This window comes from Taudactylus pleione, unplaced genomic scaffold, assembly GCF_031769625.1.
Source record: "Taudactylus pleione unplaced genomic scaffold, aTauple2 ptg000501l, whole genome shotgun sequence".
Lineage (NCBI taxonomy): Eukaryota > Metazoa > Chordata > Amphibia > Anura > Myobatrachidae > Taudactylus > Taudactylus pleione.
In genome coordinates this window covers 313,582-457,760 of record NW_028284903.1, presented here as the reverse complement: position 1 = coordinate 457,760, position 144,179 = coordinate 313,582, and the positions used below count along the sequence as shown (strand labels likewise).

Here is a 144,179-nt window from a genome sequence, read left to right as displayed (position 1 = left end):
AATGGCCCGCTGTCCCCATACACTAGTATCACAGATATCTCCTGTTTACTTTCCTCTGGCGAAATGGCCCGCTGTCCAAATACACTATTATCATTGATATCTCCTGCTAACCTTTCTCTCGCAGAATGGCCCGCTGTCCCCATACACTAGTATCACAGATATCTCCTTTTTACTTTCCTCTGGCAAAATGGACCGCTGTCCCCATACACTAGTATCACTGATATCTCCTGCTAACCTTTCTCTCGCAGAATGGCCCGCTGTCCCCATACACTAGTATCACAGATATCTCCTGCTTACCTTCCTCCTGCAGAATGGCCCGCTGTCCCCATACACTAGTATCATAGATATCTCCTGCTTACCTTCCTCTGGCGGAATGGCCCGCTGTCCCCATACACTAGTATCACAGATATCACCTGCTTACCTTCCTCTGGCGGAATGGCCCGCTGTCCCCATACACTAGTATCACAGATATCTCCTGCTTACCTTCCTCTGGCGGAATGGCCCGCTGTCCCCATACACTACTATCACAGATATCTCCTGCCTACCTTCCTCTGGCGGAATGGCCCGCTGTCTCCATACACTGGTATCACAGATATCTCCTGCTTACCTTCCTCTGGCGGAACGGCCCGCTGTCCCCATACACCGGTATGGGGACAGAATTCATAAAGCTCTGAAAATATGATATTTTCGGACCTTGAGTGAGGGAGCTTCTTTCGCCGGACGATGGGGCTCCTTGTGCGCATGCGTGACCCGTAGGTATGTAATCGATTAAGCACTATGGGGGGCCCTAGGCTTAAAAGCTGAGGATGCTCCCTGGATCGGGCTTACAAGAGTTAACCAGTCCCATTTATTGTAACTTTATCCTTATAAAGGTCAACAAAATACACATTGGGAATATATCGTATTTCGTCAGCCAGATAAAATCGAGAAAAGGAGACATTATTAGTTTGGATCTGTTTTTCTTTAATGTACTCTCACTTGTAGGTATTACTAATTTGCTGATATATTTAATTTGTTGTTTATTTATATATATATATATATATATATATATATATATATATATATACACACACACAGTCAGGTGCATAAATATTGGGACATTTACAGAATTTTCATATTTTGGCCTCTATTCACCACCACAATGGCTTTGAAATGAAACAAACAAGATGTGCTTTAACTGCAGACTTTCAGATTTAATTTGAGGGTAATTACATCCAAATCAGGTGAACGGTGTAGGAATTACAATGGTTTCTATATGTGCCTCCCACTTTTTAAGGGGCCAAAAGTAATGGGACAAACTAAACAATCCTAAATCTAACTTTCACTTTTTAATACTTTGTTGCAAAGCCTTTGCAGGCAATTACAGCCTTAAGTCTGGAACGCATAGACATCACCAGACGCTGGGTTTCATCCCTGGTGATGCTCTGCCAGGCCTCTACTGCAAATGTCTTCAGTTCCTGCTTGTTCTTGGGGCATTTTCCCTTCAGTTTTGTCTTCATCAAGTGAAATGCATGCTCAATCGGATTCAGGTCAGGGGATTGATTTGGCCATTGCATAACATTCCACTTTTTTGCCTTAAAAAACTCTTTGGTTGCTTTTGCAGTATGCTTCGGGTCATTGTCCATCTGCACTGTGAAGCGTCGTCCAATGAGTTCTGAAGTATTTGACTGAATATGAATATATAATATTGCCCGAAACATTTCAGAATTCATTCTGCTGCTTTTGTCAGCAGTCACATCATCAATAAATACAAGGGAACCAGTTCCATTGGCAGCCATACATGCCCACGCCATGACACTACCACCACCATGCTTCACTGATGAGGTGGTATGTTTTGGATCATGAGCAGTTCCTTTCCTTCTCCATACTCTTCTCTTCTCATCACTCTGGTACAAGTTGATCTTTGTCTCATCTGTCCATAGGATGTTGTTCCAGAACTGTAATGGCTTTTTTAGATGTTGTTTGGCAAACTCTAATCTGGTCTTCCTGTTTTTGTGGCTCACCAATGGTTTACATCTTGTGGTGAACCCTCTATATTCACTCTTGTGAAGTCCTCTCTTGATTGTTGACTTTGACACATATACACCTACCTCCTGGAGAGTGTTCTTGATTTGGCCAACTGTTGTGAAGGGGTTTTTCTTCACCAGGGAAATAATTCTTCTGTCATCCACCACAGTTGTTTTCCGTGGTCTTCCGGGTCTTTTGGTGTTGCTGAGCTCTCCGGTGCATTCTTTATTTTTAAGAATGTTCCAAACAGTTGATTTGGCCACACCTAATGTTTTTGCTATCTCTCTGATGGGTTTGTTTTGATTTTTCAGCCTAATGATGGCTTGCTTCACTGATAGTGACAGCTCTTTGGAGTCGACAGAGTCGACAGCAACTGATTCCAAATGCAAATGTCACACCTAGAATCAACTCCAGACCTTTTACCTGCTTATTTAATAATGAAATAACGAGGGAATAGCCCACACCTGTCCATGAAATAGCTTTTGAGTTGATAGTCCCAATACTTTTGGCCCCTTAAAAAGTGGGAGGCACATATAGAAACCGTTGTAATTCCTACACCGTTCACCTGATTTGGATGTAATTACCCTCAAATTAAATCTGAAAGTCTGCAGTTAAAGCACATCTTGTTTGTTTCATTTCAAAGCCATTGTGGTGGTGAATAGAGGCCAAAATATGAAAATTCTGTCAATGTCCCAATATTTATGCACCTGACTGTGTGCGTATATATATATATATATATATATATATATATATTACAAAGAACCCCCTCCCCTCCAAATACCTGACAAGATGTATGGGGAGGAGTTTGTGCTTCTATGTTTTTAATACGGGTGTGCACCGGCCACTTTTCGTGTTTTGTGTTTTGGTTTTGGATCTGGATCTTTCTTCGTGTTTTGGATCTGGATTGGTTTTGCCAAAACCACCCTTCCGTGTTTTGGGTTCTGGGTTTTGTGTTTTGGATCTGTATTTTTTTGAAAAAAAGCATAAAAACAGCTAAAATCACAGAATTTGTAGGTTTTTCTGCTCCTATGCTATTATTAACCTTAATAACCTTAATTTCCACTCATTTCCAGTCTATTCTGAACACCTCACACCTCACAATAGTGTTTTTATGTCCAAAAGGTTGCACCGAGGTAGCTGGATGACTATGCTAAGCGACACGAGTGGGCGGCACAAACACGTGACCCATCTAGGCGTGATACTGCAGTGGCAGACAGGATGGCAGTTTGAAAAACTAGGCCCCAAACTGTACATAATGCAAAGAAAAAAAAGAGGTGCAAGATGGAATTGTCCTTGGGCCCTCCCACCCACCCTTATGTTGTATAAACAGGACATGCACACTTTAACAAACCAATCATTTCAGCGCCAAGGTCTGCCACACAACTGTGGCTGAAATGATTGGTTCGTTTGGGCCCCCACAAAACAAGCTGGCAATTAATCTGTCCCTGCACAAACTGGCTCTACGGAGGCAAGATGTCATCCTCATCCACCGATTCCTCACCCTCTTCAGTGTGTCCATCCTCATCCTCACAGAGTATTAACTCGTCCCCACTGGAATCCACCACCACAGGTCCCTCTGTACGTTCTGGAGGCTGGTCTCCCTGGAAGAGCTGATAATTCATTTTGATGAACATCATCTGCTCCACATTCTGTGGAAGCAACCTCCTACGCCTTTTGCTGACAAGGTTCCCGGCTGCACTAAACACTCTTTCGGAGTACACACTGGAGGAGGGACAACTCAGGTAAAATAGAGCCAGTTTGTACAAGGGCCTCCAAATTGCCTCTTTTTCCTGCCAGTACAGGTATGGACTGTCTGACATGCCTACTTGGATGCGGTCACCGATGTAATCCTCCACCATTCTGTCAATGGTGACAGTATCATATGCAGTGACAGTAGACATGTCAGAAATTGTTGCCAGGTCCTTCAGTCCGGACCAGATGTCCAAACTTGGTCCTGCCTGCCCTGCATCACCGCCAGCGGGTTGCTTAGGATAGCTAAGTTTTTTCCTGACAGCCCCAGTTGCGGGAGAAAATGAAGAAGGAGCTGTTGACGTGTCACGTTCCGCTTCAGCTGACAGTGTGTTCACCAGCAGGTCTTTGCACCTCTGCAGGCTTGTGTCGGCCGGAAAGAGAGACACCACATAGGCTTTAAACCTAGGATCGAGCACGGTGGCCAAAATGTAGTGGTCTAATTTCAACAGATTGACCACCCTGGAATCCTGGCAAAGCGAATGAAGGGCTTCATCCACAAGTCCCACATGCCTAGCGGAATCGCTCCGTCTTAGCTCCTCCTTCACTTTCTCCAGCTGCTTCTGCAAAAGCCAGATGAGGGGAATGACCTGACTCAAGCTGGCAGTGTCTGAACTGACTTCACGTGTGGCAAGTTCGAAGGGCTGGAGAACCTTGCACAACACGGAAATCATTCTCCACTGCGCTTGAGTCAGGTGCATACCCCCTCCTTGCCTATGTCATAGGTGGATGTATAGGCTTGTATGGCCTTTTGCTGCTCCTCCATCCTCTGAAGCATATAGAGGGTTGAGTTCCACCGCGTCACAACCTCTTGCTTCAGGTGATGGCGGGGCAGGTTCAAGAGTGTTTGCTGGCGCTCCAGTCTTCGGCATGCAGTCGCTGAATGGCGAAAGTGGCCAGAAATTTTTCGGGCCACCCAAAGCGTCTCCTGCATGCCCCTGTCGCTTTTCAGAAAATTCTGCACCACCAAGTTTATTGTGTGAGCAAAACATGGGACGTGCTGGAATTTGCCCAGATGTAATGCCCGCACAATATCGGTGGCGTTGTCAGATATCACAAATCCCCAGGAGAGTCTAAGTGGGGTAAGCCACTGGGCGATGATTTCCCTCAGTTTCTCTAAGAGGTTGTGGGCGGTGTGCCTCTTACTGAAACCGGTGATACACAGCGTAGCCTGCCTTGGAACGAGCTAGCGTTTCTGAGATGCTGCTACTGGTGACGCTGCTGCTGTTGCTGCGTAAGGTGATACATCTACCCAGTGGGCAGTCACAGTCATATAGTCCTTAGTCTGCCCTGTTCCACTTGTCCACATGTCCGTGGTTAAGTGGACATTGGGTACAACGGCATTTTTCAGGACACTGAGGACACTTTTTCTGACGTTTCTGTACAGTCTAGGTATCGTCTGCCTAGTGAAGTGGAATCTAGACGGGATTTGGAACCGGGGACACACTACCTCCATCAATTGTCTAAATCCCACTGCACTAATGGCGGATACCGGACGCACGTCTAACACCAACACAGCAGTCAAGGCCCCAGTTATACATTTTGCTTCAGGATGACTGCTGTCGTACTTCATCCTCCTCGCTAAGGACTGTTGGAGGGTCAATTGTTTAGTAAAAGTAGTGGTGTTCCTACTTCCTCTCTGGGATGATGAACGACTCCCAGAGTCGCTTGGATACAACAGGACAACGGGATTTAGGTGTCCCTGGACTGCTTACGGTCTTAGCCAAAGTTTCTGAACTTGACAGTAACTTATTATGAACACGCTGCAGGTGCCGTATAAGGGAGGATGTTCCTAGGTGGTTAACGTCCCTACCCCTACTTATTCCACCTTTACATATGGTACATATGGCAAGACAGTTGTTGTCCGGATTTGGATAGAAATATTGCCAGACCAAAGAGGTGGAATGTTTGGTCTTCTGCCCAGGCATGACCGTGATGGGCTTTTTCATCCCACGGACAACAACTGTCTCCCCCGGAGCCTGATTTAAACAAACCACATCACCATCAGAATCCTCCTCGCCAACTTCCTCCTCAGCGCCAGCTACACCAGTATCCTCATCCTGTTGTACTTCAACAGTGACATCTTCAATTTGCATATCAGCAAGTGGACTGTGGGTGCTCCTTTCAGCACTTGCAGGGGACGTGCAAATGGTGGAAAGAGCCACCTCTTCCCGTCCAGTGCTGGGAAGGTCAGGCATCGCAACCACCACCACACTTGGACTCTCCTTGGGGATTTGTGATATCTTCTTAGAAAGCACAGTTCTTCGCTGTGCTTTTGCCAGCTTAACTCTTTTGATTTTTTTAGTGGGAGGAGGGCTTCCATCGTCATGTGAAGCTGAACCACTAGTCATGAACATACTAGGGATCGACCTTAGCCGTTCCTTGCCACTCCGTGTCGTAAATGGCATATTGGCAAGTTTACGTTTCTCTTCAGATGATTTAAATGTTTTTTTCAAGGTCATTTTCCTGAACTTTGTCATTTGGGATTGTATGTGCCCTCTACTATGACATTGGGCATCGGCCTTGGCAGACGACGTTGATGGCATGTTATCGTCTATGTCATGACTAGTGGCAGCAGCTTCAGCACTAGGAGGAAGTGGTTCTTGATCTTTCTCTATTTTATTTTTATCGGAGAAAGTTTGGTCCTCCATTTATGTTATATCGATTTGATATATACGTGCGGCTAAAAACAGAAAATATTTTTTTATTTTTGCTGGAGAGTAGAGCACTTTGTGGGTTACACCACCCTTTAAGAAATGAGCCAGCCGGCTCTTTACTTATGGGACACAGGTGCACGCTTGGCGCTGCTCCTTTGTTGATGCACGTGCGGCTACTGCGCACACAATTCACAAACACAGAAAAAATATTTTGTTATTTGGTTTGGAGTGTACTTTGGGGGTTACAGCACCCTTTAACGGTCAAGCCAGCCGGCCCTTTACTTATGACACAGGCGCACGCTTGGCACTACTTTGTTGATGCACGTGCGGCTACTGCGCACACAATTCACAAACACAGAAAATATTTTTTTTTAGGTTTGGACTGGAGTGTACTTTGGGGGTTACAGCACCCTTTAACGGTCAAGCCAGCCGGCCCTTTACTTATGACACAGGCGCACGCTTGGCACTACTTTGTTGATGCACGTGCGGCTACTGCGCACACAATTCACAAACACAGAAAATATTTTTTTTTTTGGTTTGGACTGGAGTGTACTTTGGGGGTTACAGCACCCTTTAACGGTCAAGCCAGCCGGCCCTTTACTTATGACACAGGCGCACGCTTGGCACTACTTTGTTGATGCACGTGCGGCTACTGCGCACACAATTCACAAACACAGAAAAAATATTATTTTTTTAGCACTTGGGGGGAGCACCCCTGATGGACAGAGCACCCCCTGGACAACACTACAGCACCCCTTTAGGACTGGGACACTGCACAGGACTTTGGAGTGGACACAGCCCCTATGGAGAACTGACTGCACAACACAGTCCAGCCAGCCCCTATGGACTTTGAAGTAGTGGACACAGCCCCTATTAACAACAGCAGCACAGCACAACACAGCCAGCCCCTATGGACTTTGAAGTAGTGGACAACAGCAGCACTACACTACACTACACTACACTACACAGCCCAGCCAGCCCTAACTCCCACCCTCCCTCTTCACTGTCCACAGCCGAGTGAGAAAATGGCGCCGACGCGGGTACCTTATATAGGATCCAAAACCCGTGAGACCCGGAAGGCGGGATGATGACGTTTTGCCTCGATTTCAGATCCGAGTCAGGCGGGAAAAGTCGAGCCTGACTCGGATCTGACTCGGGTCGGGGGGGCTCGGATTTCAGAAATCCGAACCCGCTCACCCCTAGTTTTTAATGCTATTATTCTCCTTGTAATTTTACCACTGCCAAAAAAAACCTTTGCTGTTTCTTAAAAAATGGCCACCCCATGTTTTGCTATTAAAAGTATTGCTTTTAAAATATTATAATATTCATAACTGTCAAAACAATGTTATATGGTCATTAGGAATAGGATTGCCTCCTAATAAACTCTTAATTTTTGAAATTCATGTGTGGCTTGGTTTTTTCTATGCATTATGACACAGCTGTTTACTATGTGCAATCATTAACTGGGTATAAATCCCTGAGACTTATGGATACTGGGCCTGATTCAGCAAGGATCGATATTGCGATTGCAGTTGCGATTACGCACGCAGTTCAACTGCGATAGTATGCTAATCCATTGTGATCGCTATGCCGTCGCAGTACTACATAAGGACGTCCACTTTAGCTTACACATACCCGTAATGTTTAGCAAGGCTGCAAAACCATCGGTACCATCGCAGCCTCACGCACACTTGCACAAGGTCGGACCTTACTCAGAAATTGCTAACTTCCTCTAACACGCTATGAGACCTCAGGCTGCGTACGGCATTGCAGTGGCTAATTTATGCACATCCCTGCCATGGCGTTGAAACGCACTGGCATGCCTGCGTTTCGCTGACCACCTCCACGTCACCACTCACAAACGCCACTTCCTGTCAATAACTCTGCGATGAGTCTGCGTAGTCACTGCAATTACAGTCCCGATCGCAATGGAGTACTCGCGCACTGCGTTGTAAACGCAACAATCAGCCGATTGTGTGCGTTTTAGCAACTGCGATCCTTGCTGGATCAAGCCCACTGCTCATATTTGTTTCTGAAGAAGCGGAGGGCCATTTCAAGGAAACGCGTTAAACAGCTACAAATATTTTGAGACCCCACAAATACCCTGCACTACATCTATCCAGGACCAGGTAAAGGATATTTCCTCTGTGGCCAGCCAAGGATTTCCTACAGATATCCATCTTGCAAGGACATCTTGCTAAAAACACTGTATGGTCATTTCCAATGGACTGGTCATTCTATTTCATCACACCCGTATTTTTAAAGTGGTAATCATTTTAAAGGCTAAACCTGCTTGGTTTAGCTTTTCAAATGATTGGCACTTATAAAAAAAACAGGGAGACTCACAAATCCCCACCGCGTCGGAAGCTCGCAGGCTATTACATTTAGCCCTTGGTCTCATATTTTTTTATTGTTGACCATGTATATTGTTTGCATATTTTATTTTCACATTGTTTGTTCATACTATATAAATTACTATAAAGGCATAATATCATAATTTCCTAGTGACCAGCAGATGGCAGAAGACTACAAGACACAATCCGTAGATCCAAGTCTATGTGCTAACATACATAAAATCACTGTGTTCAATTATTTAAGCAGAGCTGCGCCAGATGTATCCTTTAGTTATTACATATACAGCAGGTATTCTCAAAATCAGAGCAGAGCTGACCTCCGCCACCTCAATGGTGACTACAATTTTGGCACACACGGCAGAGAAAAAAGCACCAGCAGACATGCCATATGATAATGGCTAATCTCATTGACTATGCCTGCATGCATACTCAGGGCCTGATTCAACGTGGATCGCTATTCTGCTTATATGACGCCACCGCAGTTACGAATATTAACGGTGCTATTTAAATGTTTGCATTCACATTGCGATTGCATCCTAACATAAGGACGCCCACTTCCTCTTACTCACATCCGTGTACTAGGGGAACATAGCGAAACCATCGGTAACATCGGACCCATATGCACACTTGTACAAGCCATGACCTTACTAAGAAATTGCTACCAGCCACACACGCTATCAGTGCTATACTTTAAGCACGCCCCTGTAACGGCGTTGAAACGTACTGGCACACCTGCGTTCGCCCGACCACCCCCCGTCACCACCCACAAAAGGCACTTTCTGTCAATCACTCTGCTCTGGGTCTGCGTAGCCTCTGCAAATGCAGTTCCCATCGCAATTGCTAGTTTGCGCATGCGCAGTGCGAATTAATCGATCGATTGCGTGCGTATTAGCAACTGCGTTCCTTGCTGAATCAAGCCCTCAGTCCTGACTCTTCCTCAGGGCATATGCCAGAGGATGGCTAAATAACATATTAATACATCTAACTGGCATCAATCTATATTTGTTTAGTCAAGGAGAAGTCCAGTCATAACCATATACACATTGTGGGATTATCACAAGACCATTGATCGCAGCTTGTACCATTAATAATGGCAGCTACAGCATAATTCTTTGCATTGTGCATAAGAGAAACAAAGTCATTTTTTAGACAAAACCAGAAAGGTGTATTAAATAAAGTGTCTTATTTAAAAACATAGTGCAAAGAGTAAAAATTTACTATCACACAATGTAACCAATCAGATATTCGTTTTTACCAGATTAGTATTTTAACGTAAAAAGAAAGCTAGTATGCGATTGGTTGCAGCGCTTCGTTGCATTTTGCACTGTTATCATCATGTAAGTGCTACATGTCGTTAGTGCAATTCTGATGAAAACAACAGTCAAATAAGGACCTGTGATGTAAGGAAAGGGGCGGCATTGCCCATCATTCCTAATATTTGCTTGTATTATATAAACTGCGCTAGAAGTTTTACAGAGATTACTTGCTTACTATGAGCAAATCACATACTTGCCTACTACTAGGAGTCAATCGACTGAACTGGGTGGAGGGTCACATTCTTATCATCCTGCATCCTGCCACCATTCATGGCATTTTACAGCAGGAAAGGGGGGCCTACATGAGAACACGAGATCGTGGCCCTGTCCCCTACTGTTCAAAGACTGTATTTACAGCAATTTATAGCAAGGCACGGGGCTAGGTTGACATGATTCAATGAGAATCTCGTTATCCAATCCCCCAGTCTCCCCCCCCATGAAATAATGAAATAAAAACTACTACACGTCTATTGTTTGCATCTGTAAAAATCCAGAAATCCAACTATTCAATGCTAATGAATAAAGCAGCAGTCAGCTCTCTCTCTCGGCGTTATATGCGGGGGGGAATGATTGCGCCCCCACCCCCGGACACCGGCGTCCCCGTGTGGTGTGCCCGATTTGCGGCCGTGAAGATGTTATTTTTTTATCTTTTGAAGGAGGGGTTCTGGCCACACCTCCCTGGGTTGGCAACGTCCCCTCCTTGTACCTGGAGCAAGCAAAGCTGTCTGCAGCCCTGGCTGCTGTTGTCATCATTGCCTTTACATTAGGCCTGCAGTACAAATGACAGGATGTGGTCAATATCCTGACCGCGGGGATCATCCAAATCCAGACTGACCTTGGTAAGTATTTTAACCCAAATCTTAACCCTTACCATAACCTGTAACCCACCTCTCCCGCAGCCTAACCCTAACCTTCCCCATAGTGCCTAACCCTAGTACCTACCGTCGGAATGTGTTGGGATTGTGACAGTTGGGATGCCGCTATCTGTATTGTGACCGGCGACATTCTGATGTTCGGGATCCTGACTACATCCCGTACCTTTGCCAGTCCCATAAGCCTGGAGTAATCTTCTGTGTTGACGATGATGATGGCAGCTGCATCTTTACATTTACGTATCCAGAGCTGCTGCTAGGCATAGGCAAACTAAGCAAATGCCAGGGGATATCAAAGCCCGCCTAGGGCCGGTGGTTGGCGGAAGTTTGGCGCTACTGACACTGCGCCGTGTCCCATTTGATGATGCCGGGCCCAATCGGAGCTGTCAGTTGTGCTCTGATCGGGCCCAGCAGCAGCAAACAGTGAGCGGGCAGGCGGTGGCGGAACAGATGACGGCGGTTTGCGGGGACGGGACACCTCTACAGTGGCGCTCTACTAGTAGTTATGCAGCCACGATCGGAGCTCTCAGCTCCGATCGGGCAGCAGCTACAGCAGGCAGCTCACAGTCAGCAACAGAGGGCTACCGCTGCGAGAGCAAGCAGGTCCAGGGAGGCTGGAGCAGAGTAGCAGACTCTGCACAGTGGGGGCAGTGAACACTGGGCATCAACAAAAATGGTCGGTGGTCTCTGGAGAAGGGGTGCTGTGAATGCCCAGCCGCAGCAGCTCCTCTTCCCATGGGTCTTTGCAGAATCCAGCAGGCTGAGCCTGCATTGACTCTCTGCAGCCTGCCACTGCCACCCCCACAAAGCGCAGTGAGGAGGATTAAGCAGGAGCTGCAAAACAACAAGGGCAGACGCACAGGTAGCCAGACAGTTTTAAAAAGTAAGTGACTATGTTATAAAAATGTTTTGATTAAAGTCACCTCAGCATGTAGTGAGGGGTGCTGGTGCTGTGTGCTGGCCGGGTGAGGAGTGTTGGGTGTAGCTGTGATCTGTGCTGCTGGATGAGAGGTGATGTGCTGGAAGATGGCAGAGGGGTTCTGTATGAGGCATGCGGTGCTGGGTGAGAGGTGCTAGATGAGGATTGCTGTGTGGAAGAGGGGTGATGGGTGTTGTTGGCTGCCCCTGTGATCTGTGCTGCTGGGTTATGGGTGTTGTGAGACAGGGAGAGGGGTTCTGAGTCAGAGGTGGTACTAGTGGTAATAACTGGTAATAAATAAATAGTGGTGGGGCAGCAAGTACATTGCACCAACCTGGACCCGCCTCAATGAATGGGCTTGCAGCAGGATGACTGCTGACTCATTTATATGCTGGTTATATCTTCCCTCCCCATGCAAGAATTCACCATACCCATGCGGGAATTCACTACCACGATGCCAGAATTCACCACTGCCTGTGTTCCTACCGTTGTTTATTATGGCATTGACAACCCAGGAGTATAGGAAAGCAAACAGTACCGTGAATAGGAGTTGAGATGAAAGTTCCGTGGTTCTGTGCAATCAGCATCTGCTTCTGATATTAACACAGCGCTGGTTGGATCTTCCACTACTGATGTTTCCAAAAAACTGCCAGTGCCTGCTTGGTCAGCTACTGAAATAAGAGGGTAATCCAGAAAGTAAAGACCATTTGTGCATTCCCGCCGCGCAGGTCATTCACCCTCCTGAATATGCTGTGATTGTTTTTGGTGATGTTGTGTGTTGTTAAAATGAACCTTACGATACAAAATCCTTGTAACTGTGAAGTGTTATTCAAATCTTTAATGCGCAGAAAGTGAGATCTGCCAACATTTATTGTAATTTAAAGCAGGTGTATGGTGATGTGAGAAAGTGCTGTGACATGTTCAATAATGGATGAACAAACGTGTATGACAAAGCTCTACTGTGACGCCCGTTACTTGTCACAGTTTTGGGTGGGAGGTTTTCAATCATCCACCCTATATTCCGGACCTTGCTCCAAGTGATTTTCACCTGAGATTAATCAAACCTTGGAGAGAGATTAAGTGGAGAGAAATAGAAGCTGATTGGTTTGTACTTTAACTGTCACTTTAAAGACTGTGGACCTGATTCAGAGCCGGACGCTATTTGCGCTCGCTCGTTCAGAAAAAGGGGCCGGCTATTTCAATTGAGCGCTCACTCTTTGCGGTCTGTTGACGCCTCTATGTCTGAGCGAGTGAACGAAACATGCGCTCGCTATTTTGTAAAGACGCCCCCTGGCCGCTCGCATCCTACGTCATCTCCGCTATTTATTTGATTAATCGAGTACATCGAAAGGCATCTGAACTGCTCGCAGTACTTGTGGTAGGTTTATCCTACCGCAATCATGCGAACAGTTCAGGCTAAGAAACAACCAAGTGACGTGGTCGATGACGCTGCTTTGTTAATTATGCACACCCTTAAAACGCCCGTTTTGACCGTTTGGCACGCCTGCGTTCGGATCTCCACTCCCCGTTTTCAAGCACCTTCCCCTGTTACCACCCACAAACGCCTCATCCTGTCACTCAAATTAGCAGGCACTCGCTATTTTGCGAGCGCTCGATTTCCGACCGCACTGACTGGTTGGCGCATGCGCATTATGACTCATACGCATGCGCAGATGTGCGAACATTGCATGGAGTGAACGAGCTCATTGGTTGGTACTTTGGCCCTGATTCAGACCCACTCGCGAGCGGCTGTCCGCTCGCAAGTGGGTCGATGTTCTGCACTGAGCATGCGCACGACGGAGGGAGCTCCGTCGTGCGCATGCGCCAGACGCGACGAGCAAAGGAAAGTCCTTCGCTTTTTGTGTCTGATCAAAGGGGGCGTGCTGTCGATGTTGATAGACAGCACGCCCCCTTTGGTGGGCATGCCGGGGGCGTGCCTCCCTGACGGGGGCGTTCCCACGGGAACGCCTCCCGTCAGAAGCCGGCCCACTGACATCACTAGTGATGTCAGTGGGAGTGATTTTGGCTCTGATAGAGCCAAAATCACTCCGGAGCTTGCGGTTGAAAACCTCAACCGCAGGCTCCGGCTCGCAGTTTCGATGGTCGCGATGGTCAAGACCATCGCGGCCATCAAACTGCACGCACGTATAGGCTGTGGGTGGTGACCCACAGCTATACGAGCGTCCAGGAGGACGCTCCATTTTTTAGTAGGGCGGCCCTCATTCAGAGCGTGCGCTCTGCTCAGAGCGTACGGCTCTGAATGAGGGCCTTTATCTCTTTCCACAGTTTGATACATCTCCCCCAGATTTCCTGGATGGAAAACATTTTGGAAGCGATGAGGAAATGAAGCTTGCAGTCAACAAATGGTTCAATGGAAAGGAGGAAGCCGAGTACAACAAGGGGATTCTAAAGCTCTTGGACAGATATGATAAATGCTGAAATGTAGGAGGTGATTATGTGGAGAAATAGATTCTGTGTTAAAAAAAAAATGGTATTGTTTTTCTGGATTACCTTCGTAGACCCATAATTCTGCTAGCTGGGGCAAATGGGATGTTTGCTGTAAAAGTTGGGTTAATGTATAGTGGGGTCTATTTACTAAGCTGTGTTAGGAGATAAAGTGAACAGTGTTAAGGTACCAGCCAATCAGCTCCCAACTGTCATCTCACAGGCTGTGTTTGAAAAATGGCAGTTAGGAGCTGATTGGCTGGTACTTTATCTCCATTCACTTTATCTCCTAACACAGCTTAGTAAATAGACCCCAGTATCTTTTAATTGAAGGATAATGAGTCAAAATAGAGGTTTCCCTTTAAGCCTGTCCTTCCCCATCCGTCGGTAACAGTTCGGTGGGTGTGTCTCTAGTCAGGGGCAGGACTGTGGGAGACAATGGAGGCACCTGCCGCCGGGCGCCAGCACAGAAGTGGCACCTCCTCCATTGCCCACAATATATTCACTCCACTTAAAAGCTATTCTATATTAGTGTTTTTGTGCATATGTGATAGATAGATATGCACCATATTTATTTTCCCTTTTTTTTTTAGGGGGGTCATCACATGATAACTTGCCTCCGGGTGTCTGGGATGAACTTACGCCATTCTCTCTAGTCTGTGCCTGAAACTGGTACAAGTGTACACTGAATCTTCCACCTAATCACATTACCATTGCAGCCACTTTGAGTGCACAAGCTCCATTTGTAACCCATTTGGTTTTTCCTGGTTCCTCCACCTCCTCAGTCCTTGTGGGTTCCTTAGAGTGGAAGGCCTACATAAGGACTTCAAGCAGGGGAAAACTCCATTGTGACTGAAGTTCTATACAGTGGTGTAACTAGGGTATTTGGAGCCCAGGGCAAATTTGAAAAGGGAGCCCCCCTCCCCCCATGTGCGCGCGACGAAGGCGCGCGCGGCAAAAAATGGGCGTGGTCACTTAAAAATGGGGAGTGTCAACATGACACACCCCTTTATTTTCAAACTGAACATTCCTATCCATATGCACCTTAACCCCAGTAGTACCCCCAGTATGCAGTTGTGGTCCCTCTCATGCAGGCCCATAGTAGTGCCCCTTATACAGTATCCCCAGTAGTGGTCCCTCTTATACAGCCCCCAATTAGTTCCCCTTACTCAGTACCCCCAGTAGTGGCCCCCCAAATGCAGTGCCCCACGTAGTGTTCCCCCTTATGCAGTGCCCCCAGTAGCAGTCCCCACAATGCAGTGCGCCCAGTAGCGGTATCCCCTTATGCAGTGCCCTTTTATATAGTGCCCCCAGCAGTAGTCCCCCCCATGCAGTTTTCCCAGTAGTGGTCCCCTTATGCAGGCACCCTGTAGTGATCCCCCCTATCTAGTGCCCCCTGTAGTGGTCCCCGCAGTGCCCCTAGCAGTGAGCCCCTTATATAGTGCCCCCAGCAGTAGTGTCCCCCCCTCCCATGCAGTGCCCCCAGTAGTGGTCCCCCTGATGCAGGCTCCCAGTAGTGACCCCCCCCCCCTATCCAGTGGTCCCTGTAGTGGCCCTTCCTATTATTGCCCCCATTAGTGGTCCCCCGAGTGCAGTGCCTCTAGTAATACTAGGCCCCTTTTAGAATGCCCCCAGTGGTAGTCCCCCCCCCAAGTAGTAGTCCCCAGTAGAGTAGCCCCCCCCCAGTAGAGGTCCTCCCAATGGCACCCCCAGTAGATGTCCCCCCCAGTAGATGTCCCCCCCAGTAGTAGCCAACCCCTCCCCCGTTGTGCAGATAGGTAAGGTTTCAAAATAAATGAATATATATAAAAATATACTTACCTGATTCCACGCTGCTCCTGTCCGCGAAGCCGATGCCGCTCCCGCCCTCCAGTCCACCCGGGCTGGCGCGCTCAGCATTATGGGACTGACGTCATGACGTCAGTCCCATTACCCACTGCAGGAGCCGGACGGAAGTCCGGCTCTTGCAGTGGGTGCTGCAGCAGTCAATGAGAGTCTATCTTACTCTCATTGGCTGCTGTTTAACACACGCATCGCCGCCAGCGCTGGCGGCGATGCGTGTGTTATGCACAGCCTGAGCCCGCCTCCTGGCGCTATTGGGCAAGCGCTCAGGGGGAGGGAACGGGCTCAGGCGTGCAGCACAGGACCGGCGCTGGAAGCCTAGCGCCGGTCCTGTGCAAATGTGTAGCGCTGACCGCACTCATTGCGGTCGGCGCTACACTGGCTATCTAGGGCGGGCCGGTACCGTGGCCGGCGGCACCCCCCCGCGCCGCCGGTCCAACGGCGCCCAGGGCACGACCCCCGCTCGCCCTGCCCTAGTTACGCCACTGGTTCTATAGATAACGTCCATCCACTCCCGAGGCCAGCAGCGCACTAACGAAGCAGTAGACAAAAATGGCGGAAGAATGGCTGCCGCGGCCATTTTCCAGGGGTTTTGTGTAGCACTGCTACAGCCGACGCGGGACTTCGGAGAGGTAAGTATAAAAAATATGGGTGCACCCATTACGCTTCTGGATAATGGTTAAATTACATATTGGAGCAAAATTTGCACTATGGGCCTGATTCAGTAGCAAATGCAATTATGGACGCACATCAACCGATTGTTATTGCACATGTGTATAAGCTGCACATGCACAGCGATCACACTGCAGACGCACAGAGGAATCCATCGCAAAGTGAGTGACAGGCTGTCAGCGTATGGGGGTGGTGACGGGGGGTAGTCGGTAGAACGCAGCTGTGTCTGTCCTTTTGAACGCTGTTTCCTGGGCGTACATAAATTAGCCACTGCGTTTGCAGACACAGCATGAGAGCTCACTGCATACATGTAGACTTTCAGTGTCTGCGCCTGGTCAGACCTGTTGTAAATGCTGCGAGACTGTCCGATGTGTGTAGATGGTAACGATGTTTGCTCAGTAGAGCAACATTGGACAGATATGGGAAAGCAGTAGTGGGTATCTTTATGCTGGCTGAGACTTGGCATGCACTAGTGTATTTTCGCAGGTGTGAATTCACAGCTGCACTGAATCAGACCCTATATCATATATATCAATCAGACCAGTTATATCATTTCATTATCCTCCGAGTTCCTGTAAGGTAAGTGACTACTTCTGATACCCGGAGGGGAGGTCCAAGTAGGAAGTAGGGGGTGATGGTGGAGAGATGGTGGTCCCATCATTGTCACAAACTCACGGATAGTGGATGCTTGCCTGTACTTTAGGATTGGCTAAGACCCAGTACAGAGGCGTGAAGTCTAACGTGATGGTGGTATTCACCAGGGACCCAAGCAAGGAGGTTTGGACTTAGCTGCGCCCGACACGCCAGTCGCAGCCCTCTGACTAGGTTCCCTAGTACAGATGCTGGTGTACACTGGAGTGTAGTAAGGAGTACGTAGAAGGCGTACAAAGCGTAGTCGACAAGTCTGATCATAACCAAACAGATGATATGGCACCAGGGATCAGACGAGAACAGGTCACTGAGAATAGCCAAGGTCAATCCAGACTTACCAAGCACAGTACCAGGGAGAAGACGTAATCAGGTCAGGAGCAAAGCAAAGGAATGAGCAGTAGGAATCACTGGAGTAAGGTTTGGGAGCCTATAGCACTGTCCAGTGCCCAGAGACCCTCTTATAGGTAGGAGTTCAATTCTCACATTTGGCGCGCCTGCCCCTTTAAATTTCACACAGGAGCTGAGGCCTCCTGCACACTGCTGCCGGGAGGAAGCCTGTGGATACCGCTACTGACCAGCGCTGCCGGACCCGGTAGGTGCGTGCCTGCGTCCAGCGCACTGTGACAATCATGTATTGATTCAATTAGCTATGAATTGTGTTGTTGAGACCCCGTCGGCAGGATCTGGGGGGTTGGTTTATTATCCTGGGAATCAGGGAGGAACTATCTGGAATTTGGCAGTCTTCTGAACATAACATGAAAGTAGTTAAGTATGTTTTAAAGGCCTAAATACTCCAGTACTGAGCAAAATGATGCACTTATGTAATGTAATGCTTGATAATGTACTGCATACAATATATTATATACTGCAAAGTATTCCATTGACAGAGGAATGGCAAATTTATGAGCAGCAGTTGAGTCTCGGAAGGTTATTAGCCTACTGTGGCAATAAAGCAATCATTAAAAGTTCAATGACCTCTTCAGTGCCAAGACCATACTTTGCTGAATGAAGTGCTTTGCACGCTATCCTCCAGAGAAATAAAGGGGGATACCTGTATGATGAAAGACTCCCTGACTATGGAGTTCATATTATATAAATAGCAATCCTGTGCATTCCATCATTGATTTTTTTTTTTACGGATATTAAAATCTAGTGCTTATTCCAATCTCAGACATCACCATGCAGTGTTAAACAAATAAAGCTTTATTGATTTTGAATTCACTTTATGGCTTTCTCATATTTTAATTGATGGTCCTTCCGCTTGTCTTGCAACACTATAGTATTGTATGTATAAGAATAACAGACACAGGAGAGCTCTGGACGAGGCCGAGAGAAACTGCATAGTAGCAGATCAATGATTATGTCTGGACTCAACAATTGCGTATTACACATGCTGGTATGGATAGCATATATATATATATATATATATATATATATATATATATATATATATATATATACAGTCAGGTGCATGCATTTTGGGGCATTGACAGAATATTCATATTTTGGCCTCTATTCACCACCACAATGGCTTTAAATGAAACAAACAAGATGTGCTTTAACTGCAGACTTTCAGATTTAATTTGAGGGTAATTACATCCAAATCAGGTGAACGGTGTAGGAATTACAACGGTTTCTATATGTGCCTCCCACTTTTTAAGGGGCCAAAAGTAATGGGACTATCAACTCAAAAGCTATTTCATGGATAGGTGTGGGCTATTCCCTCGTTATTTCATTATCAATTAAGCAGGTAAAAGGTCTGGAGTCGATTCTAGGTGTGACATTTGCATTTGGAATCAGTTGCTGTCGACTCTTAATATGAGATCCAAAGAGCTGTCACTATCAGTGAAGCAAGCCATCATTAGGCTGAAAAATCAAAACAAACCCATCAGAGAGATAGCAAAAACATTAGGTGTGGCCAAATCAACTGTTTGGAACATTCGTAAAAAGAAGAACGCACCGGAGAGCTCATCAACACCAAAAGACCCGGAAGACCACAGAAAACAACTGTGGTGGATGACAGAAGAATTATTTCCCTGGTGAAGAAAAACCCCTTCATAACGGTTGGCCAAATCAAGAACACTCTCCTGGAGGTAGGTGTATATGTGTCAAAGTCAACAATCAAGATAAGACTTCACAAGAGTGAATATAGAGGGTTCACCACAAGATGTAAACCATTGGTGAGCCACAAAAACAGGAAGACCAGATTAGAGTTTGCCAAACAACATCTAAAAAAGCCATTACAAGAGTATGGAGAAGGAAAGGAACTGCTCATGATCCAAAACATACCACCTCATCAGTGAAGCATGGTGGTGGTAGTGTCATGGCGTGGGCATGTATGGCTGCCAATGGAACTGGTTCCCTTGTATTTATTGATGATGTGACTGCTGACAAAAGCAGCAGAATGAATTCTGAAGTGTTTCGGGCAATATTATTTGCTCATATTCAGTCAAATGCTTCAGAACTCATTGGACGGCGCTTCACAGTGCAGATGGACAATGACCAAAAGCATACTGCAAAAGCAACCAAAGACTTTTTTTAGGCTAAAAAGTGGAATGTTATGCAATGGTCAAGTCAATCCCCTGACCTGAATCCGATTGAGCATGCATTTCACTTGATGAAGACAAAACTGAAGGGAAAATACCCCAAGAACAAGCAGGACCTGAAGACATTTGCAGTAGAGGCCTGGCAGAGCATCACCAGGGATGAAACACAGCATCTGGTGATGTCTATGCGTTCCAGACTTCAGGCTGTAATTGCCTGCAAAGGATTTGCAACAAAGTATTAAAAAGTGAAAGTTAGATTTAGGATTGTTTAATTTGTCCCATTACTTTTGTCCCCTTAAAAAGTGGGAGGAGTCAATGTCCCAATATTTATGCACCTGACTGTATTTATATATATATATATATATATATATATACACATACATACATACATACATACATACATACATACATATATTGCACTTTTTCAATTCAGCACTTTATTTGTCTTGACAAAGGTCCCCGAGAGGACCAAAACATCGACCATGTTAGAATTGCTGCTACTATGAATGAATTGACTTGATAACTTCAATCAATGGCGGAAGTTTGGTGAGTGCTTTCGCCTGAATAAGCAGCCTGCGCATATCATTGAGATATGTGAAGGCTGCTTGTGCTGTACCTGTAAAAAACGGGTTAAATGTTTAAAAAAAATTACGTAGGGTCCCTCCACCCCCCAAAAGCATAACCAGCTCCGGACTGCTCAGCCAGTCCTGGTTCCTAAAATTACGGGGACAAAAACGTGAAGGGTTCCCCCGTAATTTAGGGACTTGTACCTGGCTGCAGGGCCAGTCCTGTTTTAAATATAAGGGGAAAAATGCGTAGGGGTCCCCCTATATTTAAAACCAGCACTGGACCCAAACCAACCCGGGGTGCAATGCCACAGCCAGGAGACCCTATCACCGGACCCAAAGCCGATCAGGCCAAAATGGGGATCTCAGGGGAGGTGAGGACACCCCCAAGAAGCGGTCCCCCCCTCTACCGTATGAAATCCGGGGTTCTTCCCCGTGCCCCCGGGGCAGTGGGTACGGGGGTAATAGTAGTGATCATATTGTAAAACTATTGTATTTTACAGTGGAACTACAGGTTCCAGCATGCCTGCCCTTTGGCATTTGTGGAACGACAAGTGCCAGCAGGCGGCCGGCACCCGTACCCCCACTGTAAAATAAATGGTTAAATAACCACAGTACACACACCATATAGAGTATAACTTTATTAAATACACCTACCTCACACATACTAACCTGCTGCCAGCTGTTCATGTCTACTTCTCCATGTAGAGTCCACTGATAGTACCTGAAAAACAAACAATACTCACCTACATCCTGGAGCCGGTCTCCGCAGCATCCCCGGGTCTTGGCAAGAAAACAAATCGGCACCTGGACCAGACACTTACATTAGCGGTGTATGTGTTTGACCAGTGCCAGATTAATGTCCACATGGGCCTGGAGCTGAAATTTATGAAGGGCCTATTGTATGATGCTGAAGGGGGTGTGACAATCGCTGTGGCGGTGTCACTAGTGATGCGGGGGTGTGACCTGTGTGGTGTGGGTGTGGTCTACACAGGTAGTGTGGCATGTGCAGTGGGTGTGGCTAACTCCATGGAGGGCATTTTTAGTGCCTACCTTCAAGCTGTAACAAGAACAAGTTTAAGGTTTTTTTTTGTAGCGAATATTTTTTTGTATGTGTATACATACATGCAGGGGTGAAGCTAGGCTTCAACATAGAGTTGTCAGCACTGTAAAAACTAAAATGTAAAATCACATTTTTAGTACCGTTACTTTAGGTTGCCAGCGCTTGCTGCATTTATTCTGGGGTATCTACCCAATTCAAATGGAGCATGGAGGCTCAACTGTTGCAAAACAAAATGGCTAAGTATTGCTGCCTACACTTCACAGAGCATTACAGTGACCGCCATATAATGAAGAGAACATAGCAGTGACTGCCACATACTACAGAGTCAGTGACCGCCACATAATGCAGAGAGCACCACAGTGACCACAATATTATACGCATACCTCCCAACATGACCCTCTCCAGGAGGGACACAATGCTCTGGTCCTGGACTTCCCTGGTAATTTATGATTGGTGACAGCTAAAGAGGTGGGGCTGCAGTACAGTCCAAAATTCAAATAGCAGTTGGCGAGTCACACCAACTGCCAGTAAGTCCCAGCCAGTGATGTTTGGCAGCGTGTGAAATGACAGTTGGTGTGGCTCCCCTATTTGAATTTTGAACTGTGCTGCAGCCCCACCTCTTACCAGGGAAGTCCAGGACCAGACTATTGTGTCCCTCCTGGAGAGGGTCATGTTGGAAGGTATGTTATATCGAGAACATTACAGTTACTGCCATATACTGCAGAGAGTATTTTACAATGACTGGCATATAATACATAGAGTATCGCAGTGACTGTCATATTATACAGAGAACATCACCTTGACAATCAGATAATGTAGAGAGCATTGCAGTGATCACCACATAATACAGAGAGCATTGCAGTAACCACTATACATTGCAGTGACCACCATGTAACGCAGTCACCGTCGTATAATACAGAAAGCATCTTGGTAAACGTCATTCAATACAGAGAGCATTGCAGTGGCTGCCATATAATATAATGAACATTGCAGTGACCACAATATAATAGAGTGCATTACAGTGACTGCCATATAAAACAGTATCGCAGTGACTGCTGTATAATACAGAGAACATCAGGTCACACCATATAATGCACCAAGCATCCAAGTGACTCCCATACAAAGCTACACACCATGGCGCCTGCAGTGGGATAAATCGAACAACAAACCGCGGGCAGATCTATCTATACAGGGACAAACGCAGGATTTCTAGAGGGGAGTTTCCACGTCAAGCCACTACAGTGGGCATGACCACCATAAAAGGGTGTGTGGCTATCATTTTAGCTAATCCTAGGCCACATATACATCAAATATGAAACATTAAGATGAGTACTGTACATACTTAAGCGACCCAGCGGCCTACCGGTAGTCCCGCTGACCAAGTGGCCAATTTTATAAGTGATATGCACTTACCAATGAGCAACTCGATGTCTGGAAAAACGTCACAATTACACAGTCATTTAAATTTGCCCATCTAATTGTGATGCCAGTGTCGGCGGTTCCTGAGGCCAGTGTATGGGTGGTCGGTGGGTCACCTGTACACAAAAGTAGATGTACCTTTTGGCTGTGCTGCAGGTCTGACCTGAGATGTCTGTGAACAATGTAATTCACAGACATATCGTTTGTACACACCCACATATGCACTATGAAATATGTAGTTTGCTGAATGACATATCGCATAGTGGGCCCGATTCAGTCCCACTTGCAAGATGCGTTCGCACGCAGCCGTCAGCAGCTAAAGTATGCAAAACCTGCGATCGCATGGTAAGACATTATTATGCTCACTATGTCTTAGCGTGCGATTGCTGACTAAATGTAAGACGCCCACTTTCCCTTCGTTACACACGTCATCTCCAGGAAGTGTATGCATTTATCAGTAACATCGAGTACCATCGGACCCGCACGCAGAACTTGTGGTTGCCCCTATCCTAACACAAGCACTGCAATCTCTTCAGTGTGAAACAGCCAGGTGACGGGTACTATGACACTGCGTCTTAATTATTCACGTCCCTGAAACGCCATTAGAACGCACTGGCACGCCTTTGTTAACACATCCACACCTGTGTTTCATTCACCTACCCCGTCACCACCCACAAATGGCAAAAATCGGCCAGCTGCGTGCGAACGCAGCCTAGCAAGCGGGTATGAATCAGGCCCAGTGTACCCTATAGGCAGGAATCAGGCTTTAATGGAGAGTATTTTAATTAAAAATACATAAAAAGCACTCACTGGATTCTGCCCCAGTAGGTACCACTTCTCCCTGCAACCCCAGGACTGGACAAATACCAGCCAGCAGGCACTGTTCCTGCTCACCTTCTCCCCCTCCTCCTTGCACACACTCTCATTTTATGGGTCTCTTGAGCTGTTCTTATACTCCGGCACATCTGTTCCGCTCCCTCCTGTAAACCTCCCAGCTCCTCTTTTGCTTAGTGCGGACTCCTCCTTCCTATTCCAATCATTTCCCCCTAGCAGAGCTGCCATCAGCAGACTGAGAGCCCTGTTAAAGGTGTGTCAGGGACTTCACTCACAAATATGTCACTCCCGGGACCCGTCTGTCCCAATCAGTGACAGCAGAGATAGTACTTTGCCCTGCAGCCTCCTACCTTCACTGCCGGGCCCACTCCCAGACAGGAGGTGCAATTTAGAACAAATCTGGGAACGGAGCTTCGATCGCGTTTTGGGGGCGGAGCTTTGGCCGATTTGAGGGCGGAGCTTCGATCGGCTCATGGGGCTTCATGCATGGGGGGGGGGCTGGTATTAGGGAGTGGACGTTTGTGTGTGAATGCCTAATGCTTCTGCCCAGGTGGCCGGGAGATTATTGTTTGAGATGGTAACAGGAAAAAAAAAATATCTTCACAACAATGTCTGCACTGCAGGGGTTGTTGTGGGCCTATTTTAATGAACTGCAGCTCCACCCTCCCCGTTGGTAATCCGGCCCTGTGTTTGACCACATACACTGGTAAACAGCTCCTGACCGCTGATTGGCTCCGGACTGACTGACCAGCCCACATGGGAACTGTCAGGAGCCGGAGCCATTCAGCAGCCGCTCTACAGTTAGCGGCCACTGATTGGCTGCCGGCTCCTGACAGTTCACACTGAGCATTCAGGAGCCGGTTAGCGGTGTAAGTGTCTTGACCGGGTCACTCTGTTTGTTTTTTTGCCAAGACTCGGGAATGCTACAGAGACCGGCACCACGACGTAGGTACTGGTTTTAAATATAGGGGGACCCCTAAGCATTTTTCCCAACCTATATTTAAAACCAGGATTGGCCCTGCAGCCAGGTGCTGGTTCCTAAATTACGAGGGAACCCTACAAGTTTTTTTCCCTGTAATTTTAGGGACCAGGACTGGCTGAGCAGCCCGGGGCTGGTTATGCTTTTGTGGGGGGGACCCTACGTTATTTGTTTTATTATTAACAACCCTTCAGATAGTGTTTACATGCAGAAACATACACAAATTACACTGATCTGTGTATGTTTCTGCCAAACTCGCAGCTCAGGAGGTGGAGTGTTTGAAACTTCAATTTATCAGGGAGTTTGCTACAATCTCACCCGAGATTGTAATCTCGATTCTTGGTAAATTCCAGAGTTGCATCTTTTTCATGAAAAGTAGTTCCGAGTTTGGCCGATGGTGAGTTGGTTCGAGTTTGTGATCTCACCTGAGTTTTAACAGTGAAAAGAGAGAAATCTCTCCCAAACTCACCTGAATTTATCTTTTGTAAATTTGCAAGTTGAAAAAAATGCCTAAACTCACCCGAGATTGCAATATCGACCACATTCAAATCTTATTAAATTTATCCCCTGGTGTAATAAGTGTTTTGTAATACACTTTCCAATGCATCATTTCCTCTGGTAGCAGTGACATCACTGAGGCACTTCATGGAGACAGATATTTTATGGGCTGAACCAATATAAATGATAATTAGCCTATCGATTCACTAGGAACTAATGTCAACATTGACCAGCTCACTGTTTCTAGTAAATCAACGTGTTGCATTGACATTAATTGTTGTTCATCCCAAAAAATGGCTGCCCCCATTGAATGGACAAAATTCATGCATCTTAAAATTGATTTTTAAACTTATATTCCTGTAACATTATCAAATTATATTTTTATTCCTGTAAAATATTTATAATGGTGAATGGTTGTGTTTCGTTTTAATACACTTTGATTGTTTTAAGATGCCCATAAGTGCCCTACAAATCCTTGCAGCTTTATCTATTTATGCTGGTATTCTGTCTTCATCTTTGATGTCACAATTAAATTGACAATGAATAATTTGAAAGACACCATTTCAGCACCATAGACAGCATCTCACTTGTGACTGACTTTTTGAACCTCTGTTTTCCTTGTTTAGTAACTCTTCAGGTTTACCAGCATAGGGTTTAATAAGGTGATATCACATGTGCCACTGTTTAATACATAACTCTGTTACTCTTATATTCTTTATACAAAATAAAAATTACAGTTAGTCTTGATTTTTCCATTTGCTTTTATAGTCAATTTGATTTACACCTTTGACACCAAATTATTGGTGGCCAGAAATGCTCTATTTTTATCTTAAGATTGTTAGCTAATAACAATGAACGCTGAGCAATAAACAAAATTCTGTATGGCTTTTATTAAGCCCTGCTGCCTTTGCAAACAACTAATTTAAAGCTACACTACTGCCCAGATAAAAGAGGTTGCACAGTCCCTTCCACTCCCACCACCAGAGCCCTGGACATGCAGCTGTTTTCTCTGGGGCTCCTGTTACAGGCCTGGCCAACTACCAGGGGATATGACGGACGGGGGAATGTCAACCAATCACAAGTCGCCGGAAGAGGCGTGTAATTGGTACAACAGCTCACAACCCTTTTTTTGTTGGTTACAAAAATTAACTTACCCATTCTGCTTCACATGTAATGTAGTAGACCCTGGGGCTCTGGCCTTTGTACAAGTGGTAATACAATTTTTATGTAGATCTGTAAAATAATTCTACTTCTGGTTTGTGGGCTAATGATTGATAAAAACAAAGGAGGACAGAAATATAAAGCAATTCGTATTTAGTAAAATCAAAGGGAAGCAATCCATAAGGTTGTTTAAAGGTGGAAAATGCTTTAAGAAAATATTAATCAGTTTTTCAGTATCTATATGGTATAATCTTGTTTATGAACTGGAATGGTTTACAATGAGTAACCAACTTGTTGTAACATACTTAAAAGAGAAATATCATTAGCACTCAATATAACTTTAATACGTTAAGGTATACAAGTCACTGCCTAACCTTATCTTTCCTTAGTTACCAGAATACCTATGTTCACTGAGAAGTGCTCTCAGCAGGATGCTGCCATGACATTTAAGGTGCACACATGAGCAATGATATCTATTTGCTAAAGAATCATATTCAATAAGATCTCACAATTATCTCTAGGTGTATGGCACATTCATGGTGTACAAGAAAACACTTGTATTTAATCATAATTAAAAGATGGTGCATAGACACATCTCAGCAATATCATAGTAAGATTTTTAATTGTTTTTTTATAAATTCATAAAACCATTGCATATAGTGGCAGCGCTTATCCAGTTTTTAGTTTATTACAACATATTTCTGCTGCTGTAACCTAAGAAGCTCTAGGGGATGCTATAGTTTACTTTTCATCTATTTAAACTGATCATACTGTCTTGGGGCATGAAATTATATACATAACATATGTAACGCTACATGATTTTCCATGATACAACCTTGGAACAGAGAGCCCTGGTGGGTTTTTTTTATTATTTAGTATTAACAATGTTGTGATATGATAATAATTATGCAATATGTACACAATTCCTGTTGTGGGACTCTCATCCATCCTACACTATTGTCCACGACTGGCTACCAAAAATACTCCCAACATTCCTCCAATGCTGTGGTACTGGTAAAAAAGTGGGATTACCTTCAAAATGTCCCAGAAAGCCTTGGCTTATCCCAATTTAACTTTTTTTTTTTAATGACTATTTTTTTTTAAATAATATTTCCAATACGGTAACACTAAGTGGTATCACTTGAAGATATTATAGGTTAATGGTGATGATGTAAGCTTTGAAACCCCTGCTCTGCCCATCAGCACCTTTCCCCAAAGACGCACTGACATGAATGAATAAACAAGTGGAGAGCTGGGAAGGACTGCAGTGTTTTAATCGTCCTGTCTGCAAAGCGTTCAATGCAACACTGACACAGAGATAAGGACTGTTGTCGCTAAGACTGTTCCTCAGCGCTTTGTGCTTGGCGCAGAAGGGTGGGAGCCTGCAGGAAAATAATGTGACCCGCAAGGTTCTGCATTGCATGTGTGCTGGTAGGCTGTTTCATTTGCAGCTCTGTAGTATTCCCTGGGTGTCAGCCTTATCTCATAGCAGCACATTGATGCTCCACATCTCTCATCAGTGGGGCAGGGTGCTAAGCACTGCAGCCTGTGCGCTGTACTACTGGTTACTTAACCCCTGCTCTGCTGGAATCTGCCGGAGTCTCGTCATTGGCAACTTTTTGGATTGAAGAAGTTGCAGAACCGATGATGAGAAATCTACAAATGTTTCCTTACTCTAATAAACAATGAACAAAATAAAAGAGCACAGTTTGTACAGCTACATCAGTGAGACACAATACAATATTTGTAGTTACACTCTGCTATCAATGACCTTCACTGCTCACCTCCTCTCTCACATCCACCTCTTGTGTAGTTGTATCTGCACCTGGAGTTGTATCTGCTGGGGTGTCAGCAGCTGCTTCACTTTCTACTTCAGAAGACATCCTTAGCCATTCTGTTTCCCAGGGTCACCCTGCTGCAGTGTATGGAAGTCCTGTTGGCCACGAGAAGAAGCCAGCATCATTTGGAGTACACATCAATCAGCCAATGCTGCAGACTGCACCCCATACCTAATACAGGTCTTCAGTCCCACATATGAAGTGGGATCTACACATCATCTCTCCTCCCTATTTCACCTTCAACTGCAGCCTATGTGTAGAATACAGGAGGGAGAATGCTAACACTCCCCACTACAGCCCCTCCATTGGAGATCTAAGGGTCACCTTATCTGCAGGACCAGAAATGGCACAGCAGGCAAAGTAGCTGGCACCGTGCTGTTGCTGCAGGGCTGAAGGTAACTTGGAATAAATGCAGGAAGCAGCTAAATGATATGAGACTGATGGAGATGTGACTGTAAGGACTAGCTTTCCTTTTTTTTGTTCTGCTTCTGATGTCTCAGTTGTGTGCACACCCCCCTCTCATCCTCAGCAGTAAATCACAGAGCAGGAGCTATCAGCACACACACAGACACGCTACATTGCCTGGCTTTCTTATAGCTTAGTGTTTACCTGCCTGAGAAAAACATGCTGCACCAGCAGTGACTTCATATGCATACACCTCCCCTTGCAAAGTAATCTGCTCCACTGTGAGGTCACCTGGCTCCTGCAAACAGCCCTTCAGCTGCACCCTATGCACGTTAGTACTAGGAGCCCAATATTAGTTCTTCAAAATCTCTCATTATCCATTTAGAAGGCGAATGCCGCTTGCTCCCTTTGGTGCTGAAAGCTTAAACTTCGCTGGTCTGCATTAGTCCCCACCAATTATTCCTGTCTTGTGTAGACTGTTCTATTTATGGCTGTGATGATGTACTAGCAATGAGAAAATCCAGTTGGGAGTTGCAGGTGGGAATCAAGGGCTTTCACTGAAGAGCTGTGTTTCCTAGCACGAGGTCACAGCCCGGGAGAAAGATATGTTTTATATGAGATCAGTGGAGATGATGGCTAAGGAGGAAGGATAGCTTTCCCTAGTGTTAAAATCAACCAGCAACATTATTGGAGATCACAACAGTGATATCAGGAGGCACCGACAAGTGTTGAGCTTTGAAGGTGAGATGAAGAGCAATCATTGCTACATCTCTTTTGGGAAAAGACAGTCACTGCGTATAATTATACACTGTAGCAGAGGTTTTGCATAGTGGTAAACATTGTGTCTTGGTTACTGGTATGCATAAACATATTACACTGGATTTCTGAAAACCATATATCACTAATCAAACTCAATAACAGCAATAATGAAGATCACACATATTGGTGTTTGTATAAAAGATATTGGGCCTGATTCAGCAGCGGACACAATGCCGATATTTACGCAGGTCAAGCAATTTGCCATTGTGCATGCGTATAATTCTCACTGCGCACGCTTCGAGATTGCTTTGCGATTACGTATGCACAGATGATCCATTGGCAAAGTGAGTGTTATGTGGTCAGTGTTTGGGAGAGGTAACGGGAGGGGTTAGATAATCGCAGGCGTGTCTGACCATTTAAACGCCATTTCATGGGCGTGCATAAATTAGCCATAGCGATTGCATTCGCAGAATGAGCTCTCTTCGTGTGAGGAGAGTTACAGTGTTTGCGGGTGGTTAGACCTGCCGTGCATACTGCGTGACTGCTTGATGTATGTCCATGTTACCGCTGTTTACTCAGGAGTGAGACACTGGAAGGATATGAGAAGGCAGCAGTGGGCACCTTTATGCCGGCTGTGCTTTGGCAGGCACTAGCATATTTTCGCAGTTGCGCTCCATGCGAAATTGCAGCTGTGATCGTATTAACGTCCGCTGAATCAGTCCCATAGACAATATGTGGCTCTACTGCAGTTGAAGAACAACATATTCCAGGATGCTCTGCAAACATTTGGATGGCAGAGCATAGTAATACGGTAGCTCCACAACAGCTGGAGAGACAGGTTTCCTCTACACTATTGTTATATGTATCACAGTTACAGTATCACATAATGGATCCTCGTGTCATGGTGATTGTATCTATCAATTCCACAACTGCTGGGAAGCTACCAGTTGCCTATGACTACTATAAACTATAGGTTATTACACAATGCTATAGAGGACATAACATGCATTTCAGTGAGAAAACACACTATATGACATCTATGAAAGGGATGTAGTTATATTTCCGCCGCCCGGAATGCCAGCCGTCGGAATCCTGACGGAAGGCCGACACAGGACTAAAGATAGGTGGCAAAATACCTACACCTATATTTAGCGACAAAATCCCAATGGTCGGCATCCCGAATGAAGGCAACCGGGGATTGTTAGCTCTTAGCCGTGGGGGGAGGGTTAGGTTTAGGCACCCCCGGGGGGATTTAGGATTAGGCACCCCCGGGGAGGGTTAGGATTAGGCACCCCCCTAGGGAGGTTAGGGTTAGGGGAGGGAGAGGGGAGGGTTAGAGTTAGGGGGGGGAGAAGGGAGGGTTAGAGTTAGGGGGGGAGAGGGGGGGGCTAGAGTTGGGGGGGGAGAGGGGAGGGTTAGAGTTAGGGGGGGAGAGGGGACGGTTAGGTTTAGGCGTTGGAATGAGAACCGGCGGCTTTTCAGCTGTTGGTATTTCATACTGATTCCCTATGAAAAGACTGAAACCTACCCTAGTTTTATACCCTGGGGTAGATGTATTAAGTGTTGATATGGGGAAGAAATGGTATCAGCGCATGTTCGTGGCAGCGGGGGGCAGCAGGGGCAAACGCAGGATTTTTACAGGGGGGTTTCCACACATATACTGTGTATATATATATATATATATATATATACATACACACACATACATATACATATATCATGCATACCTTACACACACACACATATCTACTGTACTGTATGTCACACATACATTACACACACACCTTGCAGAGCTGCGGGTTGTAGACCTGATAAGGATGGGACCTGGCAGACTGGCAAAATGACATTAAGCCCCTACCCCTAGTGTCAAAATACTGCGATTTGCGGGTCAATCGTAAGGGGCGGAGCCAAATAATGCGATTCTAATGGAATTACATCATATTGGCTCCGCCTCCTCCTGATTGATCCTCAGCATTCACCTATTACCAGCGCCAAACCGTCTATTGATCTAATAATCTGGGGACCTACGTGGCTATAGAGACTGACGGCATATGGGAGTGTTATCCCACTGAGGTACTCCCTTCAAGAGCAGGTATTACATTCTACCGACGCCGCCTGAGGCCGCTGATGAGAGGTGACGGCAAGTAGTAAAACTCTCAGTAATACACCAGACCTACATTTCTAGCTGGGGTGCTGGGAAAATGTTGAAATAAAATTGACAATGATTATATGAATGCTTTGAGGTGGACTGCCGTATACTTGTCATAACACTTGTGACGAGTGAGGATCTTATTTTGGATACAAAGTGCAATAATTTCATTGGATACATGAGACTAATTTTTTCCTATACATAATATGTATCACATCTGATGCATCAGTGCACAATTTAACAAATAAACTGAATTAAATTGTGATTTTGTGTTTTACTCAGGAGACCCCTGATTGGGGATTTTTTCCTGTTTGGGAAAGTAATAAATGGTTCCCATACATAGAGTCTGATCAACGCTATGTATTTTTTTAATATATATTTTATGTTTACTAATACTATCTTTATTGTTATCATTATGATACATATTTTCCATTAGGTTGTGTATATATTTGTATTTATGTCTATGTAAATTTATGTACTTTTTCTGATCATAAGTGTGGGTAATTAAACCTATTAATTTTTATACGTGTGTTTGAATTAATGTCCTGACTGGGGTATTTAAGCGCAGTATATTGCCTTTTCTGTACTGTTGTCAAGAGGTAGCAAAAACCTATTTTTTACTGCTGCATAAATACCTGTTTCCCTGAACTGGGTAAGCACTGTTTTTTCCTATTTCTAATGGAATCACATCATATTCGCTCCGCCTCCTCCCGATTGACTCGCAGAATTTTTCCACGAAAGGGTGGGGCTTAAGAAGATGGTGCCTGCTCTCCAGTCTGTCAGGGGGTCTGGGTACACAGAAACCCCCCCCTGCGTGTGCTAAAGGGGAAAGAGCTGTGGATGGTCAGACCCATTTACACTGCAGCTTCGATCTGGGTTACTCCCAGGTCAGCCCTGTTCACACTGAACTCAGGTCTGCCCTGCTAAACATTTGAGGTCATAAAAAGTGTGAGGTGAATGCCCCACAACCACCAATCAGCTCATTTTAGGCATGACCCAGGTCAGATAACCCGGGTTGAACCGTTTACACTGCACCATTACCCAGGTCCATCCTGGGTCCAACCCTGGTAGCTACCTGGGTTGGATTGCTGGGTCACTTGACCCAGGTTATTTTTCAGGGACCCTTTTACACTGAGCTGCGACCCGGGTAAAAACCCAGGTTTTTGCTCTGGTGTAAAAGGGGTATTAATGGACTGTGAGAGTCAATACCTGCTCAGCCAATCACAAGTGTCTTCCCTTGCTGCTCAGCCATTAACAAGCATATTTCCTTGCTGCTCAGCCAATCACAAGCGACCATGTTGTAATTGGCTGAGTGGTCTGGGAAGTCTTACTTTTTAAAGCATATCCTCCTTATAGTGGGACTAGTCCAGCTGGTCTTAAGCTGTGAAATGATAATTCGCACCAGGCTAATACCCCTTTTACACCAGAGCAAAAACCTGGGTTTTTGCTGGGTCTACCCAGGTCGCAGCTCAGTGTAAAAGGGTCCCTGAAAAATAACCTGGGTCAAGTGACCCAGCAATTCAACCCAGGTAGCTACCAGGGTTGGACCCAGGATGGACCCAGGTAATGATGTAGTATAAATGGTGCAACCCGGGTTATCTGACCTGGATCATTAGCGGATTGGTGGTTGTCGAGCATTCACCTCCCACTTTTTATGACCTCACAGGTTTAGCAGGGCAGACCTGAGTTCTGTGTGAACAGGGCTAACCTGGGAGTAACCCAGATCAAAGGTGCAGTGTCAATGGGTTTGACCTGGGTCTGACCAGGGTTGGAACCATGTCCAAAAACCCAGGTCGGACCTGGGTTTTTAGTGGAAAAGAGGTATTATACCCCTTTTCCACCTAAATTCCGGGTCTGACCCGGAGTTGGAACAAAGGCCCTCATTCAGAGCCGTACGCTCTGAGCAGAGCGCACGCTCTGAATGAGGGCCGCCCTCCATGAAAATGGAGCGTCCTCCTGGACGCTCGTATAGCTGTGGGTCACCACCCACAGGCTATACGAGCGTGCAGTTTGATGGCCGCGATGGTCTTGACCATCGAGACCATCGAAACTGCGAGCCGGAGCCTGCGGTTGAGGTTTTCAACCGCAAGCTCCGGAGTGATTTTGGCTCTATCAGAGCCAAAATCACTCCCACTGACATCACTAGTGATGTCAGTGGGCCGGCTTCTGATGGGAGGCGTTCCCATGGGAACGCCCCCGTCAGGGAGGCACGCCCCCGGCACGCCTACCAAAGGGGGCGTGCTGTCAATCAACATCGACAGCACGCCCCCTTTGATCAGACACAACGAGCGAAGGACTTTCCTTTGCTCATCGCGTCTGGCACATGCGCACGACAGAGCTCCCTCCGTCGTGCGCATGCTCAGTGCACACCATTGACCCACTTGCGAGCGGACAGCCGCTTGCGAGTGGGTCTGAATCAGGCCCAAAGTTCCTATCCGGATCAGACCCGGAATTTTGCCGGCGCTGACTCGGGATATTCCCGAGTCAGCGCCGCTCACACCGCAGTCGGGTCTGCATAGACCCGGCTTTTGCGAAGTGAAAGAGGACACTTGGAGATGACGTCATCTCCAAGCGCCACTGAAGCCGGACCAATCGGCCGGCTAGCAGCGCACTCCAGGTCATCGTGATCCGGAGTGCGCTGTTCTCACAGCAGGGTTTCACGGACTACGCCCATGTTAAACCCTGCTGGTTACCTGGGTTGGATTGCCGGGTCACTCGACCCGGCGATCCAACCCTCTGCCCTTTTACACCAGGGAGCTGCCCGGGTTAACCCTTAAAAAATCCGGGTTTTAGCTCCGGTGTAAAAGGGGTATAAGTGATCATCTGTCCAGCAAAGATACAGGAATTATCATTATCAGATTCTTCCCCAGACCATTCACACAACATGGCCCAATAAGAAGTTGTTGATGATGATGACAACTAGCATATCTGTGCTCTAGACCACAGGTTCTCAAACTTGGTCCTCAGGACCCCACACAGTGCATGTTTTCCAGGTCTCATCACAGAATCAAAAGTGAAATAATTATAACCACCTGTGGATCTGTTAAAATCAGTGAGTAATGAATACACCTGTGTACCTGCTGGGTGACCTGGAAAACGTGACCTGTGTGGGATCCTGAGGACCGAGTTTGAGAACCACTGCTCTAGACACGTTTATGCAAGTCTTTGCTCACAATGCCAAATAGTGATGTAAAAACACACTGTGTGATCCTGTACAATTATGTGCCTAATTCTGAGTCGCATGCAATGCCGATATTCACGCCAATGGTCGATGTTTTTCAACTGCGCGTGCGTCTGAGTTACTATAAAGTCACACAGTGCACGCACAGACAGGCAGTTGCGATTGAGAGGCGCAGTCTTAGCAATGTAATGAAAAGGTATGGGGTGTTCCGATGCAGTGACTGGGAGGTGGCTATTCAGACCCACGGAGATGTACTGTCTTATGGGCGTGTCGCAAGTGGGTCACAGAAGTGGTTGCAAACTTAGATGTTTAATCACTTATGCTGGGAACACACAGAACAATTGTCAGCAATAACGATATCGCTGATCGATCTCCCCTTAAAAATGCTGGTGTGCTGAATGTTCAATATTCATCCACACACCCAAAAACCACCAACGACCCACAATCAACGATCGCGGATCGCTATGGAGAGATAACGATATCGTCCAGGTTGGCCTGCATGCATGGACGATGGTCGATATGATTATCGTCCAGCGGGCGCGCGCATCGTTGGTCGTTCATTGCATACACAGAGAACGATATATTGTTGAATGATATCGTTGTCGTTCATATCATTGAAATATATTGTTCCGTGTGTACGCACCTTAACATTGGAGGCCACATTCTGATGGAGATTCTGCACCTAACAAGGGGTAAGTGTAAGTTTCAAAGGTGCATCCGATGGTAGCGTCTAAAGACCCGCCAAGCAGGATTGTTGCATCTTAAGACGGACAAAGTGGGCGCCCCAGGCCTTGCACAGTCAGATGCTCACACGTACACCAGGGAAAGGGCTGATACTAGCATGAGCGGTGGCAGCAGCATTGGACTCAGAATCAGCACATACTCATATATATGGGTACATCAGTTTTCATGTATGTCACACATTTAATTACACATTTTCTTTTATAGGTCAGTCATTTATCATGACACTACTTTATTCTCAATTATGCAGAACAAATTAGCATATGAACTGCACGTTAATTGCTTTTTTTTATTTTTATTAAACAATATTAGCCACTTCATGGGCTAAATTTACTAAGCTGCAGTTTTGGTGTCATTTTGAACTGACAGAAACCGCTGTCAACTGATGGCGGTTTCTATTACTAATTGACAGCATTTACTAAAGGTTGGTTTTGGTGTCTAGACTGAAACCCCTGTTGATCCCTGGCGGTTTCTAAACAAAAACCTGCCGTGGCGTGGTCTATTTGACAGTGGTTTCTATTCTATTTCACTGTGATTTCTATTGAAACCACTGCAGATGATAATCTATTCGATTCATATTCATTTAATAGTGCTTTTATAGAAACATTCAAATGACATAATAGAAACAGACCACTGAGAAATAGAAGTTCTTCTATTCAAAGTCATTAATTTGAGCTACACTATTTGTTATAGAAAGCAACAAACTACTGTAATTTTATCATAGAAACAGACCACAGTGGGCAGAATTTTTACGGCGATCGCAGGTCCCCGTGTAGGGGGCGGGGCGTAATTATGCAATTCTTCATGAATTGCGTGATTTAGTCCCACCCCCTATTTAAATTTGCACCAATCGCGTCAATTTACAGCGAAGGGGCGGGGCTTAATGACGTGAACCCTCAGGGCCCAACTCCGTCGCAACCCACCTGCTTCTCCTCCCTGGGCTTTTCCCGGGGAGGAGACCTGGAAAACGTGGCCTGAGGACCGAGTTTGAGAACCACTGCACTAAACGATGTGTATCCAGTGCAAACTCTCTCTGCGGCAGGTCCCGGCATCGGCAAGTGCGTACACATTTGCCAATGCTGGGAGCAAAGACGCGACAGCGGGAGCATGCTGCATTTGGCAGCATGGCCCCTGCTGACAATATCGCCCGTCGGACCTGCATGCCCTTCCATTAGTACTTATTAATGCATGAAATATTACAGCATGCACGGGATGATAGTGATATCTAACTATGAGGGGATCGGTATCAGTTGGATTCTTAATGGATACCACAGTTGTTTTGGGTCACATATGCTACAATATCAAGCCACTTACACAATGTTGGCGGTGGTATTGTGCAATAACACAATTAGGAATAAACTGCACACGCATCTAAGGCATACTGCGCACGCCTCAAGGACCATTACAGTAGATACTCGCAGCGACTATTTATTCGCAGTGTGATTGACAGTCAGGTAGCATTTCGGGGAGGTAACAGGGAGCGGCGGCAACAAACTCAGGCATATCGCAACCATTTTGGGGGTGGTGTCAGCCTGCAACTGCGATCCTAAATGCAAGGAATATAGCTCCGGCCATTCTGCAGGAACATAGACTCACTCAGGACTGCAACAATCAAATGAACTGTGATCGATGCTGTGTCTTTGTAATTGCGATCGCAGCTGCGTAATCATATGCAATGCAGCTGCGAAAATATGCTAATGCCTGCCACAGCTCAGCCAGCATAGAGACGCCCACTGCTGCTTTCTCACATCCGTAATACCTCGCAGTCCTGCGTATACATCGGTAACATCGAAGCACGTAGGCCCTTCACGCACAATTACAGCAGTGCTGATGCGCCACAAAAATTGCAAGTCTCGTCACATGCAGTGAGTGCGTAGGCATTCGCAGTGGCTAATTTATGCACACCCATCTCCCAGCGGCTGCAACATTTACATATAGATTGCATAGCAGCTATGTATAATTCGCTGCTGCCATGGCAATGGCGTACAACTCTGAATCAGGACCTTTGTGCGCAGATGGTGTGACATTTTACACAGATGCTTGGATTTGCAAGGCCACAAATGGGCGCGTCAGCACATCTCCCAGCGGCTGCGACATTTGCATATATTTTGCATAGCAGCTGTGTATAATTCGCCGCTGCCATGGCGATGGCGTACAACTCTGAATCAGGCTCTTGGTATCTATTGAGCAAACAACATCTAGGCCTGATTCAGAGATGGATGCTAATGCAGTTACTGCTGCGTCTTTGTACACGGCGACTGTATGAAAATATGCAAATGACGCAGCCACTGGGATATGTATTAAGACGCCCATTGCGTATCCAAGTGACAGCTTACAAAGACGCAGCCGTGGTTGCAGATCCTTAATCGGACTATGCTGCTCTGGCAGAATGGCCACGTGTATTGAGACACCAAAGCCATGTTATCTGCGTACTGGATCTCGGGTACAGGCTGCGACCCACCCCGAAGACGGTCGCAACACGCCAGCATTTTTGTACCACTCCACCTTTACCTTCACCAAATGGTGCCCAACTGTCAATCACCCTGCGTGAAAAGTCACTGCGAGCGACTGCGGTAATGGAATTTGGCGAATGTACAGTGTGACTCAGGCACTTGTGCAGATTGTTGCTCAAGTGCGTAAACATCGGAATAGCGTATATCTCTGAATCAGGACCACAATCGGCTAAACACCTTCTCAGCAGTAGTATAGCGTAGTATCATCTACTAACACTAGCCATTAATTCTCACGGCTGGCCCACATGGCAGTCTAATCAGTGCACGAGGAACCAAGGAAGTAAGTATTAACCTTTCCTAGGTCATGCCACACAAGTTAACCCCACTAAGATACAGATAGTGATAATGCAGAACAAGTCACAGAGACGTAGACAGGCTAAGGCCAAGGATTGGGACGGGCAGGTTAGGATCCATTCCTCAGTATCAGCAGCAGTCAGGGCCTGATTCAGCAGAGGACGCAGAGGCTATCGCAGCTGCTAACATGTTAGCAACTGCGATAGCACTAATGCAGCAGAAGGTGTCATGCCTCCTGCATGCATTACTGATCCGAGCTGCGTCCTTGGACGCAGCATTGGATCATCTACGCTACCATCGTCCAGCCGAGTGACCCTGGGGTCAAGCAAGCTGACCACCGCAGAGGAGTAAAGAAGGCCTACATGTGCAGACTCCCAAACATCACTGCTGAATCAGGCCCACAGTCTGGGACAAGCTATTTTGGTAACAGATAGCATAACCACAAAAGTGGCCTAGACCACTAGTTCTCAGAAGACTGGTTTCTCTGAACCCGAGCAAAAGATTTTACAGGCTTTTATAGTACAGTGGGTGATGTCAAAAGCATGCACCTGGATGTGTGATTGTACGCCAATGGATGCACCCAAACTTCTGTATCCATAACTGAAACAATGGGAATAGGGAATGCGGCAACTAAGATGATAGGAGCACAAAGGAACAGACCAGAATCTTACTTATACTACACATTTCACTGCCTTGGTTTTATAATAACACATACAAATACTTTATAAGTAAATTTTTTTGCAATTGACAATTTCTGATGGTTTCCTGCCCTGTAGGGTAATACCTCTTTTGCGCTAAATTCCCAGGTCTGAACCGGTATTTGAAACATGGTTCCAAACTGGGCCAGACCCGGGACATGCCCCCTTCAGACCGTGGGTGCAGAGGAACTGGTCTGCCGGTGCTTGGAGATTATATAATCTCCAAGTGCCGGAAAATCCGGAACGCTCCATCCTGTAAACGGGACCCGGGTCGGACGACCCGGGTTACTCGTTTACACTACATGGTTACACGGGTCGTTTCCGGGTTAAATCCTTCAGACTACCAGGGTTGTATTGCCGGGTCACTCGACCCGGGATTCCAACACTGGCCCGTTACCCCTAGCAGCAACCCGGCAATAACCCGGGTTTTAGCTGTGGTGTAAAAGGGTTGTAATTAGCCAACTTTCATGTTGTTACAACAAGCAAGTTGGATGGGGTGGTATCACATGCCAGATCCTGTGTCCAGCTGTTACTGGACTCAGCTTCCCTTTTTCTGTCTCTCCGCACTACTCCTTGTTCTGTTACATAGAGCCAGATGCATAGTACTTAAAGGTATTTCTAATTGTTCTCATCCTAACACTCTGCTCCGTGCTCCTTGCTCACTGTCTGTCCCCCACTCCCATTTAGATTGTAAGCTCTCATGAGAAGGGCCCTCTTCCCTCAAGTGGGGATCGGTATAACCGGCAGCAATGAAGATCCCGACAGCTCCAAAGGTAATTATTTACTAACCCTACTCCCCCCCCTAACCCTCCTTTAGGGGTGCCTAACCCTAACCTCCCTCCCTAGTGCCTAACCCACCGCTAAGTGCCTAAACCTACCCCCCCCCTTCCCCACAGCCTAAACTTAAGTCTCCCAGGGGGGTGACTAACCCTAACCTCCCCCTGGGGGTGCCTAACCCTAAGCGCCCTTCCCCTAGCCTAAACTTAACCCTCCCAGGGGGGTGCCTAACCCTAAAAAGCCCTACAACCTACCCCCCCTCCCCGGCTTATCTTTGTTCGGTATGCCGGGCTCCCGGCGTAGTTCTAATTATTATTATTATCCTTTATTTATATGGCGCCACAAAGGTTCCGCAGCGCCTTACACAGTACATAAATGAGCACACAAGAAAAACAGTTAATAGTAATACAAAACAATGCAGGACAAGGACATGGTTATAAACATAGCTGCATAACACAAGCAGCAGGACATGAGCAACCAGGTGTTAGGTGCCGTTGTGGAGAGTTAGGAGTAAATTATACTATAAGTAGGGGGAGGAGAAGCACATGAGGGATGACGGCCCTGCTCGTGAGAGCTTACATTCTAAAGTGGAAGGGCAGACAGACAGGGGCGACACAGAGGGGTAGATAGTGAGGAAGGAGCATGGAGCAGTGGGTTAGGATATGTGTGTGTATAAGATGACCTGATGTTATGTAAAAATTAAGTTCTTCATACATCTATCTCTATGACAGAAATAGATTGTGTTATTTACATGAGATATGTAAAAAATAAAGTTGTAGCACTTTAATTGTTGTGTGTTACATTGTAGCATCTATATACAGCCTGACAAAAAATGCAGCTATTATGGGACTGTCCTGCCATCCTAATACAGTAGTGACTACTTTAGTCCCAGCTGCTGGGTGCTATGCCATGCTCCTGTGAGTGGGTGCATCTCACATGCTAGACCCACTCACAAATGGGTGCAGCCATACATGACGTGGTCCCACAGGATGTTGCAGTACCCGGGCCCAGAATTTCTCTTGGCAGCCCTGGAGGTGACAGACAGAACCAGGAGGAAATGGGGCTTAGTGGTGGGGTAACAAGGCCATGGAGGGAGGTGGTTGAAAGTGGAGGGACAGGAGAGTTGGGGGAAAGAAGCAGAGGGTTGGAAAGCAGACTGATGAGAGAAAAAAGGGGGAACAGCAAGTGGAGGAGACAGGAGGGGGAAGAGAGGGATGGATAAAGTAGAGGATTATGTGGACATAGAATATGGGGGTTGTTTGAAGTAAGGGTGTTCATGCTGTGGACAAGGTAATAAGTGAGATGAAAACTGGAGTGGAGGCTGTGAGATATAGAGACAGTGTGGATTAAAGTTGTTAAATGTTCAAAAATACATGTAAAGAACAGTGCTGCTAATGTATGAGCGCAACTCCAAAAGTGATATATAAAGGAGAGGTGTGTGAGTAGTGGGTGCAGGAATTAGTTATTAAACAAATGATTAAAGTGGATAAATGTGACACAATTGGAAAAGGCAATACAAATTGAATTTATGTAGTATGAGCACAAAATTACAATGGATTTCGACGCCTGTCATTAGTACCTTGCCGGGATTTGACAGTCGGGAAGCCGGCAGTCGGCATTTCGACCGTCGGCTTCCTGACTGCATCCCCTCATGTGCTTTTCCTTCCCTCACTTATACCATTGTTACCTTCTCACCACCAGCAACAGCACCAAACCTTGGGTTTGGCCACTCGGCTGCTTTTTTGGGTTCTATGGTGGCTGCTGCTGAACAAATGTTTATTACCCTTGTCCATGTTCTGTAATGTAATGTTACTTTTTTCCTGTTTTGTTTATACGGTTTCTGTTTATGTACTCTGTAATGTGCTGCAGACCCCTTGTGGCACCATATAAGTAAAGGATAATTAATAATTGCAGTTAGCTCATTGTTGACGTCAATGACATGCCTGGTTTAAATCAGGTGTGACTATTTAAACCTCACTGTGTCCCTTTCAGTGCCAGAATATTAGGTCTCTTTGCTCCAGCACTTACCTGCTTTCCAGAGTCTCGCACCTTCTAGCGTTCCTAATTATTTTGGCCTTTTCTGATTCCGTTCGATGGTTCAGTGTACCAGACCTTGACCCACCTTACCCTTCTTCTGTTTGCGGATTCAGCATCACTCTTTCCTAGACTACCAGCTTGCCACACCAATGGGCACAGCTGAAGGCCACAACCTGTGGACTCCCTTTAGCAAAGCTCATCTCCTTTGCAGGGGATCCCTGGTGACTATAATGAGTTCTGTAAGACGCTGTGTTTCTGTTCTACCAGTACTATCCTTGATTGTCAACAAGGAATCTGTGACCTGATCCTACTTTGTGACAGGTGAGTCCTTTTACATGCTGCTCTGAGATCTTGTGTGTCACAAAGTAATGCAATTCATACCTGGTCACAATTTTGGTGACTCATGATTGGTCATCTGCCCAATGCTCACATTATCAATATGGCACTGGACATCTGGGACTCAAAATTTGAAGGGTGATATTCTGATTAGTTAGTGCCCATTTATTCAATCAGATGCCACATTAGCGTATACCAGCCCAAAGCAGTTTCAGATTTAAAATTATGACTGAGACTTACAGCACTAAGCTTGGCTTGTCCTACAACCTTCTCAATGCTTCCAAAGGCCGGGGGCTAGCACCTTTTACAAGGCGTTAGTGGTGCTAACAACTACTAGTGGGAGGAACACTACCTAACAAGGGAATTGTTTTAAAAAGGATTATTTAAAGACAGAGCAAAATATTATTATGTGTATATAACATATATAATATTTATTATATCCTACATTCTTAATTTGTGGTCAGGTCTAGATTTGAGGAAAGACCATATAAGCCTGGGCAGAACTTTGTTTGCACATGATTGCTGTTTTTATTAAATACATTATTACTCAGTGACGTGCGGTGAGGTAAATGGCTGGGGAGGCACTGGCTAGTATCAGAGCAGATTTACAGATTCATATATGAACCCGAGGGTTCATGTGGGTATTATACAAAGATGCAGCAGTATATACTGTAGTGCTGTGAATTTGCTGCGTTTTGATCAGGGATGTGCGGAAAAGATAGACAGGGAAGGCAGTGCCTCACCTACCATAGACATTTACTCTAGAGTTATAAAAATGATTAGAATAATACAAAAAAAATAGTTATAATGTTTTCTTTCATTTTTTTCTTATAATTTTTATAGTCAAAGCTTTGGAGTATACCTAGGTATAACAGGAAAGGCTCTGCAAACCTGCCTTACCTCACATCACTGTTATCAATGTATCAGTTACATTTAACAAACAATTCCACTCTATAGCAGAGGTTCCCAAACTCGGGGCCTGATTCAGACCCGCTCGCAAGCGCATTGCGCTCGCAAGCGGGTCGATGGTGGCCCAGTGCACACACACGGTGTGCACACTGCGCTCGCTCCAGGACTCACTACAAAAGAGGCGGCTGTCGATGTTGATCGACAGCTCGCCCCATTTTGTAGGTGTGGCGGGGGGGTTCTTCACAAACGGAGGCGTTCCCATGTGAACGCCTGCCGTTTGTGGGCGGCCCCACTGACATCACCAGTGATGTCAGTGGGAGAGCTTCTGGCTCGATTTGAGCCAGAAGCTCTCTGGGGCTTGCGGCCATGAGACCCTACCACAAGGGTCTCGTCGCAAGCCCGATGGTCTTGACCATCGCGACCATCATCATGGCCGCTCGCTATAGCTGTGGGAGGCCACTCCTAAAAAAAACAGCGTCCGCCCTGGTTCAGAGCGAGCGCTCGCTTTTTGCGAGCGCCTCTGAATCAGGCCCTCCATCCTCAAAACACCCCAACAGTCCAGGTTTTAAGGATATTCATGCTTGACCACAGGTGACTTAATTAGTACCTCAGTCAATTTGATTTAACCACCTGTGCTCAACCATGGATATCTCTAAAGGTGCATACACACGTAACGATTTTGTAACCAACGATTTTCTGTCAGATTTTTTGTCAGATTTTCCCTTGAAAAAGTGAACAATTTTTTGAAGTGTAATGAACGATTTTTTAACGAATAATGGCCCTCATTCAGAGCCGTTCATTAGCAGCAGTACGCTCGTTGCGTTCTGATGTTGTGAAACCACGCATGCGCCGGTGTAACACTGCGCATGTGCGTACGGCAGATTGCGAGCTTTTTTTGACTCGTTCGTCAAATTGCGAACAGGAAGTGACATGTGAAATGTGATTGACAGAACAGGCCGTTTTTGGGCGTTGACGGGGTGGAGATGGGAAAACGCAGGCGTGGCGAGGCGTTTTTGGGGCGTACATAAATTAGCTCATGCGAACGTCAAATGTGTTCGTACAAAGTCACACGTCACTGGCTGATCCTCTTTCCGTTCAAACTGCTCGCACAGCTTGGGGTGTGGATTACTCGACCACAATGTCGATGGTCTTGTCCTCCGGTCCGGGCCTCCTCGATGTTTCATCGATTTATCACGGCTTGTCAGAAAAACAATCAACTTTGAATTGAAAACTAGCTTGTCATGTGTTTTGAAAAGAGTTTTTTTGGTTAGCACAAAACCGTACGCAGGTGAAAATCTCAGCTGCTCATTTCAGGATTACACAATCAATTAGCGTACATTTTTAGGAATGTTCATTACAATTTTTTTTTGGTTTTGTGATATTGTAACAATATTGTCATCATGTTTGTGTGTATTTTTACATTTTGCTTTGGCCTGGAGAATTTGCATCCTTTTTTTAATTTCAAAGTGTTCCTTAAAGAAACCATTTTTTTTTTAACCCTTTGTTTTTGTTTTTTTAATTTAGTTTTTCGCTTGTGGGCCAGGATTAACTCTAAACCTATTTTCAAATAATGTCACAATACAATTGAGAACATTTTTTAAAATTTTTATTTCATCAACACATTTTTTAAAATTTCATGTGCATTTGGCAATTAAAGTTTTTGGTCATTGTTAGCCAATAATAAATGAAAGAATTATCCAAAAAAAAATGCCAGTTTTGGCAAAATTAAAAAAACACATTAAAAACAATTCACAAGAAAGGAGAGGGAAGTTTTGGCCCTAAAGGAATATGGGGCAAGCACAGAAGGAGTGTGGGAAAAGTAGCCAGTGCTGTCATCGCTTTTTTCCACATTTGGCTGGGGTAGGGTGGGCGCCAGACCGGGTCCGGGATGTCCTCTGGCTGCCCTGTCCAGAGGCAGATGTTGTGGCCTCTGGACTAGGCATAGGGCTAGGCACGTTTGGAGGAATGGCTGTTGTTGTGCCAGAGGTGGAGGATCCTGATGTTCTGGCAGGAAGGGAGGTCGGCTCCAACATGTGCTGGCGAACGAGCTGCTCCAGGGCATTGGCTATTCTGATGTTGGCCCTGGTATTTTCAGCCAGGGCCTGACCAATGGTCACGTTGGCCGCAGCATTTTGCTCCAGGGCCTCAGCCACCCGTAGCAGACTGGCGTCCATCCTCTGCAGAATCTCCGTATGGTAATCCGATTTAAAATTGAGTTCTGTGAGGAGTGCCACTGCCTGCGAGGGGGATTGCCCTGGACTGGCTTCTGCAGGGTCCTCAGCCGGATGTACTGGTTCCTCCCCTGCAGAGCCAGCAGAAATTCTGCGGCCAAGGCTCCCCTCTGGAGCAGACTCATCCGCCTGTGTCTCTGTGAGAAAAAAGAGTCACATTAGAATCTACATATTGTCACAAAAACATTTCAGAGTTGGTTACATCACAACATTTACCTGGGACAACATGAGGAACCGCAAAGTCTGGCATGTCCGTATCCATGTTGGACACGCCAAACACCTCCACATCCTGCACACACCCCTGTGCCAGCTCTTCCAAATCAGTCAGCTCCAATGACACAGGGGTGGGACCCCCACCTGTCCCCCTTGCATGCCTAGCCCTGTCAGCCAGTTTTTGCTTCAGCCGATATTTGAAGTCTTGCCATCTGTGGGTGAAAAAGTTGGCATTATTCCTGCAATATTTGGCCCTATATCCACTTTTTCTTTACATTTTTTTTAACTTACCGGTGTTTGACATCCCGGGCTAGACGGACCAACTCACCCACCCTATTGACAGCACTACCTATCTCCTCCCACATTCTCCACTTCTGGCTTACTCCCATATTCCTGTCTGCCTGTGGCAGGATGTCCACACACTTCTGAACCAAAACCTCCATCTCCTTTCTTGTGAATTGTGGCTGCCTTTTCTTTTTGGCAGCTTTGGCTGGAATACTGGGCCCAGCAGCCTCTTCCATGTCATCCTCAACACCTATTTACATTAAATTAATTAAAATTTAGATGTCAAACTTTCACTATATTCTGGTTCTAAATAATCCTTGAATAGAAAAGAGAGAAATACTTACCGGCCGCCTCTTGGCCATTGTTTGGCTGGTCTGTAGCCATTTTGTTTGTAAAAACTTGAACTACACCAGACCGTTTGTGTTTATCCGTGACGTATTTTTACATGCGTCCTTATTATTCGACCGCATCATTGATTGTGCGTTCCTATGATCCGTCCTTAATTTGAGCGGGAAACTAAACACTATTTATGGCTTTTTGCGACTCGAGTCGAGGTGGCGGGTGTTGATTGTTGGAGGTTTCGTGTGTAGGAGTGTATTGTTGGAGGGATTAGTGTTTGGAGGCGGTTTTTTGGAGTTGTTTCGAGGCGCTTTATTTTAAAAAATTTCCGTTCGCATTTTTTTGTGTGGTTCTTTTATTGGTGGTTTATTTTTGGAGTAAGTTTTTTCCCATCATCCTTGTTTAAATTATGGATCTACAAAATAATGTTTTTTTTCTTAAAATATTATGTATGTTTTTTTGTAGTTTTTTTTTGGCTGGGCCCCAACAAAGTTTTTGGACTGTGACTTATTTATCGTGTATTTGTAAGTTTTGATCATAACTGGATTTTAAAATGTTCATGTATTGTTCTTCGCATATTTTGGACTCAGTAAGGTTTTTTTTGTGTTTTTTGAGATCTTAAAAATGCGAACTATTTAGCGCACTATTGTTTCCTTCTTCCCCCTTGTAAAAATGCAAACTATTAAGAGCACTATTGTTTCCTTCTTCCCCTTGTAAAAATGCGAACTATTTAGCGCACTATTGTTTCCTTCTTCCCCCTTGTAAAAATGCAAACTATTTAGAGTTCAAATTTTTTGGGGGTATTTTTTTTTGCAAATTTTGTTAGTCCTCTCAATGTAGGTTTACAATTTTTCGAAATGTGTGCTCCCCCCCTATATTTTTGGCCATTTTCTAAATTCTGAAGATTACAAAATGACCACCCAAACAATACCCCGGCATGTAAGCATCTTTGGATTTTAACGGAAAGATAAGTATTTTTTTATAAATTTTAATTTCAACATACATTAACTACATTACTTACCATTTCAGGTTGATGTTGGTCGTATTATTTTGGCCATGCAGCCGGAAGCCGACCAACCTCAATCTTGTCCCAGGCGTAGGCATCGTAGGCGTGTAAGGCCCCAGATATATAGAACACGTGTCACCCTTTTTGGAATACCCGATGATGAGGTTTTAAGACGATACCGTCTTCCTCCACAAATCATCATAGACACTCTCTCATTAATAGAGAGTGATCTTGAGCGGCAATTGACAGTCCTACAGCAATACCACCACTTACGCAATTAATGTCGGTGTTACATTTCTGTGCCTCAGGATCCTTTCAAACCACGGTGGGAATAGTTGCCGGAATCTCCCAATCCTCCTTTTCAAGGATCCTGAGGGCAGTGATGGAGGCCCTTTTCAAGCACCTCCATCATTTTATTAAAATGCCTTTGGATATGGCTTCCCTTATTGTGGCGAAGGCCAATTTTTACCAAATAGCTGGCTTCCCACACATCATAGGGGTTGTGGATGGTACTCACATACCACTTCAGCCTCCAGCACGGCTGGAGGCAATTTTTAGGAACCAAAAACACTATCACTCACTGAATGTAATGGTGGTATGTGATGCCTCCCTCCAGATCCTGTCCCTGAATGCAAAATTACCCGGGAGTGCACATGACTCATTCGTCATCCGGCAATCAGGGATTTGGCATAAATGAAACAACCTACAAGCTGGTGATGCGTGGCTTCTGGGTAAGTGGAGACCTTTATTAGATACCAATGCAAAGCTTGATACACAGTGATCCTGATTTTGTAACTTCTTTTTCACAGGAGACAGTGGCTACCCTTGCACGCCCTGGCTGCTCACTCCTTATTTGGCTCCCACACCAGGCCCACAAAGTGATTTTAATTCCACACTTACAGCCACCAGGCAAGTGGTGGAGCGCTGTATCGGCCTTTTAAAAGGCCGATTCAGATGCCTCCACCGCTCTGGTGGCGAGCTCATGTATTTGCCGGATATGGTTTCGAAAATTGTGGTCCTGTGTGGGATATTTCACAACATCGCCATAAGGAGTGGTGTCCCAATGCAGCCAGAGGATGCCTTGCCTGAGGATGGCCCCCCCGAGGTTGGTCGGAGGTCAGTATGTGGGGGGCCATACGCGATGATGTGGTGGCCAGATTTTTTAGGTAATTATTGTCCCAAATGAAGTTATTTGACACAATGTAGACATGTAATAATTTAATAATACATTTTTACATTTTTGTTTATCTTTGTGTGTTTTATTCCATAATATTTTTCGGAAAAACGATGACTACTGCCTGATCCTAAAAATTTACTTCTGGATATAACTTCTGGAACAAATTTTTCTTCACCTCATTTGTGGAATCATGTTGGCATGCTACTTCGTAAAACAGTTCTTGATTGTTGTTTTAATTTTATTTTTTGGGTGTAGGCTGTATTTTTGAGAGTGTTTTCACTGTGTGTATTGATTGTGAAAAATCACTTTGTGTTTCTTATTTGTGAATAATAAATTTTTTGTTAAGTTTAAACAAACATTTCATTTCTAAGTTACAAGCAAGTGTAACCTGGTTCAAAAAAGGAAAACTTGCTTAATGGCTAATCCTGTAATGAATAAAATTGTTCAGTATTTTACCATGCTTTGTGGCTAAAAACAAACACCAAAAGGTATTATGGTGAATCAGTATGTTTTCTAATCTCGGCCTAAGCAGGTTTCATTTAATATTTACCTTACCCACCAAATAATTTTAACAACAAATGCTGGTAATTCTACAAACCTATTGGTATTGTTAGGTGTTTAATGTGCCAGCTTACATAATTCAGCTTTCTACAATCTAAGTTACATTACTTTAAAAAACTTGCTGCAATAGTCGACTTATGTAAGGTTAAACAATCTAATATTTACAGAGAAGGAATGAGACTTTAAACCAAAATTTTTTATTTTATTTTTTAAAACATGAAAAAATCTTTGTAAAATAACAAAATTAGTGGCGCAGGATACCTGACATCTGATCGAGGACCACCAGCATGCCTATAACATGGCCCCTCAGCCTCTGCACACAAGCTGCTAACTCTGTCAGCCGCCTCTGGTCCTCTGTGGGTTAAAAAATTGTGGTGCTTAATAAAATGAAACCTTAATTTTTGTTTCCAAACAACTTCAAAAGCAAATTCGACTTTACAAAAAGTAACTATTTTATTACAAATTATCAATCAAAACCAAAAATCTTTGCCAAAGTAAATTTAAAAAAATGACTCATAAAAAAAATAAAAATAAAGAAGTACGCCCAAAAACTACATTTGTTGGTACCGTAAACAAGAGATACAAGTATGAGTGTTTGGACATGTGTGATATGTGTAAGGGGAAAACATCATAGACATTTTTAAACAAAGATATATATAACAAACATTAGAAATACCTAAAAATTGAAAAATGCACAGGCAAAGGATAACATCCCCTAAAAACAAAAAAAAACATAGTTTAAAAGGGAAACATACCGTTCACAATGACGCCTGGCCCTGTAGCCCCACCATCGTCCTCCTCGGAGGTAGGCCAATGCAGGTCGGATGAAGGAGGGGTTATTTCGGAAGGTGGTGAGGGGGTGGAAAAGAGAGGGGGGGTTGAGGGGAGGGGCAATTTTGAGGGATGGGAATTATCCGAGAGGGAGGGGCGTCCGGGTCTGGCCAGGCTGGGGTGGAGAGTGAATTAGGGGAAGGTTGGGGAGAGGAGGTTTGGCTGGGAGTTGGGGATAGGGGACGAGGCCGACGTCGTCACTGGCGATGACGGCATAGTCTGCGCTCTGCCCCTAAATGATGGATAACAATTTAACTTTTGTTTAATTTTTTAACTTTAGAAAATCCTAAAAAAAAACAAAAAAAAAACGCGAAACGGAAAACATGCACACGCAGATATGTACTAAATAAAGAAACAGGGCAAGAATGAAAACATGCACACGCAGATATGTACTAAATAAAGAAACAGGGCAAGAATGAAAACATGCACACGCAGATATGTACTAAATAAAGAAACAGGGTAAGAATGAAAACATGCACACGCAGATATGTACTAAATAAAGAAACAGGGCAAGAATGAAAACATGCACATGCAGATAGGGCCGCAAAAAAAATCTGGAAACCAAAAAAAAATAGACTTACTTTCAGCTATACGCTGTCTAAAACATGCCAGCAAGCGTGGCGTGCGGCGTTGCAGATCGGACCACCTGCGCTCGAGCTGGCCGATCTGTCGGCGTGAGCCGAAGGAGCGCAGGCGGCAGCGAACCTCCGCATAGGCGGAACGCTTCTCTCTATTGCTGATGGGGGGAGGCTGGCTGGTTATCTGCCGGTCCATAACCTCCGTAAGTACCAGAAGCTCCTGCCTGGTGAACGCAGAGGCTCTCATGATGGCAATGGTGTATTTTTTAAAAATCAGTTTTAATAAAGACCAGATAATAATTTTGATTGGCTAATGTAGTTGGTAAATTAACAGGAACCATTCTATTGGTTAGTGTATGAGTCATGTGTTCTACAGGCTAAAAAATCTAATGTGAGTTATGATAGGCTTAATGCAATGACATGCGTTAGCTAATTTAAATACAGAAATTAAACAAGTAAAATATGCGTAAGACAAAACACGGAAAACAATAGGATAATTAGATAAAACATGTATTTTGGATAAAGTAAACCATTGTTTAAACCGTACGTATTCTGCGGGGAAAAAAAAACACGGACAAGAGTAAAGTTTATTGAAAATGAAGAAAAAACGATTTGCAAACATGTGAAGAGCAATTAAGCTAATTGATATATTGATTGGCATGATACGATTGAAGTAGGTATGCAGAATGAACGAGCAGGTAATCGAAATCTGACAGGCCCACTTCCGGTTTGTACTTGTGCGAGTGTTCCCTGCAAGCAAAATTGGAGATGTACGGTCGCAATTTGGCTCGCTCGTTAGCTAGAGGAGGGGTTGGGAGACTATGGGGCGGAAGATTAGCTGCGTACGAAATTACGAGCGAGCGCTGGAATTTACATTTTTCTGCACGTTCGCCGAACGTGCGAACGGCCACTTGCGTCCGGGTCTGAATCAGGGCCAATGTTCCTTCCCTTAATGAAAATCGTCATGTTGGACAGTTTGAAATGGACGATGAATGATAACTACAAACGATAGTGCGCATTTGTGATTATCGTTCATCGTTATAACTCATAAACTGAACAATTATTTTGAACGATTTAACGATAACGTCGTTATCGACAAATCGTTAAAAAAATCGTTACGTGTGTATGCACCTTAAAGGCTCATACACACTAGACGATGTGCTGTATGAACGATATTGGTGAAAGATTTCCCTTGAACTTTCTGTAGTGCAGGACAAACATTATTGGGTGTATACACTGAAAGATATCCTGCTACATCTCTGAACAGGCAATTCTTGATGATATAGTCAGATTGTCCTGCATGTATGGACGACAAAAGACATTGTTAACGAACCACAGGAGCGAGCATCGTTGCTCATTCAATGCATACACACTGAACTAAATATATCGTTGACCAATATCGTTATCGTCCATAAAAATCGTTTAGTGTGTATGCGGCTTAAAGCTTAAGCCTGAGCTGTTGAGGTGCCTTGAGGACCGTGTATGGAAACCTCTGCTCTGTAGAGATGATTGCAATGACTGTACTCGTACATGGCATGCTGCAAAGGAGTTGAAACCATAGAGAACCACATAGGTCAGAGGATAGGGATTTATGGGGTGGCTTGCAGTAAGTGTACCTTAAGTGGGCACTTGAATCTATAAAATTTTATATTACACTTTCTAAATAAAAAATGGATAAAACACAAGGTGGTTTTTATAGACTGTCCCTATTACTATTACTTTTGTTTAGCTAAGCTTTTCCAAATTACCAATTTTTTTTTTTTTTTTGTCTACAGAAAAATATAAACTGGTTGTTAAAGTGGCAATAAATGATAGAAATAAGAACTACAAGAAGCAGTTGCCAACATTTTTTTTTTCAATTTTTCTTTTTATTGAAACACCGTATAAAATATACAAAAAAAACAATCTAAAAAATATATGTTACATATCAATTCAGTAACTGAAAGCAGAGTAAAAAACAAAGAAATTTTAAATCATCTAAATAATAACATATATTCATAACAATAAATTGAATATAATCAAATCAGTCTATCACCTTGAAGCGCAGTTGCCAACATTTAAAATGTTTTCATGTACACCTTGCTGCTGCATCTACCCTGCATCTAAAGGTGCCTACACACTATGCATTATCGTGTCCGATTGCCCTTGAACTTTCTCCGGCAGCTCCCCGGTAGTCGTGGGCACGATTTGGTGTAAAAAGTGTCCAATTTGACCCATAATCTCACAATCTATCATGCATCGTGTCCGATATCCAAATCTTGAGATCGTGTATGATAAATCGATAGGTTACCAAACACCTCACGAGGATTTGCTAGCTTTCAAATTAATCTAAATAATGGGTGGGCTTAAGTAGGGGACATATATAGCGGGAGCCATTTTAGGTCTGTGCACTTCTGCTGTGTGACTAGTGAGGCTTGGTGTATACCTGCTGAATGCTGTAGATTGCAATTGTACTCTACTTTGTTTTGCCTGGCTCAACAAAGTGTTTTCTATCTGGCATTCTGTGCTAATGGATCCCTATCGGTACAGAGTTCTGCTCGCTTATGCTGGGTTTAAGGTGATGAAGGAGAGGGCTCAGCAAAGGAGGAGAGCATGCTGGACCAAGAAGTGGCTGCTGCAGAGGGATACTCGCTCTCACATGTCCCTGTTGATGGAGATTCAGGAGAACTATCGCAACTTCCTGCGCATAGGGCTTGACAAGAGAGAAGCGGATCTACAATTACAGGCTTTCAAGGGCACGCCGGATTGATGAAAATGTGTTTGGAATTCTCAGTAACTGGTTCCACATTTTCCACACCAGCATAAACCTGCATGTGGACAATATAGACTGGGTCGCGTTGGCGTGCTGTGTTCTGCATACCTTTTTACGGCCTAACCAACCCAACAGAGGACATCAGGCACATCTATGCCAGAAGACCCAGACCATCCAGAGGAGACTGCCCAGTTTATATTAGTGGCAGCACCACCAATGCAAACCACAGGGACTGCACAGGCCAAACAGGTGAGGGAGGAGTATATGGCCTATTTTCATGGGCCGGGTGCAGTCTTCTCCATCTCGCTCGGCCATGACAAGAGACTGACGCTGTGGTTCTTGTTCCATCATTAAGTACATAGGAGGATAGTACCAATAGGGTGTGCTGATACACGTCATCGGCGGACGCTCCAGAATGTTTTGACTCCTCCACCTTCTTTCATTCTTTGACAAAGACTGTACAGAGATTTTGGTTCTCACCCATTTCACAGATGCATCAGTACAGTATTGTTGGCAGTATTCCACCAATTCCTCCAATGTCAATAGTTTTTTTGACTTATTGGAATAGTCGCGACAGCTAACCCTCCATAGACACTCCTTTGCCTCCAAACGCTCCAGGAAGCCGGTGATAAACTCACAGTCATTATCCAAAGACATAGCTAGGGAAAAAAATAATAATATAAATATGGACGCATACAATGTTCTCATAATTTTTAATAGTTTGGTTAGTTTAAAGTATTTTTAATGTTGATATGTTTGGTTGTTTAGTAATAAGTTGTGTATGGTTTGGTTCAGTTCTTATCGTGTTTTTATGTTAAGATTAAGTTTGATCCAGATGGCATTTTACAATACATTTTTAAAATTCAGTCATTTTATTGTGTTCAAAGAGAAGTGATATGGTAAGAACTTACCTTTGTTATCTTTCTTTCTACGAAGTCCATAGGGTTCCACAGGATACCTTGGGGTATAGGCGATGGACGTGTTCGTCGGGCACCACACAGTTAAAAATCTCTCCCAGGATGCACCGGGGCCCCTCTCCAATACCCCGCCCCCAAGCCAAGGCACCTTCAGTTACCTTCAGAGAAGGAGAAAAAAAGAGAGAAGAAAGTCTGGAACACACAAGGATCACAATCTCACACAGAAGGAGACGGAAAACTGGTGGCCAGAACAAAGCCCATCTGAAGCACAAGAGCGACAGGGTGGGAGTCCTGTGGAACCCTATGGACTTCGTAGAAATAGAGATAACAAAGGTAAGTTCTTACCATATCTCTTCTTTTCTACAGCAGAGTCCATAGGGTATCCACAGGATACTTTGGGGATGTCCCAAAGCAGTATCCTTTAAGGGTGGGGACGCTCCTGTGCAGAAAGGAGAATCCGCCGCCCAAAGGAAGCATCCTGAGAGGCAAAGGTATCAAAGGCATAATACCTCACAAAGGTATGGACAGAAGACCACGTGGTTGCCATGCAAAGCTGAACAGCTGAGGTGCCGCGGCAAGATGTCCACGAAGGACCCACAGACCGTGTAAAAAGAGCAGTAACAGCACTGGAAGGCCCTCATGAGTGTAAGCCTCAGAGGTTGTGCGAAGCGACCTAGCCAAAGTATGCTTATTGGCTGGCCATCCCTTCTTGTGAGTCATAGAGGACAAACAAGGAGTCTGACTTCCGAAGGGAACTAGTACAGTCCACATAAATCCTGAGGGCACGTACCACATCCAAGAGGCCTCACCTGCCGCGAGGTCTGGGGAATTAAAGGCCAGCACAATAATTTCCTTATTAATGTGGAAACTAGAGACCACCTTAGGAAGGAAACCAGGGCGAGTACAAACCACCTCTCTGTCCTGGTGAAAAAACAGAAATGGGGAACGATAATAGAGAGCCCCCAAATCAGACACTCTTCTAGCAGAAACAATAGCCAGAAGAAAAACTGTCTTAGCAGTGAGGCATTTGAGATCCACTGAGTCCAGGGGTTTAAATGGAGGGCCCTAAGGACAACAGCCAAATTCCAAGGTGCCACAGGAGGGACAAAGGGAGGCTGAATGTGAAGGACCCCCTGAAGGTAAGTGTCACATGCCCCTCTGGAGACCCCAGAATCAGGCCCAGTTATTTACCGTTGCAGGCGCTGACACGCGCTGTCTTCCGGCTCCCACGATGTGCGCTGCTTCCTCTTCTCAGGGCGGCCTCCGCTGTTGTCCTCCAGCGGGTCCCGCTGCTGTGCTGATTCCACGCTGGCTCCTGCTGATTGCTGGTCCCCGCTGATTACTCCCAGGAAGCGCTGTCCTCCGGTCCATGGGCGCGCCCATCTTGGATTGCCCATGTGACTCCACTACCACCAATGAAGAGTCTTCTCCTTCTCCCTCAGCTATCAGCTCCCAGCGTCCACTATAAAAGGATCCCCAATGCTGACACAAGTTGCCAGTGCAACAAGTCCCTTAGGTCTACTAAGTGAGCCTCCCCACTGCGCTCCACGGCTATCCATCCACCCAGCTACCAACGTCTACCCACAGCTATCCAGCCGCTCCACGTAGCCTCCCAGCTACCAACATCTAGCCACGGCTATCCAGCCGCTCCACGTAGCCTCCCAGCTACCAACGTCTACCCACGGCTATCCAGCCACTCCACGTAGCCTCCCAGCTACCAACGTCTACCCACAGCTATCCAGCCACCCAGCTACCAACGTCTACCCACGGCTATCCAGCCGCTCCACGTAGCCTCTCAGCTACCAACATCTACCCACGGCTATCCAGCCGCTCCACGTAGCCACCCAGCTACCAACGACTACCCACGGCTATCCAGCCGCTCCATGTAGCTTCCCAGCTACCAACATCCACTCAAGGCTATCCAGCCGTTCCAAGTAGCTTCCAAGCTACCACCTCTTCTATACGGCTCCTTAGCCGCACCACACCACTTCTGCATTACTCGAACTCCTTATCAGTTTTCTGCATCCTCTCATGCGGAGGAACTTTATCAAGCCAAGTCTCCTCCAGCGAGCGTCTGCACCAAGTAATACAGGTCCAAGGCCCAGTCCAGGAACACAGCCTCTAAATCCCACAATTGTGACAGTAAGTGCGGATATCCGAAAGAAGAGCAATCCTTTGCTGGAAACACACTGAAAGTGCAGAAACATGCACCTTCAATGAAGCAAAGCAGAGACCAAGGTCCAAACCTGCCTGCAGGAAAGACAAAACTCTGGATACCCTAAACACTTCAGGGTCATAACCTCTGGGACAACACCATTCAAAGTAACTATGCCACACACTGTGATAAATGTTGGCAGAGGCAGGTTTCCGTGCTCTGACCACACAGCCGGAAAAACCTTTGGACCTTAGAAGGGATGTCTCAAGAGCCACGCTGTCAAAGACAGACGACCCAGCTCCGGATAACGGCAAGGACCTTAAGACACCAGGTCCGGATGTTGAGGAAACAGTCACAGTGTATTGATGGAGAGACTCTGAAGATCTGAGTACCAGTGATGTCTGGGTTACGCTGGAGCCACCCGCAGGACAGTGCCTCCTTCTTTTTTAAACTTCCGAAGTACTCGAGAAAATATGAGATATGGTAAGAACTTACCTTTGTTATCTCTATTTCTACGAAGTCCATACGGTTTCACAGGATACCTTGGGGTATAGATGATGACGTCAGGCATCGGGCACCATAGAGTTAAGTTTTCAGCCTCCCAGGATGCACTAGGGTCCCCCTCCTATACCCCGTCCCCGAGCCAAGGCATCTCAGTTACATACCAAGCAATAGGCCGGAGGAGGAGAAGAGAGAGAAAAAAGATCTGGACACACACAAGAATCACATTCTCACCAGAGGGAGGTGAAAAAAAAACGGTGACCAGAGTAAAGCCCATCTGCAGCACAGGTGCAACAGGGCGGGAGTCCTGTGGAACCCTATGGACTTCGTAGAAATAGAGATAACAAAGGTAAGTTCTTACCATATCTCATATTTTCTACATCAGGGTCCATGGGTATCCACAGGATACCTTGGGGATGTCCCAAAGCAGCATCCTTTAAGGGTGGGGACGCTCCTGTGTTGAAAGGAGAATCCGCCGCCCGAAGGAAGCATCCTGAGAGGCAAAGGTGTCAAACGCGTAATACCTCACAGAGGTATTGACAGAGGACCATGTGGCAGCCTTGCAGATCTGGACTGCAGAGGCACCACGTCGAGCTGCCCACGAAAGACCCACAGACCTAGTGGAATGAGCCCTCACAGAGGATGGAACCGGAAGGCCTTCATGAAGATAAGCTTCTGAAATTGCCATACGAATCCAACCTGCCAAAGTCTGCTTTGAAGCAGGCCAACCCTTTTTACGGAAGCCATAGAGGACAAACAAGGCGTCCGACTTCCTAAACGAAGAAGTGCGGTCAACATAAATCCTTAAGGCCCACACAACGTCCAAAGTGGCCTCACCCACTGAAAGGTCAGGTGAGTTAAAAGCCGGCACAACAATTTCCTAGTTGATATGGAAACTTGAAACAACTTTGGGAAGTGCGCAGCACTGCCCTGTTCCTATGAAAAATCAGGAAAGGGGGTCTACAGGAGAGAGCCCCTAAGTCAGAAACACGTCTGGCCGAAGCAATGGCCAGAAGGAAAATTGTTTTAGCTGTCAGCCATTTAAGGTCCACTGAGCCCAGTGGTTCAAACGGCGGTCCCTGGAGATCCCTCAGGACCACAGCTAAATCCCAAGGCGCCACCGGTGGAACAAAAGGCGGCTGAATTCGAAGAACACCTTGCATAAAGGTGCGCACATCAGGGATTGCAGCAATCCTACGATGGAACCAGACTGACAGGGCAGACACATGCACCTTCAGAGAAGCAAGGCGAAGCCCATGGTCTAGCCCCGCCTGTAGGAAAGCTAACACTCTAGACAGACGGAACTCCCAAGGGGCATAACCTCTCGGTCGACACCACTGGAAGAACGTATGCCACACACGATGGTATATCCTTGTAGAAGATGGTTTCTGAGCTCAGCATAGTTTGTACCACAGAGCTGGAAAACCCCCTGGTCCTTAACATGGCCGTCTCAACAGCCACGCCGTCAAAGACAGCCGAGTCAGGTCCGGGTGAAGACAAGGACCCTGTGACAGCAGGTCCGGTCGTGGCGGGAACCACAGAGGAATGTCCACGGACAGACTCCGAAGGTCTGAGAACCAGAGCCGCCTGGGCCACACGGGAGCTATCAACAGGAGCGTGCCTCCTTCCTGTTCGAATTTCCGGATTACCCGTGGAAGGGAAAACGGAGGAAAGAGATAAGCAAACCGGAATGTCCACTGGACGGACAGAGCATCCACCAGAGATGCCTTTTCGTCTCTTGTTCAAGACCCGTACACCGGCAACTTGTTGTTGTGCCTTGACGCCATGAGGTCTATCTCTGGAAGACCCCACCTGTCCACCAGAAGTTGAAAGACGTCCTGGTGCAGAGACCATTGCCCCGGATGTACGTCCTGGCGACTGAGAAAGGCCACCTGCACTGGAACAAGTGTGGACCCGTGACAGCTCCCCAGCCCCGAAGGCTGGCGTCCGTTGTTAACAGGACCCAGTTCACCACCCAAAATGGATGACCCTTGTCGTCTGCAACCACCAGCTAGAGCCCAGTAACCTCTGCCCTCAGCGACTCTGCAGACAACTGCGCACCCTCAACTGTAAGGCAGAGATCTTTTCCCCCGTCACAAAGATCCTTTGCTGTCTGGAGTCCAATAAGGCTCCGAGGTGCAGAATCCTCTGAGATGGGATCAGTGTGGACTTTTGCCAGTTTATTAACCAGCCGTGACATTGCAGTACTGCAATCGTCAGGTCCAAGTGGCGTAGAAGGAGCTCTGGAGTTCCTGCCATCAACAGAAGGTCGTCTAGGTACGGCAACATGCGGACTCCCTGCAGCCGCAGGTAAGCCGCCATGACCTTGGTGAACACTCGTGGTGCTGTCGCCAAGCCAAAAGGTAACGCCCGGAACTGGAAGTGATTGTTGCGGATTGCAAACCTGAGGAACTGCTGATGGCGCAAAAGAATAGGACATGCAGGTAAGCATCCTGTATGTCCAATGACACCATGTAATCCCCAGGTTCCAGCGCCAGAATGATGGACCGTAGGGTCTCCATCCAAAACCGTGGCACCCCGAAGGACTTGTTGAGGGCCTTGAGATTGAGAATCGGACGGTACGACCCATTGGGTTTCTGCACCAAAAATAGATTGGAATAGAAACCCTGGCCCCTCTGGGAGAATGGTACAGGCACTATAACTCCAGCCTGGAGCATAGTGTGCAAAACCTTCCGCAGTTCCAAAGCTTTGTTCCGGTCCAATGGAAGGCCCGTAGTGAAGAATTGGGATGGGGGCCTGTGCCGAAAGGAGAGGGCATACCCGTGAGAAACCACCTCGTGAACCCAATTGTCTGTCGTGGTTATCGACCAGCACTGGGCGAACTGCAGCAGGTGGCCTCCCACTTTGGGATCCCCCAAAGGGAGGCCCGGACTGTCAGGCCGCAGGTTTGTCATCTGACTTAGGGGCCGGACGTCTGGTACTCCAGGCCTGTTTCCTGGGCTTGGCCGATTTCTTGGGCACAGCCTGTTGGGGAAAAGACTGTGCTTTAGGCCTACCCTGGGCCCCGTAAGGCCGATGTACCCAAACTTGAAGGGACCACAGCAGACGGGAGACATGCATATTTGGCTGCCGCCAGCGTGGCTACAATTTTGTCCAGATCCGGACCAAATAGGACTTCTCCATTAAAAGGCAAAGCTTCTAAGCCCTTTTTGGAATCAGCGTCTGCCTTCCAAGATCGCAACCATAAGGTGCGACGAGCAGCTACAGCTGCCGAAGAAATCTGAGATGTGAGGATACTGATATCCAAGGCCGCTTAATTGATGTAAGTGGCCGAATCCCGGAGATTGCCTACCAACTCGGCCTGTTCAGCCAAACAGTCAGAATCCAGACGCCTCCAAACTATCAGCCCAGCGCTCCATAGCTCTGGCTACCCAACATACGGCCATAGCCGGTCTGGATGCCCCCCCCCCCCGCGAGGGAATAAATGGACTTTAGGCAGATCTCCACCTTGCGGTCTGTAGCATCCTTCAAGGAGGGCATGGGCAAGGTAGCACTTCGGACTAGGCGTGTCACATGAGAATCCACTTGTGGAGGGGATTCCCACTTAGAAAAATAATTGTCTGCAAACGGATAAGCCACAGCTAAGCGCCTCTGAGGCTGATACCGTTTACCAGGATGTTTCCACGCCTCCTCTAAATGGTCTACTAACTGACCCAAAAGAGGAAACACTGTGGCGTCACCCTTAATGTCCTTAAAAAAGGCATATTTGGACTTGGACACCAGAGGATCGTCATCCTCAATAACTAAAGCCGTGCGGACTGCTCTAATAAGACCATGAATATAAACCTTGGACTTAGCGTCCGACTCTTTAGTACGGAGAGGTTCTTGGTCAGATAGATCCAGAATCTCACCATCATCGGACGTCACGTCGTCATCCTCATAAGGAGTGTTGCGGCCACAGGCCGCTTATGTGGCCGCAACACAGACTCCCCCTGTAACACGTCCGACAAATGCTGTACCGAATTTGTCAGTGAATTAACCCACGCAGGCTCCTGTGAAACCTTGGGAGGGGAAATAGGGAGACTGTGGGGTACCATCAGTTGTCTCAGGAACCCCTGCATGGGTGACGACACCACTGACTGCTGGGACAATCCCATCTGGGAAAACGCAGGTGGCGGAGCTAACTGGCCCACTAGGGTTGTAAGCGCTTTAGCGAAACAAGCCCAGGGAGGTTCCTGTAACGAAGCCGTGACAGTAATTGGCTGTGCCAATAAATAACACTGCCGACATAGCCCCTCCGTGCTACCCTCCCCCTCCGCTAATGGTACATTGCACTTAGTACACATAAGCTGGAGAGGAAATTCACTCTCAGACATGATGGTAAGTATGTGACCCCTCTCACTGATACTCATTAGTATAGTGGGAGAACCACCCTGCAATCACCGCACCGCAAGGGCTTCAGCAGAGGAAGAGCAGGGACAGTAAAATGGCTGACAGTAGAAAGTGAAAGTACAGGCAGCAGCGCTAGCAGAGGTCACATACAATGCAGAAGAAATTAATCCCTGCACTATCAGCGCTGTTCCTCAACTACACAGACACAGAGCCTGGTAGGACACCGCGCTGCATACACAGACCTGTTTCAACGGAGGAGAGGTATGCTGGGGGACCCAAACCGCGATGCCACCGTCAGCAGCTCCAGCAGCGTTCACCATGCAAAGATGGCCACCGAGGAGCAGAGAGGAGGCCGGCCTGGGGGAGGAGTGCTGCCACAGGGCCAATCGGCAGCGCAGAGGGCTGTGTGCAGTGGGGGAGGCGCCGGCTGTGTACAGGGAAGGCGCGCTCCCCTGGCATGCAATTAACCCCTGGGACGCCGCAGCGCTTGCCGCTCAGCTGCGGTCCGCTGTCCCAGGGGGTAGTGGAAGCGCAGGTTAGTTACCTGGCTCCACGCTGCAGCCAGTCCCCAGGAAGCCCCCTGCCTGGGGACTTTGGGCCTGATTCAGAGCCGCTCGTTCGCTCCGAGCGATGTTCGCACATCTGCGCATGCGTATGCGCCAACCAGTCATTGCGGTCAGAAATCGTGTGTTTGCAAAAAGGCGAGTGCCTGCTAATTTGAGTGATAGGATGAGGCGTTTGTGGATGGTAACAGGGGAAGGTGCTTGAAAACGGGGAGTGGAGATCCGAACGCAGGCATGCCAAACGGTCAAAACGGGCATTTAATGGGAGTGCATAATTAACAAAGCAGCGTCATCGGCCACGTCACTTGGTTGTCTCTTAGCCTGAACTGTTCGCATGATTGACTAAACAGCGTGGTGAATAGCCCTGGGAGGGAGGTCCCGGAGATATTCAATTCAGAATGGTGCTCAATTGAATCGAACCCTATGTTTTTGTTTGTTTTTTTACCTATGAGGGCCGATCTTCCTCTTTTTTTTTTATGCAAAGCTTATGAGATATATTTATTGTCTTTATGGCTCAAAGTATGATGGTATACGACAATATGGCCTAGTGCCACCTTAGTCCGCCGCTGAATTTTTAATTACTCTACAAGCCGGCACTATGCTTAATCACGATGCATGCACGATCATGCTAACATCCACTAGACTGAGACTGTGCATAGATTGAGCCTAGCATCTACAACTCCCAGAAGCCCCAGCCTGACACAGCTCATGGAGCATTTCCATCCTATTTACAGCATCCTCCTACTGGTTGTGTGCCCGGAGCAAGTGTGTGTGCGCAGCAGCAACTGGGGGAAGTTGGAGCTGTCCTGTATAAAGCGGTGCTGCCGACCCTGTGCAGGATAACATAACGCTGCGCTGCTGGCTACAGGTCATGATACGAACATGGCCTCTGTATAGCCCGTGAGATCCACCCTCTTCCAGCTGTTCCAGGCATGCTGCAGTGAGTCAGGTAATGAGTATGGCGCATATGTGTACTATCAGCGATGTATGACCTGTCTTTAGCATTAAGTGACAGTCTATAGGGAGTGGGAGAGGAAGGGAGAGAGTAAGAGGTACAGGATGAGAACAGAAAGCAGTGAGAGATGCAGGAGGTTACAAACAGATGGAAGAAGGGAGAGAGAAGTGCAGAGGGTGAGAAATGGAAGGAGGGGAGTGAGAGGTGCAAAGCTTGAGAGAAAAAAAGGAATGAGAGATGGACGCACAACGCCCTCATTTTGAGGCCACACCCCTCTTGTCACATAGCCACGCCCCCTGATGCATTGACCACACACATTTTTAAGGCGCGCACATACACTAGTTCTCCATACCCCCACTTCAAAATTCCCAATTCGACCACTTGTGTGTAGGCACCTTAAGCATGTGACATAACATATTATCTTTGTGTGTCTTGGAGCACTGCAATGCAATTATTTACTGGTGTCGACTATAATATACTCTTATTTTGCATTTTAAATCCTGCCCTATGCTATAAAAAAGTGTAAACTTACAAAGCCCAGAAAACAATACTACTTATATGCCCATAACTTGCAGAAGAGTGGGAAACTGTATTGTAAAGTTGGCTAATAGTTAAAAAAAACTTAAAGGGATATTCCAGTGACATATCTTTAAAACCTGGGACTTAGGGACAGTTGGCAACTATGCAGGAAGCTATATTAGTAGTGCATACATAACATAGGCAAAGTTTGGTAACCAACCACCGGCAAATGATGGCTACTCATGCAGACTTCCTGATCCTGAACAACGCTATAGCTATTTATTTTTTATCTAATGCTGGGCAGCGGTGTGCAAATAAGGTTACACATGGACTTATATAAACACAAGAGAGCGACTCGACTGAATAACCAAAATGTTGAAGTTTTCGACTCCCAAAAAACTGGCAGCACGCATGCGCAGTCTATTGCCTTTCAATTGCTGCTGACACTGACATCTGCGTTCCAAAGAGCGGAAATTACGTCACCGAGGTTAGGGCGGAAGTGTGCACCATGTTTTTTGCTCTGACTGATCTATTGTAGGTGAGTAACTAAATGTGCTGTAGAAGCCGGGCCTGGAAAATATGCAGAAACGCTGAATAAAAACGTAACCTTAATGTACCAAACTCAATGCAATATCATTATACTGGCATGTTTATTTTACGTTTATATAGGGCTGGAAAGAGAATAGAATACACCTGAGCTTCAGGATATATTAAGGGTTCATTGGACAGGAAAAACAAAATGTGGGCATGTTTGAGTGCTGCAGCATAGATACACGTTGATGTTGCATACAGACAGTGAAGATTACTATATAGTTATATATGTGGCACAAATAATTACAGTGTGGAATTATACATATAACATTAAGTAAACAATATTAAGCTTCTGGGTTTGTGATAGTTGTATCAGGAATTTTGGATATGCTGCAGCCGAACTGTGTTCCAGTCCTTGATTGTAATTCTGTTGTACTGTGGCGCATCTGGGGATGGGGTTGCAGTGGGGGTGGGAGAGAGGTTGGAAGAAGCGGTATGTGCAGTGTTGTTCCCTTTTATCTTGTTGCTGTATTAATCAGTGATGACTATCAGTTACCCTGTTTCGCACTCTTGGTGAGTAACTTTAAGCGGTCTAAGGCTGAATTGTTTGCTGCTGTAGGAACAACAGGGTAATACAAAGGAGAGGAGAGGGAATGTTTCTTCTTAGCTCTTACAAGAGCTAGCTGCTACTTATGTGAAGATGTGGAGTTAGAAGCGCCTTGTATACAGTTTTGCTGTGTGTTGATAAGCTTAGTCTTACTTCCAGGACTCAGTTTTCCCCAATTGCCATTACTTCAATTCTTTCTAGATAGCCGGGCAGGGGTTCTGCGGGCTGGAGTGACGTCCAGTGGTGTGTGAGTGGGTGGTATTGAACCAACGTGTTTCATCCTGTGTAGAGACTTCATCAAGGATATGTTTCAACCTGTAATAGCGCAACTGATATTGGGCAGTTGACCTGATAGTGCAGTGTATGTATATAATAATGGAAATGCTGTCAGCAGATTTTATTGGATTGTGTGTACAGTCATCTTCTGACCGCACCAATATCAGCATTAGAACTTAAACGGCCTTAGTTGCTCCAGCTGTTCTCTTTTGATTTAGCCAGTCATGTTGAAACTGAACTTCTGGGCCTGTCGTTCCTCTATTGGCCTTATTAATTGTTTTTTATTTCCACCTCTTGTTAGATGTCCTGAGAAAAACTCAAGATGCTGTCACGGCCAAAGCCTGGGGAGTCTGAAGAAGACATCTTGAACTTCCAAAATCGATTTCTTGCTGCTCGGGCCTCTGCAGCGGCAACAGTTGTTAGGAAAGCAGATAAGAGAAAAGGAGCTTCTGAGGAAGCAGACACGCAGACAGCTGGAGGAGCAGAAGGAAGAGATGTTGTCACACTTCAGGGTAAAGATGGATGTGTAGTACACAGTACAAGTATAAAAGATTGTAGAGTTTGCTAACTATTGGTGAAACCACCTGATTTAGCTGATAGTCATGCTTCCTGTACTATGTTCCCTTTCATTTTGGTTGGAGACTCAATAAGCACAATTCTAAAATGATCATCGGTTAAACATTTAAAAGAATGATATGAGAGTTATTTAAACATTTGTTGGATCTAAACACCTGTGCAAGCACCCTTGCCATGTTACCAGTATTTAAAAAAAAAAAAAATCTGTTGCATGTGCTCAGTATCTTTATATCACTGTGTTTGTGGTCTCAATGTGTGTGCATGATGCCTGATATTAATCTAATGCAAATTGTTTGGAAAATTATCAAGATGATGACTGCTACCGGCATGTGTTTGTGATCATTCACTGACATTTCTAACATGCCCAGTTGTGATCTAGAAGTGATCTGTGTTCAGGCCAGACAGCAGGGATGGATTATGCATGGTCAGCATTGCAACTGCATTTAAGATTGAGTGTGTATGGAGGGCCTGATTCAGACCCGCTCGCGAGCTCATAGTGCTCGCAAGCCAGTTGATGGTGGGGTACTGCGCACGCTGCTCGCATGCGCAGGCCCCGGAGCGAGAGAGAAATTCTCTCGCTCCGGGACTCACTACAAAATGGACGGCTGTCGATGTTGATCGACAGCTCGCCCCGTTTTGTAGGTGGGGTGGGGGGGGGGGTGTTCATAAAACGAACAAGGGGAGCATAATAGTGAAATTTTAATACAATCTTAAAACAGAACACATAAAGTTCAACAGAGCATTAAACACATTATACTCTAACAATCCCGATATGATCTGCAAGCCTACCGATTCCCGGAGCTCCAGAATCTATCTCAGCCGCTGTGATTCAGGTCCCTCACTGACGAAGTCACGTTTGGATGACGAAACCAGTTGGGCTTGTTCCCGGTCTGACTATTCCATTCAGTGTGAGCAGACCGCAAGACCTGACTCTCAGCAGCTGTGATGGATTCTGGAATGTTTTTACAATATATGGAATCTGGGCCTGATTCAGCACGGATCGCAGCTGCGTAATCGCATGCAATGAAGACTGCGAAAATATGCTAATGTCTGCCACCGCTCAGCCAGCATAGAGATGCCCACTACTGCTTTCTCACCTCCGTAATACCTCGCAGTCCTGAGTATACATCGGAGGAAATCAGCCCGTCAATTACAGCAGGTCTGACCTGTCTCAGAGATTATATAGGAAGTGGCCTCAGACTGCACACCTTGAACATATATATATATATATATATATATATATATATATATATTTGGAGGTGCTACCTGTGGAGACAATTGATATATAAACAAAAAAAGAGGTACAGGTGCTCAACTCCAAATTAACTGATTGTATATAAATAAATACATTTTTGCAATGAATAGAGGTTTTTGGCATAATCTTGGCCAAGGTTATGGGCCTACCCACCGCATCCGGGTAACCTCTGTCGGGTAGGTCCCTAACATACTAGGATTCAAATCCAGAGCGCAGGACACCCCCAAACTGGCCCAGCTAAGCCGCCCCAGGGCACCACCATAGTAAGAAAAGTGCAGTGTAAAAGAGATAGTTAAGAGCAGCCAAGATTATGCCAAAGACCTCTATTCATTGCAAAAATTTATTTATTTATATACAATCGGTTAATTTGGAGTTGAGCACCTGTACTTCTTTTTTTGTGCATATAACACTGTCTCAGAGATTGCAAGTCTCGTCACACGCAGTGAGTACTCAAGCTGCGTATGCAATCGCAGTGGCTAATTTATGCACGCCAATGCAACAGCGTTCAAACGGTCACGCCTGCGTTTCCTTAACCACTCCCCCGTCACCACTCCCAAATGCTCACGGCCTGTCACTCATTCTGCGATGGAATCCTATCTTCGTGCGTAATTGTAGTGCGATCGTACGCGGTTGCAATTGCGATCTGTGTTGAATCAAGCAGTCTGTCTGCTTATAAAGAATTGGGACTGAACTTGGGCATTGGTGATATATATATATAATATACACACACACACACGCTGCTTGAAAAGTAAGACTAATTTTTTTTTATTAAGAATCAGATGACTCCACAGGATCTGAACCTTTTTCTTTTTCAAAGTAGCGTCCTTCACATTCAGTAATTTTTTTGCAGCGTTTCAACAGCGATACAAATACATACAGTAGACTGTTTTGTGACATCACTATTAGTGTTGCAGCTGTGGCATTTTTCCCTTCATAATCTGTTGAGAACTTCTTTCTGTGCAGTTATTTTTTTTAAGGTTGGAAATGTCCAGAAATCAGAGGTCGTTAAGTCCGAGCTATATGGAGGGTGTTCCAGTGCTATCCTATTCATTTCAGTCAGTGCTGCAAATGCAACAGAAACAACATGGTCAAGCATTGTCTTAGAGCAAAAACCACTGTTTCTTCAGCAAATGTGGTCTTTTCTTCCTCATGGCTCCATGCAAATGGGTTTTTTAGGACATTTGCATAGTAGTCACCAATAATTGTCTATTCACGGAGAACTCAGTGCTGTAGGATCAAGAACAGCAGAAGGAATCGCATGTAGTTTTTTGGGCGGAGGCGAATTTGTATTTTTACATACACTGAACTGTTGTTTGGATTCCGGATCATAATGACGAATCCACGATTCGTCACACGTCACAGTGGATGTCTGGAAATTGGTTATCCTCTCCGACATTCGAACGGTGTTCTTACACGATTTAACTCGTCGTCGCATGTGCTCTTCTGTGAGATTTCTGGGTACTCACCTGGCACACACGTGATGCATTTTCAGTTCCTTTGTCACAATATGCTGAACCCGTTAGAATGAGATGCCAAGTGAAGCCAAAAGTTTGTGTAAAGTTAACCTTCTGTCATTTTACAACACCTCCACAGCTTTGCCAATGTTGACATCTGTAACTGCGGTGGATGATCTCCCAGAACGCACTTCATCAGTCACTCGCGTATTACCCTCTTTGAAGTGCTTCCACCACCAAAATACTGCGGCACGGCTAATTGTTTGCCATAACATTTCATGAGTTTCATTTCCGCTATTTCCAAGTTTAACACAAACTCAATCGCACATCTCTGATGTAACCTCATTAGCCCTCCTATATCTATACATATATATATATGTAATGAAGCAAATACTGTACTCTTGCTTTCCAGTGTATCAGTTTATGAAGCAGTAGTTTGACTAAAGATCTGTTTACATAAGCTCTGTAGGTTATCTAGTGTTAACAGAATATCTGATTTTTCAGATTTCCCTGACTTGCCACCAATTCTGACGCCAGGGCCAACCAAGAAATCCAAAGTTGCTGGAGCACGGGTGCATTTTGCTGAAGAAGATCCAGAAGACATATTGGACAAGCATGACCAGCATATCACAGCTGTCCTCTCACACATCATTGTGAGTTTCCTCACACTTGATATCTCAGTTTATTTTCTAGACTTTTTTTTTTTTCTGAAAGCAGAATTATCCCTGTAGTCCCACAGATTAGAGATTAAAGTTTAGCGCAACATTAGCTCCTAGTGTCCAGGCCAAAACTAACTATCCAGTCCTCCCTCTCTGAGCTTAGGGCCTGATTCAGAGCCGGATGCTATTTGCGCTCGCTCGTTCAGAAAAAGGGGCTGGCTATTTAAATTGAGCGCTCGCTCTTTGCGGTCTGTTGACGCCTCTATGTCTGAGCGAGCGTCCGAAACATGCGCTCGCTATTTTGTAAAGACGCCCCTTGGCCGCTTGCATCACACGTCATCTCCGGTATTTTTTTGATTAATCGAGTACATCAAAAGGCATCTGAACTGCTCGCTCTTCTTGGGGTAGCATTTTCCTACCGCAATCACTGCGAGCAGTTCAGACTAAAAGACAACCAAGTGACGTGGTCGATGACGCTGCTTTGTTAATTATGCACACCCTTAAAAAACGCCCGTTTTGACCGTTTGGCACCCCTGCGTTCGGATCTCCACTCCCCGTTTTCAAGCACCTTCCCCTGTTACCACCCACAAACACCTCATTCTGTCACTCAAATTAGCAGGCACTCGCTATTTTGCGAGCGCACGATTTCCGACCGCAATGACTGGTTGGCGCATGCGCATTACGACCCATACGCATGCGCAGATGTGCGAACATCGCTCGGAGCGAACGAGCGGCCGCTTACGAGCTGCTCTGAATCAGGCCCTTAGTGTCTGGCCTCATATAGAGGATGAGTATACTGTACTATGCTGTCATTGGATGGGATCACACTAAACTTGGAGAAACATGACAGTTGTGGTAGGTTAAGTCTTGGGTATGATGGAGGGTTTAGGAACAAATATTGTAAAAATTTTAAATATTTGTTTTCCCAAGGAGAATAAGGTCTCACATTCTACTACATCCGTGTCATCATATGCATTAGGAAACATTTTATTCTATCATTCTTTCTGCAACAAATGAACCATTATAGGCTTATTAGGAGCAGCTATACTGCCATAGATACACTGACCTGTCTTTCCTCTAATATAAAATTGTATGTGTATAGAGATATCTCTTTATTGTCTTTTCCTGCATTTGTTCTCTAAATTGATTTATAGGACCGTATTCAATTAGCGGCGAAAACAGCTGTTTTTCGCCTAAAAAACGGTAATATTTTCGCCCAAAAAAAAAAACAGGCAAAAACGCAGTTGGCAAAAAAAACTGGAGATAAATTTTCTCCATCCCAGACCAGGCGAAAATAAAATGCATTTTTTTTCGGCTGGTCTGGGATGGAGAAAACTTATCTCCCAGTTTTTTTTTTTGCCAATTGCGTTTTCGCCTTTTTCTTGGTGAAAATATTGCCGCTAATTGAATACGGCCCATAAACTGTTCTGGCAACACACAGGCTGGTTTTGCATTGTCATTCAACTATGGCTTTCCTATTTACTTGGTTCCTAGTATGTAATTATTCTATTTTGACCCTTTATTGCTCTACCATTGATTACAGGAGCACGACACAAGTACAGCCACTATCACAGCACCTGTTCCTACCACGGAGGCATTTCCTCGAGTCTTCCACCGATCTGAGATACCCAGTGTGGTGAGAGAATTTTGTGTGCTTTTATTTTTCAGGCTAATTCATACACCTTGAGATAGATGAGGGAGGAGGGGGACAGAGATGGGAGAGAAACAGATGGGTAGGGGTATGGCGGAGATGAGAGAGACACAAGTGGAGGAGGGGGAACAGAGATGAGAGAGGGACAGATGGTGGGATAGAGATGAGACAAAGAGGGGGATGGAGTATAAAGGTGAGTCACAAATGAGGAAGGGGGGACAGAGATGAGAGGTAGAGAGCCAGATGGGGGACAAAGATGGGAAGATGGAAAAAACCCTGCAATGCTGGGCACAATAGCTAGCGGTGAATGATGGGTCCACACTACTAGTTGTTTAGATTTTATCCATCTGCTGTCATTATTTGTTTGTTTTTTAATAATGTCATTCTTATTGAAAGTTTTGAGAAAGAAATACAACCACGTAAGAAAGCAGGCATATAAACGTGAAGGCAAATACGAGGAGTGTCACATAAGGGTATAAAAAACAGTAAACAAATGACAAAGTAAAGGTTAGTCATTGTGTTGACGGACATGAGAAACTAAAAATGGGAATAATTACATGTAAAATACCCCACAACAGTCACGGATAACCTAGGCAACACCCGAAGGCACCATTTGGGCATACACAAAAGTAAAAAAGGGGCATAGATGACATACAAAAATTGAAAACAAGAAAATACAAATCTGCCATGATATCAAAATAAAAATCCCCCATAGCTCCCAATCCTATATACCCTATCCCTAACCTACAAAATAAACAACTATGCAAAGGTAATAATTACACCCAAAACAAACCACCATATAACCTCTCCAACCTGTATAGCCTAACCCCAACTTAGGTATACAAGGATCCCCATATTAAACCCATCCTAACTACACGAAATATAACTTGCCTAACATCCCCCTACCCCCCAACCCAAGTAAAGGATCTAAATGTTGGATAAATGATTGGGCTACTAACTAATTGATCAAAAAACATCATCCCAGCCCAACTCCCCCCTTGCAAGAAGAATATGGAGTTCCACCCACATGTAAATATAGAGCTTTAGGTAGGCATATCCAAAATAAAAGAACACATAAAATAAAAATTAAATAAAACAGGATCTACTAAAACCCATCAGTATGAAAAACAAATGAAAATAAAAATTAAATAAGAGACCTACAGAGTATCAACAAAATCAAATTATGAACTCCTCTAGTCAGGCCAGGCCTCAACCTCCTGCAGGGTAGTAAAAAAATAGTCCCGCCAAAGAAACATAAACAGAAAATTACATGAAATATGTAAAATATTTAACAGGCAAATCTCGAAGCATCATTGCAAGTGCAAGGACTTGAAAGCAGATTTTTTGACTCGCCAAATCAAAATTTTGGGGCCCGAAGATGAAAAGAAAATCGCCCCTTCAACGCAACGAGAGCCACTGGAAGGGATAATTGAACTAGCAGTGGAGAAGAGATGACTTCGAAAGCAGGGATCAGATGCACATCTATATCAATCCCCTCACAAATCATCTGAGGGGCATGACAGGGAAGAGGGTTATCCACGTGTAACTTTCCAATTCTGTTGTCAAGCCTCTGGTGGGCAGAGGCACCAATTGCTTGAAAAATCTGTTGCAGAGCAGTCATAATGGAGATGGACAACCAGGGACAAATAACTCTCAGGAATAAATGGCTGTGCGTGTGTTTTGAGACCAAAGTAAAAGAAATAGCAGAGAGACACTGAGCACACATCCACACCGTGCAGCAACCAGGGGATGGAAAAGGTCAGCAGCACACAGCAGGAGCCGCAGGACTCAGGAAATAAGGATGCATTGCACTTTACCCACTCAAAATGGCTGCAAACACTGAGGGATGCCACCGGCAATAGGAGGACCCGACGGAGGCAACAGAGGAGCAGAGGCACCACAGGGTTGAATGAGACTACCAAGGATGTGGTCCGGCAGAAGCAGCACCCGTGATCTCACCAACAGGAACCACAGAGGAGGCAGGTAGCAGAGCTCACACTCTGGGTACCGTAGAAGACAGCTAGCAGCCCGGGCAAATCCTGCCGGTAAGGATACTTCAGCGCCAGCTGCGGGAGGGGGCCGGGACACCAGGGAGAAGAGAGGCAGAGGACCCGGCCACACTATTTAATGGATAAATAGTAATGAGACACTGCTCAAGCAGCCAAGCACCGGACTCCAATGAGACAGGAGAGGATGTCCCAACAGAATAGGCACATCAGGGGAGAACTTCCAAGATAGCAGGATAGAAAAACAGGATTTTCACAGGAGAGCTGGGAGAATGCAACCTTAGTAAATTTCCAGACACTAACCAAGAATTTCTTAATAAAAGGGCATTGCCAAAGGCAATTAAATAAATCGGCCATAGTGGCCGCACATTTAGGGCAATTGTGAAGTGCTAATTTTTTATCTTTATTAGTCTATGCTAATGACTGTAGGCTCAATGCTGCCACTTCATGGTCCACGGTGATGTTTTTGGAAATTACTGGATAAAACTTCCTGGTGGACAATTTGTTCCCTCTAAACCCGGGGAAGTGAATTATCAGTCGATGACCAATCCTGAATTGGCGCGATCATTCGCTCAGTCTGTGTACCATGGGCTCCACAATTGTGTCTGTTTTTGGACCTCACCTAATCCTTGATTCAGTCTGTTTTGAGAGCCTTCATAATTAGCAGATTTTGTTGTGTGCAGCCTTCTTCCCTATCAATTAAACTCTTGACAAGTCTCTCAGACATATTTTTGATAGATCACTAATGAGCCCTGGAGGATTGTTAGATATAATGAGAATGATGCCAAAGGTAATTCCACTGCACCATTGGAATCCATTAAGCCTCTTCCAGAAACTCTGTATGATCATAGTGGACGCATGTTTCTTCCTATTTCTCCGGTAGATGTCTCAAGTCAGGTGTGTCCCAGAGCTCACTCAGAGTGCAAATCTCTGTCCTATATTTTGTTGTCGACAGTTAGTTAGCTCCCGTGCCAGAGGTAAATGCTTTCTTGCAAGTGGTGGGTCATGTTCTCATGTTCGCCCTTTATTTCCCAGTTGCTCCTCGGTAGTTATACATGAACAGGCTGCAGCGTTCTCTTTGTGAGCCCCTTTTCCTGTTCTCTTTGGCTTTCTGACCTGGACATTTTTTTAATAAAAATTTTTGCCTTGGCTAGCCATGTATTTCAGCTGCAGCTCTTTCGTACCAGTGTACATACCTAATTTTCGAAGAGATCAAGTCTGTCTTTCTCCTTCATCCACTAGGGGACACTGGAGCTCAAGACAGTGGGGTATAGACGGTGGTAGAGTAGAGCCTGGCACTTTAAATAATTAAGAAGTGTGACTGGCTCCTCCCCCTCTATGCCCCATCAGCCCCAGTTTAGAAATTGTGCCCGAGAGAGTCGGTAACACTGTGGGCTGTCTCCAGCCCTTTAGTATTTTGTTAATTTAAAATTTATATTTACACGTGAGGACAGGCAGACTGCTTACTGTGGCAGTCTGCCTGCTACGTGGGAGCCGCCGGGAGGGCACCACACGGCTACTGCGGCCTGTGTCCGGTGACCCTGAGGGGGGACCTTAAACAGAGTCATCGGACTCCATGAGGACCCGCCACAACTGAAACCGGTTCGTGTCCGGGTTTCCTCATTTGCCCCCCAGCCCAGCAACCCGGCCGCAGCAGTTCGTAAGTATATCCCACCACTCCTGACTAGCTGGAGTGGTGGGCCAAAACGCTGGGCTCAGGGACAGTGCGTGCTGCGCGGCTGTTATACAGCCTCCTTCCCCCTGCCAGTAAACCTGGCAGTGTCGGAGCTGCTGATGAGACCCGCCGCTGCAGTCAGCGTCCGGGTCTCGGCTTATCCCTAGCCACTGTTCCCCCTCCTATTTCATGAGGGGATGGATACCGCGTGGGCCCCTCTACAGTGCGTGTTATACAGAGGGCAGCGTTGGTGATAGCGCGATGCTGCCGTGGCTGTCACTGAGAACCCCTGCTCCTCCCTCCTCTATGCAGGGAGGGAGAATGCCACGTCCCGCTACTACCATAAGCCCCGCTATTTTACAAGTACATAACGGGGCTGGGGCGGGGCACAAGAAGGCATAACGGGGCTCGTTGCCGCGCTGGTGCTTGTATGAGCGAAGCACCAGCGCCGGCTTATGCATAGAGCCGCATGAGAGCGCGGCTGTTATTCACAGCGCTGTCGGCTGTGGGTTGCTGCGCCGGTGCGTGTATGAAGGAAGCACCGGCGTTAGCTCTTACAATCCCACTCCCCCCTCAGGCGTCCTCCCTGGCAGTTTCCCCATCCTAATTAATGAGGGATGGAAATGCAATCTCCCCTCCCCGCCCTACTGCACAGCAGTGGCGCGTCGGGGGTCATGTCAGGCAGCACCTACATCGCGCTAGGAGAGTCCCCGTCCCCTTTAAGCATGTGTGGGGGTGATTTTCACAGTGTGCCCGACCCCCCAGAGGTTTACCGCCACTAATGTGGCGATGGGGGCGGAGCTTAACGGCGGGCCCGGGCAATTTTCCCTCGGTGGCCTCCTGCTGTCTTTGCAGTAGGCTTGGGGGCTCTTTCCAGCATAACCCCTCACGGAATCGGGCGGAGTTCCTCACCATAGCGCCCAGTCCGCAGGCGTGCGGGTGCGCGCTCAGGCACATTAGCCGGAGTATCCCAGCTGTGTAGTCGGGAAGGAGTTGGCTGTAGCGGATCCTCCTTAGTCCCCAGCGGACCTGTTGCGCTCTGCTTGTGAGCGCTGAGCTTTCGTTAGGCGGGGCAAGTTAGCATTATGTGTGTCTGGTGTTCTGTCTCCTACATTAAGTAATACAGTACACAGCTTAGCGCAAGGTTGACAGATAATGCACACCCACTATTGGAGTCAGCGGGCAGTGTAGGGCTCGCTGACTTCCCTCTAGCTGATGACTACTTCCTAAATGGAATGAGAGAGATCCCTTCCATTTCTGTATGATGACGTCATCAGCCAGTGTCCAACGTCATTCCCTACCATTGAATGGGCAATATAATCTTGTGGCGAGTCACCGTGCCTGAAGCGTGGCGTGCGGAGCGAGCCCGCAAGGGGCCGTCTTTTTATTTCCTGGAAAGTGTGGGCAGAAACCTCCACTTCTGCCTTCACTCACGTCACTTCCAGGTACGGCAACGGAAGGGGTTTTATACTCTTCCATAACTTAATGCCTCCAGCGTTGAAAGGAGGTTAGCTGGGTTAGGGTTACATCTCTTCCATAGCATATTAGTGACCTGCTATACAGAGCTGGTCGCTCTGGCCTGCACTGGTTTTGTTTTTAGTGCAATCGTGCCATTAATCCATATCTCAAAATAAATATCCAGATACGGAGTTAACTTCCAATAATTTCAATTTACCTTGGGAGTAAATTGCATTGGGAGTACGCATATCTATGTGTAGGTAATTATATCTTATGTGCTCGCTTTGGCAGCACATACAATAATTGTGACGGTACTCCCGGATCTACCCTATTCGGGAATGAGAGCTCCCCAAATGTGCTGGCCATCCCTGTTGCCCAGAATTAAATGCTGGGACACCCACATCTCTAGCGTTGTGCTAACTGACTTCTCCTATAACCAGAGTGGGTTGGGGTCTTGCGCTGCAGCGTTACCCACTGCACGGTTTTCTAGTTTAATATGAGGGCTCTGTCAGTAAACAGGTAGCCTACGGACTCACCATGAACAAGCCCATTTTCTTATCTCGGAAGAACAGAGTGTTGTGCAGTGCGCCCCACTTGCACATTTATTTCACTGAAGCACGGCTCCCTAAGCTGATATTTTCTGAAGGGGCTGGGGGTGTTTTTTCCCCAAGGAGAGTACTCGCAACAGTCCGCCATTTTCTACTACTAAGCTATATACATAGCTCACTTTAAGGGATAGTACAAATTAGTGTGTGGATTAGGTTACACACTTCTGCATTACATATGTATGTGTGTATGTCGGGGTCAGACCTGGTTAATCCTCGTAGGGGAAGCCACCTGGTATTCCAGGAGCTGTAGGCTATGCATAAGATCATATACACATATATATATATATATATATATATATATATATATCGTGTGCAAGCTTCGGCAGCATGTAAACTAATTTGTAAGCTGGGTTTTATGTCCAGAGTACAATAGATTAGGTGGCTCTATGGAATAGTCATATTCTGCAGCTTACATTGTGACAGACACAATTCCCCAACACCACTACAAGTACCACATACATGTGGTGGTCTTGTATGTCCACACATGTATATAAAGTTGTACATAGGTACATAGGTGCTCCCGGGGCACTCATGTCTAGGTCCAGCTCAGGCTGTTCATGACTCTTAGGTCTGGGCTATCGCCTAGCATCCTTGGACACTAGTGTAGTTCTGTCCCCATCCGTTAATACTTGGCACATAAGCCGCTGTATCTAGCGCTCTGCAATATTGCAGCGCCTCTCTGCAAGGGGCCTATTATTATTTAAAACTGCAGTAAATGTCTCTAGTGGCGCACTTGGTCTGCGCCTGGTACTTATACATAGTTGCATAAGATGTCAATCTCTGAGAAGAGTCAGTATGTCTTCTATGTCTGTATGTAAGGCTGTGTATCCCACTCTTCATATGCAAATTTATAATATTTGGGAAAACCTGCTTACAGCCCTAATTGGGGTTATGAATAAAAGTATATCCCTTCCTTCTTTAATTGGGATAACTAACATTCTATATTTGTGTATCTTCTCAGTGTATATACAGTATATTCAGGTACTCCATAATATTGACTTGTCGCAGTCTAAATATCCACCAAGAGGTTCCTACTCAGCAATATAAGTATTGTATTTTATATTGGTATGTGACCACTTTCAATGTCAAGGGTCACTTGTGGGGATCCATGGAAATTCTATGTATACATGCAGAGGGTCTTAGTTAATATCTTACGCTATCTGGTGATTCTGCCTCTTTGGCTATATGCACTTCCCCATTATAAGTGTTAATGTAATGATACTTACACTAGCAGGGTGTTTGGGATATATGTGCATTTTCTATATGAATACACATCTCTAATGGAACACTCTCAGATAAAGTCATTGAATGTAGTCCTGTTGTATGACCTACATGTCTCCACTAACAATTCTGCTAGTTTCTACAGTATTTTCTATGACAATATCTCCAGACTGAAGTCCAAGCTATAGAGCATTGGGTCTTTGACCACCGATGTTACTCTTTATACCGGATGGGTTGTTGTGACATTCTACGTAGCATCCAGAGGGCTTCTGGTCACTCACAGGTGAGCAGGCTCACCCCCTGATCCTCCGGAAGAGGCTCCTGATACTGCAACCTGACATTACACATCAGTTATCCTCCCTTCTGCACCCTAGCTGCTGTCCTGGCAGACATTTGCCCCCTTATGGTACCTGTTCACGTTAGTTGGCTCTACACCTTAGAGCCTTCTTGGTGTGTGGGTCCATCCAGCATAGAGATTAGTGATATGCTATTTTCTGGGTTGCGGTGCATTTTCAGGCTAGTGCACAGGTTTACATTACGTACGTCAGTCACAGGTCCTGTTCCTATAACAGAAATATTATACACAAGAGGCCTTGTTTGGTTTTTTCTGTTCAGTATCTGTTGATACTTTTATTACACTGACAGGTACTTTCATGTTGACCTAGGGCTCTAGCCTCACTATATAGGATGCTTCCCTATTTGGTGTCTCGCTTTCCCGGGGTGGCTGTTGCATCCATGATTTTCAGCAGCTAAGGTATCCCAGTTGTTTTCATACTATTACGGGCCAGAAGCTGCTACTGTCTACACGCTTCCATTACGTTGGAAGTCGTCCATTTGTGGTTTTCTCTTCCGCTGTTGGCGGAGGTTGATTGTTTTTTTTTTTTTTTTTTTTTCCAGGTGAAGGGGAAGCTGGTCTTCGCCTGAATACATGGAAGGGTTCCAGTTGCGGTTTTATCCCTCTGTTCCAGACTGGGTTGTCCTGTTGTCTGACCCTCTGTAAAGAATTGTTGTCTCAATCTTCTCGATGCCATCCCTGCCACTTGCCAGTGGAATCTCCACTTGTTGGTGACTTCTACGTTTTAGCCCTTCCGCTGGTTGAAATCCACCTAATTAGTTAGACCTCAGGACTGGTCCTGGACGACAGTTCGATATATGCCTCTGGCCTTCAGATATACTCTTTGTTAAAGAAGTTTGTGGACGGGATCTGCATCAGTTATCTGTATAATTCTACATATATCGATATAATTTATGTTCAGCAGTGCTGGTATTCTACAGTCTGCGACTGTTGCACCTTCCTGTTTTAAACTCTACTACAGTTTTGTGGAGTTTTATTCTTGGATTACCGCCCCTTTTCCCATGGACTCATGTTGGGACTCACTGCTCCCAAGGGTCTGGGTCGGTTTGTTTTCAGCTGTGATTACGGTGTTCTGACGATTCTAATCTTTGTTGTCCACTAGATACAGCTTTTGCCTTTCAATTGGGCCTAAGGTTCTTGGCGGTCCCTGTTACGGTTGGCCGCGGGTTACGGCAAGTTCTCAGCACTTCCCACCCAGGAGGTTGGCTTTGGGACGTCCCCACTGTCTTGAGCTCCAGTGTCCCCTAGTGGATGAAGGAGAAAACAGGATTTTGGTACTTACCGATAAATCTCTTTCTCCGATTCCACAGGGGACACTGGACGCCCACCCAGTGCTGTGTTCCTGCCGTTTTGTTGGCTCATTATATGGTTGTGTGACTGCATGTGTTCCCTGCAGTGGGTTCTTCTATTCTCCTTCAGCCGGTTTTGTCCGTTCTGTGGTCTTCTCCTTCTCCTCTTTCTCCTTCATCCACTAGGGGACACTGGAGTTCAAGACAGTGGGGTATAGACGGTGGTAGAGTAGAGCCTGGCACTTTAATTTAGAAGTGTGACTGGCTCCTCCCCTTCTATGCCCCATCAGCCCCAGTTTTTAGAATGTGCCCGAGAGAGCCGGTCGCACATTAGGCTGTCTCCAGCCTTTTCATACAAGCATTGAGGACAGGCAGGCTGCTTACTGTGGCAGTCTGCCTGCTACGTGGGAGCCGCCGGGAAGGGCACCACACGGCTACTGCAGCCTGTGTCCGGTGACCCTGAGGAGGGGGCACAGCAAGAGGGAGTCATCGGACCCTGCGTGGACCCGCCACTGCTGACACCGGCATGTGTCCGGGTTCCTCGCCGCCCCCTCAGCCCAGCATCCCGGCCGCAGCAGTTGTAAGTATGACCACTGCTCCTGATTAGCAGGAACAGTGGACGTTAGAGCTGGGCTCAGTGACATGCCGTTAGCTGTCACTGTTAGCGGCGCTGCTAAAACCTCCCCCCGCTATCCCCCCCCCAACTTCCCATGTCGGGCCTGGGGACATAATTCCCGGTTAAAACACCGGAGCTAGCGGGGGTGGAGCTAATAATGGCGCATCCTGCACAGCGGCGCCACTGGTACGGGCTCTCCTGCTCAGTGCTGCAGCAGTGGCTCACTGTGGTAAGGGTGGCTCTGTACAACAGCCGCTAAGCGCACTCAGCAGCCCGCCATTTATAGTAGACACTGCCGGAGCATAGCTGGCAGTCAGTCCTAACACAGGGGGTTTCTGCTCCCTCTTTTGTAAGAGAGTCGCGCAGCAAGCGCTGACTCATCCCCCGCTCGGGAGAGTAATGAAGACTGGCTGAGCCAGGTCTCCCGCCCCTCCCCCCACAGTTAGACGGCTTGCTGCACTGTCAAAGAGCACCACGCTGGCTTAGGCTCAGAGCCGCTGCAGAGCGCGGCTGTTCATTACAGCGCTCTCGGCTGTTGGTCCCCCCTCCTGTTTACTCTACAGCACAGTAAAGCGCAGCGTTACTAATATGCCTGCTCCTCCCTCCTCTATAAGAAACACAGGGAGGGAGACTGCTGCGACCCGCTACTCCAATGGTCTACACTGGCGCTGTCTCAGTAGGTGCAGCGCCAGTTGGAGCAGTAAGATCCCGGTTAAAAAACGGGGGCGGAGTTTACCGGCGGCCATAGTGGCTAAACCTGCCGCCCATTCCAGAGTAATGGCGCGTCCTATATACATATATAGCGGCGCCTTTTGAGTCGGGTTCTCCCCTCTTCTGCCGCGCTGTGCCCACGAGATGTCAGCCAATAGAGAGCTCACATACCACGCCGGTTTGCAGAGGCTAGCGCTTACAAGCTTTCTGGAGTCTGTAAGGCGGGCAGCCAATAAGACCGGCACAGTGGAGTGTGCCGTAAAATAGCCCGCCTGGGATCCGGGTTCGAGAACCGCACTAAGCGCTGTCTCTATAGGCAGGCTGCCAGTCACTCTGTTGTGGCTGTAACAACAAGATGGGCATAGGCTTAGCAGACATATGCCGACCCCCGGGCATGGTCCTTCTCATCGGTCTCTTAATGAGAAGACCGCTGCATCCCACTGCTCCCATAACTAAGAGGGCCGTAGCGAGGAGTTACAGTGCGGCTCCGCATTTTGTAAAGTCCTGCACAGTAAAAATGTAACAGTTTCTTGTGCCGTGCATGGCACATCATGATCTCCTGGGTTGTGAGTGTCACTCCGGACGTCCTAGGAGCAGTCGGCTACCTAAAGCAGCATCTGGCCAGCGACTCTGCTGGCATAATGCATAGTGCTGATAGGTGGGGGCCACCACATCCCACTGTCTTGGGGATGGATACCAGCCTTTGCGCATCCAGGCTCCTTATAAGCGCAGGCGGCTACAGTTAGCTATTGTAAGAGATGACAGCTGCTGCTCTCCACTATACAGAAGGCAGCACTAGGCACATGGTGCCCGATCTCGTCTGATCTTGGAAGCTAAGCTCCCCATGTGGGGACGCTGCCATTCCTCTATTACAAGTCCTCAGCAGCACTGCGTACACACAGTGCCGGGTGAAGGTTTGTTAGTGCTGCCTCATACACTTCTGAATACTGATCAGCTGGGAGGTTTTCACCAGCGACTGGTTGAGGCCCTGTTTTTTATTAGACGTCTCGCTGGCCTCATAGTGGGTTGGGTTAAAAATACCTAACTTGTTTGTTATTTGCATAAACTAACGCAGACTGGCATGGTGGCCCGTGCCTTAGTCCTACATTGGGGAAAGCCTCCAAAGTAGGTTCAACTAGAGCTTGAATGGCTCACCTGATAAGGCGAGTACACCAGTGGCAGGAGTTTCCCAGGATCGAAACCAGTCTGGGACAGCACGCTAAAAAAAAATAAAATAATAATTCTTGCCCCCCTACGCCGTACCGGTGTGTGTGTGGTATAATATATATATATATTTGTATTTTATACCAAACTCTGGTTTAGAACATATACTAGTCTGGAGTGACCTCGTACCTGGGCTCAAGGACCTTGCGTCAGCTCATATTCTACTTAAAGTATGCTCGTCACCTATTAATTTGGTATATGGGTACGTATATATATATATATATATATATATATATGTGTGTTTATGTGTATATATAGATATGCTTATATATAGCTTCTTGTTCTTACCCTAAAGGCGAGGGTAGGATCTGTTCGTATCGGTTTTATGTCTGATACCTAGCATATTTATAAGGAAAGATGCTGAGATTGAAAGGACTTTCCTGATGCAGTAGTTTGCTATGTATAATAACTCCACTTTACACTATCCCTAAGGATATATATATATTGAATATATGTATATATATATATATATATATATATATACACACACACACTATCCAATTTAGGTGGCTTTATAGACTAGAGTCACTTCTATAAGGGACCCTATTCATGTCCTGTGGCCGCCTTGTTAGTTTAGATGCTCCTGGGACACTAGGTGTCTAGGTTCAGCTCAGGCTGTTCTAGAGGCATTCTGCCTCACAACAATTAGGTCTTGGGCATTGCGACCTTGGACAATATCTAATATATAATTGTTCACGTCAGTCAATGTCTACAGCCCCCCTTTTCCTGGGACATATTATTAATTACTTGGGGCGCACTTGGCAGTGCCCGGTAAGTACTTTCAGGACTAGTGCACAATATTATAAGACACTAAAATGCAGTGTCTAAGTACTATATAAGCATGCTAATCTCCTGGTGCAGGAGTCTGCCAAGTCAATTTAGTACTAACTCTTCTTTTCAAAGAGATTGACTTCCCATGCACCTATGTAGGTGTCTGTGTGTACGTGTGTGCGTATATGGTATGATGTATAATTATATATATATATATATATATATATATATATATATATATATATATATAATATATATAGATTATATGCTGATATTTTCCCATTCCTTGTATGAATATTTCCTAATCATTGGGAAGTCCGGTTTATAATCCCTAACTGGGGTTATGACTGACGATATATCCCCTTCATGGAAAAACTGATGCACGGTACCCTTTGCGATATTCCATATTATTGACTTGTCGCATACGGCACAAGCTATCTCAGAAATCAGAATCTCTACAGTGGCCTCTAGATACGTTTCCTATCGGAGAATGGAGAATCCAAGTTCTATTCCATCCTCAGGGCTTAAGTGGTTAAATTACAACAGAGTTGCTGCTCCAATGCCTGAAGGACTGGGGCCTCCTGCTGATATAGGCAGGGTCAGGCCTGGGTTATATTAGATGATGGGCATAAAGTAAAATGGTTGTTTTCCATATCACTCTTGTTGTGACTACTATGATGTCAGGGGTCACTGGTAGGGATCCATAATCTAATAGGTGATATTTCCATGTGTTCCTTGACCGGTACAGGGTTTTAGTTAATACCTTAATTTTGCCTCTTGGCTAATAAGTACTTCAACATTATAAGTGTTATTGTAATGATACACTAGTAGACCGGTTTTGGGGTTTATGTATAATCTCTATATGGATACACATCCCTAATGAAACAAGCTCAGGTATAGAATGTGGTCCTGTTGATGACCTTCATGTCTCCACTAACATTCTACTAGTTTCTACAATATTTTCTAACATCTCCAGACTGCAGTTAGTGCTGTTGAGCATGGGTTCTTGCCCAACAAAGCCACTCTCAAAGTTGAGGCAGGTTGCTGTGGGATGGAAAAGGTCAGTGACATTCTATGTAGCGTCCAGAAGGCTTCTGGTTGCTCACAGGTAAGGTCTCGGAAGATGCTCCTATTCCATGCAACCTAACATTACATAGTCATTATTCTCTTCTGCACTCTAGCTGCTGTCCTAGCAGCCAATGTACTCCTTTATGGCACCTGTTCATATCTGTTGGCTCTACACTTTTTCGAGCTTATACGGGCGTGTAGGTTCATAGTTCCTACATAGCAATCAGTGACACTATTCTATTAGAATCACTTTGGTCTGGCCTAGGGTGCATCTATGGGCTAATGCACATATTACGTGGAAGTGTGACATTCACTATATTCCATGCCTGACGCAAAAACTACAGCCACTCCACACATCATATTGGAAGCTATGCTGTGTTGGGCCTGGTTAGTACTTGGATGGGAGACCACCTGGGAATACCAGGTGCTGTAGGTACACTGGTTGGCTTTCCTGTTCAGTATCTGTTGATACTTTCATTACTCTGACAGGTTCCTGTCGGGTACTTTCATGGTTGTCCTAGTGCTCTAACCTTGCTATATGGGATGCTTCACAATATGGGTAGCTCGCTCTCCCTTGGTGGCTGTTGCATCAGTGTCGATATCTTTATACGTATCTGTATGATTTGTTTATGTCCGGCAGTGCTGGGACTATTCTGTCTGCGACTGTGGCATCTTCCTGTTTTCGACTCTACATTGGGATTTTCTCGAGTTCTTCTCGTGTTATTGACCTTCTCCAATGGATTCTGGTTGGAGCTCTCTGCTACCAACAGTCCGGTTTGGTCTGTTTCAGCTGAGATTACAGTGTTCTGTAGCTTCTCATCTGCGGTCGTTGCCTCGCTAGCCGTTCTGTACCTTTCCACCTGTGCTGTATGTTGTGGAATTTCTATGGCTGTTCAGTGATGGAATTTTGATTGTCTTTTGTGCTCTATGACACTTGATCCTCAGCCCTTGCCTTTTCTTTGGGCCTACGGTTCTTGGCGGTCCCTGTTTAGGTTTGGCCAAGGGGTCGGCCAGTTCTCCGCGCTTCCCACCCGGGAGGTTGGCTTTGGGACGTCCCCACTGTCTTGAACTCCAGTGTCCCCTAGTGGATGAAGGAGAAAACAGGATTTTGGTACTTACCGATAAATCCCTTTCTCCGATTCCACAGGGGACACTGGACGCCCGCCCAGCGCTGCGTACCTGCCGTTTTGGTTGGTTCCTTATAAGGTTGTGTGACTGCATGTGTTCCCTGCAGTGGGTTCCTCTGTTCTCCTTCCATCGGTCTTATTCAGTTCTGTGGACTTTCTCCTCCTTGTCTTCCTATTGTCCTCCGTCTCCTCTCGGGCTCAGTTCTTAAACTGGGGCTGATGGGGCATAGAGGGGGAGGAGCCAGTCACACTTCTAAATTAAAGTGCCAGGCTCTACTCTACCATCGTCTATACCCCACTGTCTTGAGCTCCAGTGTCCCCTGTGGAATCGGAGAAAGGGATTTATCGGTAAGTACCAAAATCCTGTTTTTGCTTATAACCATAATTGGTGAATTGGCCGTACCAACCTTGTGCACCACTCCTCAAAATTCTAAGGAGGTGTTACTTCACTCAGTTATGTGGTTCCCTGTTACATTTACAAGACCCTTCTATTGGAACAGGAAGAGATTTAGTGCCTCCTCTATGCCATCTCATGTTGGCCTGTATGCTGGTTTACACAGCAGGGGAAATACCAGTGACCTCTAGGCTAATGGTGCTCTGGACACGGTAATTGGGCCCCACTTGGATAGTTAAACTAGGGATTCTCGTACTTCGGGGTCTATTTACTAAGCAGTGTTAGGAGACAAAGTGATAAGGTACCAGCCAATCAGCTCCCAACTGTCATCTCACAGGCTGTGTTTGAAAAATGACAGGAGCTGATTGGCTGGCACCTTATCACTTTTCACTCTGGGCCTGATTCAGACCCGCTCGCAAGAGGTTCGATGGTGCCCTAGTGCGCATGCGCAAGACGGAGGGAGCTCCGTCGTGCGCATGCGCGAGACCCGCATAGCGACGGTCGTTATGGGTCTCGCACCAAAGGGGGCGTGCTGTTGATGGTGGGTGACAGCACGCCCTCTTTGGTGGGCGTGCCGGGGGCGTTGCTGCCCAGACGGAGGCGTTCCCATGGGAACGCCTACCGTCTGGGTCCGGCCCTACTGACATCACTAGTGATGTCACTGGGAGTGATTTTGGCTCTGATAGAGCCAAAATCACTCCAGGGCTTGCGGCAACGAGACCCTACCGCAAGGGTCTCGTCGCAAGCCCGATGGTCGCGATGGTCTTGACCATCGCGACCATCATCATGGACTCTCGCATAAGCTGTGGGTGGTAACCCACAGCTATGCGAGCGTCCAGGAGGACGCACAAAAAAAAAAACCCGCCCTGATTCAGAGCGGGCGCTCGTTCAGAGCGTCCGGCTCTGAATCAGACCCTCTGTCTCCTAACACTGCTTAGTAAATAGACCCCTAAGTACCGAATGTCCTGAGTTTCAGACCTTGGTCTGCTTATGGCCACTTCATTGCCCCTGCATACTATTTCCAAGTTCCTAAAAGTAGACATTACTGTTTCTGCAGAGGCTGCCTGACAGGTCAGTCCTCTAGGCGACTTCTAGTTTTTAGGTATATTAATTCCTTCCCCTTGAGTGGCTTTGTCCTATAATCTGTATTCCCATACAAAGGGGTACAGTTCTTGGGGGTAAATTTACTGAACGTCAATTCAAACCCGCCAGAACCCGCTGTCAATTTATTCAATTAAAAAAAAGTAAACAGTATTTACTAAAGGTAATTTTGATACTCCTAAATGGCACTCACCGTCGACCCCTGGCATTTTCTAAACCCTTATCCCGCTGGGATCCTACCCTGGTCTGCAAGCCTGCACATGTCCCTAAATTATGTGTAGGCTTGTATGTTGTAAAAAAAAGCACTAAAAATAAAATAAAAAGTGTGGGGATCCCAAAGTGTTTCATAACTAACCTTAGGTTATTTAGCCAAGGCTAGTAGTGATAGAGGGGTAAGATTGTGTGGGACCCCCATATTTTTCACTAATCAGCACTAGGCTGAAACAGGGAGAGACACAGCTTGGGTTCCCCCTGCAATAATGTCAACCGGACAGAGGGGTCTATTTACTAAGCTGTGTTAGGAGATAAAGTGAACGGTGATAAGGTACCAACCAATCAGCTCCTAACTGCCATTTTTCAAACACAGCCTGTGACATGACAGTTAGGAGCTGATTGGCTGATACTTTATCACTGTTCACTTTATCTCCTAACACAGCTTAGTAAATAGACCCTGTAGACTGCTAAGCCTAGGGCTGGAATCTCTGCATAAGTGAGTACCCCCCAAAAATCGGATCTCCTCTTCCAAAGAACACTGTTCTTCCCTGCACCCCAGAGCTTTGGGTGCAATGGTAATAGAATATTAATAATTATATTGTTCTTTACAGGTGGAACTACTGGTCCCAGTAAGGTTGCTAGGGCACAATGGCACTTGGAGAACACTCTTTGTTTTATACTATACAGGTCTGCACAAATCTTAGGACAGGACATTTATTTGGGCTTGAATCTGGGGATTTCTATTCGTCTAATGGTAAAAACATTGATTATAATTCAATGTTTTATTTAATTCTAAAGTGTGGTTTCTCTGCGGTTTTGTGATAAGTTTGATGTTCGTATATCTGTGCCAAACTGCCCAGATTTCAAACCTACAAGCTCACTGAGAAATGTGGGTCTTTGCATCTGCTCTTTGTCGATTTTACTTTTACTCGACGTAACTTTAAAGATTCCTCCACTACATCCAGTCATATGTAAATACTTAAGCTGCATACACACGTAAAGATTTTCTGTCCAACCATGCAACTAGTTGATTGGATGGAATGAAAATCTGGTAAGGTATGAAAGTAAATGACAATCAGCAATTTGCTCCCAAATGCTGGAAAATTGACAAAAACTGTTGTTTGAACAAATTGTTTAGATCAAACGTTTAACAAACTTGTCTGACCGACCATTTTCATCTGTTTTCTGGCATTTAGGAGGAAATTGCTGATCATCAGTTACTCCCATACGTTACCAGATTTTCATTCCAACCAATCAACTAGTTGGATGTTTGGCCAGAAAATCTTTACATGTGTATGCAGCTTTAGAGGACAGGTTTTTCTTACTTCTTTTCTCTGTTTGCCTTTTTTCAAACACCCCCTGCCCCCAACACCAATAAAATAACAGCACTTACTATAATGTAAGGCTTCTCTCTTTTTCAGTTTTCTCTCTCTCCGTGCTCTGTAATTTACTGCCCACTTTGAGAGAGCAAATTATTGGAGCATTCCTGTCTGTAACGTCTGTTGGCAATTCTTTTACTCCATTGTCCTTGTTAAAGGCACAAAACAATAACATAGAATTTTACATGTTTTACTTTTCATATTTTGTTCCACTTTAATTATTTCATCTTTTTGCCCTGTATCAGCAAACACTTTAGACAATATGCAAGTGCTGATGAGTTGACTGTAGCTGTCTTTTATTAGAAGTGCTGGTGAGGTGGAAAAGGCAGTGCACAGGTTGAAAATGGTTTTTCTCACCTTCATTTCTTTTTTTTGGGTTTGGATCAGTAAAGCACCAAGTAAAAGGTGATGAGCTCTCTCCTAAAGTGCAGCTTTGGTGCAGTGGTTAGAATTACTGCATCACAGCCCTGAGTTAAATTCCTGACCAAGGCATGATCTGTAGGGTGTTTGTATGTTCTTCCCATGTTTGCATGGGTTTACTTCCACACCCTAAAAACATACTGGTAGATTAATTGGCTTCTGACATAATTAACCCTAGTGTGTGTCCATCTAATGGGGATATGGATTGTAAGCTTCACTGGAAGAGGGACTGATGTGAATGACTGAGATATTGGTCAAAATTTACTAAGCGGCGTTGATGGCGGGTTCTGTTCTGTTCTAAACCCTGGGGGTTTGGCGGCGGTTTTGCTATCTGCAGATTTACTAAGGCCAAAACTGCTGCAAAACCACCGTCAAAACACATTTTAGAATAGAGCAGAACAGGGCTGTCATTTAGAAACCGCTGCAAAACCGCCACCAAACCCCCGGGGTTTAGAACAGAATAGAACCCGCCGTTAAACCACCACAAAACCGCCGTAGTTTAGAACCCGCCACTTAGTAAATTTTGCCCCTTATCTGTAGAGTGCTGTGTAATATAGGTGTGCGCTATATAAATAACTACTACTAAAAAAAAATGTAGTTAATATATAATTTGGACCTATTATCCATTTAGAAAACAAAATTAGTTTCTTTTAAAACATCAACCAAAAATGTTTGTTGATCATAAAAATGAAACCTCAGCTTCTGTTATTATTTTTTGCTTCCCTCAGTTGTCGCTAGTAGAAAGTTATATGTGTTTATCTCCGGCACTGGCCTGGGGAACGCCAGAAAATTAAATATGATAGATTTATGATAAATGACACTTTATTCTAAATAAAATCACTTTACCATTGGATGATCTCTATAATTTGATATCTCATGAAAATGAGTAATTCGTTGATCTCCAGTTTCTAAACATGGTTTATTAGAATTACCCAGAAGTTAGAACCCTCAATTATTCAGGGTTCACATGGTTTTTTGGGGGTATATCGTACATCATATCTTTTGGGGGTTACTAATCCAGCACCGGAGATAAACCAATGTATCTTGCTGTATTATCTGGAACTATATTCTCCTGAGCTGCAGGATACATACCCCATTTAAAACAGTTTGGTACTCACTTTAGAGGCGCCAGTCAGAAACGCTACTTGTCACTATAAAATGCTGCTGAAGCTCTCCTCTCTCTCGTGTGCATATTGCGTCCTATATTGTGTAGTAGGAGGTGTTAAATTATGTGGCTCTTGTGTTTGACTGTGGTCCAATCACCTTAATATGTTAATTTTCAATTTACTGCTTGTCTGTTGTGTCTATTATCTATGCAGTTTATTGACACGCCAGATCATTTTATTATTCATTGCATAGCCAATCATGCATAGATAATCATTTTCAAACAGAAAAATTAATGTTAATTTGTGCGCTATACATTTGTTGGCCATATTTGCTACTTGGGTTTCCCATCTCAGTCCACTGTAAATTGCACAAATCATCTAATGCACTAAGAACACGACTCCTCATTTCTCTGGCTAATCTGCTCCATTTTTTACATGTTGCCATTGAAAGCCATTTTCAAACATTAGTGCCAGTACCTGAAAATGCATCATCCAGTGACATAGTTTCCGTGGTAACTATAAAACTTGATGGATTACTTCGTATGCCCAGCAAGGACAGCTCATTAGTGAGGAAATCATTGGAGGAGAGCCTGCTGTAGACATGTTTAATATCAACAAACCACAGATTGGTTACAGAAATCATCTTAACTTAGAAAAGCCTCAAAGGAGGAAATTGCACCTCAAGTTCTATTGTAGGTGCCACTGGGGGCAGGTTCCACTGCTTGCTCTGAATTCTGTATTATATTATATTAGTAACAGTAATATTATATATATCTGTCCTCCTACACCAGGCCTCTATATGCCATATATATATATATATATATATATATATATATATATATATATATATATATACATACATATATCTAGTACATATTCTTTAGTGCTTTGTACTGTTTTTGCACTTACTTTTTTTTTTCTTGGTTTATTCATACTGTTTATGTACTTTGCAAAGTGCCACCATATAAAGGATATAGATATTTATAATATAATTTTTGGAAATGTTTAGAAAACAGAGAAAGTTTGATAATGTTTAGAGTGATGACTGGGTTGCTCTTTGCCAGTATGAGTTGTGGCACATTTTCATTATAGTATAAACCCAATGACTCGTTATATATTTCCATGTATGTGTTTGTAGAGGGAGGCCTGTGCAATGATTATATGTTTTTTTTCTATGAAGCAGCTACATGTCTACAGGACAGCTCCCAACAGGAATTGTGTCCTCTGCACATTTTAAAGAAACAGGCCACCCCATTGGACATGTAACATTGTGAAAATATAATTTGTGAATATACTGTAGAATAGAAAAAAACCTGTATATGAACAATGTAAACAACGTCTTTATGGCTCTACTTGTAGGTTATGCCTGTAACCGGGAATATAAGCATCTTTGCTCAGAAAATGGCTGCCAAAAGGATTTCTGAAGCAGGAAAAAGAATTGGAACCTCCACAGTGCAAACCCAGAATGTTCCCTCTCTTGGTCCTATAAATAGCCTTTCAGTGGATGAGAGCAAGTCTTCCCAGTTACCAGGTAAGCCGCAAGTATGGTCAGTCTCTGAGGGGAGGACTGATGGGTAGGGCGGGATCAGGAGGTGGATTGTGGCTCATAGCAAAAAGAAGGGTGTTTCGATCAGTTTCCTTGCGGAAAAGAGTTGTACACAACTTGGACTCTTTTTTTTATTCCTTATTTTTATTTATATTAACCATCACATGAAGGAAATAAATTGAGGTTTTGCTAAGAGTGGTAACATTAGATCCCAGAAGACATACTAGGGGGTAGAGGTGTCGGTCGGACCTCTTGTTCATGTACAATGGGCAGAACTTTGACCCGGGGAGCCTGTTCTGGGCCTTCCACTAGATCTCAGGTTCTCAAACTCGGTCCTCAGGACCCCAAACAGTGCATGTTTTCCAGGTATCCTCACAGAATCAATAGTGAAATAATTAGCTCCACCTCTGGATCTTTTCAAATGTGTCAGTGAGTAATGAATACACCTGTGCACCTGTTGGGTGACCTTGAAAACGTGAACTGTGTGGGGTCCTGAGGACCTAGTTTGAGAACCACTGCACTAGATGGATTTGGATGAAAACTTCACAAGGGGTGACAATTGGTCTGGTATGCCTAATGGAGTGGTTGGGGTCTCACGGCGCAGTGCTCCTGGCAGAACTTTGACCCAGGGAGCATGTTCTGAACCTTCCACTTTATGGATTTGGATGACATCCCATAATAAAACTTCATAATTTGAAGATTTATACCCTGGCAATGCCGGGTACTTCTGCTAGTATAAAGTAAAGATTAAGATCATATCCGCCTCCTGCGGCCTCTTCTCCTTGAAGCCACCCCTCTGCAGGTGTGGTCTGTATCTTTTGGAGTGTTTTTTTTTTTTTTTTATGCTGCATTTGGTGGTGAGTGCCTTCTTTTGGAACTATATACAAGGGGTGTGCAATAAGTTTCCGGATGCACAAAAAGTATTATATTTACAAACAAAGTGAACATTACATTTATTCAGAGTATTCATAAGAGGAGTCTATGCAAAGTTGCATGCGCTAAAACCACTTGGTGAAGTCGCTGGGCCAGTCCAAAGCAGGTTAGTCTTCTACATGTAGATGATGGTCTCCACTGTGGATTACCGTGACTCAAAATGAATTTGACTTAACTTGCGCTTGATTTGTGGGAACACGAAGAAGTTGCAGGGGGCCATGGCTGGACTGTAGAGTGGATGACCAAGCTCCTGGATGTGTTCATTGGCCAGAAACTCCACCACTTTCCTGGACTTGTAGGCAAGTGCATTGGAAGGGGACCATGAGCGCGAATTCTTGGATGGCTCCTGGAAATGGCTTCCAGCACTTGCTGCAGGCATTGTTAGCGTTAGCGTACAAGTCCTCAGTGACGGTGCGCTGCTGCACGAGTTCTACGTTAGCTACATGACCAGCTTGGCCACAAAAACAGTCACCAACTGCTTGGTCATGCTGCACTTACGTCTGAACTTCTGTGGGGGCTCACCTCCAACTGGGGTCCTCTGGGCCAACTGTTGCTTTGTTTCAGGGGTCAAATCTGTAGATCTGGGATTCATCGCCACTGATCACCTCCCAAACAGACCTGGCTATCAAACCTGGCCAGAATGTTGCGGCTCCAAGTCACCCGAGCCGCCTCCTGCTCTCAAGTCAGCTGATGGGGCACCCAGCGTGCAGAAACTTGCTCAGCCAGGCTTTTCATGGAGTATCGAGCGGATGGATCCCGATGATATGCCCATCTGCTCTAACTGGGCCATGGCCACCCTGGCGTCCACCTCAACTATGGCCCGCACAGCAGCAGCATTGCCCTCCTTGATGACGGACTCCTCGTTTTCCGAGGACCATCTCCCTCGCCGAAATTCTGCAAACCACTGAAACACATTGGTTGGGTCGGTGCCTTCTCCCCAAAAACAGCTCACAGTCATTCAAAACTCCCTGCTGTAGCAGACCACTCTTGTAGTTGTAGTAGATCATAGCTCTCTAGTAGCCTCTGTTAAGCTCCATAACGAGTTTCTTGAAGAAGTGAACAAACTGACTACTTCGGTGTGCAGCGCTGCTTATCAACTGTTTAGTCAGAGATTACAGTTTGCAACCAGACAGTCCGATTGTGTCTACGCATGCACTGCACATCCAGAATCTTATTGCCCACCCCTCGTGTATGTATGTATATGTGTGTGGGATTGATGAAGTCATAGGACGAAACGTGTTGGGTGTGATTAATACTTGCCTCATGAACTTTGAAAAAACTAGCTCTGTCATACACTCAGATAAGCTGCTATTATTTATAACTTGCTCATTCCTTTTTTAATTATGTTTACTGCATCCTCTTTTATATGTTTTTAATGTTATTTATATGTTGATTAGGGATTCTGCCTAACAATAGGCATTTTTTATTCTTTTTCTAGTAAATAAATTTTCTTTTATATTTACTTAATTGCACTGGCACTTTTTGTTCCTAGTGACTTGGCTAATAGGATTATATTATCCATTTCACAGGATGTTTGGTCTATAATCTTTTACATATTTATTTATTGTCATTGCACAGGCACTTCTTGTTCTTTATATTATACAGAACACAATTTAATTTTTTCATTTCGTAAGACATTTATTTCACGTTAATAATTTATAATTATTTATTGTGATTGCACAAGACACTCTGTATTCACCTGATGATCAATGTATTATTCACATGGTACTAACATTTTATTTTACATAGCATACCTGTCGCTCAAGGGTTAATTCAAATTCTGCCTATTGTTTTCTAAATACTTGCACTAGTATTTTCTTATTTACCCAGAGCTGACGCCTAAAACATTTCTAGGTTGAGTTGCTATTTAATTTTAAGCTGCCCATTTTATACCATAAATTTACAAACATTGGCGCTGTACCCATATATCTCTATCTCTCTCTCTATCTCTCTCTCTATCTCTCTCTCTATCTCTATCTCTATCTCTCTATCTCTCTATCTCTCTCTCTCTCTCTCTCTCTCTCTCTCTCTCTCTCTCTCTGTCTCTGTCTCTGTCTCTCTTTCTGTCTCTCTCTCTGTCTCTCTCTCTGTGTCTCTCTCGCTCTCTCTCTCTCTCTCATATATATTTTTTTATATGTACAGGGTTGGAGAAATAAGAACGACAGGCACATTCCCGGCGTACCAGTGTCTTTTAATGGAAGCAGACACTGGGCCCAATTCAGACCCTGACGCTAAGCCGCGATTGTCGCCCGTATGCGTCGCAGTGCTTGTGCGCGAACCAGTCTGTGCGATGGGGAAGTGTTTGCTCGAAGCCCGCAAATGGGCCGCTCCTTTGAGTGACAGAGTGTGGGTGGTACTTTATACTGATACAGGCCATCAGGCGTCGAGAAGGCAGTCTTCCCTTTGGCGATCTCACTTAGGGGAATTTGCCAATTCCCGTTTATGAGGTCTAGGGACGTAAGATATCGGCTACTCGCCAAATTTTACAATAGGTCGTCCACCCAAGGTAGCTAGTATGCGTCGAACTGGGAAACTTGATTCATATGCCTAAAATCATTACAAAAACGTATTGTCCCTGACTGCTTGAGGACCAAGACAATGGGACTTTGACCAGTTACTTCTGGACTCCTCAATGACACTAAATTGGAGCATCTTTCACTTATTGCTGGACAGCTTGCCGCCTCGCCTCAGGAACGCGATACAGTCGCTGGTTTACGACCACCCCTTCAGGTGTATTTATGTTGTGTTCTACCAAGGTAGTGCGCCCTGGCAGGGAAGAAAACACATCCCGATTGTTGCAGACCAAGACCTCTGCTTCTTTTCGTTGTTCTGCTGATAACGTGTCCGCCAGCGGCACATCCAAAGGTCCAGGTGAACTAAAAACGTCCCTAGGTATCTGAGGAAAGGTGATTTCCAGCACGCTCTTGGTGTCATCCGTGTTGGGTATGACATTCTTGGGGGTAATTTTATCTCGCTGTGTCCGGGAAAAGCTTTGCAGATCTCTGTCATCCGGTAAAGTACCCCAGTCCAGAGTAAAAGTATCCTCCTCTGATATGAATTCCTTAGAGGTTCCCTCTCCAAAGAGGACTTGTCGTCTTAACACACCGCTCTTCACTTTGTGAGGTAGGGCTTTATAGACTTTATTCCTGTCATGTCTTTGAGGTGCCTTTAAGAGCTCAGCGAAACCTGGGAAGTTACATCCCAATATAAGCGGGTAAGGGAGCTTGAGCCCAACTGCGGCTACTACCTCATAAGTTCGCCCCTTTAGATTAAGACTCATTCGCACACATGTAAAGTGTTCCGTGGATCCATGCACGCAGAGAACATCAACTAACCCTGGCACTTTTTCTACTGGTCTGGGTAGGATAGCCTCTGAAATCAGGGTTAGCTCACTCCTTGAATCTATTATAGCCGGTAGTTCTCAACCACCCAGCAAAACAGACTCCCACATCAATGGGGGTCTGGAGTCCAGGGGTACCATAGTACAGAAGGCTGGGTATGTAGCGCCCATGTTGGCCACACCACTCCATAGGCTCTGATTTCTATGAACAGGCCCGCCTTACGTGACTTGGCTCTCCGCACTCTTCAGTGGGGTCTCCGTGAACAGTTAGTGTAGACGGGGTTATAGGCCAGTGGGGTTACAGTTTAACAGGATGCCCATTCCCTGGTTTCTTTTCCGGCATTTTTGCCATTTTTCCAGCAGTTTCATACCGCTCCAATACAACTACCTCCTCCAGGCTCTGTGGATCGGCGTGTACGACCCAGCGATGCATATTTCGACTCTGGGTTCTTATGCAATGGTCAATAACTACCGTTTCCACAATCTGTGCGGACCTCCGGCTGGAGCCAACGCCGCCCCGTTCTCTTTCTCATACACGCACAACGGAATTTCCCACATTAATGTATACAGAGTTTTGATACCACTACAATTTTTATGTATCGCCTGCCATACTCGCATATACCGGAACGATCTGACTTGTTAGTTCCTTGGACACTCCACAGGCGTCTTGCGTTTGCACTGCGACTCGGCAGCGCAGTACCCCTGTACGGGCCACCAAATATGTAACAGGGTTGGAGAAATAAGAACACACGACTTTTAACGGAAGCAGACACTGTTCTTTAGCAAATACACATAGTAGCCTGTAATAGCAGGCCTAGAAATTAAATAAACAGGTTTACTCAAATAGAATGCAGCCACCACCTGCCATGATTCCCAGCGCAGCTATTCAGTCAGTCCCTGCCAATAATCACACTCTGGCGTACTTGCTGTCATCTCCCTTGGAGGGAGCTGACCCCACCAGAATTTGGGTAAGACAACCATTTTTGTATAGGAGTACCAGACTCTTTGTGTGTGTGTGTGTACATATATATATATATATATATATATATAAATACTGTAGTTGGGTTGCTTAGTTACTGGTTTGTTTGCGTCCCGCTGTGGCACGCACGCGGCCAATTTGTGAGGATATTGCTCTCCTCTATGTCCGGAGCATACCTGTTGGAGGGTAAGCCCGTTTTTACGGATGTCTACTTGCAGCGTAGACCGTGTGGAACGCGCAATGGAGGTATATGTCTTTTGATTATGTGGTCTGTTTTTTATGTATTAGGGTAAGAATTTTTGTAGTGTTTTCTTAGTTACAGGTGTATATTGATTAATGCGGGAAAGGCTGAGTTGATTGGATACAGGGGTATTTAAGGGGGGGTGGGGTACTCAGGTATGATATCTTGACAAAAGTCCCAGGGAAGACAACTTATGATGGCTTTCCTATGAATAAATAATCCATTTCTACGTTTTCAAGTCCGGTGAGTGCACTCATTATGGTTCTATGTATTTGGAGCTGCTGTGCTCCATCGAGACTGCGACCCCAGCACTGTTTGATATGAAAAACGTAGGTGTGGACCTTCTATTACTATATATATATATATATATATATATATATATAATATATATTATAATATAATATGAGCCTCTGAGGGAAAGTGGAACCGACAATAGTATATTTTTGGTGCAAGGAACCTAGGAATTACAAAAGGTCCAATGCTGTTTCTTCAGTGCTGCTTTGCTAATATTGTCAACACTCTAAAGTAGCAGCTCGCATACATGATAATTACTCAAATATACAAGAAAGGTAGATTCTGTTTAGATGAACTGATGTTCATATTTATGTCTGTGTGCATATATAGCAAAATACGGTAGGTAACCCTAAACCTTTGAGGTGGGGACTAGTTTTCCTTTAATTAGTGGACTGTTATTCAATTTCAGAAGAAACACGTGTGCCCAGGTCCTGTCTGATAACCGGAAAGGGTCTTCGAAGTTCAGGGGGTCTTGAAGAAGCACAGAGGATCCATGATGAGAATGTGGAGAAGCTGAAGGCTTTATCCGAGGAAGAGATCAAACATGAACAACATCGTTTGATGTCACAGCTTGGTAAGAGTACAATTAACTGGTTTTAATTCTGAATTGTCGCTCATTGTATAATGTGAAATTTATGCAGAATGACACAAGAAATAACAAAGTTTAATTCCATTGCATGAAGTGAATGGTCATTTGTGAGCTGGGCCTCACTTCATATAGTCAAGCCTTTTAATTAACTAAGAACCATATCGCTGAGGCAGTGGCGGATCCAGGGAGGGGCAATCGGGGCATAATACTTCTCTTTTGCCCACCACTGCTGGTTGGTATATAGCAGCGGCACGGGGGGCAATGAGAGGACAGAGTGGCAGCAGCCTCCCTGTGCCCTCCCCAGCCCAGTAACGGGCTCTGAGGCACCTGTCTTTTATTTGTAGGACTAATGGGTACACACTAGAACGATATCAGCCTATTTGTTGTTTTCAGGCAAATGGTAACGACAAACTGGGCATTTTGTCAAGTGTCTATGCCCTATTTGCAGTCGCATGTGATATCTTCTGGTTGGCCGTGATGCACGGTCAATCAGAAGATATTGTCTACGATGCCATGCTGTTGAATGCAGCATGGCATCCTACATTGCACTGTCGCCCCCTGCATCATGCAAGTGTGTATGCACTTGCCGATGCAGGGTCCCATCGCCCGTAAGATCGGCCGGCTACACATTTTTCTATTGTGTAGCCGGTCTTAGAGTAGTAGTATTTGTGGGTTCTGGATTCCTAACACACTCTGGGGCGTCTTTATAGTGGGTGCAAGGTGTGTGGTGCACATGGGCCCCTGGGTCCAGGGGGGGCCACACCACACACCCTGCACCCATAGTTAATTATACTTCCCTTTCCGCAGATCCGATGTGCTGCTCCGAAGCGCCGCACAGCGCTGCAGAGCAGCATAAAAAAATCACTGGGAAAATGGCGGTGGCTTGCGCATGTGCAGAAAAGATGTCCCCGGGCAAAAGGCGTGAGCGCCATTCTGCCGGAGAATGAAGCCAGAAAGGACTGCGCCCAGATGCGCTGACAGAGAGGAGGGGACCCAAACGAAGGCTGCATGCCCCTGCACACACTGCATTGCCTTAGCTACAAAACTCTGGTATTTTCACAGCTTGTGTGACACAAGTTTTACTCTGCTGTTTAATAAGAGTAAGTGATAACATTCTAAACGTAAAACATGTCCCTGTAAAACAATACCAAATACAATTCAATTTAAATGATAATTACAGTTTCTTCCCATTTGCCATGTACTTTTGGTGGTGCAGGTACACACTTAGCCGGTATAGATAAATAGTAGCTGTGGGCTCCCACGTTAGTGTAAGTGGACCCAGACTGTCATGTACCATGCCTTTTCACCAGATGGTATTAGGCATGTAGTGCAAGCAGAGCTGCTGAGAGGGCAGGTGACTTCACTATAACTTTATATATGTCGGTAGTTTTGCATTTGGTATGATTTATGATTTAAAATCTGCAGCGGCAGCCCGACAGAGGAGGAAATCCCGATCGTCCTAAAGGTAAGTATAAACTAACCTAATTTTACCCCCTAACCCTCCTTTAGGGTGCCTAACTCTAACCCCCCCCCTGTGCCTAACCCTAATCCCCCCTTCCCCGCCGCCTAAACCTCAGTCCCCCGGGGGGTGCCTAACCCTAACCCCTCCTTCCCCTAGCCTAACCCTAACCTTCCAGGGGGGTGCCTAGCCCTAAGTCCTCCCCGGGAGCCCTAAACCTAACCATTGCGGCTTTCCGCGCCCGGCATCCCTTCGGTCAGGATGCTGGGCGCCGGTCTCCCGGCGTCAATAAAACTACAGACGCCTAGATTTAGATGCCTGTCATTTAACCCTCGCCGGGATTAAGTAGCCTGGAAGCCGGCGGTCGGCATTGCGTACGCCGGCTTCCTGAATGTATACCCTTTTGCAATGTGAGGAAGGTAACATAACTCTAGGTCTGTAGGTACTTTTGCGTTGTGAGGAAGGTACAAATCAGTAACACTATTAGATCGAATAGCAGTGTATATGTAATCTGCTAATCGATCCTTATAACACTCGATCTAGTAGTGCAATGGTTCTCAGACTCGGTCCTCAGGACCCCAAACAGGTCACGTTTTCCAGGTCACCCAGCAGTTGCACAGGTGTATTCATTACTGACTCATTTTAAAAGATCCACAGATGGAGTTATTTATATCACTTGTGATTCTGTGATGAGACCTGGAAAACATGCACTGTTTGGGGTCCTGGAGGACTGAGATTGAGAATCTGTGTAGTAGTGTATGTGTGTAGAGGAAAGCAAGTAGATCCTCATTTACTCTTAACAGTCTCCTGAAATAATATATTACATTTTTTGAAGACCACCATCATGTTATGCTGTCTGCTTCATAGATGTTGGCTGTAAATCTGTTAGTTAGATAAATGAGTGTTCTGCCATTCCTGCGATCTCTAAGGTTTCCATGCTTTCCTTTTACCCTGCTTAAGATCCAAAATTGCTCGCCTTCTTGAAATCAAAAAGAGAGAACCAGGCAAAACAGGAGGGTTCAGACACCAAACCTACAGCTGGAGCACCCCAGTCGCTCAGCCTGGAAAAACCTCATTCTCCAACAGTGACGCATACATCCAGGCAGTCTCCAAGGGATGCAGGAAATCAAAGTGCACGATCAGGTAATCAGTCACCCCAAGACAGGACCTCTGTGGAGCAGATCAATAGCACTAAATACCGGGGATGAGTTCAGCATAAGATGTGAATGCTCGCTCCTTGAGTAATAGGTCTCATTCCCCGGTTTATTTACTTCCCTCAGTATTATATCGGTATCCTTATTGTACACACAAAAAGTGAGCTGGCAATATCAATACCCAACATCAATAACAGACATCATACATCAATCAGTGACAGAGCGTCCAAGTTTTATTGCTGAGGCATTACTTTTATCACAGATTGTACAGTGTTTGTCTGCAATAGCAAACTGGACCTCCTGGGTAATTATGATGGGCAATGTCAATCACATTTTGTTGTTTATAGTAGGAAGTGTTTATAAAAGCTTCATCGTAAGAGCTCGATTCTGTGTTGGGAGCAAAGCAAAAAATAGCGAGTACCTTTGTCTGTTTTTTGCAAATGCCTGGCAGCTTTCTTTTATACAGCAATTCCGGTGCGTCGATGGTGGAAAGATCGGATCCACCAGCGCAAATTAGCTTTGCTCAGGTAGGCAAAGTGGGTGTTGTGGGGCTTCCTCAGTCCGTTGGAGGGAAACAGAAGATGAATGCTTAAACTGGCATTTGCATATTTTCACACTCCATGACAAAAATCGCATTTGAGTATGAACTGTGTCCTCCTCTGAATCAGGCCCAAATGCATTTCATAAAATTTACAGGAAGGCCTGAACACATAAATATAATGGTGCAATGGTCAGCATTACCGCCTCACAACACTGAGGTCTTGGGTTCAATTCCCACCCTGTTAGAGTAATTGGTCCCCAACAAAGAATGAACCCTAGTGTGTGTGCATGTGGTTGGAAGCTCCACTGGGGCAGGGACTGATGTGAATGGTTGAAATGTACTCTATAAAGCTCTGTGGAATATGTGTACGCTATACAAATAACTGCTGCTGATAATATGTAAATCTAATAACTCTATATCAGCCCTTCTGTGTCTGAATATTTACAGAAATAGAATATTTAATCCATTATTATTTTATCACATTGAATAAAACACAGTTCTGTGCCTTTATTTCACACATTAGAGATGTGTCCTCTTATGCCTAGCCTCAATACACCATGCGGCACAAGGCACCTGGCGCGAGTGAGCGATTCTGCTTGCGGCGAGTTCCTTTTTCACCCGAAAATACATCTTAGTTGCGATGCAATGTGACTAAGATGCACCACAAGACTGCACTGAGTCATTTAATATGCATCACATCTATATCTGTGAGCAACTGAGGAGGGGTCTATGTACTAAGCCTAGGAGAGAGAGAAAGTACCTACCATCCCGCTCCTAACTGTCACAATACAGGCTGTGTTTGAAAAATGACAGGAGCTGATTGGTTGGTTGGTACTTTATCTCTATCTCTCTCTTTCTCTTTCTCTCTCTCTCGTCTGTAAATGAAATGCAACAGAACTTGCAGTGGACAAAAGCCGCGGTCTCGGCATCATAGCACTTTGCATACAGATCCAGACTCAGTCGCACACAGATATACAACTAATCAAATGAATCTGTGCAGTCTCGTGGTGCATCTTAGTCACAACCAATTGCAACTAAGATGCATTTTTAGGTGAATAAGATGCTTTGTGTAAGCAGTCATACAGGACCTAGCGCCGAAAGGACCTGTTTGGCGCAACTGCTGCAATACTGTATGAGGACACATCTCTACCTTCATGACACAACCACATTGACTGTTCAAGGTGTCTTTCAACATCATCTTATTGTCTGTGCCTTCTAGGCACGTAACTGTTCTTTGAAATTGCCCTTCAGCTTTAACATGTAATCATTAACGATTTCCTTTAGCACCTCCGGATTGCTCCGCCACAGTCAACTTTTAAGGCCGTGCCCCTCAGTATCTTTACATGCTCAGATGCAGATGACAAATCTGAGTCTTTAGTCATTTCAGTCACTGTGACATCTCTACTCCTTCTCCTGTGTGTAAATCCACTAAGCCACTATCACTGAGCCTTGGAGAGAGATCAAGTGGATGGTGATAACTCAGAACACTTTATTATGACCGACGAGCTCTTTTCCCAGCTTTAGAGACTGGAGTGGTATCTTTTTATAAGATATAGGGGGGTTCCTTTTATTGAGTCACTCAACTCCTCTGTCCAAAATACATTTTTACAGGTATTCGAAACTATCACCTAGTATCTGTATCGTAATTTGTCTTAGGTCACCAAATTGTACCTTTACTGATATTTAAGTTGGCACTCTAGTATTGTTTTTTATTATTTGTTTTTATTTGTCCATGCAATTCCCCCTCCTCTTTTTTCCTTCCCCTTTGCTCCTATTACAGTATACTAGGCTATTTCATGTAAAAAAGTGGATGGTAATAAATACCAACTAATCCGCTCCTAACCGTCATGTTACAGACTGTTTTTAAGAAATAATAGTTAGTAGCTGATTGGTTGGTTTTATATCTCCAGCCACTTTATCTCTCTCCAAGGCTTAGTACATAAACCAAAAGTGTGATAGATCCTGTGCCTGGAGCTGTGCAGATCTATAGGGTAGCTTGCTGGTCTTCCCGGCACACCTTTACAAAGTTCTGTCTAGTGCACCTTGTCCCCTCATCCTAGGTGAGCTTAGGCAGGAAAGAGTGAAAGTTGGTGGTTGTGGAATAGCTATTTACTCTGAATTCACAATGCCCACTTCAAATTTAAATGACTGGTAACAAGCTATACAATATTAAATATAGATGTGTCTTAACACCTGCAAAAGCTTTATGGTGTTTTGCTTCACAGCCATGGACCAGACAGAAGTTGTCTTTGAAGATTTCAAGAAGCTGCTTTTACAGTTTCAAAATTGTATGGTATTTTACAGGTTGATTCTGTTTTTTGTTAGATATACTGTACTACCTGAAGTACCCAGCGTAGCCCGGGTTTAAATTTTCAAGTAAGGCATCCCAGACCAATTGCCATCCCTTCGTGAAGTTTTGATCCAAATCCATCAGTGGAAGGCCTAGAACAGGCTCCCCAGGTCAAAGTTCTGCCCATTGTACACCAACGGGAGGTCCGACTGGGACCTCAACTTCCTAGTATGTCTTCTGGGATCCAATATTAACACTCTGTGAAGTTTTCGTCCAAATCCATATTGTGAAAGGCTTAGAACAGGCTGTCCGGGTCAAAGTTCTGTCCAGCGAACACAAACCAGAGGGCCAACCGGGACCCTAACCCCCCCTAAAACCTGGCCAGGATCCAACTGGACCACCTCACGTTGGTTTCATCCCAATCGGTGCAGGAGTGCCTGAATGCATAACCGGACAGACAGGTCAATGAATTTTATATATAAGGTTAACTGCAGCTTTTCTTAATAGTTGAAAACCTCCCGCTGAAGCCTGAGAAGGAATGGGTTCACATGGACACTGTGGAATTTGAGAAGCTGGAATGGATGAAAGCCCTGCCCCAGAGAAAGCAACAAAAAAACAAGAAGGTATTTTTATAGCTGACATTTGAGTAATTGAGCATATGATTATGCCTAGCATATGCTTTTACAGCCGTCTCTATATTGCAGTTACCAGACTCTTTGCTTAATGCTGTGCAGATGGCATATTCCATCACTGTACTGATTAGGTCTGTGAAAAACAGGGAGATGGATGGAGTGTGGGTGTGTGGGGAGGGGGGGGGAGTCATCATATGGAAAGTGATTATTCAGAAGGGTGACGTTAGGAACACCTGTAGAGAAAGGAAATAACTTTTTTTAAAAGCATTTTTTTTTTTCACAACATTCAGTTTATTACATTGTAGAGAAGGTGAGGGATCATGTCTGAAAAGTGCAGCAGTTATGGGTCTCTCCTGCAGATCTCTCTGTTCATCTCAACGTCACTGTAGCAAAATAAGTAATGCTTATGATCCCATGGAAAACGTACTGGTTGATACAGAATAAGCATGATCTATATTTATTTACAGGGAATGCAAGCACGGTTCAGCCTGAAGGGAGACCTGATACCTCCACATTCTGATATTCCTGTTCATCTGGGGCTGCACCACCATGGGGAGGAAGCGGAGGTAACCAGAAGCTGGAGGTTTTTCTACCTGTATGCACTGACTCACTATAACAGACTCTTATCGTATGTGATACCAGTGGAAATAGTTTGAAATTAATAATTTCTCCATGTATTATTACAATGACCCCTTTCTTCGGGTTGCATACGGGATCCCGGCAGTCGGGATGCTGGTGGTCAGAATACTGACAGCGGCATCCTGACAGTGTCTCAATGCCCAAAGGTAAGCCGCCTAACCCCGTCCCCCTGCAGCCTAACCCTAAACCTAACCTTCCCCATAATACTTACCGTTGGGATGCTGGTGGTCGGGATTCTGATGCTCGCATCCCGACTGCTGGGACGTCAACTACATCCCCTTTCTTCTTACACCCTTGTGTTGGGAAGTAGATGCCTCTGATAAAATGCTATTAAGAACGCCCTGCTAGCTACGTCATGGTAATGCACCATTATTTAGTCATCAGGTAAGTATTTTGGATGTTGGAGCCAATTTGTAGTAAAGATTTACTGAGGGTAAAAAAAATCTTTACGCTAGAGGACATTATCTGTGTTTTTAAAAGTTTTTTTTTTTCTCCTCTGATCTTTGAGCAATTTTAGAATGAATTAACAATCGGTCTGAGTCTTCCATTTCCCACTTAGGTGTGACATTTGTGATGGTCTGCCTCCATTTTATTTTACAGAGAGCTGGTTACTCCCTCCAGGAGCTCTTCCATCTTTCTCGGAGCCAGTTCATTCAGCAAAGGACTCTGTCACTGCAGGTTCTAGGATGTATAGTGAAGAAGGTAAGAAAGGGAATGTTACCTGGTTGGCACCATGCCAGTGAGGTCACCGGTAGTTAGTTATGGCTATAGACTTGTGTGAGCTGGCAGTACTGAGTGTTGGTGATTGATGTCCTCTCTTATAGGCCAAACAAGGAGAGTTTGTCTCTGTCCTCAAAGGAAGAGTTCTACAGCTGCTGTTGGACGCAGGGTTCCTCTTCCTCCTGCGCTACTCTTTGGATGATGCCATAGAAAATGTCATTGCTGCGGCCGTTGGCGCTTTGCATTCCTTATTGGTGTCGCCAGAAGACGAGGTAAAGGTGTAATTGTATCTTGAATTTACTATTTGAGGTATGATAAATATTATAAATATGAACATAATACAATTTTGAGTAAATAAGGCAGAATTAAAAGTGAAATTATAATGACCCATCTAATTTGTCAGTCTAATTAGTTTTATTTACATCGCTATGTACCATTACAAGGTTATCTGCCATGTTAATGACCTGTTGTAACACTTCCATCTTTTGACAGAACATGAATTTTGCTGAGATATTTGGTTGTATTCAATTCTTTTTGTATGGAGAAGTTGTTCATGTTTGGTTATATGTGCACCGACTCCCGTGTTTTGGTTTTGGATCTCTATCTCCTTTACGTTTTGAATCTGAATTTGGTTTTGGCTAAATCGCCCTTGCGTGTCTTGGATCTGTTTTTTCTAAAAAATCATGAAAACAGCTAAAATCACATAATTTGGGCCTGTTTTTGTTCCTACAGTATTATTAACCTCAATAACATTATTTTCCACTTGTTTCCAGTCAATTTTGACCACCTCACAGCTCACAATATTGTTTTTATCCAGTTTAGGCCCATAATTTGCACCAAGCTAGCTGGCTGACTATGCTAAGTGGCAGCAGTGGGCGGCACAAACACGTGGCAGTTCAACTTCAAATATAGCACATAAGGAAACATATGTTTTAATTAATCGAGAGGCCTGAGGGAGATGGAGTATGTATGTAGATGAAGGCAGGGAAAAGAAACGTTGATTCATATCAAACTTAATTTAAGTTTTTGATTCCAAAGAAAATTTATGAGGGAGGGAAGTGGGGAGTCATTTTCAAAGCATATTTGACTCATTCACATCAGTCCTTGCAAAAGTTGAGCTCTTGTGGTGGTCCAGTATTTTTTTTTTAAAGTGAAAGGGGCATGCAGGAGATACTGTCTGTGGGAGCACACAAAACGGAAGCTCTGAACAGGAAGGGGGGGTCAGAGGGATTTTTAAAGTCTGGTACTAAACATCTGTTATCATTGGGCTTCTGGGTTATGGATGGGAAGGCTGGGAGTGGAGGAGAAAGAACATCTCCAGATATCATCACAAAATAGCCTTTCCATTTGGTATTTGAGTTGCATCTGACCAAACATGGCTGTTATGATCAAGGAAAACCAAGCCCACTAGGTTGGTATCTACAAATCAAGGTTGAAAAATGGCATAAGTGTGTTTTGCAAGTATACCGATTTATGATGTTAGTTTAAATAAATACAGTATTAAACCATTAAAAAAAAGTAAGCGTCAGAGGAGTGGCCCAAAAGCACGGCTGTTTAAAAAAAAAAATATAGGACGTCTATTAAACTTTTGCAACACAGCAGTGGCAGACAGGATGGCAGTTTTATAAACTATAAAATTAAAAATGTTAGGCAGCAATGCCCCAAACCTCACATAATGCAAAGAAAAGGTGCAAGATGGAATTGTCCTTGGGCCCTTCCACCCACCCTTATGTTGTGTATATAGGACATGCACAGTTTAGCAAGCCAATCACTTCAGCGACAGAGACTGCCAATTGTGGCTGAAGTGATTGGTTTGTTTGGGCCCCCACAAAACAAGCTACCAACGGGCAGCTGACATTGCTGGCAGTGATCTCTCCGTGCACAAACTGGCTTTACAAGATGTTGTTGCCATCATCAACCGATTCCTCACCCTCATCAGTGTGTACATCATCTTCACACAATATTAATTAGTCCCCACTGAAATCCACCATTACAGCCTTAGGTACCTCTGTAATTTTTGGATGTAATTGGTGGTAAGGTTCTTCCTCGAGAAATTTGTAGTTAATTTTGATGAACATCATCTTTTCCACATTTTGACGAAGTAGCCTCCTACGCCGATCGCTGACACTGTTCCCGGCTGTGCTGAAAACTCTACACACTGGAGGGGTGGGCAGCTCAAGTAAAACAAAACCAGTTTGTGCAAGGGCCTCCAAATTTCCTTTTCTTCCTGCCAGTAGTGAAACGGACTATATGACATGCCTATTTGGATGCTATCATTAAAATAGTCCTCAACCAGTATTTGAATGGTGACTGTATTAGATGGAGTCATGGTAGCGGTATCATTAATTGTAGGCAATTCTATTAGACTTGACTAGATGTCAAAACTTGGTTGTGTTGACTCATCTGCATCACCAGTGGGGTTCTTTTTTGGGAAAGTTTAGTTATTTCCTGGCAGCCGCACTTGCTGGAGAAACTGAAGGAGGAGCCATCGCTGCATCACGTGCCACTTGAGCTGACAATTTGCTTACCAACAGCTCTTTGCATCTCTTCAGATCTGTGTCCGTTGGGAAGAAAGACACGACATATGACTTAAACCAGGGGTAGCCAACCCTGGTCCTCGTGAGCTTCACCTGTGGATCTTTTCAAGTGTGTTAGTGAGTAATGAATACACCTGTGCACCAGCTAGGTAATCTGGAAAATGTGAACTGTTGGTAGCTCTCGAGGACCGAGGTTGGCTACCCCTGACTTAAACATAGGATCGAGCACGGTCACCAAAATGTATTGCTCTGATTGGAAGTTCCTTACACCCTTGGATCCTGGTGAAGTGAATATAGGACTTGATCTACAAGTCTAATGAGGGGAATTACCTGACTCAAGCTGGCAGTGTCTGAACTCACTTCACAGGTGACTACTTTGAAGGGTTTCAGCACTCTGCACAACACGGAAAGTATTTTCCACTGAGCTTGAGTAAGTTACAGTCTCCCTCCTCTTCCTATGTCATACTTTGTTGTGTAGCTTTGGATTGCTTTTTGCTGTTCCTCCATCCGCTCAAGCATATAAAGGGTGGAGTTCCACCTCGTAACTACCTCTGGCTTCAACTGGTGACAGGGCAAATTCAACATTTCTTGCAGTCTTCTACATGCACCTGCTGAATGGCGAAAATGCCCAGAAATATTTCGGGACACAGAGAGCATCTCCTGCACGGCCCTGTCATTTTGAAAAAAAGTTTAGCACCACCAACTTGATTGTGTGAGCAAAACATGGTACGTGTTGGAATTCACCCAGCTGTAATGCTCTCACAATATTGGTGGCGTTGCCAGAAATCACAAATCCCGAGGAGAGTCCAAGCAGGGTAAGCCATTTTGCAATGACTTCCCTGAGTTTTTATAAAAGGTTGTCAGCGGTATGCCTCTTAGTGAAAACGGTGATACACAGAGTAGCCTGCCTCTGAATGAGCTGCTGTTTCCTAGATGCTGCTGCTGTTGGTGCCGCTGAAGGCAATACACCCACCCAGTGGACTGTTAGTCATGTAAGCTTGCATTTGCTCTGTTCCACTTGTCCACATATCTGTGGTTAAGTGGACAGTGGTTACAACGGCATTTTGGAGGACACTAAGTTTTTTTTTTTTGTTTTTTTACTGTCCCTGTACAGGCTGGAAATTGCTTTTCTAGTAAAGTGGAATCTAGATGGGATTTGGTAGCGGGGACAGAGGACCTCAATTAACTGTCTAAAACCCACTGCACTAATGGCGGCTATCTGACGCCCGTCTAATACCAGCATAGATGTTATGGCGTCAGTGATCCGCTGTGCAACTGGGTGACTACTGTCATACTTGCTCCCCCTTGCAAAGGATTGTTTAACAGTCAATTGTTTTTTTTAGAACTACTACTAGTAGTCTTCTTGGTCCCCTTCTGGGATGAAGATCCACTCCTAGCAGTATTCTGTGGAATCCAGGATAGGAGAGGACTGAGTTAGCCTTATCAAATTGGATGCAGGACTACTTCCGATCATGATTGAGGATATTGTTGATGAAGGTGTTGGTGGTGAAGATGCCAGGTGCTTGGATCTAGCAGAGAGAAGGGAGCTAGCCGACGCTGGACTGCTTGTTGTTACTTATTAAGCCAAAGTTTCTGAATTTTGCTAACACTTTTGATGTATGCGTTGTAGATGACGTAACAGGGAGGAGGTTCCTAGATGGTTAGTGTCCCTACCTCTACTTACTCTGGCATGACAATGGGTACAGATGGCTTGACAATTGTTGATTGTATTTGGGTAGAAATGATTCCACACATAAGTGGATTTTTTTGTTTTATACCCAGGCATGACTGTTGTCTTTTCCTTATTACGGACAACAACTGTTTCCACTGGGGTCTGATTTACACAAACATCCTCATCATCCGCATCCTCATCATCAACATCCTTATTAGCGTCAGCTACACAAATATCCTCCTCATCCTGGTCAGCGTGTTGACTTGTGCTGCTCAGCCCCACAATTGCAGAGGATTGCACAAGTGGTGGAAGGAGGCTCCTCTTCGTGTACAGTTTTGGAAAGGTCAAGCTCACCACATGGCACCCGCCGACACACTTAGACTCTCCTCAGGGATTTGTGACATTTCTGACCGCACAGTTGGTTCCTGTGCCTTAAACAATTTTATTTTATTTTTTAAACGTATACAGGGAGAAGGGCTTGAATCATCATAAGAGGCAGAGCCACCAGTCATAAATAAAGACCAAGGCCTTTCCTTGCCACTTCGTGTGGTGAAAGGCATATTGCCAATTTTGTCTTTCTGCAACTAACTTTCCCTTTGATGTTTTTTCTTTACCAATGTAAAAGATTGATTCTTTGATTTTAGATGCCCTGACTTAAGTCCTGTATGCCCTTGGGCATCTGCTTTTGCAGATGACGTAGACGGACTAGTGTCACAAGATTTTTTATAAGTAAAAGACTGCGCTACCACTTAGTGTCACAACATTTTTTGTGAATAAGAAAAGAACAACACACTGCGCTACCACTTAGTGTCACAATATGTGGATGATAAGCTGCGATCTGGCCGGCAGTGTCACCAAACAATATTTTTTTTTTTACACTGGGGAAGAGACTCCTGGACTAGGCAGAAGCCCCTTGATGAACAACACAGCACCCCTTTATGGACAACAAAGCACCCCTGCGGAGTGTGGATGGACCACATGCAGAGTCACAAATACGTGGATGATGAACTGCGGTCTCGTCGGCAGTGTCACCAAACGATAATAGCGTAGCTAGCACACACCTAAAAATGGCGCTGATCACCGGGACCTTTATAGAATCCAAAACCCATGAGAATCCGACAGCGGGATGATGACATTTTGCCTCGTTCTGGATTCCGAGTTAGATGGGGAAAGCCGAGCTGGACTCTGATCCTACTCTGATCCCCTATGTTCGGGTGGGTCCGGTTCTGGGAGAACCGGACCCGCTCATCTCTAGTAGGAAACAATCAAATTTTTATACTGTACTAAAACAAAACAGAATGTAAATGGTTGATGTGGGCTTTATTATTGTGTACAGTTGCCTGTAGAAAACTTTTCAGAAATGTCCTTTATTAAATTCAACATGATCTGTTCAATGAACATAAACGTCATTTTCAATTGTGCCTTAAATGTGGAAAACATCTACTTTCTGGCCTTCAGCCAGTTTCCACATTTAGCATACAGTCAGCAGTAATACAAAAAAGTCAGTGTCACTTTCTATATCCTGTTTGTTATAGATGCAGCTCTTACCACTGTTTTGTGGATGTGTTTTGCATGCTGTTTATAAAGACGTGCAGAGCAAAACTGATGCCATTGTTGCTGGCCAGGAAGAGATGTATAAAACTGCAGTAGTGAAAGGACTAGCTATAAGGTGGCATTGAGCTCTTCCTGGTCTTGTATCACTAGAAAAGAAAAGGATTATTGCAGTTGCACATAAACACACAATCTAATGGTTTGTATCGGAGGGTGAACTGTACTGATTTTACCTTGTACTGATTTAACCTTCTCTTGAATGTTGAAAAGCAGTCTGCGTTTATTTGTAGCTCTATTGATGGGCTTTAACTTTTTTCTCCTTTTTTGTGGCAGGCATATCTGGACATGACATTTTCATGGTACCAAGGAACAAAAGTCTTCCCTTTCTTACCCAATGAAGTGGAGGAGGATAGTGACGATGATGATGATGAGATAGAGGAAAGCACTAATAAGAGTGTAGGAAAAGAAAACCAGATACAGTCTAAAGAAGAAAAGAAAGCTGACCCAGATGTGGCCCGTTATGATGCAGTAAAGGTGAGGCAGTTACTTCTTCTTTTGCATGGATGGGCAAAAAAAGTGGACGGAGATAAAGTACCAGCTAACCAGCTCCTAACTGTTATTTTTCAAATACAGCCTGTGACATGGCAGTTAGAAGCTGATTGACTTGTACTTTATCTCTGTTCACTTTATCTCCACCCAAGGCTTAGTAAATAGACCCCAGTCCAGAAAAGCTCCACCTCCTAGGAATCAGGTCACTGGAAAATACCTCCCATCCTTAAGGAGTTTATGTATCAAGCAGCGAATAGTGTGGAGAAGTTGCCCACCAAAGCAACCAATCAGTTCCTACCTATTGTTTTATAGACTGTACTTGATAAATGCTACTTCAAAGCTGAATGGTGGCTATTTGCAACTTCTCCACTGGTCCACTTCTGCCCGATTTCCACTGCTTAAAACATAAACCCCTGCACCACATGTCCCTGGACTGTATAGTCTCTAATTGTCGAGCATAGGAGGTTGGGCACAGGGCTTTATGCCATTAGTAAGTTATCTTATACTAATGATTCTACTGAGGCGCAGTCCAGCCCGTATAGGAATGCTTTCTCTCTGTCCTCTTTAGCTGTTCCATTAGTCATTTTATTTTCTTTCTTGCTCGTCGACTGGTAATAAGCAGGTTTTACAGGGAACAGATGGGTCTGCCTTGCCTCTTAGATTGGTGGACTTATCCCCTGTGTGTCCCTAGCTGCCTCCTGGCAGTAGTCTGATATACAAGTAAATGTTATTGAGCCCTTTTAGGTATACATTGTTATTTCATTTTTAATTTGGCTCTTTGTTCAATTCTAAATGACTTATTTCTTGATTTAAACAACATACTGACTTTCACCAACTCATCTTGTTTTACTCTAGGGTCTTCTGAAGACAAAGTTTCTTCACAGGCTCAGGTATATCTTGGAAGTTGTGAGGCCGCCACCCTCTGTGGTTCTGAACATCTTTGATATTCTTATAAGGGTGGCACGACACTCGGCGGCAGCCTGCAGCCAGGTGAGAATAGTGAAGCACAGGCACCAATTCACCAATAACCAGAGAACATTGTTGTGCTTATAAAAGGTCACTGCAAGCTCACTTAAATCAAAATAATTATAAAGAAGTGCTGGTTAAATATAACCGAGGCAGCCTCTTCAAAACCGATTTGTACCGAAAACGCTATTGGGGCATGGCATGGCTAGCTTGATTTCCAGACTCATGGTTTTGAACATACGAGTTTATGTCTGATGATACAGTAAGTATATTAAGCTGTCCTGACATTCTGGCTTTTTACAATGGCACATTTATAAATGTTTTTAAAAGCACTCACTATACTACATAAATAAAGGGGTTTTGGGTCATGGATTGAGCCTGCGGCCCACATGACTGGACCCCGTTCCTCTGCAGGTCCTACACTGGCAGTTTATGAAAACCTGGCAACTGCTATCACAGAGTTTAAACTGAAGACATGTTTACTGGTTTAAAGCTCACTAACGTATGGCTTTTAAAGGAAAACAATCACCAAACATAGCTGCTGTCATACTACCAAGAAAGCAGCTGACACAGGTTAAAATAAATGAGCTTACACATGGGGTGCATGAGAGAGCTGTGATCACAAAAAGGTTGGATTCCTGATTTGATAATCCAACCATGTAAATCCAGTGTCTGTGCCGTCTCCTAGTAATGAGCCTGAAATAAGGTCAGGGAGTCTGCCTTGATTAAAATGTCAGCCAGGTAAAGGATACTCAACACCTCCAGGGCCTCAGAAGAGTTGTCATGACAAGCATAATTTTCATGAACACCCCATGGGGCTGTTGCCAGACTTAAAGGCAGAGCCAGGAACTGGAAATGGTGTGACCAAACCGCAAATCTGAGAGGACATTGGTGGCTGACACCAATTGGAAGATGTGAATACAGGTCTTTGTCATCCATGGAAACCATGATCTTGTCCTATTCCATGTTCTTGTAGACAACTCTGAAAGACTGAGTCTTGAATCTGCCCATCTGCACATAAGATTTTAGATTTTTAAGGTTCAATTCTGGCCAAAAAGAGCCATTGTGTTTTTGAAAAAAAGGTTTTAACGCAAACCTATGTCTCTCTGATCTGCTGGCACTGGAGTGGTTACGCCAACGGTTATTAAGTCTGTCCAATTTAATTTAGGGCCTGACACTTTGTCAGGTCCACAGCATGGCCAGCGGCAAAGAAACATATGGGTTGATCAATAATATAAACCTGATTCTTAATACCACTCACCCTGGAAGATGCAGTGGAACTGATCCACTTATCCAGACAGTGGAGCATATAGGTTCTCGCCACAGGTGCTGGCAGGTACAATTTTCTGCCCATCACGCAGTCACATTTCTGAGGGCTTGGCTGTAGGTTGTTTGCCTAATACTTTGCTTTCCTCTGCAAGGTGCAAATGACTGACTTCTGGACCCCTGAGACTTAAGCTGGCTACACAAATTAATGACGCGTTGATCTAGCAATGTTCCGATAACGATGTAATGAGATATAATTTCTGTGTACATACTATGCGATCCACTGTACGATGACACAATATATTGTTACAGGGGTAACAATACTGCACGTACGTTGCATCGTCTCATCTGACGTGCAGTACATCAGATGGGCGGATGCAACCAGAATATTCATCAACTGATAAATTGGGGGGTACACACTATATGGTGTTCGTTGTAATCCATCGCGGATTGCATGATTGGACAAAATATTGCTGGGTGGTTGGTGCGGGAGGGAAAAGCAATACTGGGTACACACGACGGGACCCAGCATGCAGCAAGTGCATACACACCTCCCGATGCTGGGTATGACGGGGTGGGGGGGAGCTACGTGTCATGTTGTATTCTGCAGCATAGCATCGTTAGCGACATCCCCCGTTGGCCTTGCAGTAGGGCCGACGGGCGATGTCGCTACCTACCTGCGGGAGCGCGCATATCATGGTACACACTAAATGATGTACTTGATATGTCGCTTTGATCCTCTGGATCGGACGACATATCGTCTAGTGTGTACCCAGCTTAAAGAAGTAAAGACCAAGACAATATTGGTGGTGTTCAAGAGTTGTATCTTATAATATCTGTTATCAATAGATCAGATCCAAAGGTGCCCACACACATACCGATCTGCACACGATCCCACGATGTGTGCGATTTCCCCTGAACTCTCCCTTGGCAGCTCCTACACACGATTTGGAGTAAAAAGCATCTAATATGACTTAAGATCTATCGTGCATCTTAACTTTTTTTTTTTTCCCACTGCATTTTGTCCCAGATTGTCAGATCTGCCCTACTGCACGGCAGATCTGACGATGCGATGTGCGACCAGTGGGGACTCACGATTTTCTCACGATTTGGCCATATTTTACACGATCTGTCGTCACGATTCGTCGAAATCGGCCAGATCGTTTAAAATGTCGCTATATGTGTGGGCACCTTTAGAATCTTGGAGGTTTGAGATCCAGTCACTACCTCCTGGTACAGTACAACAGTGTAAAAAGTCTCTAATATTGGGATTATGAATCACTCACTGTGTAGTCTGATGAAGCAAAATTTCCTACACAGATATGAGTCAAAGTTCAAAACAAACTCTTTGAATACAGTGTGGAGCCCATTGTGCTGGATAGGTGCAGTTCCTTACAATATCTGGAGTCAGTCTGCCCACCTCCAAAAAAAAAAAAAAAAAAAAAAAGTTTTCCTGTTGAGGATGGTACAGGACAGCCCATGAAGCTGGGTTCTCCACTTTCCTCTGCCTTCTCCCACACAAGCTGCGCACCCACTTGAAAACATTGCACATATACACAAAATACAGATTCAATATGCAGCCAAGAGGTAGTCTAAACTATTAGTCTATACTAATACTTAAGCTCACTACAATCACCAATATAGTGCAAGGTGCAGTGCTGTAAAACCCATAGACAGAGACAATGGACTTGTCTCTAATAAGCACAGCTAGTAAAACTACTCTATACACCAGGATTACCAGAATTGAGCGCAGGATCCTGCCTCCCACATGTCTATTGTGCTGCCTGCTTATTGTCTGCCATAAACCTTTTTAGCTTTTTATAGGTAGTAAATGTCATATCTGTTAGTTTATTGCCCTCTGGTGGGCATAATGGAGAACACAGTAATAGCTAACCGTGTAACTTAATACATCTTTGTTTAAAAATAGCTCTACAGGAGCATCAAAAGAATAAATAAAATTGTTCTCTAATGTAAATTACTAACTTTCTTTCCAAAAATATTTGGAAAAATGGTTATAAATGTGTTATATATTAGAATTCTGCAACAAAAAAAAATCCATATTTTACCCTACAGTAAATATAATTACATAAATAATAAATTTTATTGTTATTTTGTTGCTAGATTGTTTGTCATCATTTTAATTTCTGGGATGTGCAGGATAGCTCTAAATATGAATTTTATACATTTACATATCTCAGGTTTTTGCAGGGTAAATCACCATATTAAGGACTTTAATGTAGTTGTCAGTAAACCTGGTAAACACACATAGAACCAATCACAGCACAACACTATAAATGTCAGCTAGCTCTGTCGCAGTACTTGACAATTTATTAGCAGCATTCCAAGAACTTTTTTATCTGATTGGTTGAATAGAATGGCCAATCAAAGCTCTGTGCAGGCTTATTACAGTAAACCTTATGCTTAATCCTAAATATGCAGACAATATTGTAAATTTGTGGTATTACTTGTGTTAGCAGACTGTAGCCATATCATAGCGATTGCTGGGATACACCTAATATGGGAAGGGGACATCCCGCAGGTGTTTTCTCATTATTATTAGGTCACTATGTGCACCATAGCAGCAACGGAGTCCCACTGTCAGATTACGGACTTGGCAACTGCAAGTATTAGAGTGGCAGATTCACTCCATTCAATACTAAACTGTAGGTCTGACACTAGAGGGTGGATTTACTAAAGATTCTAAAACAGACAAGTGGTGGTGTTGCCCATAGCAACCTATCATTTCATTTTGAGAAGCCTGGTGTATCAGATTTAGAGAATCTTCACACACTTAATAGAGTTCCTGGCTGAAGAGGGCAGCAGCATATGCAGTAACTGAATGTCTGTTAGATAATGCATCACATTATAATTAGCTAACATCTGCTGACCTGACTCCAAAGATCCCAAGATTAAGTTTGGCATCAACTTTACAACCTATCATTCAGCCTTTAAAATAATACATTACTTTACAGCTCAGTTGTATGAGCTTCAGTTCTTCTTCGGGAGGTTGAACAATTGCGACGTGACTACCCTCTAGTGGCGAATCTTACTAGCACCTCATATGGCTCTTTCTCTCTCATGTGCCTTTCTTTTCCTTTCTTTTCTTTTCTTTCTTTCTTTTCTTTTCTTTTTTTCTTCTTTCTTTTCTTTTTTTCTTTTCTCTTTTCTTTTTTTCTTTTCTTTTCTTTCTTTCTTTCTTTCTTTCTCTTTCTCTCTTTCTTTCTCATGTGCCTTTCTTTTGTTTTTTTCTCTCTTTCTTTCTCTTTCTCTTTCTTTCTCATGTGCCTTTCTTTTGTTTGTTTCTTTCTTTCTCTTGTGCCTTTCTTTTGTTTCTTTCTCTTTCTTTCTCTTTCTTTCTCATGTGCCTTTCTTTTGTTTCTTTCTTTCTTTCTTTCTCTTGTGCCTTTCTTTTGTTTTTTTCTCTTTCTTTCTCTTTCTTTCTCATGTGCCTTTCTTTTGTTTGTTTCTTTCTTTCTCATGTGCCTTTCTTTTGTTTTTTTCTCTCTTTCTTTCTCTTTCTTTCTCTTTCTTTCTCATGTGCCTTTCTTTTGTTTCTTTCTTTCTTTCTCTTGTGCCTTTCTTTTGTTTCTTTCTCTCTTTCGTTCTCTCTCCTTTTCTCTTTCTCTCTTCTTCTCTCTCCTTTTCTCTTTCTCTCTTTTTTTTCTCATGTGCCTTTCTTTAGTTTTTTTTTTTTCTCTTTTTCATTCACTCTCTCTAACAATTACTGTTACTCTTGATATTAGTGGGATGCTCATCTTAAATTGACCTACAAGCTCCTGAAATCTATATTATTCTGTCTACTCTTAGTTAGATGAGCAATATTTCATTTTTGGTCGCTCATATAACCTCTGACTGTGTTGTCCGTAGATTCTAGATTGTCCACGATTGATGGAGACCATAGTGCGCGAGTTCCTGCCCATGCAGTGGAGTATTCCAATGGAAATGGGAGATCCTGGGCCTTCTAGCCTCCATGGTGTCTCATGTTCAATTGCAATGAAATTTCTACGGGTGCTGGCATCCTCAGGGCGCCATTCAGCTGCCAGACTGGTAATTATTAGTCCCTTCCTAGCTTTTTTTTTTTTTTTTTTTTAGACTAGACTAGTCTATATTTGGTACTGACTTCATCTTCTAAAATACATTTGTACGGATTGATCACACGTGAAAGATTAGAGAATTAACAAACATCTGATTTCTTGATTTCTGATGTGCGGAATAAAGAAGCTCAAACAATTACCAGTCACAAGTCTATTCCTATTCATTCCACAAAGCACATTAGCAGGGTCCTCAGTCATCAAGAGAGAGATTTATTTGGTAGAATGAAATGAAAAAGCCAAGCATCCCTGTAACAAACTGTGGGCCTGATTCAGAGCCGGACGCTCTGACCAGAGCGCTCGCTCTGAATCAGGGCCCTCCTACCTAAAATTGGAGCGGCCTCCTGGCCGCTCGCATAGCTGTGGGTGACCACCCACAGCATATGCGAGCGCCCAAAAAGATGGTCACGATGGTCAAGACCATCGCGACCATCGGGCTTGGGACGAGACCCTGCGGTAGGGTCTCGCTGCCGTAAGCCCAGGAGTGCTTTTGGCTCTCTCAGAGCGAAAAGCACTCCCACTGACATCATTTGTACGCGTCCGTCTGGGTAGCAACGCCTCCGGCACGCCCACCAAAGGGGGCGTGCTGTCACTCACCATCGACAGCACGCCCCCTTTGGTGCGAGACCCATAACGACGGCTTGGCCGTCGCTATGCGGGTCTCGCGCATGCGCACGACGGAGCTCCCTCCGTCGCGCACATGCGCACTAGGGCACCATCGACCCGCTTGCGAGCGGGTCTAAATCAGGCCCTGTGTGCTTTACGTTGTAAGTGTGTCTATGTATACTGTATATCGTCAGACAGAAGGGTTTATTTGTCAGGTCATTGGACACCGCACAGCTCTGCTGTCTTCCTTTCATTAGATACAAGTGCATCCAGAGAACAATCTTATTCCCAGTGCAGCAAATATGAACAGCTCTGTCTGATGTTATAAATACATGAACAGCACAGGAATCTTTATTCAACTGAGTCTGTGGGTCAACAAAACTTTTAGGTAGATTATAGATGATTGACAGTATCCACATTTTGATATTGCACATTGAGCATACAAGTTTGATGTCTTATTAATGAGCTACTCATTACAGAGTGACTATACATTTATACCAAGAATATAAAATTCCATCTTGTAGCACTTTTCCAGGAAAATATTTTTTCCCCCCCCTGCTAGTTGAACACCTTTGACATGAAGAGCCGTCTGAGCAGATTTGTGGTTCAGGAGCCCCAAGATCTTCCTCTGCCAAGGGACGAGGCGGAGAGGCTGATCACTGAGACATTCCGCCTCTGGGCTGTGGCGGCTGGCTATGGCCAGGCCTGCGATATATACAGGTTAGTAATGATAGGGAGCACTGATCAGTGTCTAATTTGGGCTCTTGCTTTCTCACCAAAAAGGGTCTGCTAAACTTTTATTCCAGGTCTAGGCACCTTGTATCTCTCTCTGCCTGGTTTAAGGATTATTCTTCATAAACTCTGACTCGGACTAGTCTGAAATGACGGATAGGATTGGCAATTGTTACAGTTTGCCTTTAAACTGACTGTGTTATAGTCAGATTCACAAATGGTTCAAATCCCTAGTATATTTTATTTTAGTTTATTTCAGTGATGACAAATATAAATAAAAATAAATAAATAAATCAATACATAAAATACATACATTTCTAGTAACTAAAAGAATATATTAATGAATCCCTAAAAGGAAAAATACAGTACAGTATAGATCCATTTTTCTCCTTCTTCCACTGGGGGACACTGGAACTCTGTGGTATAGATGGTGCAACATGGGATGAACTTCTAGGGTAAATATTTATTACTTATTTATTACTTCCTTCCTATAGTGCTTGGTAGCTAAGGTAAGCATTATTGTGTGTGCATAGAAAAATACAGCGTTTGGGCCTGGGCAGCAGTAAGGGTAAATTCCTCTATAGCTGATGGCATAAGGCAGAGGTTCCCAAACTTTTTTGAATCATGGCGCCCTAGAGTATCAGAATTGTTTTCACGGCACCCCTAAGCCAAAGGTTTGTTATTGAGAAATTCAGAAAAAAAATGTAGAAAAGTGAAGTAGATTGTGCTACCTGTCATCCTTAGGCTCAGTTATGTGGTGGGGGACAGGTTTATGCTTCTGTTTGTCTACATATTTACATTACATTGACCATAAAGAATTTGATATGATGCTGGACCACCAACCTGAGGCACCCCTGCAAGTGTCCCGAGACACCCCAGGGCAGGGGTGGATTGGGAATTTAAAGTGGCCCTGGAAAAAACTGCGAAAGAGGCCCTATGTGCGTGCGCCGTAGGCGCGCGCCCTGAAAAGTGGGTGGGGCCTAGTTGCAAGGGGTGTGGTCTAATTTTAAATGCCATGCCTGCAAGCCACTCCCCCCATTTTCTCAAGATGGGGGCATGCCCACCGCTCCAGGAGCTGATAGCCATGCCCCTCCAGTCCCTCTCTCCAGTGTATAAGCACAGTGAGCATGTGAATGCGCATTTTCTTACCTGTATGATTCTCTGCAATGAGGAACCTCTGAAGAAATTGATCCTCCCTGGACAGGCAGTGTCTTGAGTCAGTATTCACTATTCATGCAGGAGATCACATGGTCCAGATGCCGCCTGTTAGCGTAGTAATAAAGCCAATGTCATCAACATGCAACAGAGGTTCAACCAGATAATACATAGTAACAGAAGTTTTGGGGCAGGACAAAGTGGGGATTTCCCATATCAAACTTTTTTTTATTAATAAAATATATTTGCTCATTTGGTACCATCTGTATCTCCCCAGCACCATCATCCTGCGCCTTCCCAGCACAATTATTCTGCGTCTCCCCAGTGGCATTCTCCTGCCCTAGCACAGAATAGCCCCCCTTTCTAACACACAGATCATCTCCCCTTAGCACAGAATAGCCCATCTCCCCCACACACAAGTCATCTTCCCTTAGCACAGACTATCCCCACTCCCCACCTACAGATCATTATCATATTCCCTTAGCAAATAATATCACCCTTTCCCACAGACAGATCATCTCCCCATAGTACAGCAGATCCCCCTCCCTCACAGACAGATCATCTCCCCCTAGAGCAGCAGATCCCTCCTACACAGACAGATCATCTCCCCCTAGTACAGCAGATCCCCCCTCCCTCACAGACAGATCTTCCTCCACTAGAGCAGCAGATCCCTCCTCCCACAGATTACAAGCGGCCCCACAGGCCAATCCGCCCCTTGCTACCACATAGCCTCGCATACACACTGCCCCCATTGCCTCACACATACACTGCCCCATAGCCTCACACACACACACTGCCCCCATAGCCTCACACATACACTGCCCCCATAGCCTCACACACACACTGCCCCATAGCCTCACACACACACACTGCCCCCATAGCCTCACACATACACTGCCCCCATAGCCTCACACACACACTGCCCCATAGCCTCACACACATACACTGCCCCATAGCCTCTTACACACACACTGCCCCCATAGCCTCTTACACACACACTGCCCCCATAGCCTCTTACACACACACTGCCCCCATAGCCTCACACGCATACACTGCCCCCATAGCTTCACACGCATACACTGCCCCCATAGCCTCACATATACACTGCCCCATAGCCTCACACACATACACTACCCCCATAGCCTCACACATGCACTGTTCCCATAGCCTCACACACACACACTACCCCCATAGCCTCACACATGCACTGTCCCCATAGCCGTGCACGCATACTGTGCCCATAGTCTCATGCATTCACTGCCACATAACCTCACACACACTGCCCCCATAGCCTCACATACACATACGTACACTGGCGGAGAAAGGAGGGTGTCAACCAGACCATACATCTATAGATCTTTTGAAAAATTACCTAAGCAAGGACATTCCGGACCCTCAGCCCCCACACACCTAGAAGTGAAGAGGTTAGGCAAGTGAACCCTTTCCCTGCAGGATGATACATTTCCCCACCACAAGGTGGCACTGAATGGGTTAAGGCCCATGAAGGGGCATTATGGTCCCAGGAAACTCCATACAGGGGCCACCCTAAACCATGCAGAAGGTGCACCTCCCCCTAATACTAACAAGCTGTAGTCATTTAACCCCTGCCCCCCCTCCCTTCCTTAACAAAGCTTTAGGAGAGGTGAGAGGCACAGGGGGAAGGTGTGATGCACCTCCACACCTATACACCATACACTGAATGGTGTATCAGGTAAGTGATTTATGGCTAATCCAAGTAAAAATTTGGGAGTAACCACCTGTCCATATCCCAGGGGCCTGTGCCCTTTGCCAACACACACAAGGCACCTCTTATCCCTGGGGACCCTAACTCAAGAACCTCTTCCTGCAGCTGCTCCAGCCTTTGTGTCTTGCTTGCGCTGTTCTATGTGGTGGCTCACCTGCTCGCAGCAGCAGCAGCAGCCCAGCCCACAATGCAGTGGAGGAGGATGCAGGCCACTGCTGGGCTGGGAGCAGCAGGATGGGCTGGGAGCAAAAAAAAGAATCCCCCCAGCCCTGTTTGACTCCACTCCTGGCTTCCCCTGCCTGAGTCTCCCAGGCAGCCAGCCCCGATTGTTTCCTCTTCACTCTGTCTCCTTCCGAGGCTGTGAAGTTACAGTTTAACTTCACAGTCTGGGGAGGGGAAAGAGTGGAGAGGAGTCAATCGAGCCGGCCGGTGGGTGGGTGGGTGGGCTGGCTGGCTGGCAGGTATGGCATCCCCCCACCCTCCTCTATGACTTACTTGCGCCACCGCCAGACGCAGACCTGTTCCTCCTCCGTGGTGCCTGGCATGAGAGGAGGAGCATGAGAGAGGCGGGCTGCTTCATTAGATGTAACAGGCAGCCGACGGGCTGCCTGTCATTCAAACATAAGCAGGGACAGGCTGTGACGTGATTCAGGGGGTGGGGCCACAGATTACAAGTGGCCCCACAGACCAATCGGCCCACCGGGGTTTATCCCGCTGAATATAACGGCCAATCCGCCCCTGCCCCAGGGTGCCGCGGCACACAATTTGGGAACCACTGGCAATAAGGATTTATTGAATACATTAATGCAAAAAGAAAATCCAATGTAACTCGTTGCAGGCTATCAGATCTTGTTTTTTATTTTGTCTAACTGCAGGGAAAACTGGTTGTTATATGTTACAACACAACAATGCTCTATATGCCATCATATTAAGTATCATTAGTAGTAGTATTATGTGGCAGAGTAATCTGGGATTTGTAGTTGCTCAGACAACAGCAGGTTTCTTCTCTCTGATCTTTCAAAAGCTGAGACCTAGAGAAACCCGGTGTTATACCCCACAGTGCCTACATTGTAAACAGATGATGAAATAATAAAAAAAAAATAATAATATAAAGGAATAAATCTTATATTGCAGATTTTACCCACACTCCCTAAATTGTGAGTGTGGGTAATACACTATTACTATGCGCATTATATATGCTCTTGAAGTATTGTCTGCTCTTTAAATAATTTAATGAAAATCTGTCAAAATATACGGACAGCCTCTTGTGGAAGGCCTAACTGGAAGGCCGGTGTGGAAAAGAGGACGACTATGCAGCAGAAAGTTTTTGAGGTTTTCTTTATTTTTAATTTTTTTTTTAATAGAATATATTCCTGTATTACGCCCCTTTGCTGCAGACCATAAGGGCTTTGTTTAATATGTAATGCTTGATAATGTTATTCTATGTTGGGCCACATAAACTGCTCTTCTGTTTATACACAAAGTATAGTTACTCTTTCGTAATTTTTAGTTTTTCATTATAATTATTTAGATGTAGGACTTTATTCTCAAAAATCAAACCTTGGCCTATTTCCAATCACAACACTATGCAATCACGTCCATACAAGATCTGTCAGAAAATGACTGGTTTAACAAGTTAGACCCATCATTTCTTAGACCGGACCAAACGTCTAACATGATCTCTCATTTCTACTCACTAGTACGCTCACCTTGCTTCTCCAAACCACATCGCACAGGCATATCGACATGGCAGGAACAATTTCCACATCTCCAAATTTCAGATATTATAAAAATTTTATCCTATTCACTGAATATCCTACCGGCAACCAGATATAGGGGCCTATTCATCAACACTAAAATAACGTATTTAAGGACATTTTCCTTAAATAACGTTATTTTGGTATTCATGAACAGACTTAACACAGGAGATATCACAGATATCTCCTTGCTAAGTCCCCCTGCGTTAATTTCCACACTCCCCATACATTAGTATGGGGATGTGGAAATTATGGTATTCATCAAATTCCGAAAATTATAAATTTTCGGAATTTGATGCTGTTACTATTCGCCACTGTGAGGTGGCGAATAGCAGAATCCACTAACCTGTATCAGCGTGTGCAGGTCCCCCGACGAGTCCCTCCGGCGCTCTGCTCCGTCCTCAGGCTCCGGAGGCTGGTCTGTCATGTGTGCTCCCCAGCAGAGCACAAGAAAGTTTAGAAAAAGAAAAAAAAAATTTTTTTTTTCTAATCTGTCATGTGGTCTGCAGGGAAACCACATGACAGACCAGCAGGACAGAGCCAGAGGCTGCTGCGCGGACAGGTAAGTCGGGGGGGGGGGGGGTGGGGGGGGTTATGAAACTTACCGCATCTGTTGGCAGTGCTGCGCATGCGCTGGCTTTACAGATGTAACAGCGCATGCGCAGCACTGTTTCCAGACGCGATAAGGTAGTGTAGGCAGGGAAAAGTATCTATTTCCCGAAAAGCTGTCATCGCAAAAATGACAGCTTTTCGGAATAGATACTTATGGAGAGGTGGAATGATGAATTCCACCTATAATTAGCTAGAACTCCATGAGAGTTCTAAAGCTAATTATCTCCATTGAATTTTTACGTTTAATGAATAGGCCCCATAGAGAAATGATATACAAAATATTTTATAGGGGATATGTTTCCCCCTCTCGGGCGGGTGTGGTGGGATTGTCGGACTCCTCCTCTTGTCCTAAATGTGGCCATTCTCCCGCTACACTTTTCCACTGCCTCTGTCTCCATATCCAGTCATCCTGGTCACAGATCACACAATATATAATTCTCCATTTTACCCAATCGTTTATACTAACCCCTCAATGGGCGGTTCTGGCATTTTTAGGATGTGACCATCATCCACCTCTAGAAAACAGGAAAATCCTCACCATAATATCCAATGTGGCCCGCAAGAGTATCCTGCAGCAATGGATAACCCCAATCCCACCTTCTTTTAAACTGTTTGAGGAGAAGCTGTATTTCATTTTTAAATTGGACTGGATGGAGGCTTCTCTTCAGAAAGATCTTCGAGTTAAAAGGTTTTTCATTGTATGGGAGAGATACATAGCCTCCCAATCTAGCGATATTAGAAATACGATATCTAGATGTTTTAATTCAACACAATGGCTACAGTCGCATACTGCCTATGCTGATGCCCGGCCCTAGACATGAAGCGCACGCCTTTCCATCTTATTCTTGATGGGTGACTGGCTGTTGGGGGTTGCAGTGCCCCCCTGTGCTCCGGTTCTACTGCTTCCCCTAACATTTGCTCCCCTCCTCCCCATTACTCTTTCTCTTGGTACTTTCTCCCCATACTTTTAAGAATGATTCACTTCTATCTCATCATCTTCCTTTCTTTTAAAAAAATAAAAATAAATAAAATATGAGACTTCTCTATTCTTGGAGTTCACATCACTGAATCCAAGTCCAAAGTCTACGCCCGCCCTATCTGATTGTTCAATGTTATTTGGTAATATCGAGTTGAAACTAACATTTCCCTGTGGACTCCTCAATATATTACAATACAAATTAACAAACGTCGGTTCAATTAGGACTCACTTATTGTGATTTATGTATTGTCTATTGTTATGTCAACTTTTGTTTTGCCATCAAAACTATGTAAACTGTTATTATGTACACTTTGAATACATGTTTGTATTTTAATCTCTGTCTCAATAAAAAAAATATTGAGAAAAAAAAAAGGTATAGGACTTTAAACAAAAAAAAATCATTTTTTACTTACAGTGACCTGTACCCTGTCCTTGTGGGAATACTACAGTCGCTGCCCACGCTGATTGCCTCTTGTGGAGAAGGAAGTGGTTCCCCTGCAGGTCTCTCCGTCCAGCGAGCATCTGCTGTGATCACTCTGCTTAGTCATGTGACTCAGACTGCGGGCTGCACTGCAGAGCTAGAGGCCCAGCTCCACAGGTACCGTAATAAGGATTGTCTTATTATAATACACAGTATCCACAGCTGTGTGACATCTGTGACTGTTACAGTCAGCAAACCTAGTTTTTAAAACTAACATCAAATCTAGATCTGTGTCGCCAAAATGGAAGTTGAGATATTGATGGAAACACAATACAACACACCAAACTGATGATTAGAAAAAGTGTTAATTGTCCAGATAAAACCAGCAAAGAGATTCCGCAGCTGATGGTGTACTAATTCTGCAACAGTGCAGCACCGACTTCTAGAAAGGGGAAGATCTGCAAAGGGGGTGTGAAAAGAAAAAAGCTCCTTACAGTTAAAATGAAGACATTTACCGTATGTAAAACAAGATATTGCAGGAGGCCATATAAATTAATAATATGTAAATAATTCTGTGGATTTTATTACTAAAAATCTAAATACATCAGAAAACATTCTTAATTTGCACAACACCATGTAGTATTGATGGTTGATTCCTACTAGTGATTGCCCCTCTTGTGTGGTTTACAGCGCTCCTGTAGACACTGAGCCTCAGGTTCCCCCACCTCCGGTCTCGTTGGCTAATGTCGTTGGACTGCTGCCACTAGTGGAAGGGATCCCTGAGGAGATGTCTAAGAGAGGTTTCACATTCCAGGACCTGGGGCCTTCTCCTGCCTCTCACCACTACATCCATTAACTTTCTGGCGTCTTATTACCGAGCTGCCAGCCATCAGGTGAGCTTAAAGAATTTTTCTTGTTGTGAATTCACTTTCAGGTTTTTTTTATGCCATTACAGTAAATTTCTTAAATGACAGACAAATACAGATTTGTTCTTTTTAGTTATTATTTTTGATCCGTAAGACGGCGTGTTAATATATGCAGTCGAGGCATGATGAAACAGGGAAAGCAACACGTTTAACTGTGCCAGACTCTCTGTCCTAAAGCTGGGTACACATCTATAGAATTATTGGGCCAGTCACCCGATATCGGCTGATCCGCCCAAAGCTTGTCTAGGTGTGTATGCAGGAGCATTAGCCAATCCCCCGATCCGTTGAAGACCATGCACACTGAGGTAGAGATAGCTTGCTGTGTACGGGGGTCACACTGATCGGATAAACGCTCCGTGGATCGTACCATTTATCTGATCTGCCAAGTGATCAACCTTTTTTCTTATTGTTTATATGTCTATTCAGAAAATGGGCAGTTTGTGTTTGTTCAGCAGAGCAATGGTGCAACTTGTCTCACCCATTTTTATTGGTATCCCATTTTGTGGCTATGCTCATTGTACTTTGGAACAGTTTCCTATCTGACAGGCTTTATAATTGCAAATACACATAGAAATGATGTGTTCCCATATGGTAGAACAAACTTTAATAGAAATGAAAGTATAATCTTTATCTGTTATCGTTTTGTGTATTACCTTACCAGGGAGTCAGTGTAGGACAGGACAGAGAGAGTGTGTAATGTAGCTGTACTGTCCCATTGTAAGTTATATGGAGAGCTGGGAAAAGCACAATCCTTCTTCTTCTTTTTTTTTTTTTTTTTTTTTAATAAATGAAAATGCAACTTTACCAATTTCCTGGTGACAGATTTCAGCAGAAACCGACATCCACTTATTTTAATAGCAGAATACAGTATAACCTATTGTTTAGCTGCAGTTTTCTTTGTCATTTGCGGAGGAAACTGTACTGTACAGTATTTTGAGCTGCCACTTAATAGTGAGGACTTCCCTGGCTTGATGTATTGGGACGCCTGCAATCACAGGTCTTCAGCAGTACGACGACCATGTTTTCTCTCTCTGTAGCCCTCGCTGAATGCTGTATTATGTAATGAGGAAGTGGAGAGCCTGACAGACAGTGTACTGCTGCCGTTCCTGCACCATACAGCTGTACAGTCTATGTGGGACTTGCTCAGGTATAACTTCCCCGTGCTTGGTTTATATTAATTTGTAACATACGGCAAGATAGTCAGTGTTCACCTCTTGTGTCCTCCCCCTATACACACAACACAGAAAGAGTAAAGGTGGGTACACACTTGTGTGACTGGCAATGTTGCCGATGTGCAGGGACAACCCTGTACATCACATGATCGCCGGGACACACTGCAGCTATTATTGTAGGACGTAAAAATCACTTGTTCATAAACTTGTACGGAGCCGCATGCGATATCACCAGGTTAGATGTTCAGCACTTGAAACCTGCCGCCATATGTGACCGCGGCAGCGCGGAAATCGTTCATACACACCGCACGATTTGTCGTTCCAATTAGGCCAAATCAGAACATCGCTCCAGTGTGTACTCGACAATAGCTACATTAGAAACGTACTATAGAAGTAGATACAGTACTCTTGACTACTTGTTAGTGATGTGGAGCAAGTAAGCAGAGCCTGATCACAGATCATTAGAGACAGATAGATATCAGTGTTTTCTGATGATTCAAATAGTCAGAAAAATGTATTCATAAAACATCCAGTTTTCAAGATTTGTTTTTGTGAATGTTTAAATGTATATTTCTAGCGTCATTTTTCACTGGCACCATTTTTGTGAATTCCCCTCCTGTGTTTTTACCTGCTGTCACAGTACAGATGTGTCTTTACATAATATCATGTTCACCATCGGATTCTTCCTGTCCAAATCCTGTGCCAGCAGATCCTGCTCTGCAGTGTGTAATCCGCTTTCCTGCTCCCCGCTGCCCGAGTCTGTGCACAGTATTGTGACTTTGGGCTGTGCAGGAGGGAAACCTTCGCTCAGCCTGCCTGGCAACAATTCTCCTTTCCCCACCTTGACCGCTGTGCTGAACCTTATCTGTAACATCAGTAACATCCACAAGGGGCTGGTCAGCAAGGTGAGTTCTGCAGCTGCACAGGTGGGAATGATGAGTCTTCTATTGCAGAAAACATGAAGATGAAATATTTGACATAGACTACTGTACAGGAGGTATTAAATAAAAATTAATGGACAAAGCAGCATGTAGACTACATGAAACTGTATTATGATGACATTATATGATAAAAAGTTCAAGCAAAATAGTAAAGTATAGTAGTACGTCTAAAAATGTACTCAAACATTGACAATAGCAGGGAGAACATTAGAATACAAATCTATCAAGCTAAAAAAAAAAATGTAACCTTCAGAGAATGAATATTAGCATGAGGTATACTAGCATAAATTTAAATATGTATGAAGAGGTAGAAAAAGAAAAATATCCCAAAAACAAAAGTTTGGTTGGTGAAAAAAAATCCCAGAATCAGACTCTGCATTGCTCAATATGTACTTACCACGAGATAAATAGTTTCTGAAACGGAATGTAGTTAATAGACTGGCGGTCAATATCCCGACAATGAAAGCCAGACGGGGGACTTAAGATAGGCGTTGCAATACCAATGCATATCTTAATCCTGACGGCGGAATACAGAAGGACGCCGGATTGATCAAGGTAATTCCGGGTGTCTTAGCACTTAGCTGCCGGAGGAGGGGGGTGTTAGGTTTAGGGAGCGTAACGGGGTTAGGGTTTGGTTTTGGGGGGGTGGGGGGGCGATTAGGGTTAGGCACCCCTAAAATGGAGGGATAAGGTTAAGCCCCCCTGGCGGGAGGTTAGGGTTAGGCACCACTAAGGGAGTGTTAGGGGGGAGAGGGGTAGGAATAGGGTACTTACCTACCCTGCCGGTATTTCATACCCATTCCCTCTGAAACAAGAAACACAAAATTGTCTTTTAAAGCCATTCTGATTGTGAGAGAGGGAGACTGAGACGCCTGTTTGGGAGAAATCCTTTATCAGGGGGCTAAAAAGGGGAAGAAAAGATGGCGTTTAGAAGAACAAAACGGCTCTGGATATAGATGTCACCAGTATAAATAATTTGGCTATTCCCTGGTAACATGGCTTAGAGAAACCCTGCTTTATGTCCTCTTCTCAAGAAGCACTGCGCTCCGGCCATGCCTGCTCCAAATGTTACGGGGAAGTGGGCAACAAGGTAGCACTTCATGGAGGGGGTTCAGCGCTACCGAGACACACGGCGCTCACGCGTTGTGTACCGTGACTTGTAACGCACGGAGTAAAGATATATGTGGACACATCCGTACATTGCAAAAATCAATAATCGCATGAATAATGTGATAACCAACATAGATCCATCAGAGGAAACATGCTCACAGTTCATAAATACATGTACTGAGCAGGATTCCTATTAATATTAGATTATTGAAAACTAACAATTGTAATAAAATGCGAACGCTTGCGAAAAGCGAAGTTATTAGCAGATAAACCTAAAACTGTCAATGAACAACTACAAGTACTATTATTAGTAAATTGTTATATATTATAAAACCTCCTGATCCACCTGGGCAGGCCTGTCCTCTTCCTTCAGTGTTCCCAAATAATTAGGCCACACTCATGCTGTTAACTGGTACTATTGAGTGAATGCATTATTAAGCAGACATATATGCACGCAGTGGTACGTTTAGGTTAATTTGGTTAACATCAGTCACCATTTAATGATACATTTTGATGCTCAACTAAGTCATTTAGTATAATTATAATAATAGAAATAAGGCTTAAAAATATGCACCATTATAAGGTGGATTTATTTGCACCATATTTTTATATATCATTTTGTGAATTGGATGGTCATACATTTCCTTCCACATAAATATTATTTATTCCCCTGCATATTTGTACCTATATTTGTACCTATTGACATGATTGTAGTCTGCTTCCATAATTGATTTAGTAATAAACTCCAATAAGTGTAGTGGAAGAGCGCCCCTAGTGGCAGAACTGTCATGCATCTCCCAGACGTTGGATGCCTGCAGTTCTGTTTTTGGATAGCGTTTGTGTGGGTATCTCCACTACCACTATGGGGCTGATTTAGAGTTGGCACAGTTACATTTGTATATTGTAATTATGTGTTATGCTCATGCCAGTATTTTTAGCCGCACATATCAGATGGTTGTGGGGCATTGCTCCAAACGGATTGTCAGGGGTGTCCGCAAGTGATGTAGATAGGGCGATTAGACTCACTTTAGCTGCACAATGTTTGCTGTTTCTATGTTTTGGTTCCCATGTAACATTTGGAAACAAAGTGTAAAATACACACCTACACAAGCCAGGTGCAAAATATGTGCATGGAACATAAACAGCACACATCTGTGCACTAGACTCCAGATTGTTATTTAAAATTTTAAATGTATAATAACCTATTGTTTTAATACCATCTAAAGAGAAATTCTATGGAGATGAACATTTCAGGAATCTGATGCATGTTATTAAAAGAGAAAAAAATACAATGTTGACAGCACAGTGACATGGTGGTTAGCATTGCTGCTTCATAACATTAGGGCTATGGATTTGATAACGACCAGGGTCCTGTCTGTGTGGAGTTTGGATGTTTTGCATGGGTTTCCTCTCGGAACTCTGGTGTCCACCCACAATCCACATACATGTTTGCTGTTTAATTGGCTTCTGATTAAACATTGGTTTGTGTATTTGTGAGGTACAGAATTTAGGGGTCTATGTACTAAGCCTTGGGGGGAGAGAGAAAGTGGATGGAGATAAAGTACCAACCAATCAGCTCCTAACTAATTTTTTAAACACCGCCTGTAAAATTACAGTTAGGAGTTGATTGGTTGGTACTTTATCTCCATCCATTTTATCTTTTGCCAAGGCTTAGTACATAGATCCCTCAGCCTTGGAGAGAGAGAGGCTGGGCCTGATGTGAATGATAGAAAATTCTCTGTACAGCACTATGGCGGGTTATAAACAATAATAAATAAGAACTAGAAGAAATGATATCCTGAAGCAGGGAAGGTGATCATGTAGTGTTATAGTATAAACATGTCTGTCCTCTGCTTTTTGTGTAGTTCTCCTTTATTGTGGAATACAAAGGTCTTCAAAATTACTTACTGAAGGTTTGTGAATGTCCATCTCCCCCGGCGACTTCATCTTCCAGCTGGCTTCTGCGACACGAGTATCACTTTCAGTATTTTGTGTTATCTCTGGTATATAAACTGGTAAATGACTGAATTATTTTATTATATCCTGAATTTTTTTATGTACGCAATTACCTGTGTCTCATCTTACTATTCTGTTGCTTGTCCCAGTTTTTTCTGCTTATTCTATAAGATGGCATGGCAGCATTACCGATGTGTTCCCAATGATATTTCTTTATTCGGGTTATGGGGACTTAGATTCTTTCCATATGAACAGTGAAAGATGTTCTGCTATAAAACTAGCGCTGACTCACCAGGCCATAAAGGGGGCTGATATCCTCACATATGGAATTGTGGGTAGAAAAAATGCAAATCTCTTTATAGCTTAGCTAGAGCTAAAGTCTCTATTTAACAGTGCATTTATAATCATAAGGAAAAAACAGCAAAATATAGTGCGCCTCACTCAATTAAACTGGAGTGGCAGCTCTGAAGGGAATATTACCAATTCCCTCTATGCAAAATATGCAACAAATATTTTTTTATAGTTCCAGGGAGCCTGTACTGCAGCAAGTAGTTAGTAAAAAGACATATTTGTCACTCACAATTCCATCGCAATCGTTGAGAATAGTTTATTATCCTCAAATGCATAGAACACAATAGCAATAAAGTTATAAAGGATATATCTTAGGTAATAAAAGCCCTAGTTTACCAATAGTAACATAATATATTTGTAGTATCTATAGGGATTAGCGCTGGTTTATCTACACAGCAAGTAGTAACAAGCGTGTATCTCACCCCAGCAACACTGGTCTCCCGACTGGAGGCATACGCGGTAACCCAGACTCAGCTCCTGCTGTTTGAAGAGCTGTTAGGTATTCCCAGGGCTCTTGCAATGTAAGATAGCAGTGTGACGTGTGTGTCTCACCCCGGCGTCCCCGGTCTAACGCCCGGAGTCATGCACAGTCACTTCATCAGACTCTGCTCCTACTGTCCGGAGAGCTGACTGTAATGGTGCATACACACGGTCAGATTTTTCCTTCAGATATGAACGATAACTATTTAAAGATCGTTCAGTCGTTCATATCTGAAGGAAAATCTGACATATCTGACATGCCTGAACGATGGACGATCTACAATGCGCGTTCCCGTTTGTCAGATAACGATATCTGACATCTGATGTGTTTGCAGTCAGACTTGGACGATTCCATTCATTTTTTAATGCAGTCAAAAATCGTTCAAATCGTTCATCTGACAAATCTGACCATGTGTATGCTCCATAAGATGTCTCAAGGCTCTTTCAGCATATACAGCGGTGCACATGTAATGCGCCGGACTCTCCCGCTAGTCTTGGATCGTTATAACAGTCACCAGTCACAGAATAAAGCAGGACTTGCTGTCGGTGAATGTGGAGCTTGGTCTGCTATTTAGCAATTATTACGGCAGAAAATACCCTCCTCCCTTGACGCGTTTCTCTTTCTCAGAAAGTTTCCTCAGAAGGAATTTATTTCTAATCATAGATATTGGCCAAACAGCATGGACATTGTGGAAATACGTCTTTATTACTGATCCCAAAAGATGTTTTATAGCATATAAACTGGCAATGATTTATACGAACATTTTTCTAGTATTCAAGAATTTTTTTGTGGGTTTAAAAAAATAAAATACAGTATTCTATATGCAAAAGGCCAACATGGTTGGGGTGTAGTGCTTGTTATAGTAACAAACTAATGTCACAGATGCGTTAGGACGCTTCATATATAATATTACCCATGTTTCTGTCACTTCACTGTAAGGTGGAAATATTTATCTCACCTATTACATTATGGGCCTGATGAAGAGATGGACGCAATGCCGATGTTTTACGCAGTGGAGCGATTATCGGTTGTCTGCTAATTGCGTATACATCAAATTTCAGTTTCAATGCTTCTCGCAGTGAGAATTTATTCACAATCTGATTGACTGCAAGGGATTGCTTGAGGGCAGCAATGGGGAGGTGGGGACCCAAGCGCAGGCACATCGCAACAGTTTTCGGGCGTGTTTCTGTCTGCCACTGGGATCCCGTATGCATTGAAAATGGCTCCGGCGTCTTAGTACCTGTGGCCATTCCGTGCGACCATGGTTACTCTGAAGTCCGATAATCGACTGATCTGTGACTGAGCTGCAGCTTTGTAGGCAGTCGCTTGGATTTGGGAAGCCGCCAGTGGGCGTCTCAATACAAATCCCATATCCCACATTTGCATATTTTCGCGCACGCGCTACGTATAAATTTGCAGCGGCTTTAGCATCCCTCCCTGAATCAGGCCCTGTGTTTCCTGGGGTCAGCATGCAGAGCTGTATCTGTCATCCTGTGACATAGAAGGAATTCTTATAACTGCTGGTGACTTATTGCGCAGTATATATGAAAACTGCATTGTACAAATGTAAACGTTACCGTTACACAAAACTCTAGTCACCTGAAACTATGCGGTTATAGTAACACAGGCAGTTACACCATAGCTGCACTAATGTTTGCCATGAAGAGATAATATTGTGTGAGGATAACTGTTTTTCTTTGGGAAAAGAGAACACATTTCACATAACTTTATCTTCATTTTTTCCTGGTTTTTTATTCATCTCATGTAGGTAATGATGTGTCCAGAGCATTCCCAGCATGCATCACTCTGCCACTCTGCCTCCCTGACCTTACTGAGCAGACTCTTGCCTGGCAGTGAGCATTTGGCTCATAAAATTATTTCTACATTTACTTTCAATCCCGATTTTATGCTGTAAGTCCTTGCTCTGTATTGTTGGTTTATCACTTTATCTTGTTGTGCTATCCAAGTACATGTAAACACTCTTGTAAATAATATCTATATGAACACTCAGGAGCCTATATTATCAAGCCCATTTTTTATAATATTTTGCAGAAACTGTAGTCTTTGCATATTTTTATGTATTCCCACGATGTACTAATAGCCTAATGGGGCCCATACACCAACAATCGACCAGATTCTATGCTTTGGCGATTTTGTTTAAAAAAAAAATAAAAAAATCTGCAAAATCTCACATAGGAAATCCTCGATTCGCAGATTCCAACCCAAAAATCATCGGAATCGGCAAATTGAGGCTTTCCGACATGTTGAATTTTGCCGATCATCAACAAATCGGGGAATTAGGCAACTGATGTATGGTCCCCCCTAATGCAGGAGATTTTTGTTAATTAGTGCTGCAAACCGCAGTCCCCATTTTTATCTGTTATTACTATAGTCTGACCTTATGGCGTAAACTGCTTTATGCCTAAGGAAGGATTTTCGCAGGAGAGGGATCTTTACTATCCCTCTCCCACAGCATCTGTCCGGCTTCCTGATCTAACACTGTGCGCATGCCTAGTGTCCGTTTCTGTGGAGGAGTCTTTCACAAATGTGGAAGACTCCTGCAATATGCCGGGGATGTAACTCGCATGTGCAGCGGTCATCGCTAGCGCTGTCCCTGCAGGTTACAGTTAGTACATAGCCAGTGCATTTTTGTCAAATTTTTGTCGTGAGACGGACTGTTAATAATCGCGGCACTGCCACGATTAGTAATAAATAGGTCCCCTTGTTCTGATATCATCATTGCTTATTGTAATTAAGTTCTAATGTCTTTACCTCAGTATTAGGAAACCTTAAAGCTGCATACACACACAACGATTTTACCAACGATTTTATGAACGATTTTGTGAACGATTATCTGTCAGATTTTTTTAAAGTGTAATGAACGATTTTTTTGAACTACAAACGATTTTTGCATATTAACTTAGTGAAAATCGTTGAGTTGACAATTCTGACTGAACTACAAACGTGAACACGCATGAACGATAATCGTTCAATCGTTTGACTCAGAAAGTAAACTATTTTTTCAAACGATTATCGTTAAACGATATTGTTTAACGAAAATCGTTCAAAAAATCGTTGTGTGTATGCAGCTTTAGTATTAAATGAGAATCACACAGCAATGCTGTAATTACTATGGCTATTAGAAATCCTCTCTGGTTTGCATGACCTGTATGAAAGCACTTGGCTTGAGGCTTGAAATGGTCATAGAACTCACCAAGGACTTTCAATACATTCAAATTTACAGTAGGCGGTACGTTATCCCATATATAATGTCAGATTCCTGTCAACTACTTATAAAAGATGTAACTTTTTTATTTTATTTTTATGATAAAATTAGATGCACTTTCAGTCCCTTGTTAGGCTTCTTTTTCATCACATTTTATCAATGTCATTAGTGTTATAATTATGTGCAAAATGTATACAAAACACCTAAGCTCTGTTTTTTGCGTTAAATTGTAGCTTTAATTCAGTTTTTGTTAATATTTTTTTTTACTGGTAAGATATTGTGTTGTGAAGGAATAAAGAATATCTTAACCTTAAATAACATCTTATTGGCAGCTCTAACTCAAGAAGCTCCATTATATAATGTTACCTTTTAGAGTAAAGCGATTTCCACAGGGACACTTTTTATTTAAGGTCGCGTTATCTGTTGAATAACCATTAACAATCATTACATCATCAATTCTATGTTGTTTTGATGTATAACACTAATTTCTTTTTAATAGCCTAGTTTTGATACAGCACACACTGTTCAGAAAAGTATTTTGAAACTTAGCTTTCCTTATTTCATGATATCATTCTGTGATTTCACGTGTGCTAGTGTTGAGAAACATTTGAACTGTTGACGTATTTGAGTGGTGACTTGTACTACAAAAGTGAGATTGATTTTAATGGGTTACTTGTCTCATTTTCACAGCGAGGGAAGTGCGGGTGGTCCCCAAGCAGCTGATTTCTCCGACAAGTTACACATTACATCTGAAGCCAAACCAACACCCCCTGGCTCAGCCGCTTTGGCGTCTGTTTCTCCAAGCCGTGGGGTTCTGCTAGAAGAAGCCTTCAAAGATCTACCTGCCATCCGGGCCTGCTACTTGGCTTACTTTGCCTACATGGCACAAGCCCTCAATCAATCTAAGTTTGTATATCACGAGAGGACTTGTTTTATCCAGTCTGCTATGCTACCTGAAGCCAAAGGCCCAGTTCTGCCATCTGATTGGCCATTCCTTCCATTAATCAACCTCTACAATAAAGTAACCAATGCAGAGACAAAGGGAAGTATTGTAAACACTCTTCCCCCTGACCTGGTGAACACTGTGGTTCGGAACTTGCAGTGGATCGTTCTTCTGGAGACTTGGCGGCCGGACTCCTTGCAGAGTATCCCCACGGCTGCAAAGCTGACCCGTTTGGCCTGTGTATTTCTTACAGGCTGTGACCTGTTTTTAGAAGGATGCGTTCATGCGTACGCCGCTGCTCTTGTGGTTCTTTACTGTCAGCCCAAATACATGGAATCTCTAAAGCTTGATGTTCCTCTGTCTGGACTTGCTTCTTTCTATGACTTCTACATGGACCTTATGGAGCAGTTTGAGGGAGTTTCGTTTGGAGACCCATTATTTGGGACGTTTGTACTTCTCCCATTACAGAGGCGTTTTAGCGTCCAACTGAAGCTGGTTGTATTTGGAGAACACGTGAGCAGTCTGAGGTCCCTATGTGTTCCCCTAAGAGAGGTAATGATCAATAACACTTTTCATATGTAAATCACACATTAGATCTCCATGTAAGCAGCACCTGTCTGTTCATATATGCCAAAGTTGTGCTTGGGAATGATATGCTAACATGTCATTTTAGCAGTCTCTGCCTTTGCTAATGGGGACGGTCATACAGCTAATAAAGCAGAAGTTATGTTCCGCTGGGCTGATTGGGGATTGTGAGACTGGTACACTTTTGGAGTTTGTATTATCAAAATTTAGGCACAGATGTGTCCTCGCCCATCTTTGCTGAAGTCGTGTCAAACAGCCCCTCTCGTAACGCCTGCTCCCGTGAGACTCTGCTAGCGCCAGGCGTCTTTTATGCATCTTTTTTGCTGAGAATGCGTCTAAGTCACAATGCGATGTGACTAGAACGCACCTGGAGACACCGCTCATTAATTTTATATGTGACACTTGTATATCTGTGTGCGACGGAGTCTGTCAATCATCATGCAAAGTGCTACAATGCAGCGGCCACAGCTTTTATCCACAGCAAGTTCCATTTACAGGCTCTGGTGCACACGGATATACAAGTGTCACATATCAAATTAACCAGCACGTTTTCCTGGTGCGTCCTAGTTGCATCGCATTGTGCCTTAGACGCAATTAGGGTTATAAAAGCCGTAAAAAAAAATAAAATACACCCGCAGCTTGCAGAGTTGCACAGGACCTGGCGGCTCACACGCAGGACAGGCATTGCGCTGCATGGCGTATTGAGGCTAGATGAAAGACACATCTGTATAGTATGTAATACCCATTTTTGGCTTTCAAAGGCCTGAATGGCTGTATATGTATAGATCTTTTTATACCATGAGCTGTGATCTAACTATGGTTTGTGTCATGTGGCTGCTCCAGTCACTATAATCTAGACTGGATAGTTTTTGTCTGTTATATTTGGGTCACATGTAAGTTTTTTCTTTCTCCTCTCAGTTTCCCATCCCGCTTACACTGTACACAGCCCCTCCTGAAGATAACGTGAAGCTCCTGCGCCTCTATTTCCGCACGTTAGTAACGGGAGCCCTGCGTCAGACCTGGTGCCCCGTTCTCTATGTCGTGGCTGTGGCTCATGTCAACGGCTTCATCTTCTCACAAGACCGTGTGGCTCAGGTAGGAGACTGGCAATAAAGTGACTGGCTCTAATGCAGTGGTGGGCAATAAGCCACCCACCAGCTGCTGTGGGACTACACATCCCAGCTTGCCCTGTCACAGTTTTGCTATCAGGACATGCTAAAACTGAAGCAGGGCATGCTGGCATGTGTAGTTCAATAGCAGCTGGAGGGCCACTTAGCGCCCACCGCTGCTCGAATGCATTGATCTGCCACATGATCCAGAGCTGTGTCCAATATACAGGCAAATTGAGGCACAAAAAAAAGAACTTGTAGCATCGTACATCGGAACCATGCACAAAACATACATGATTGATATGGACATAAGCAGGGACTTTAAAAGTGAATCTCCTCCTGTCCCCTCTATCGTTGCGATGATGCTTTCTACCTAGCCACCCCCTCTTGTGCAGAGCTCGGAGTAGCTTGCCTCCCCCTCCCTGCGTCATACAGCTTATTCATCACCCCAGGAAAATTACGTTTTAACTCTGTGATTTCCCGATCTCGCTATGTGGCCACAATAAAGCGGTGGCACTATGTAATGTGGTCAGATGCACTAGAATGCTCCACATGTTCTGTCCTCCTGTGAAGGCATGATTTCCTCAGGGACCAATAGGGATGGATGCATTTTTTAAGGACATTTCCAAATGGAAACTTCCCATGTGCACATGACACCTAGTTACACATATGACATAATACACAGCTATCGGATTACATGGTACGAATAACAACCAATTGCGTCTGCTTTGCACGATATCTGATGTATAAACTTCATATGATTTGATAAGTCTTAAAGTGTTGGTGCAATTATGGAGTATATGAACTGAGTTTAAGGTTATACAGGACTTTTATTAATGGTTCAGCCACTTGCTAGCTTGACGTGGCTTTGTCGTCTTGTAGGAAGCGGATGCTGCAAGAATGAGCATGCTCCGGAAGACTTGTCTCCTGGTGGATGAGGTATGTCCCTGACCGTACATATCCCAGTGCTCTGTTCAGCAGCTCAAAGACTTCATTTAATGATTACCCGTTGGTACAGCCTAGAGCAATTATCAGTGTCATGCATCTTTTCTCTAAGCTGGTACTATATTCTTTCCCTGTTATGGAGAATACCACATGTCATGTTGCATTGTAGAATTTGACATTTCCAGGAACAATTGATAGACTTGTCTGTAGTGTTTATGCTTTTTTATGATTAATATAAAGGTTAGAATTGAACTTGTAACCTGGAAAACATATTGCTGTTCCCAAAGACCTATATATCTGCTTCGGTTTTCTGCATTATCAAAGTTATATTATGTCTAATATGCGTTTCCACTCCAGACATTTGGTAGGACCATCTTTAAGTGACGGAATTTACTTCTTTTGGTCACATCTGATCTTTTATTCCATCTTAACTTCCTAGGGTTTGAGGAAACATCTCCTGTACTTTAAACAACCATCCAGTGACAGTCTGGTGGGCTTCGAGTTATATGACGTGCTCCCACCTCTCAGGCAAAAGTATCTGCAAAAGGTGACAGAAAAGCAACATCAGACAGGAGGCGCAACTTAACAAATCAGCAACCAATATCTACTGTAGGACATCTGCAGCTTCTTGCTAAGTTCTCAGGCACTAAGTGCTGAAGACAAGAAATTTTCATTTAACCAATGAAGTTATTATAATGTAAAGCTGCATCCAACGAGCTGACCACAATTTTTTAATGTCATTTTTTGCTAGGGGCCAGGACCATTGAGAGCATTATTCAAGTCACACGTTTCTGCTGTATTCCTTTAAATATGTCCTATGTGCTGAAACACATCTCAGCCACCTGTAGTGACTCACTGAGGTGCCGGCTCAACAGCATTGCATGAAAATAATCCACCGGACCTCAACAGCCGCTAGTATAAATACTGAAGAATACCTCTCACCTACACCAATACAGCCAACCATTTTGTTGGGTGAGTTCATATTCATGAGAATTCACCAGGAAGCAGAGATATCGCTGAGGCACTGAGGTAGCCATTTTGTTGGGATCTTTAGTAAGTGCAGTGGTTCGTACTGTATTGTCAACTACATTCTCTTAATGGTTCATCCTAGAAATGTAATGCCTGTGGAGGGGAGGTTGACAATAAGTACAGGAAACTCTGGTCAGTAAATAAGTGTGTGTAGTAATTTGATGTAAGACGGAAATATTCAATGACAAAAAATATTCCCTAGGTTGTACTAGATTTTAGCTCTTTAGTCTGTGACATAAAACTTTTGTTAGGGCACAAAATAAATGTACATGTACTTTAGGAGCTATGTGAAGGAAATGTATCTGCAAAGTCAGATTAATGGCTCTCTAGTGGAAGGTGGGGGTATGGTTTTGTGGTATTTACCATTCAAGCACTGTATTACATGGTGACTGACCATTTTTAGTGGCTGTTGATGTATAGAATTGCTTACCCTTTCTCATGCATAGTCCTTGTGATATTTTCTTGTAGGCAGCAAATATATTTTTGCGCCAAATATTAATGTAAATTAAAAATATATTTTTACATGGTTTGTCCTTTATTATTTATTTCTCTCCTGGATCAGAGCTTTTATTGCAGTATAGGCTTGATTGAGAGAAAATTTAAGAACAAAAGCCGTTATAACTGGCCAAAAATTAAATGCTTATCATTGTATTTTCTGTACTGGGGAACCAACTATAAGAGAAATTGGTAATTAGATATAACAAGCGTAAGGGTGGGGGGGATCTAAGATGTAAACAAAATTACTCTCATTTTGGGGGTACACTACATTTTAATTCCAGATCAGGATGTGGCATGTGGTCTTGAGCCCTACTGGTGCAATATATATTTAAATATATATTTATACTTCCCCCTCTTGGTCTAGTGCCTCTTCCAAGCTGAAATTGGGTCCAGGAAGAGGCGATAGTCAGAACCAGGGGCTCAAGTCCTTCAGCGACTACAGCCGGAGCTCTTTGAGCTTGGCTATAGTCTTTACCTCCTGGTACTCACATACTCTCTGACTTCATTCAAATACATTTGGGGCAATGAGGAGGAGCCCCAACCCCTACCTGGGGAATAAGCGTACACTGGCCCATCCACAGTGCACCCTTCCCCTGGTGTAGTGGCCTGCATCTGAATGAGCAAGCCCTGAGATGTCCACTTTCTGCATCTCTGCATGCTGTAACACCGCTGGTGATTCTTGATGCACCACCATCGCGTGCACGCTCGACACTTGCACCAGCCCTATGGCAGATGCAGGTTCTCCATCTGAACATGGTCTTTGTGGTTGCGGTTCTGAGCATGCAGCCGCTTTCACTAACATTAGCCATAAGACAGACTATTTTGCGTTCTCTTCAGGTCACCGCCCAGGAGCGCCCATCACTTTGCCTCCCCATATCTGATACCATCTGTCCAGATCGCAACTGCTTCTTTGTGCAGACACTCCGTCTAACGCATACGCCGTAGGGTTTTCAGGACTTTTCGCACATGCACAGTGTACATCGGCATTGTCTGTGACTTGTGTGCACCCGCTGAGTAAGGCCCAGTACGTTAATTGGTGATTACAAAAATGAAAGGACATTCTGCTGTATCCACTCTACAAGCGTTAGTTGGGGGATTATTCACCACATCTAAAAGGGAGTCTGTACATTTTGCATTGCCAAAAAAATGCTTCTATAAAGTCTGCAGTTGGTCATAGTGCAAGGAAAGGAGATGTGTCCTCATGGTAATGAATATTTTAGTGGCATCCAACTGGCACTAAATCTGGGGATGCGGCTCTCAGAATGCTGGTGCCGGAATCCCAACACTTGTCAGAATCCCTATGCCGGCATCCCGAAGGTAAGTAGCGGGATTGGGTGGGGAGGGCTAGCGTTAGAGGTTATACACTAGGGGGAGGGTTAGGGGTAGGATCTAGGAAGAGGGTTAGGGTTAGATTTAGGGTGCTGGGAGGCGGAGGTTATGGTAGGTAGAGGGGGTGGGTTAGAATTCTCACTGACAAGCATTGGTATACTAACCCTGTCTGAGATTCTGACCGCTGGCATCCCGTACCCATCCCCTAAATCTGCCCCCAAGGAAAGTGTATGTCTATTCTGACCAATGTAAAAAAAAAAAAAACATTTATGTGAGTGATACAGAAGTTTTTTTTTTCTTTAAACTGGATGAGCTACCTAGGTCTGCAACTCTATATAACCTTGGGGTGGGTATGATATCCCGGCTGAGTATTTTCCCTACCCTAACCCACCCTTTTGGGTGCCTAACCATAACCCTCCCCCCCTAGTTCCTGAACTTAACCTCCTCGCACACGCTAAACCTAACCTCCCCCCTAGTGCCTAAACCTAACCTCCCCCCCCCCCCCCCAACCTAATCCTCCCTCCCCATTGCCTAACCCTCCCCCTAGTGCCAAACCCTGCTAGTTAACGCTACCCTCCCCGTGCACCCCCTGATACTTACCTTCGGGATGCCGATGGTCGGGATACTGGTGATTAGATTCCTAAATGATAGATAGATAGATAGCAATGGTGAAATGCAGGTAAAATGTGATTTACAACCTTAATGGACTAATCATGTTACTTGTTATAGAGCTGTTAGTTATCAACAATATCTGTTAATATGCCTACTGACTGTGTAGTGTAAGCTTAATTTAACCTAAATGATAGATTATAATTAGATAGCAAAGGCAAAATGCATGGAGAATGTGATTTTTCACCTCAGTATGCTGACTATGTGACTTGCTTACGTCATAAACAGCCTTTGTGATGTCACTCAGCTTTGGTAGAAAGGTCACCATTTTGTAGAGAACTGTCAGTTATCAACTGTATCTGCTGATATAACATCTCACAATGTACAGTAAGGTATGTTGACTTTAATCTAAATGTTATATATGAATATAATGTTAGATAGATAAATTATCAACTATATCTGCTGATATGACATCTCACAACAGGGGAGTAATTAGGTATTTGAAGGCCCCGTAGCATAATGGCCCCTATGTACCACCCAATAGTAAAAAATGTATATAACATATGTAACTTTGATAAGGAAGATGGGCCCCTCTAAACTCTGGGCCCCAAAGCAGCTGCACCTCTTGCACATATGGTAGTTATGCCCATGTCTCACAATGTAAGGTATACTTGTTTTAACCTAAATGTTATATATGAAAATGATAGATGGATAGATAGAAAGCATTGTTAAATGCAGGAAGGATTTGATTTATAACAATAGGCTAATCATGACTTGCTATAAAACTGGTAGTTATTGTGTGGATTTGTTGATATGCCTACTGACTGTGTAGTGTTAGTTTATTTTAACCTTAATGATAGATTGATAGATAGATGGACAGATATATAGATAGATAGATACTATAGATAGATATCAATGCTAAAATGCAGGTAGGATGTAATATATAATCTTAATAGGCTGGTTGTGACTTGCTATAGAACCGTCAGTTATCAACTCTAACTGCATTATGGTGAACCTGTGCCCACTGTAGGCTCCGTTTTCTGTTCTTATTGTAGCTGACAGGATCAGATCGCAGTGCGTTCTTAGCTGTTGTAGCCCATCCACTTCTACATTTGATGTGGTGGTCTTTCAGAGATGCTCTTCTGTATACCACTTATGTAATACATGGTTATTTTAATTACTGTCACTTTCTTGTCCACTTGAAGTCTGAACATTACCCTCTAACCTTTCTCTTTAGCAAGGCATTTTTGAAACACGGAACTGCTGCTATCTGGATATTTTTAATTTTGTGCACCAATCTCTCTAAACTCTAGATACTGTTATGCATGAAAATTTCAGGAAATGAGCACTCTCTGAGATATTTAACCCACCCCGTCAGGCATTGACAATCATTCTACAGCCAAAGTCACTCAGATCAAATTTCTTCTTCCATTCTAGTATTTGGTGTGAACAACAACTGAACCTCTTGACCATATCTGCATGCTTTTATGCACTTATACATTGGATGATTAGAGATTTACATTAATGAGCAGGTGTATCTAATAGAGAGGCCAATGCGTGTATATAGTGTATATGCAGCATTGTTGCTTTGGTATTCCAGGAAAAAAAAAGCTACTATATAATAAGTCACTTTTGTAGATATGCAGAAGGCAAATATGATGCTGCCCGTGCAGGAATGTGCCCTTAATATACAAAGATTCAACGTTTTCACAGCATCTAGAATGCGTGCAAGGTGCGGCCTGAAAGCTAATTGCCAGTGTAGGGAACTTCCTTTATGGCAAGAAAAATGTTAATATAGGATTCTAGTAGAATATGACCTTGAAGCCGTGGCTTATCTATAATGGGTGCAGGGTGTGCGGTGCACATGGGCCCCTAGGTCCAGAGGGGCCCACACTGCACCCATGTTCTCTACCATCTTTAATACTTCTCCATAGTCCCACGGCGGCAGTGCTGCACAAATCACTGGGAAAATGGCGTGGTGGCCATTTTCCTGGTGATCTGCCAGAGTCTACTACTAGCTTGTGCTGCCGGCTACTAGCGCTAGAGTGGAGGGGCTCCAGACAGAGACTGCTCACGGGCCATCTTCTCAGGTTATACGCC

The 144,179-nt window shown here is 44.6% G+C and overlaps 2 protein-coding genes across 2 annotated transcripts in view; one reads left to right on the top strand and one right to left on the bottom strand.

The window, feature by feature from the left end:
- LOC148501815 (transmembrane protein 151B) overlaps positions 1-29,067 on the bottom strand; it is a 63,163-nt gene extending 34,096 nt beyond the window's left edge. Inside the window, exons 1-2 of the mRNA XM_088449937.1 lie at positions 28,998-29,067; positions 28,335-28,483 (exon numbers count right to left, since the gene is read on the bottom strand). Coding sequence (XP_088306063.1) covers positions 28,335-28,433 — 99 coding nt within the window. The 5' untranslated portion in view covers positions 28,434-28,483; positions 28,998-29,067. The remainder of the gene's footprint in view (positions 1-28,334; positions 28,484-28,997) is intronic.
- Positions 29,068-63,594: 34,527 nt separating this feature from the next.
- LOC148501814 (RNA polymerase II-associated protein 1-like) lies at positions 63,595-139,372 on the top strand. The gene is given in 26 exon segments (XM_088449936.1): positions 63,595-63,661; positions 64,839-65,049; positions 68,327-68,475; positions 70,025-70,117; positions 90,234-90,405; positions 96,617-96,781; positions 99,216-99,398; positions 102,748-102,863; positions 103,340-103,438; positions 104,112-104,213; positions 104,336-104,503; positions 110,325-110,525; positions 111,396-111,530; positions 116,640-116,819; positions 118,032-118,189; positions 124,864-125,046; positions 125,560-125,641; positions 125,643-125,762; positions 126,833-126,942; positions 127,677-127,872; positions 130,884-131,033; positions 133,575-133,717; positions 135,723-136,527; positions 137,479-137,655; positions 138,552-138,608; positions 139,054-139,372. Coding segments are annotated over 25 exon segments (4,281 nt in total). The 5' UTR covers positions 63,595-63,661; positions 64,839-64,859; the 3' UTR covers positions 139,201-139,372.
- Positions 139,373-144,179: the final 4,807 nt, after the last annotated feature.